The sequence below is a fragment of the Lynx rufus genome, unplaced genomic scaffold (assembly GCF_022079265.1).
Source record: "Lynx rufus isolate CCGP_SWC_20201006 ecotype Redwood Valley unplaced genomic scaffold, mLynRuf1.p SCAF_19, whole genome shotgun sequence".
Classification (NCBI taxonomy): domain Eukaryota; kingdom Metazoa; phylum Chordata; class Mammalia; order Carnivora; family Felidae; genus Lynx; species Lynx rufus.
In genome coordinates, this window is record NW_025814833.1 from 36661956 (window position 1) to 36795820 (window position 133865).

Sequence of the window (133865 nt, forward strand, 5' to 3'; positions counted from 1 at the left end):
CATAATGCTGTCAATCATATCTCAGTAAATCTGGGTGGAACAAAGGAATCCAAAGCGTGAAACATCATGCAGCAAAGCAAGCTGGGCTCAGATGTGTGCTCTCCACTCAACGTGCAAACCTTGAGTGTGCAAACTAACACAAAAACTAGTCTGTAATACTGTCTCTTAGAGATGCTTCCGCAGTTCAGTCCATTCATGGGAGAAAATGCAAGAGAAAGATAAGTTGCATGGAAGATGAGCTGTGGAGTAAAAATCCTAAGTAAATATGTAAATAGATATGAGCATAACTCCCTGAAAAGCAGTTTACAGTCCAAATGCCTTCAAAGAACTAGACCCAGTAGCGCCACTCAAAGACATCGTAAAATAAGCATATTTACAAGTTTCATACACAAAGAAGATGACAAGTTTTTGTGCATTGGAGCAGGAAGTTAGGAAGTGTGTACCAAAAGATATGAATAGTGATTGAGTAGAAATTTTAGAGATTAAGAAAAGTTGTTGCCATGAGTCTCAAGAGATGGGTTGAATCCTACCCTTGACACCCTGGACAGGTCATTGATGGATTGGAAGATAAAATAGAAGACCGTCCCCTCCGATTAAAAAATAAGAAAAAAAAAAAAAAGAGAGAGAGAGAAAATGAGAACATGCTGCTACAAAAAAGAGAGAGAGTAGAGAGAATATCTAAGAGGAAATATTGAAAGACATCATGGCTGAGAATATTCCAGAAATGAGAATTTCGGAGGTGGCGTGCACCCTTAGATTGAAAAGGTTCACGGTGTCAAGTTCAGGTAAAAATACCTGCCCTGAGCACGTTGTAATGACCAATATGCAGAGAAAACATAAAGAGCATAAAGATAGAATTTAACATAGAAAGGAACAATCTTCTTATGATTGTGATTAGTTTTCCCAGGGTTTTCTTATTGAGAACTTTTCCTTCCTGTGAATGTTCCATCTGCCTTTTGGGAGTCCTAGGACAAAAGGAACACAGAAACCCTCTGATCAGAGATTTTATTTATCCATAACGCACCTCATGACTAGGGAATCATGCCATGTCCGAGCCAGATTTAAGAGGGGCACGTTCACAAAGCGTGTTTTTGGTTTAAAGCTGAAATGCTCCAGCAGTTTACCCAGTCTTCTCCCGGCAACTCTCCACTCCCACCACAACGTGGCAAACAAAAATGGCCTAATAAGGGTCCTGTCTGGATTTCACCACACCGAGGCTATTCAACGTTTTGAAATGCCAAGGTTTACACTACCACCCGTAGGTTGTCATTATACCTTGAAAATATCAGATTACGTAAATTTGCATGTGACTTTCACTCTATATATCAGAGATAACAGCTATCAGATGTATTTAAGAAACAGCAAATGTAATCATCCACAATCTGCTTGGAATGAAATGAGCGGTAAATCAGTTTGCAAATTTGGGGCTAGCGGCAATGAGTTTGCCTTGAGGGAAAGGGGCTGGGGGGGGTAGAGGGCCAACACAAAAGTGGTCTGCCTTTTAGATCTCCTTGATGAAGGTTAGGCTTCTGCAATCTTAACAGATTCATATTCTTGAACATTACGACAAGTTAAATATTTATCTGCCTTTTCTTCCGAGTTTTCATGGCTTCTGTATTTTACATTTAGGTCTTTAATCCATCTGAAATTTACCTTGGCATTTGATTTGAGGTGAGCATTTACTTAAGTGCTTTCCAAATGGTTGTCTTCTTGTCTTGACACATGAAAGGAATATTTCTTTTCAACTGGTTTGTAGTAATTGATTTTTAATGTGTTGAGTTTGTTTTTATAATAGAGTCTGTTTCGGGGCAATCTAATCTGTTCAAGCAATCTGTTGATTCTTGTGTCCGTACCAAACTCTTTTAATGCCTGTGACTTATAGTGCATTTTAATATCTGCTTGAACAGAACTTCCCGCTTATCTTTTTTTGAAACGTTCTTAACGATTATAGGTGTCGGCTGTTTCTTTTTCCAGATGAATATTGGAATATAATTTTAATTCTGTTTTTCCTATAGTTTGCTTTACAACTATGAACTAATTTTAAAGAATGGGTGTATTTATAACATTTGATATCCTTATCCAAGAGATATTAGACATGTCAACTGATGTGCAGTTATAATATTTGATTAAAAAAATCTTTCCTATCTCTTTTTCGTTTTCTACACTTAGGTCAGTTAGCTTCCTTAGCGGCATTTCTAGATTTCTCGGGCCTTTTGTTTCTATTATAAATGTAATTTCCTATTTAATTAGTCAACTTCCCATTTTATTTTCTGAATGATTATTGCCTTGTGCCCTCACTAAACTAAGAAAACTGTAAAAATTCTTATCTGATTCTGTTTTATTATCCTTCAGTCATTTCTGGTCTATATTCCTGGTAGATCATTAGCTCATCTTAAATTTTAAACATTATTTTTGCCAATTCTGTTATCCAGAGCATAAAGGTCATGGCTGTTACTTCTTCATGGTGGAATGTAACTTTTATCCATCAATTATATCTTGACTTCGTAGAGAAAACTTAGGTCACAACCTTTTCTCCCCAGAACTCTGTAGGCATTTTGTCACTTTCTTCCGGTGCTCAAGATTGCAGAGCAGAAGTCTGAGACCAGACTGGTTTTTGTTCCTTTGTGAGTTACCTGGGTTTTCTGCTGAGCTGGAAGTGGGATATTTTCTTCTTTGTCCGTGCAACTCAAAAATATCACCAGCATAAGTCTAGATGTGGTTCTTTAAGTGAATTTAAGTGTTCATTACCTTTAAGTGAAATGCAATAGACCTTTTAGATCAACACATTGCAGCTCAGGAAATTTCTCTTCTATTATACTTTTGATTATTGTTTCAGCTCTGTTTTTGGTTTCTTCCTCAGGAGAGCCAATTACCTACAAATTGAATCTTCACTTTCTCTTCTCCTATCCATCTTCTCTCATCATTCCCATCTCTTTGTCCTTGTCCTGTATAGCGTGGGTGTAAAACGTGCTTGGAGAATTCAAGGTCTGGCAAAGAGTAAGGGAGCAGCCAATGATAGCTGTATAATTATTACTATATTCACAGCCTTTGTCTACTCAGCTCTCACTCAGTAAATGAAGTGGCTCATGAGTCCCATTGGTGTGGAGTTTGAGGATATAGAAAACATTTAGTAGCCAGTTGACCCTCATAATAAGTCTTGGAGATGAGAACATTACTATCCCTACTTTACAAATGGAGAAACTGATGTTCAGAAAGGTTAGGTCATTTGCCTAAGATTATAAGGTTGGGGAGTGGTGGGTCTAGTGGGGGGATGGCATCCTGGGATGGATTCCCAGATAACTCCTCCTTCTTAGGGTAGCATGGCTTCCTGGTTTCCATCCCCTTTAGAATACAAACCCCCCCCAAAATAGAGCATCAGCTGTGGAATTTCAGCTTGAGGGGATTTGTACTCCCAGGAAGCAACAGATCGTTATTTATCACTTTTTTCTTGGTTTAGACAGACGTCATGGCATTTTCTTCTCTTCAAACAGATATTCTAATCACTTGAGCCCCTTTAGGCAATTGAAGCAATTGTAATCGCAGATGTCCTTGATGCTTCCTGCCTTTCTCATTTCCCAAAATAGAATACTTGCTCAGGATTCCTCACGAAATTGTAGAGTGGAGACTTTGTGTTTTAAAATCCTTATTATTTGAAAATAGCTTTATCTGCAAACTGTATTACCAAAAAAAAAAAAAAAGAAAAGAAAAAAGAAATACCTTCCTGCAGATTTTTGACATATCTCGTCTCTTAGAAAAACTTTCCTCACACACTAAATGGAAGTCGTCCTTAACTCTGAAACTCGGTATTTCATATTCATTGGTATATGATTATGCATTTAGGATCTTGGAAAAGCAGATCCTTTATTACTTGCTAAGGATTGAGGCATTGAATTTCTGAAATCTGAAGTATGGATATTGCACGGTGAATTCATAAATGAAAGGCACCTATCGATCTGGGTCTTGATCGACCTGTATCTTGATACTTGATCTCAGTATCTCTGTATCTGAGGCTCCTGTTGCTGTGTCATCTTGTTTGGGAGACTTTATTCCCCCTTTGAAGGCAGAAGACCCTCTGGCGTGAGCTCTGTGAAGCTTCCAGATCGTCTGGGTACACACCATACTCTGTCTCCATAACCAACAACGGGAGGCGAGAGTTTTGCTCTATGCCCCTTTTGGGCTAGTACCTTCTTTCTCACACCCTGGGGTCTATAGCCCCACCAGGTACATTATCCCTAGGTTGAAATTTCACATACTTTGAGGTGGCAAGTTCAGGTTATAATATTTAAAGATCCCTAAATGACTAAACTGTACATATAAGAGGGGCCGATCCTTTCTCAGAGAAGACATTAAGAGCCCAGAGGTGGGAAAGGGCAAAATCGAGGCAAAGGCAATCTGAGGCAATTTGATGGCCCACAAAAGGCACAAAGCCAACTCATCAGGCAACTTTCAGGCCATAAAAGGAATTTCTATTTACATCAGGGAGATAAAGCCACCTTCCAGGTTTAGGCTCAAAGGGAGGGCCAAGACATTTCTCAGCCCCTGTGCCCTTCTGTTCATTCCAATCCCAAGGTACGTTTCGTTAGCTTCATTTCAACTCCCTGTAGCATTTGACTTCTTCGATCTTACTATAGAATAAATAACAACACATGCATATGCAAGGATATATAGAGGTTTTCAAACGAATATTTTGAGTGCCTGCTAAGGGTCAGGTTCTCGGTTACCTTACCTAAGAATCAGAGACCTGTCTTTTGTGAGCTTTCCTGTTGGATGCTGAAGGGCATATACTACCCGGAAATACACCACTTTGGCATGTGGAGCTGAAAGCGATTAACACCCAGCAGACTCAGGAAAAGCCTTTCACCTCCCCCTTCACTGCCTAAAAGCATTTAGAAAGGGGGCCTGTACCAGGAAGAGAGCTATTGCCAGAATTTTCACCTCAGAGAGTTCTCCCCGTGGCATGGCAAACGTTTTAAAAAAAATTTTTAATGTGTATTTATTTTTGAGAGAGAGACAGACAGACAGACAGATAGACTGTGGGGTGGGGGGAGGGGAGAGACAGAGAGACAGGGAGACACAGAATTCGAAGCAGCCTCCAGGCTGTCAGCACAGAGCCCGATGCGGGGCTCGAACTCACAAGCCATGAGATCACGACCTGAGCTGAAGTCAGATGCTTAACCGACTGAGCCACCCAGGCGTCCCAGCAAACATTTGTTTATAGGACATTTGCTCTTCCTTTCTTCCTGTCAATTGCCACCCTCTCCTTCGATGGCCCAGACCCTTATTCCTTTCCTTAGGTCTGGATGGGATCTCAAGTTTCTGGCTGCCTTTGGGTCTCCTATCTTTGCGGGGCTCCCACACATATGTAATTAAATTTTGTTGTTGTTGTTGTTGTTAATTCGTTTTTTTTTTTTTTTTTTTTTTGTGACAGGGGTGGAAGTCTCAGCCAAGAACCTGGAAGGATAGAGGGAAAATTACTTTCCTCCCCTTCTATGCTTTGTGTCTTCCTTTATTTGTTTCCCTCTAGGTGTGTGCTTTCTTTAGTAAAGTTTCTTTTCTTTTTAAATTTTTTTTAAAACTTGAATTCAAGTTAGTTAACAGTGTAATAATGGCTGCAGGTGTAGGATTTAGTGATTCATCACTTACATAGAACACCCAGTGTTCATCCCAACAAGTACCCTCCTTAATGCCCGTCACCCGTTTAGCCCACCCCCCTCCAGCAACCCTCCAGCAACCCTCAGTTTGTTCTCTGTATGTAAGAGTCTCTTACGGTTTGCCTCCCTCTCTGTTTCTACTTTTTCCTTCCCTTCCCCTATGTTCATCTGTTGTATTTCTTAAATTCCACATATGAATGAAATCATATATTTGTCTTTCTCTGATTTATTTTGAATTTAAATTTTTTAATGTTTATTTTTGAGAGAGAGAGAGAGAGAGAGAGAATGATAGCCCAACATGGGGCTTGAACCCATGATCCATGAGATCATGACCTGAGCCGAAGTCGGATGCTTAACTGACCGAGCCACCCAGGTGCTCCAGATTGACTTATTTTGGTTGGCATAATACATTCTAGTTCCATCCACATTGTTGCAAATGGCAAGATTTCATTGTTTTTCACCGCCGAGTAGTATTCCATTATATATATACACACACACCACCATACACACACGTGCGCACACACATATACACACACCACTTCTTTATCCATTCATCAGGCTATGGACATTTGGGCTCTTTCCATAGTTTGGCTAGTGTTGATAGTGCTGCTATAAACATGGGGGTGCATGGGCCCCTTTAATGCAACACTCCTTTATCCTTTGGATAATACCTAGTAGTGTAATTGCTGGGTCGTAGGGTAGTTGTATTTTTAATTTTTTGAGGAACTCCACACTGTTTTCCAGAGTGGCTGCACCAGTTTGCATTCCCACCAGCAGTGCAAAAGGGTTCCCTTTTCTCTGCATCCTCGCCAATGTGTATTGTTTCCTAAATTGTTAATTTTAGTGAAGTTTCTTTTAAAAATCCCAGCCTGTATCAGTTCTGCTGAGGCCTCTTGGCTCGATTCATACCAAAGTTAGCATCTTCAAAGGGCGACCAGCACCTGATGGGGGGGCCAAGCATGTTGGGAGCAGGGGATATTCATGTAAACAGACATTAAGAACAGTTTTGCTGGGTGACCAGGGGGAGATCCCGGGCCCTGGGGCCTCAACCCAGCCAGACCCAAAGGAATCACTGAGGATTCTTGGTCTAGTTACAAGAAGGAATTCAAGGGCAGACATGCAGAAGAGCAGATCAGTAAGAGAAGTGGAAGAGTTTATTAAAGCAAAAAGTACGCTCTCGAGATGTGATAGCAAGCATGTGTGAGTGAATGAGAGAGAGAGAGAGAGAATGAGAAGTAGTGAGAGCTACATAGCACGCCTGCACACCCTGGGGGTTGGGTTTCTATCTTTTATAGACAGTTATTAACTGGGGGCAGAGTATTCATTACTTGGGGCAGAATTTAGGGTTTCATGCTTTTTCTTTCTAATTTGGTCAGGGGTTTCCTGTCATGGCACCCGCCATCTTGGTTGGCTTGGCCATTCTGTCTGGTTTGATCTGGCTTCTTGTGGAGTGCTGCCGGGACAGGCCTCTGTCCTTCCCAGTAGCTGGCCATGACTTCCTTGTCGCTGACCTCCAGGTATCCTGTTAGAACCTAACTAAGTGCCTACTCCAACAACAAGAACTCTCAGTGGAACAAATTCATAGTGCTTGACCTTCTTAAACTCTCTCTCCCCCACCAGAGATTTCTTGCAGACCTTGAGAACTTTGTGCTTTGCTTTAACTCACAAGGCCATTCTGTTCCATGAGGAATTTTTTCCCCCATGTATCTTGAATTTGTTTGAGTTTATTTTTACACAATATACATCAGGCAATACTTGGACCGGTACCAGTAATAAGTTGCTTGGCACATGCAGTTCTTACAGATGACACGTTGACACTTTGACACGTCTTTTCTGCGGTAATAGAATTAATAAAGTCCCTAGACCCTGAAAAGGGTCCCTTATAAAGATGAAACAGTTAAATTCATCAAGGGTGTTATGGATACCATAAATTATTTCTTACCAAACGTGGCTCCCAGAAATAACACACCCCAGGCAGAGAAACCTAATTTTAAAGGACACTCAAGGCCAAATCAACCCTCTTAATTTGACAGATGTTGCTTTAGCTAAGTGTTTACAGTACAAAGTTCCAGATCTGAATTTTGTTGCCTTAACTAATCATCTCTGTACTGGGGAAAATAAATGAAAGTCAACACAAAACTGATCTCCCAGATGTGTGGTTTTAAATGAATAATGAGGACGAAAGGGAAGCAGAGGTGCTGAGCTGCCCTGTGAGTGCCGAAGTCATTAAAGTACGCAGCCTTTGCAGCCTAGTCCTTCCCCATCCCTGAGTTTCTGCATTTAATAAGAGAACGGTGGAAAACATCCATGCCTTTTTCCAAATAAATCTGTCAATATTTTTTCACGTGGTCGCACTGAAGTGGGAAAAGAAATAGGTTGCTTGAAGCCAAAACGATCTTAGAGCCTTTTGGTACACGTGTCAAATGAATGCCAGGCTATTTTGGACCAATAGTTGGTTTTTGTTTGTTGATTGTTTGTTTTCCTTGGTCTTTCATCAGACAAGTCTCAGTTTTATCTCGTACCTCGAACATTTACTCCTCCTGCGTATTCTTGAAGCCCGTGAGATCACAGATCTCTTCAGTGGTTACAATAATAAGCAATGTCATAGCAGTTGTGACACTTGCTCAGTTAATGCCCTTTGTTCGACACTCTCCTCTCTCACCAGGCTACATAGTAAATGGTAAAAGCCAGCACCGAAACTAATGGTAATGGCGGGGGGTGGGGGGGGAGCACAGACACCAAAGCAGGGTGTCTTGACTTTTCCTTTCATCACGCCTCCCTGCTCTCACCCACACTTTCCTCCGCCAAAAGCTTGTTATTGGAACGTGGGAGCAAGAACCATGTGTTGAGCTATTTTCCAAATGCTGTTACCTTCGGCGGATGTGTGCCCGGCTGTATCACACAGTGCTCTGAAAGTATCCGTTGCTGGAGGTGACACTCCCAGGGTATTGAAGCTGGAGCGGTTTTGTAACTGCCTAATCACTCGAAACCCACTTTTATTTCCTGCAGGTACTGACAGCATTTATAAAAGCTACAAAGTTGAAATGGAAAAGGCAATTATTAGCTAAATAGAATGAACGTGTTTATTGACTGAAACTCACATGGTAAAAATGTCTTATCTAAGTCTCGGGGCAGAGGGTCACTGCTATTACTCTAATCCTCCCAATCAGTGGTCCTCCAGTCTCTTGACCCCAGTCCAGGCACAACTCTAATGAAAATATTGGCATTTTACATTAATTTGTGTGATTCTTTTTTTTTTTTTAATTTTTTAATCTTTATTTATTTTTGAGAGAGACACAGAGTGTGAGCAGGGGAGTGGCAGAGAGAGAGGGAGACACAGAATCCCAAGCAGGCTCTACGCCCTGAGCTGTCAGCACAGAGCCCGACGCGGGGCCTGAACCCAGGAACCGTGAGATCATGACCTGAGCCGAAGTCGGACGCTCAACCGACTGAGCCACCCAGGCGCCCCTAATTTGTGTGATTCTTGATTAATATCTGTCTCTCCCACTATACAGCAAATTCCATATCAGAAGGGACCACATCTGTTTTGTTTTCACTGCGCTATCCCCTGTACCTAGAATAACATCTGGGCTGCCATAAGGGTTCCATTAATGAGAAGGATGAACAGAGGAAAGGAAGGAGGAAGGACAAACTCGTAGGAAGGGGAAAGTTAGGGGCCTGTGGTGAGAAGTCAGCTACTGGAAGGGTAGATGTGTTGAAGTCCAAACGTAGGAGGCTCTGTGGTCAGCAGAACAATGGCCTCCCAAAATGTCCACGTCCTAATCCTGGGAACCTGTGACTATGTTACCTTACGTGGCAAAGGGACTTTGTGGATGTGATTCAGCGTCCTGAGATGGGGAGAATATGCTGGGTCGTCCAGGTGGGCCTGAGGCAGTCACAAGGGTCCTGAAAGTAGAAGAGAGAGAAAGAAGTCAGAGTGAGGCAAGGTGAGAAGCCCCTGACTCTTCTGTAGTCACTGCATCTATTGCTGTCTGGTGGTGGAGGAAGGAGTCACGAGCCAAGGGGTGCAGGAAGCCTCTAGCATCTGGAAAAGGCAAGGAAATGGATTCTCCCCTAGAGTCTCCACCAGGAACACGGCCCTGCTGACACCTTGACCTTAACTCAGTGAGACCCGTGTCAGATTACAACCCACACGGATGGAAAATGATGCATTTGTTTCCTTCTTTGTGGTAATAGCAATGGGAAGCCAGTACAGGTGCCATTAACACTTTCCTTTTCTGTATGTGACTAGGGACACCTTCTGGCTGCTGATGCATCTCTGAGGTGACAGTCTACGTAAAGAGCTATTTTGTGTTTCCTGTGAAGAACGGTAATGATAGGGATGCCTGGCTGGCTCAGTTGGTAGAGCGTGCGACTCTTAATCTCAAGGTTGTAAGTTTGATTCCCCACGCTGGGTGTAGAGATCAGTTAAACAAGCAAACAAGCAAACAAATATAATTACAGTAAGAATAAAAATAATAAGAATAGCTAACAATTATGGAGCACCAGTTAATACACAGTAGAGTTTTTGTAAGGATTAAAATGTGATAGTACATATAAAGTACTTGACGTGCAGAGGGTTTACATGGTTATGCCATTAGACCTGGAGAAGAAGGGTTCCTTTACTGAATTCGATGATTTAGAGTGTCCCGGGTAGTAGACTCACATACACCCAGAGACAACCCCAAGTACCTGTGCCATTCAGCATCTTGTGCTCGGTGCTGGCACAGTGTCACCCGTAGTACTAAATCCGTTCTCACTAGTACTGTCCAAGCCCCGTCTCTCCAGCCCTATGTCCTCAAACGAAGAGAAACCGTGCCGATGCCTTTGTGCCACTGCCAACATCAGAGAGGGACAAGGGACACCGCCCCAAAGTATAGTGGAGGTGGTGACGTGATGGAAAAGACGAATCAGCTCACGTGTCTTCTTTGATAACACGAGTACAGTGGGATCTTCCATAATATAGTTTATCAGTGGCGTCACGCTAGGGCTTGCTTGTATTTTCATATCTTTATGGTCCTAGAAATACTCACAAGTTAGCATGGTATTCTTTTTTTTTTTTTTTTTTTTAAGAGCGAGAGCTTGAGCAGGGGAGGGGCAGACAGAGAGGGAGAGAAAGAGAATCCCAAGCAGGTTTCACACTCAGCACAGGGCCCATCGTGGGGCTCAGTCTCATGACTATGAGATCATGACCGGAGCCAAGATCAAGACTCAGATGCTTGACCGACTGAGCCACCCAGACGCCCCTAGCATGGTATTCTTAACAGTCGCACATAGCAACTAAAGAACTTTTGTCAGCATTCAGTGATTCATGCTTTCGTAACTTTGTATTTCTATAGGTATAGAGCTAATATATATGAAGTATAATATCGGTTCCTTACATGCTAATCTGTAAAGTGTGATACTAATTCTTTACATGAGCAAGGACAAGAACATTGTGTAAAGGGCAAACATAGCTAGTCTCCTGTAGCCTGGGAGTAAACTATGTCCTATGTAAGCTTAGAAGGACCCCAGAGTATAAGATGCTGAACTAGCGTTTATTTTGGGCTTTCCTAGGAGTGCAGTTTCTGTTCCCTAGATATTAGTACTGCTTTAAGCCACATTTGCTGAGTTACTAAGAAATAGAACTTCCTCTTAACTGCTTGTTTGAGCTTCTGTAAACCTGCTCGGCGTAATCACCCTGCCCCATTCTCGGGCAGCACATTCTGTTCGAACTAGATAGAAGACTAATGATTCAGCTCTTAACTAGGTAGAGTCAACAAGTTATATTCTAAAATTCTTCAGGATTGTGTAATTGGTGCTCACCCCTTCAAACTGCCACCCTTTGCAACTCGAGCAGTCAATACAACCTATATAAGACATTCCCAAAGCTTGTTCGGGGCCAGACTTTCGGGACCTGTTGTATTTTCCTGTCTGGCCCGGCCGTAATAAATTTGTTTTGATCCTGTTTTTGCTGTCCGGAGTTCATAAGCGATCGCGACCTACAACAATTGAACACTACAGTTGTGAAGAGTTTTATTTTTATAAAACGATTTAGTTACAATTTAAATTGAAAAAGTAGTAATTTTTATTAAAAACTTCCCCCAAAGTATAAAACTTTTTTGACCTAACTTTGATTTAAAAAGTTCGTATTTGTTAATCATAATTTATAGTTAAGTGTCATAAATTGCTTTGCATATTCATTTTATTTATTGGCATTTACTATTTTTTTAATTTAAATTTTAGCATATAGTGCAATATCAGTTTTAGGAGATGAACCCAACGACTCGTCACTTATGCGCAACACCCAGTGTTCATTACAACTGCCCTTCTTAGGACACTCCCATCTCCCGTCTAGCCCACCCCCCACCCACCTCCCTGGGTCATCCCTGTTTGTTCTCTATCGTTAAGAGTCTCTTGTGATGTTTCCCTGTGTACTTTTATAACTATGCAAACGCGTTGTAATTTTCGTGTTTAAAATAATTTACACTGTTGTAAAATATACTCAAAGTTTGCATACTTTGAGTACATGTGTATTTTTAATCCCTTACATTATTATTTTCAATGAACACAAATGATTCAAAAATCTTGATTGTAACAGCCTAATTAAAGATTATCCTGAAATAAGGGTGAGGAAAAGATATCACATTGAATAAATATATAATAGTTTATCAATTTAGTATATCTGTGTTTTGTTACTCATTCAAACATTGCCAGCCAATTAACAGGACATCTAGATCTGTGTAATATTTTAGTTGCCTGTTTAACAGGTTGATTTATATATTTTTTAAAAAATATTTTTTAATGTTTATTTATTTTTGAGAGAGAGAGACACACACACACAGAGTGTGACCAGAGAGGGGCAGAGAGAGAGGGAGACACAGAATCGGAAGCAGGCTCCAGGCTCGGAGCTGTCAGCACAGAGCCCGACGCGGGGCTTGAACCCACGAACCGCGAGATCATGACCTGAGCCGAAGTCGGATGCTTAACCCGCTGAGCCACCCAGGTGCCCCAGTCGATTTATATTTTTAAACTATTTGTATATATTGGCCTCTACTTGTATCTTTGCTCTAGAGTCCTGCAAGTAGCAGGCCTAACTACTATTAATTCCCTTTTACAGATGAGGAAAATGGGGCTTAGAAAGGCAAAGAAGAATTTCACCTAATTGGTGCTATGCTGATAAACAGGGTCTCCATAATGAATGAATGAATGAACGAACGAATGAATGAATGATTTTGAAAAGCTGTAACTTGTAGCATTTGAGGGTCTCTGTGATCCAAGTATTCTTGTCATGGTCGATTTCAAGCTACAATGTTTCTTTAACCAGCTCAAAAAATCCAAAAAATCTGATGGGGTCTCATAAATGGGTGCAAGCCAGCTCAAGGACGCCATTGCCAAGTCACGGAGCTAGTAGCTGATTGGAGCAGACATCTGTCCTTGGACTCCAGGGCAATGCCCACCTTCGGCCCCACTGCCCCCAGCCACGAATATATGCTCCTTGGTCTCAGTTTCCTGATCTGTGATTTACTAATTGGGAGGTGGCCTCACTAACCTACCAGTCCTGAGATCTCTTCACTTCTACACACCCACCTACTCTGAAGAAGGCTAAACACAAAATGCATTTGAATGCATAGCTAATGAACATGGTAAGTACATTTGAGATTTCATACTTGCTTCTGAAATGGTTGCACTCACAGTTCACTGAGCCTTTAAATAGGCATCATTTCAAGGCTGTGATGGCTCACCCATTATGGTTAAGTGACTTGCCTAAGGCTACCGGGGAAAATCTCTTTTAAATCAAAACCTCCATATGACATAAATCTGTATTGGGAGAGGCTCTAGAACCTAAGGCAGCAGGAAGAACACATTTTACTTTCAAATACATTCTTCTGGGGAAATAAAAAAAGGAGTGCAGGTTATCCAGGAAAAGAAAGAGAGTTCGCGCCCAAACTACTGTCGCAGCATCACTCTCTGGAACAAGGCTCCTTCTGTCCAGCTAATATTTCTGGCCCTTGAAGAAGAATCAACCCAATAAACCAGAACTTAAATTCTAAGGGAGTTGGTGTTGGAGCAGAGTCAAAGTGCCTCGTCTCGGGACTCTTTAAAGTAGTGACTTTTAGCCCTTAGGAAAGCTGCTTTACGCGAATTTCATTTGTTAGTTTCCTTTGTTTTTTTTTCGTTCCCGCTGACCCACTGGAAGGACACGGATGAGGACAAAATGAGAAAGGTGGTCCTGCTAGTCAACTGAAAAGAGGCAGGTGGCTTAGCTGTCTGAGAAGCAGATGCATGAAACACGATGCCTTTCCTAAAATGCCGAGAAGAGGCCCTTAGAAATCTGTCACCTGCTCAAATCCTGTGGCTGTGCGTAGTAGGACACCGAGGTCCTGAGCCAATGCAGGGCCTGGGGGACCGGTCCTGCCGCGCTCCAGGGGCCGGATATGGGTCATGGAACTGAAGCTCATTTTAGCAGTTTTCAGGGGCAGAAAGGAGAAGAATGCCAGGCGGACAGCTCTGCTGTGGAGCGAGTCTGAAGTGCAAGGCTGAGAGGTCATGAGAAAAGAGGATTCTAATTGGGAATACGCTTTTGGTGTTGGAATTCAGGGCAGTAGCTGGATCACTGGAGCGTTTTGGTGTGGCTGATGGACCCAAGAGCGTTCCGACCCTCGGAGTCTCTACCAAGCGATCATTGGACCTGTTCTCGAACACCTGGGAGCAAGCAATTACCTTCGGTAGTCGGCGCTCGGAGGGGCAGGGGAGAGGGAGGTTATTGCTTTGCTAGAGGTTGATCAAGTTAAGCCTTTTGTCTTATCTGTGAAAACGACCCACTGTCATTGAGGCCGGTAAGGAGATGTGAAAGCCCAACACGCCAGCGTAAACAGTGATTCGAACAGAGGGAGAAGGACTTGGCTGCGCGGTCAGGACGCAGCTCACTCTTGCTTGCAGGACGGATGTCCCGTGCCAATGCTGACGAGGAGACAGTGGAAGGCACACGGCCGAGCCCGTAAGAAATTCCATCCCGGCGAACGAGGCAGGTAAGTAAAGTCACGTTCCCTTCAGGCATTTCATTTGGAAGTTGGGTAGGATGATGTTTCGGCACCTTCTCAGTCCCGTGAGAGTCTGCAACTGGGTTGTTCCCTTCCGCCGCGACGGTGCGCAAACGCGGACGAGTAGTATGTTCGAAAACGGCAGTTTTCTTTATGAAGTCAGGGAGCTACAAACCATCAAAATACGTTTTCGAAAATCTGTATTCACAAACAATTTGGGATTTAACAATTGCAATTTCATGCAGCTGTGGGTTTTCCCATCTTCTCAGTAGGTCTTAAGCATTTATTGATCTACAAATTGCTTTTCAGCGGGCTTCCGGGCCCCTCTTAGGCCACAGTCACCCTTCCGGTACTGGCATTTGCCACAATGATCGACCTATATTTAATGGAAAGACGGTTATTTACCAGAAGTAGCCCTTCTTATAGCAGTAGCTTTGGAGTTGTGTTGAAATCCTTATCTCATTATTATTGTATCAAATGATTCTTTCGATGCCTCCTCTCAGAGGATGGGCGACATTGTTGAATTACAGTTCGTAAGCATTGGTCGTGTAAAATGCTTTACAATTAATAAAACATTTCAAATACCTAATCTTATCGGACGCGGGGGAGATACTATGATTTTCCTCTCCGCACGCATGAGAAAACGAGAACTGAGTGCAGAAAATTGCCTAAGGTCGCATAGCAAGTAACCTGTGGAGTTAGGACCCCAATCCGGGGCTTTGTATTCTCGGTCTGAGTTTTTCCCACCAGTCCGCTATACCTTCAGAAAGGCTTGGGTGCTCACCTTAGGGCTGTAGCCTATCGGGGGGCTGGGCTGAATTTTTTGTTGCCATTCACCTTGACTGCCGCTCTTGTACAGTTCTAAGGAGAAGCCAGCAACCAGTTCAGGGTTGCGGTCCTTCAACAAGAGGGTCACCCGTGCACTGTCGGGAACGCAGAAGAGAAACAGAGGCTATTGTCGTAGGGAGGCAGGTGCAGGCAGGCACCGCAGACCTGGGCGTGAAGGCACTTAGTGGGGAGTTTCTAGAGAATCAGGCTTCCAGGAAGGCACTTAAGAACAATCAGTTTGGTGTAACCAGTTAGATTATGTGATTTCCTTGACCTTCTTTCTCCTGGCACCTTTAATTCTTGTATGTGCGCCTCTGTCCGGGAGGCCGGGGGGGGGGGGGCGTCCGTGGGGGAGGGGGTGCTCTTCAAAGGAAAGTGCCTTCTGTTTCCCTGATGAAACCTTGACTGATAAGGGATTTTGGGTGAAAAGTGCTTTTCTCCCATCCTCCTCCTGCAGTTTGTAACATTTCCGGAACTATTTCTTTTCATAAGTGGTTTTCTTACATGTGAAACTAATATTTTAATTGTTAAAATTTTTTTTAACGTTTGTTTTTATTTTTGAGAGAGAGAGACAGAGTGTGAGTCAGGGAAGGGCAGAGAGAGAGAGAGGGAGACACAGAATCTGAGATGGGCTGCGGGCTCTGAGGTGTCAGCACAGAGCCCGACGCGGGCCTCGAACTCACGAACTGTGAGATCACAACCTAGGCTGAAGTCTGACGCTCAACCGACTGAGCCACCCAGGTGCCCTACTAATAATTTAATTGCAAAATATTTGGAAAATCAGCCATCTTTTTTTTTTTAATTTTTTTTTCAACGTTTTTTATTTATTTTTGGGACAGAGAGAGAGACAGAGCATGAACGGGGGAGGGTCAGAGAGAGAGGGAGACACAGAATCGGAAGCAGGCTCCAGGCTCTGAGCCGTCAGCCCAGAGCCCGACGCGGGGCTCGAACTCCCGGACCGCGAGATCGTGACCTGGCTGAAGTCGGACGCTTAACCGACTGCGCCACCCAGGCGCCCCATCAGCCATCTTTTTAATATATACGTTACTTCACAGAATTAAACCACACTCTATCCACTTACGTTCCTGTTGGTAAACATTTGGAATTTTAATTTCTACTTTTTATGTAAAAATTGTTTAAATGTTTGTTTTTGTGAGAGCATAAGCAGGGGAGGGGCAGAGAGAGGGAGACGGAGGATCCAAAGCGGGCTGTGCACTGACAGCAGAGAGCCGGATGTGTGGCTCGAACTCACGAACCGTGAGATCAGGCCCTGAGCTGACATCAAGAGTCGGACGCCTCACCGACTGAGCCACCCAGGTGCCCTTGTTCCTATTTTTTATTATGCTACAAACCACTCTGATACACATGTGCGTATCAATCTCTGAATTTTGTATTTTTCCTTAGCACGCGTTCCTGCCGGGAGTCATTTCTTCTGTCCCTTCGTTGCTCAAAACCCTTAGCCATTGCTTCCTGTGGGCCAGGCGGTGTGCGAGGCACGGGATGCCGTACTGGGACATACGTGAACTCCACCATAACGGAGTTCACGGGTTAGCCGGGAGTATCATACCGTCACTAGGCCAAGGGCAGCAACTGCTCGGGCCTTCGCGCAGAGGAATGTATAGTAGTAGGATGGAACTAGGAAGACTTCCTGGAGGAAGTGACACTCACTGACTTTACTTATTTATTTATTCATATTTATATTTGTATGTTTTTGACACTTACTGAGTTTAAACAACAGACAGGAATAAAGTAGAAAAACATGGCGGCACAAGCAAAAGCTTGGAAGGAACTGAAAGGAGTTATGATGCTGAGAGCAGAAGTCAGGAAAGGGAGCGCATGGCGCGGTGTTTGGAGCTCCTCCTCTGTGCCATCCAGCGTTCCACCGCGAGCTTTCTCCCTCTTGCAGTCCGACAAGCTTCCGTTTCCACTGGGCTGGCCCCTACTCGGTCTCTAAGACTCAGCTCAGGTTAGCTTCTCCTCCAGGAAGCTGTCCCCGATACCCCTCACCCAGTGGATGGGGTGCCCCCTCATTGTGCTTCTGGAGGATTTTCATATGTCTGAGCATTGAGGACGGTGCCTCGGCATTAGTAGTTTATATGTCTGCTTTTCTTCTTTTTAATGTTTATTTATTTTGAGAGAGAGAGAGAGAGAGAGAGAGAGAGAGAGAGAGAGAATATGAATGGGGGAGGGGCAGAGAGAGAGGGAGAGAGAGAAAATCCCAAACGGGCTCCATGCTGTCAGTGCAGAGCCTGACATGGGACTCGATCTCGTGAACCGTGAGATTATGACCTGAGCCAAAATCAAGAGTCACAGGCTTAACCAACTGAACCGCCCAGGTGCCCCTCATGTACGCTTTTCTACCGGTGGGCGAGCGTCCTCGGGATTGTGTTTTGTTTTATTCTTCTGTCACGTAGTGAGCACATAGGACGTGCCGTGTTTGTTGGACTGAACTGGATTCTGGCTGCACTACTTACCAATCTTAATGTGTTTGAGCAAATCAGTTAACCTCTTGGAGTGCCAATCCTTTAGTCTGGAACTCAGAGATATTTTCTGTCCTGCCCGCATTATATCACGAGGTTGTTATGCAGGTTACGTGAGATTAAAGACGAGATGCTTGTTTGATAGGAAGCATTATTAAGCCATGACTTATTATGACAAAATGATGGTTTTAATAAAAAGGTGGTATTTGTATGAGGCTTTTGGACTTTGGCAGGTGAAATGGTGGTGCCACTGTTGGTCAAAATACTCATGGATCTCACCGTGTGGCACTACCCATATCGGTTTATGATGACAGTATCTGAGGGTTTGAGGGTCTGCACCAGCCTTGAAGGCCATCGCGGTGGTACTTAGCGCGAGGCACCCAAGCAGCCTTGTGACTGTGCTTCCCTCCCCGTGGTCTGGGTGGCTTACATGGCACAGTGTTCAGGTCCTTCTAAATCAGTGCCCTTTCCTATGATTCCTGCAGCCGTGTTCTATATTCCGAAAGGGAAAGCGGGCCTTCTGCCAAGGGATTATAGCTATTTCAGCCAACCGCGAGCCTTTAAATAACCAGAGGTCTCACAGTCCCTGAGAGATTCCCTGGCTCATTCAACTTCCTAACCCCTTCTGTGAGTGCGTGTCAACGAGCCCTCTGGGGATACCGTCCCGGTCATTTACCTGCTTTGGTCCACTCTGAACCGCCATTACAAAGTGGAGCCCAGACCTGACGGCTCTCTCTTTCCTTGGGGCGATTACCCAGTGTCATCAGGGGACTCTCTCTTTATTCCCCCTCTGTCAACAGCGTCAGAGACATTTTAATCCCCAGGTTACGTAAGCTTTCGTTCCATTTCCCTTCAGGTCAGAGACTAAGGCTGATTCATCTCTGGAGCTGCTTTCTTGGGTCAATGTCTTTCATCCAGTAGGTGCTTGATAAATATTTGCTGAGTTGAATCACTGAAACACCAGGCTCGTTACTATTCAAATGCACTCTCTTTGCATACTATTCTGTACTGTTCCGGCACAAGGAGGCCAATACGGTGACTTTTTTTTTTTTCCAGTAATGAGGTTAAATGTACATCAAGCCAGACTCCCTTGCTAGTCTGCCTGCTTCGATGGCCAGTAGTTTGACGGCCAGTGTAGATAGGAAGAGTATTGAAAAGCTCATTAGCCCAAATGGGGATCACAAGTAGGTCAGGTTCAATATCATATGCCAACCTCCCTGATGTCTGTGCATTTCTGCTGGCAGGCTTAAAACTCACATGCCAAGAAAGGTCACCTTTTCTATCTAATACAAATATACCACCTTCAAGTAATCCGAGTCATTAAAAAGCAAGCTAGAAAAGAGTGCTAGAACAGCTCCTCCCGTAGACTTTGTCTTTTGACCAGATTCAGGATTCTTTAGAGGCAGACGGGACTCTATAAACTGTTTGGTTCCATTGCCTCATTTTACCCCCGGGTCACTCGGGGCTTGAGCGAGCACGGCACAAAAGGGTCAAGAACATGGACCCAGGAGTCCCACGCAAATCCCAGATCCAATACTCGCAAGCTGTGTGAGCTTGGGAAAGTCCCTTGAATTCTCTGATCCTTACTCTCAGGCCGGACGAGTGGTTAATGGGCCTGATACAGTGCCTGACGGGCACGGGCAGTGGGCACCCGGTGACAGGGACCTACCTGGTGGAAGTTAAAGAATCAGACATGTTTCAAAATATCAAAAGTGCCTTCTGTACACCTGGAACAGTACCGTATGTTGTGTGACCACAAAATCCGAACTTTGAATAATGAGTGGCATTTAAAATGCACGCACATTCCACACCAGGAGCCGTGAGGGCTTCCCCCGCCCAAAATGGAACTGGTTGTTTTCCGTAGTTGAGCACTAACTACCACTGGAATTGCTTAAGCAAAGGCCACACACACAGTTGCTAGCGATCCTGTCGTCTGGGTTGAATGGCTGAACAGATGTCTTTTTATATACTTGCAACTCCCAAGTAATGTAATCCTTACCTGGTGAAAGTAAGAACCCAGTGGAATCACCAAGGCAGCCATGTAATAGTTACCAAATGGCATCCGTGTTTCTCCGTGTCATAATATGTTCTCATTCATCTTATTTCTTGGTCTCCCGATAGCAGCGGACACAGGGATTGCTCTATACTGCCTGAAATAGCATCTTCACTGGACTTTTGGCACATCACTCTTGTGGGTTTCCTCTTACCCTTCTGACTGCTACTTCTCAGTCTCCCTTGCTAGATTCTCCTCCTCTTCCCAACTTGCAAACGTTGACGTGCCCAAGACTTGGTCCTTGGAGGCCTTCTGTTTTATGTGTGTAAGAATTTCCTGTGCCATCTCTCAGGATCATGGCTTTCCGTAATACCTATAGTCTGATGACTCCAAGATTTCTATCTCCTGCCAGATCCCTGTGTTCAGCTGCCAATTCACATACCCAGCTACTTACTGAATGTCTAAAACTCGACATCTACTAGACATCTCAAAATTATTGCGCCCCAAACTGTCTTAGTCTATTCAGGTTGCTGTAACAGAATACCATAGACTGGCTGGCTTATAAAACTGGGTCTATTTCTCATGCTTCTGAAGCCTGGAAAGTCCATGATCAGGCCACTGGCAGATTCGGTGTCTAATGAAAGTCTGCTTCCTGGTTCTGAGGCCGGCCATCGTCTCATTGTTGTCTCACAAGATGGAAGGGGAAAGGAGCTCTCTGGGGCCCTTTAAAGCAAGGACACTAACCCCATTCATGAGAGTTTCACTCTCCTGACCTGATAACCTCCCAAAGGCCCCACTTCCTAATACCATCACACTGGGGATTAGGTCCAATATAGGAATCCGGGGGGAACACAAACATTCAGTCTATAGCAAAACCCAAAGGCTTGACTTCTCAGCGGCCCCTGCTCCTTCCGCATCCTTCCCGATTTCAGTAAGTGATACTGCATCCTTTTAATCGCTTGGCCCAAACCCTTGGATTGTCCCTGTCTTCCTTCTCTCATACCCCCTATGCAGCCCATCAGCAAATCCCATCGGCTGTATCTTTATAATTTCTCTGCAATATTGCCACTTTGCACCATATCCCCTGCTTTGACTCCAAAGTCCTTCTAATAGCCTACCGAGCTCTACTCTGTCTGAGCCCCTTTCCCTCTGTGACCTCCTATCCTACTTCTGTCCCCCCTCGTTCTGCCCACTTGTGCCACGTTGGTGTCTTTTGCTATTACTCTCAGACAACATGCAAGTTCTTGCTCCCTGGCCCTCGTCTCGTATTTCCTGTTTTTTTCTTATTTACTCAAATGCCAGTGAGGCCTTCCCCAGCCACTCTGTCGACAATTGCCACTCCCGCGCCATCCCCGGCCTTCCCACCTTATTTTTCTCTGTGCGTCTCCTCTGCTAGAATGTAAGCTCCAAGAGGGCAGGGACTTGTGGCTATTTAGTACCCCATCCCCAGGGCCTAGGAGACTACCTGGCTTGCGGTAAATGTGCAAGGAATATTTATCCGGTGGAAGGCTATGTGAGTGAGGGTACAGAATTGGCTGGCTGCAGTAGAAACCCAGAGTAAGGGTGGCTGAAACAAGACGGAAGTTTGTTTTTCTTTCACATTACAGCCCAGGTATGAGGAGTTCGGGGTAGCTGTGGTGGTTTCACAGGGTCAGGGACTTGGGACTTGGGCTCTTCCTCTCTCACTGTTCTGTTATTTGCAGGGTACTGTGAGGTGCGAAGCAAAGAGGACTAGGGCAGGGGTGCCCCTTTCACTCACGTCCCATTGGGTATAACTTCGTCACGCTGTCCCACCGAGCCTGGGAAGAGGCCGGGGCCTGTGGCCTTTTCTTCTGGGAAGCCCTGTGCACAGCTCAGTCCAAGGTTCTGCTAGTAAAGAAAAGGCAAGAAGAGATATTGGGGACCAACTAGCAGCCTCTAAGTCTTTGCTCCTGCACCCCAGCGAGGATGTGAGATAGACAGCCAAATTAACATTTCCTCCATTTTGGTGGGTACATGGGTATTTGTTATTCCTTTTTGTTCTTTTCTGTATCCTGGAACATTCCAGATTGACTAATAAATAAATATTTTAAAGGCAAAAAGACACTCCTATTGGAGCGTAAAGCATTACTCTTGACCTGGGTACGAAAGAGATTCCTGGCCACGTGGCCCCCGGCCTGTGGTGTTAGGCCGACGTCGGTGGGACAGCCAGCATTTTTTATCTCTGGAAACAAACAGTGAGTCACCGTCCAGACTTCAGCATCCTATGATTTGCCTTCCTCTCCCTGCCTTTTCTGTCTCACATGATGTCGCCCTCCCTCCCCAAGCATCCCCTTCCAGAATGTTCTTCTAGAAGCAGATGCTGTCTGTCTCCCAGATGGAGCCTGGGCAGGCCCTCTGCTCCACCTTCCCCGACACCAGGCGGCATTTTCCTTCACGGGTTTAAAGCCCTTTTGTGATCCTCTATTTTCTTTCATCTCTGTCCTCTGAAATGTGTTTTGATAAAAGCATCTTGCCTTGTTTCCTAGAAATAGTTGAATGGCTCCGACGCTCCCTATTCACTTTAACTTCAGCCTGTTCCCAGCTAATTGATGTCATCATTCAAAAACGAATGTGTTTGAAAAGATACATATGTGTGTAGGAGGGATGGCAATTGTGATTTAAAATATCTACACCTAGTCAGAAACACAGCATTATATTAAATCGGAATGGAACAAGTTGGCCAAACAGCTGAAATTCCCGAGAGAGATTATCATAATTTCGCGAAGCACATGACGGTCACTGCAGTCGTTTACCACCGGCACCACGAATCCCCAACGAAATGGTTTTCATGGGTGCGTATTTTCCGTATTCATTATTTCTTATCATTCCAGCTCGTTTTAATTGTGGTGGGGGAAGGCGCATATATGGTGGTGAATATAGAATGCTCGAAAAAACCACAAAAACCGAAAGGCAGAAACAAAAACCCAGCTCATACACAGGGGTCAGCAATGTGCCGACAGCTGCGTTTTTAACCAGAATGTCAAGTTACCCTGGTAGTTGTATTTTCCTCTATGCCTACAGATGAAGGAGGACCCGCTGACCAGATCTGCAAAAGCTTCCGAACATGCGCTGTCATTCACCTCTTGCCAAACCCTGTCCTTCCTGCCTGCTTTCGTAAACCAGTAAAACCCCCCTTGCGTGGCTTCGTGTAGCTTCGGGAGATCCGTCGTTTGCTACCAAGAGAACCTTGATGACTGAATCACTGTAATCGCGGCCACAAGCAACCAAAGGAGGGAAAGAATTTGATTTTGTGTCTCAGCAATCAAGGGGGCGCAGGAAAATTTCCATTCCCTGATAGTTTGTAAGTACAAAGAAATTTCACTGTTTTGTGATGCTTGATGTTCGTGGCCTTCCGTGTGAACTAATCCTGGAGAAATACACTGGAAAAAGTTATTCTTTTAACGATCTTTTGAAAATATTAAGCCCTCTTTGCATCTTGTTCCAGGGTGCTGACCAGGCATCCTCACTCCGTGCCCTCCTGCTGCCGCTAACGCTACCGTGTTGGCTCTCTTGCCTTGTTCTGCTACTGTGTGTGTGTGTGTGTGTGTGTGTACGTACTTGCGTGAGCAAGAAGGAAGGGATCTGCTGATTTGCAACGGCATTTATCATGTTTCCCTGCTTTTTACCCCATGGGGGTCCTCAGTCCTTTTTGTGTTCGGACATGTGCTTCTACCCTGGACGAAAGGAGCCTATTTTTTTTTTTTTTTGAGTCCATTTATTTATTTTGAGAGAGAGATGGGGAGAGCGAGCAGGGGAGGGGCAGAGAGAGAGGGAGAAAGACGACCCTAAGAAGGCTCCGCCCCATCAGCACGGAACCCGATGTGGGACTTGAACACTCGAACCTCTAGATCATGACCTGAGCCGAAACGAAGAGTCCGACACAACCGACTGAGTCACCCAGGTGCCTTGGAATTGATTTTTTTTTTTTTTTTGCAGTGTGGGGGGAAGGGGACAGGGGACCAAAGTGACTTAATCCTTCCGCGAATGAGGGAGGTTGCATCTTTTTGAGCTTTCCCATGATGGAAGTTGCCTGAGATGTAATGAACCTGTTACTTCACAGAGCTGCAGCCTATCTCCAAACTAACAGCGGACACTTATTCATCATGTACTCACCGTGCCCCTGTGCATTTCTTTTGGCTCCCTGCTCCCCTCACGCGAGGAGCAGGGTGTCAAGCAGGAGCAAGACGTTGCAAGAGAAAAGGGAAATAGTCCAGCAAGGCTCTGGTTCAGTTCCGCAAATATCTCCTTCTAATCCAGATCGGAAAGTAAATTTGCTTTTGGCATCCATCCTCAAGTTCTTTTCTCCTTGCTCAGGCTTTCCCTGTGAAATTTGGGAAAGCTTCTAATAACATCTTGTGGCTCGGAGATGATAATGACACATGATGTGGGGCTCGTAATCCACGATGAGGCTACTGCGTGCACAATTTCCTTATTCAAAAGTAGCATCAATGGACGGAAATGTTTCTCCGCAGAGGCTTTAGAGAAACTGGAAGAAAGTGGTGAAACAGCAGGGCAGTTCTTCCATTTTTTTAAATATCTGCCAGTAGTGTTTGACTTCTGCCTTACACGTTCCATATGCTTGTAAATATTTTGACGATGTGGATTCTTTAAGTGATACATTTTTTTAAGTCGGCGCAAATGTAATACGTTTGGAAATTTTCAAAACCATGTTAATATACCTATTTGCAGTTTTATTTTCCTTTGATAAGCACAGAATGGGTTTCTCTGCAATATCATACGATTGGATGTGATTTATACGTACTGAGCTTGGGCACATTCTGAAGTATAAGGTGAACACAAAGCTTTCATTTTATAGAACAATACCGTGCGCACGTCAGTTGGAACGTTAATTTTACCGTTTACGAGCGAAGGCGTGCCTCGTTGTAAAGAAAATGAATACTTGCTTTTGCCATTGCATTTGAAACTCGTTCTTGATTTCTGGAGAAAATAGACGCCGCGTTCGAGGCTTTGATGTGTATTTATTTACCTCCTTTGGTCAATTTTCCTAACGTTTACCATGATATATCGGTAGCTCTGACTAAAGCGTGGCAGATAAATCGTCGAGGGTCAGAGGCTGACGAGCGGGCAGTAAAATGGCATCGGATGAGCAAGGCCGGCCTTTGAGAAACTTGAGAAGTGGCCTCCGGAGCGCCCCCCTTTCTTATGGCCGCTGTCGCCGATCTGCCCCAGGTTTCTAGTTTTCCCCCGGCCCCGCGAAAACCTGACGGTTGACGTGGCATCCGGAGGCCAGTGTGATGTGACCCTGCGGGATTTCTGTCCTCACTCCTATTGCCTATCTTACCTCGTTCCCAAACCTGTTTTTACGAGTCCCCGTTTCTTTCTGTTCCCTTCCAGTCCGTCGCTGCCTACAACCCAGCATGACGCGGAGGCAGCAAATTTGTTCTACTGACTCTAAACTCCTGAGTCACAAGCTTGTTTCCAACCTCCAGAAATCAATCGCAAATGGAAAGACTAAGAGGGGATGACTTATTATTAGGTCGGTGATAAACAGATTTTTACAGGCTTTGGTTTTGTCTGTGTACCAGTTCTATTCTCTCTCCAGCAAATTATAGAGCTTTTCTGTGCTGAGCAAAAAGGGTATATTGTTCTTACTTAGACACTTTTACTTTTAACCAGAAACCCAGCTCAAAATAGGCTCTTAGAGAAGCCTGCTTGAACTATTCATGAAAAAGACAGACTCAAGAACATCTTCATGTGTATTTATCTCTCCCTACTTCCATTATTCTATATGGGAGCCGGTTGGAGACATTTCTTGACACTTTAACAATGTGCCTTTGACATGGGCTTGGCTTTGTCACCCCAACACAGTTACTTTCTAATGGGAGAATTTTTCTCCATTGCTCATGCTATTAACTGCCCGTCTTCAAACAAAATGTCCGTTGACTGCAGAAAATGGGGGCTTGGGTTATGATGAGAAAGAAAACGAGCTGCTGACATCCAGAAGCTAGACTTGTACGATCACTATGTATGTCTCGTTGCCACGAGACAGTCTGGCACTCACTGCCGGGCCTTGGCGTTCTCTTGTTGAACATAAACAATATCACAAAACATCAGTGCCCAACAAGGCCGCTCTGTGACCGTGATGTGGATCAAGACAGAAAGGCTACTCCACGGTCATGTCTGAATGTGGACGAACCATGAGCCACGGAATACCAATCGTTCCACCATCCCGTCTGATAGGAGTGACTGATGCTTCTTTACCATTCACACCTGCAGCCCAACTCTGGTCTGCCCTCCCCATAGAGAAGATTTAGTAAAATAGCCAATCATAAAACGATCCCACTTCCTGATAGCATCCGATCCACAAAGCTCTGCTTTTTAAGAGCCTCCCCAGAATCACCCAACATAAGCCCAAACCCTCCTTGCGAGGGTTGTGACCAATGAACACAGCTTGTTTAACTAATGGTGTGTTCCTGGGGGTCTTAGGTTTAGAGGGCGTTGACAGAAACGGATGTTCCACTGAGATTCAGCTGATGTACTCTCTTCTTTGGATGAGGACCCTCGACTCAGGAAAACCGCACATATCTGCGATCCCTTGTGTTTCTCTCTGCTTGATAAGTTACCCCGTCTGTGGCCGAAGGCTACGTTCATGCCGAATTGAGCCCCAATATTTCACTGAGGCCCATCAGCATTGGGCTTATTTTGTTTCCTTGGAGTAAGGTCTCTTGGGATATCGTTGTTACCCAATCAGTTTTGTATTATTCCTTGGTAAAATTGTTTCAGAGCCTTCTAATACCTCCTCTTATGGCTTATGTGCTGTTCTAGTGTCTCGAATGTTGTTTGGCCACAAGAAGAAAACTCTATAGGGAGAAGGCAAGTACTGTCCAACGAGTCATCCAGGACCTGGTCCTGGGGACTGAGGAGTTCAGAAGGTGTCCTCAGGCAAGTGTGATTTGGACAAACATTGTTATGGACACCATTTCAGAACCTTAAAAGGACTTCCTTTTCTGTTCTGCCTTTGTGTCCCAGGCAACTGCCCTGTTTAGTTTCATCCACCCAGAATCAGGAGGTTTTGTTTGGCCCCCAAGTGGTGACGATCAACCTTTGGCCAAACACCAGAGACCCCAAGTTACGCAAGCATCATTCTTATAGATTGTTCAGTTCTCACAGGGGTACGAACCTTCCACAAGGTCATACCCCTTTTACAGGCCGACACCTGCTTCTGTCATGTTTTCTCACTATAGCGCTAAATTGTATGTTTGTTTTTCTAACTGGAACAATTTCAACAGCGACAATTTGGAATAGCAATGCCACTTTGGGGAGCTTTTGACATGAACAACGTTGTTCATTTGAGGGGTACCTTAGAACAAAAAGCAAACCCCCCTGAGAAGATTGTCTTGCTTGTCTCAAACAAACAAATTTTAAATTAGTTTAAATATTAAATAAGCTTTATTTACCATTTAAATCCTGGGAAGTTTGTCATAACCTTAGGAAGTTATTATAAAGCACCTCCTAAATAGGATTACAAATCATTATAAATCTTAAGATTTTATTTTTTTAACCAACGTGGCAATAAAAGATGCTAAAGGCAAATGTATAGCATTATATATTTGTTAGCAAAGTCTAGTTCCTTTAACATTGAGAAGTTTTACCTAAGCAGTCAAAGACCTGATAAAGATGAAACCTAAAGCTTTGGTTTTTTGGCAAAGAGAAAAAAAAAATAAAACCTTTGTTTACATTGTCTTATCAAGAGTAGAACAGTTGAAGAAAGCTTTGTTTTTTTTTTTAATTTTTTTTTAACTTTTATTTATTTTTGAGACAGAGAGAGACAGAGCATGAACGGGGGAGGGGCAGAGAGAGAGGGAGACACAGAATCCGAAGCAGGCTCCAGGCTCTGAGCTGTCAGCCCAGAGCCCGACGCGACGCTCGAACTCACGGACGGCGAGATCGTGACCTGAGCTGAAGTCGGACGCTCAACCGACTGAGCCACCCAGGCACCCCCAAGAATAAAGTTTTTTAATTTAAAAGACACGTCTATCTTAATATTTTATCTGTGTCCCCTTAAAAGTTTACCATTGCTAATTTTTACCGTGGAACCAGTGAGGAAATTTAAAGTTTAAGGAGGCATTTTTTTTGCCTTTGACAGCAGACCTTCTCACCTCCCAGAAGAGGTGAGGTGTCTGTGCCCAGAGGCCTGAAGGCAGACAGAGGCACAGAGGGCAGAGTTCACATGGTCCTAGAGCCTGTCAGCTCAGATAGACGAGCAGATACCGGTTTCTGTTTTGTTTTGTATTATTTGTTTTGTTTTGTTTTGTGTTTGTTTTCTTTTTTTTTTTTTTTTAAATTTTTTTTTCAACGTTTATTTATTTTTGGGACAGAGAGAGACAGAGCATGAACGGGGGAGGGGCAGAGAGAGAGGGAGACACAGAATCGGAAACAGGCTCCAGGCTCTGAGCCATCAGCCCAGAGCCTGACGCGGGGCTCGAACTCACGGACCGCGAGATCGTGACCTGGCTGAAGTCGGACGCTTAACCGACTGCGCCACCCAGGCGCCCCTTGTTTTTGTTTTCCATTCGTGGAATTAGGCAGTCCATGTCGGGCCAGAGAAGACAGGGGAGTTCCCCGAAACAGAAGGAGTTTCGGCAGCTGCTTGGGAATATTCCTTAAAATCTCTATGTATTTCCCTGATGAGGAGTAACATTGGAAATGATGTGGAGGAATGGGAACCCTCTTGCCCTGTTGGTGGGAATGCAAACTGGTGCAGCCGCTCTGGAAAGCAGTGTGGAGGTTCCTCAAAAAATCAAAAATAGATCTACCCTATGACCCAGCAATAGCACTGCTAGGAATTTACCCAACGGATAGAGGAGTGCTGATGCAGAGGGGCACTTGTACCCCAATGTTTATAGCAGCGCTTTCAACAATAGCCTAAGTATGGAAAGAACATAAATGTCCATCAACTGACGAATGGATAAAGAAATTGTGGTTTATATACACAATGGAGTACTACGTGGCAATGAGAAAGAACGAAATATGGCCCTTTGTAGCAACGTGGACGGAACTGGAGAGTGTGATGCTAAGTGAAATAAGTCAAACAGAGAAAGACAGATACCATATGGTTTCACTCTTATGTGGATCCTGAGAAACTTAACAGAAACCCATGGGGAAGGGGAAGGAAAAAAAAAGTTAGAGAGGGAAGGGCCCAAACCATAAGAGACTCTTAAAAACTGAGAATGAACTGAGGGTTGATGGGGGGTGGGAGGGAAGGGAAAGTGGGTGATGGGCATTGAGGACGGCACCTGTGGGGATGAGCACGAGGTGTTGGCTGGAAACCAACTGGACAATAAATTATATAACAGATAATAAACAAAATAAATAAATAAAATCTCTATCCTGAGGTAGACTGACCAGGGACAATTATCTCTAATCATCATTTGTGGGTGGCAGAGGAGGCCATTCTGGTAAACTATTTTCCTCAGGTGTTATAGCTTTGATTCCTTCAGAAGAAGACTCATCCTCAAAACTATCGGATGGTAAAAGCTGACTCATCTCCTTCTTGATGAGTTTTTAATTTATATGAACTTCTGTTTTGTTCTGAGTCAGACTGTAAAGGCTGTAAATCCATCTCAATTAAAGAGCATAAAGACCGAGCTTTTAAAGAAATGGTATCTCCATTTTGATGAGGGCATCCAAGCGTTTTCATAATCAATCTCCATTGTTTAAAAGATTTTTTTCCAGAAAGGGTAAACCAAAAGCACTGTGTTTTAACTTAGTACCAGAGCTCATCAAAAGTTCCCCTTTTCACTTTTGCTCCTGAACTTCGCATTAACGTGCGAATTAATTTAGAGGAAGCTTCATGGTCATGAGATCGGGAGTTTCCCATACTGCACTATCCCCTAGCGGGACTCACCTGTCCTCTGGCTCCGCTTTGGTCCTCTGCAACTGGAAACCTAGAATAGTCTCCAAGACTGCCGCGCCGTATCCTGCCAACTACTCCAAATGTTGCGGGGAGTGTGGCCGGAGTCGCAAAAGATGACAAAATGCAAACAAGATGCAGTTAAGTGAAGGTCCTCATACTGGCGTCGGAATGAGGCCCCGACTCCAGGATGCAGCCTCTTTTTATTAGGATAACTGCTAAAGACTTACGTGCGTAAAGTCAGCCAAGCAAGTGTAGTCATCAACTTCATGGTTTTGCTTTTCAAGGTTGAATTTCAGGGTAACTGTTTTTTTATGACACTAGGAAGGGTCAGGTGTGAAGGAGGAGCCGGCCCTGGACAATGCTAATGGCCCTGGGTGCTCCTTAGGAGCCGCGGCCACCGTGTCCAGCTGGGTCAACATGTCCCAAGGCCTTGCACCTTCTCGAGCCCTTCCCTTTTGAAGTCTTCTCCTTTGATGCTTCTCTCCTGCATCTCCCACTTACTTTATCATCAAGAGTTTGAAGAGATGGTAGGTGCCAGTGAAAGAATATGAGATGGATCAGCCAATGAGACAGAAGGAAGATTAGAAGTTTGGTGTCCTGGTAGCCAATGGAAAAAGTATTTTGAATTGAAACAAGTAACAACTGCGTTAAATGCCGGTGATGAGGCAGCAAGGTTGAAGACTGAGAAATGGCCGGGGGATTTAGCCACATGAAGGGCATTGTTGACCACGAAGAGAGCAATTTCAGTGTAATGGTGGGGGCAAATGCCAGATTCGGGTGTGTCAGGAGAAAACTTAACTCCTCTTTTAGGTATGGACTTCTGGAATTGGAAATGAATGGTGAGTCCAAACTTTTCTGGAGATTAATGGTGGTTGGAAGGAGAATAGTGGGGCAGTAACTGGAGGTAGAAATGTGGTCCAGAGAAATTTTTGTTGCTGGGGCGCCTGGGTGGCTCAGTCGGGGAAACGTCTGACTTCAGCTCAGGTCACGATCTCACAGTTTATCAGTTCGAGCCCCGCGTCGGGCTCTGTGTTGACAGCTTGGAGCCCGGACCCTGCTTTGGATTCTGTATCTCCTCTCTCTCTCTGCCCCTCCCCTACTTGCACTCTCTCTCTCTCTCTTTCTCTCTCTCTCAAAAATAAATGAACATTAAAAATAATTTTAAAAAGTCTTTACTGATACAGGGAGGGTACATTTTATAAGGGAGATTTACTTCCCGCAGTCAGGGGAACAGAAAAGGCTCTGAGTGTCCTTCCCTGCACAGGCTGTCTCTTGAGTAACTTTTACTTAAAAGAATCAATATGCCAAAGTGGCACATTTTGGCGTGGCCTGCTCTTGGCCCGCTACAATAGCCATATGTAAAAATACATTGCACGCTTTACTAATAGCTTTCTTCAACCTCACCTTCCCTAACCTTTATGTGTTGAGCATTCCAGAATAAGATCATGTATGAAAACATTCTGTACACTCTAAAAGCACACTGCAAAATTAAAGTTTCACTATTATTGAGATGCACTTATGATTTCCCGCCACGTCTGAAATCCTTGAGAGGAAGTTCTTCATGAAACACTGGAAATTTCCAGGCACAGCAATTTTATTTTTGTTTGTTTGCTTGTTTTTAAGGGTTTATTTAAATTCCAGTTAAGGTACAGTATAATATTAGTGTCAGGTGTACAATATAATGTTTCAACACTTCCATACATCAGCCAGTGCTCATCACAGCAAGTGCCCTCCTTAATCCCATCACCTATTTCACCCATTCCCCACCCACCTCCCTCTGGGAACCATCAGTTTGTTCTCTATAGTTAAGAGTCTGTTTTTTGGTTTGTCTCTCCCACCCCACCCCTTTTGCTTGTTTGTTTGCCTCTTTTTTAAAAAATACTTTTGGGGCGCCTGGGTGGCTCAGTCGGTTAAGCGTCCAACTTCAGCTCAGGTCACGATCTCGCGGTCCGTGAGTTCGAGCCCCGCGTCGGGCTCTGGGCTGATGGCTCAGAGCCTGGAGCCTGTTTCGGATTCTGTGTCTCCCTCTCTCTGTGACCCTCTCCCATTCATGCTCTGTCTCTCTCTGTCTCAAAAATAAATAAATGTAAAAAAAAATTAAAAAAAAATATTTTTAATGTGTATTTATTTTTGAGAGCGAGAGAGACAGAACATGAGTGGGAGAGGGGCAGAGAGAGAGGGAGACACAGAAATGGAAGCAGGTCAGCACAGTGCCCAACGTGGGGCTCGAACTCAAGAACTGTGAGATAATGGCCTGAGGCAAAGTCAGACACTTAACTGCCTGAGCCACCCAGGCGCCCCTGTTTGTTTCTTCTTGAAAAAAGTTTATTTATTTTGAGAGAGAGAGAGAGAGAGAGAGAGAGAGAGATAGTGCAAATGGGGGAGGGGCAGAGAGAGAGAGAGGGAGACAAGGAATCAGAAGCAGGCTTCTTGCTGTCAGTGAAGGGCCTGAATCGGGCTTGAACTCACGAACCGTCAGCCACGGCAATTTTGAATTGGAAACCTTAAATGTTGAAAGTCTTTGGATGTGCGATCGCTCAGATGAGTGCAACCCAAGTCAAGGATGATCAGAGGTGGAAAAGCTTTTGGATGAGACTGTTTGCAAGCACTGCTCTGTGAGCAAGAATGGCATGGAGGTGACTGTAGGCTCTGGACGGGTGTTGCTTAAGTGTCCTGTGAATAGGACTTGAATAGTCTTCAGAGTCTGACTTCATTTCTTTTTTCTTTTTTTAATGTTTATTTATTTATTTCCGAGAGAGAGCACAAGTGGGAGAGAGGCAGAGAGAGAGAAAGAGAGAGGGAGAGAGAGAGAGAGAGAGAGAGACAGAGGATCCGAAGCAGGCTCCAGGCTCCTAGCTGTCAGCACAGAGCCTAACGTGGGGCTCGAACACACAAACCATGAGATCATGGCCTGAGTTGAAGTCCAACGCTCAACTGACTGAACCACCCAGGCACCCCGACTTCATTTCCTTTAAAATTTTTTAAAATGTTTATTCATTTTTGAGAGAGAGAGAGAGACAGAGACAGAGTGTGAACAGGAGAGGAGTGGGGGCGGGGGACAAAGAATCTGAAGCAGGCTCTAAGCCCTAAGCTGTCAGCACAGAGCCCGACGTGGGGCTCGCACCCATGAACCATGAGATCATGACCTGAGCCGAAGTCGGACGCTTAACCGACTGAGCCACCCCGGGCTCCCCTGTATTTCCTTTTAATAACAGCACCACAGGTATCAGCTACTAGTCATTGGGCAACTGGTTCTAGAACTCTTTCATCAGATGCTGAAACTCTCTTCTTCTTTACCTCTTTAGGATATGATTTCCGGCCCTACAACAACTTGTGAACATCCCGCTGGCTCTTCAAAGATCCGCTAAATGTCATCTTCTCCCTAAACAGGGATATTATCTGTGCATTTGACATATAGCTATTTCATTTAATCCTCTCTTTACAGGTGAGGAGATCAAAGATCATGCGATTGAGTGACTAGGACAGTGATTTGCACATACTATACATTTCATATTTTTCCCTTTGTATCTTAAATTTATTTTTAATTTGGGTGTAGTTGACACATAATATTACATTAGTTTCAGATGTCCAACTTAGTGATTTGACAAATTTATACGTTATGCTATATTCACCGTGAGTATAGGTATCATTTGTCCCATTATATCGCTATTATAATATCACTGTCTGCCTTATGCTGTTTTTATTCCCATGACTTAACCCATCCCATAACTGGAGGCCTGTATCTCCCTCTCCCCTTCATCCATTTTGCCCAACCCCCACTCCTATCCACTCTGGCAAACATCAGTTCTCTGTATTTATAGTTTTGATTCCGCTTTTCACTTTTTCTGCTATTCAATTATTCATTTTTTTAGATTTCAGTTACGAGTGGAATCATATGGTAGTTGTCTTTCTCAGTCTGACGTATTTCACTTAGCATAATACCTTCTAGGTCCATCCGTGTTTTCTTACATGGCACGATCTCAGCCTTTTCACGGCTAGGTAATATTCCCGCGTGTGTGTATCACATTTCCCTTATCCATTGATCTATGGGTGGGCATTTAGGTTGCTTCCATGTCCGGGCTACTGAAAATAATGCTGCAGTAAACATAGGGGTGCATATATCTTTTCAAGTTAGTGTTTTCATTTTCCCTGGGTAAATACCCCGTAGTGGAATTATTAGATCATATGGTATTTTTATCTTTAATTTTTTGAGCAACCTCCATATTGTTTTTCACAGTAGTTGTACCATTTTATGTTCCTACTGACAGTGAGCGAACGTTCCTTTTTCTCCACATCCTGGTCGAAACTTGTTTTTTGTGCGCTTGATTTTAGCCATTCTGACAGATGCGAGGTCATAATCTCATTGTTGTTTTGATTTGCCTTTCCCTGACCATTGGTGATGTTGAGCATCTTTTCATGTGTATGTTGGCTGTTTGTATGTCTTCTTTGGAAAAATGCCTGTCAGGTGCTCTGCCCGTGTTTTAAATCGGATTTGTTTTTTGTTTGTTTTTGTTTGGTTGCTTGTTTTTTTGGTGTTGAGTTGTATCAGTTCTTTGTATATTTTGGATCTTAACCCCTGATCGCATGTATCATTTACAAATATCTTCACCCATTCAGTAGGTAGCCTTTTTGTAAGGTTTCCTTTGCTGTGTAAAAGCTTTCTATTTTGATGTAGTCCCAATAGTTTATTTTTGCTTTTGTTTCCCTTGCTTTAGGAGACATATCTAGAAGAATTTCGCCATGGTTGATGTCAGAGAAATTACTGCCTGTGTTCTCGTCTAGGATTTTTGGGTCTCACATTTAGGTCTTTGATCCATATTGACTTTTTTTGTGTATGGTGGTAAGAAAGTGGCAAGAAAGCCAGTTTCATTGTTTTACAAGTAGCTGTCCAATTTCCCAGCACCGTTTATTGAAAAGACTGCTTTCCTCCATTGTAGATTCTTGGCTTCTTTGTCATAGATGAACTGACCATATAAATGTGGGTTTATTTCTGGGGTCTGTATTCTATTCCATTGATCTGTGTGTCCATTTTTGTGCCAGCACCATACTGTTTTGATTACTGCAGCTCTATAGTATATCTTGAAATCTGGAATTGTGATACCTTAAGGTCTGTCTTCTTTCTCAGGATTGCTTTGGCTATTTGAAGTCTTCTGTGGTTTCTTACAAATTTTAGTATTATTTGCTTTAGTTTTGTGAGAAGTGTTGTTGGGATTGCATTGAATTTGTAGATTGCTTTGTGTCCTTTTCAACTTCTTTTATCAGTGTTTTATAGTTTTCAGAGTACAAGTCTTTCACTTCTTTGGTTAAGTTCATTACTAGATATTTTATTCATTTTGGTGTAATTGTAAGTGGTGTTTTTAAAAAATTTCTGTAATTTCGCTGTTACTGTTTAGAAATGCTACCAATTTCTGGGTATTAATTTTGTATGCTGCTACTTTACTGTATCCTTGTTTTTACTTCTAGTAATTTTTTAGTTGAGGTTTTAGGATTTTCTATATATAATATATCATCTGTAAATGGTGACAGTTTAAGTTCTTCTTAATCAGTATGGATGCCTCTTATTTCTTTTTTCTTTTCATTTCTTTTTCTTGTCTGGTTGCTGTGGCTCGGCCTTCCATTACTATGTTGAATAAAAGTGGTGAGGGTGGACATTCTTCTATTGTTCCTGACCTTAGAGGAGAAGCTCTCAGTTTTTCACCATTAAGGATGATGTTAGCTGGGAGTTTTTCATATATGGCCTTTGTTATGTTCCCTCGAATCCCATTTTGTTTAGAGTTTTCGTCATGAATTGATGTTGAATCTTGTCAAATGCTTTTATGCATCCATTGACGTGATGTTTGCCTTTTGGTTTGTTGATGTGGTGTATAACATTGATTGATTTGCAAATATTGAACCATGCTTGCATCCTGAGAATAAATCCCATCTGATTGTGGTGAATGAGCTTTTTAATGTGTTGTGTGCAGTTTGCTGATATTTCGTTGAGGATTTTTGCATCTGTGTTCATCAGGGTTATAGACCTGTAGTTTTCATGGTTTTGTGGTGTCTTTGTCTGGTTTTGGAAACGGGGTAATGCTTGCCTTATGGAATGAATTTGGAAGCTTTCTTCCCTCTTCTATTTTTTGGAATAGTTTGAGGAGAATAGGTATTGACTCTTTATTTTTATTTATTTATTTATTTATTTTTTAAAGTTTTTAACGTTTATTTATTTTTGGGACAGAGAGAGACAGAGCATGAACGGGGGAGGGGCAGAGAGAGAGGGAGACACAGAATCGGAAACCGGCTCCAGGCTCCGAGCCATCAGCCCAGAGCCCGACGCGGGGCTCGAACTCCCGGACCGCGAGATCGTGGCCTGGCTGAAGTCGGACGCTTAACCGACTGCGCCACCCAGGCGCCCCAGGTATTGACTGTTTAAATATCTGGTAGAATTCACCTGTGAATCCATCTGGTCCTGGGCTTTTATTTTTTGGTCGTTTTTTTGGATAACCAGTTCAATTTTGTTACTTGTAATCAATCTGTTCAGATTTTCTATTTCTTCCTGATTCAGTTTTGGAAGATTGTATGTTTCTAGAAATGGATCCATTTCTTCTAGGTTGTCCAGTTTGTTGGCAACAGTTTTTCATAGTGTTTGTATTTTCATTTGTATTTGTGATGTCAGTTGTTACTTCTCCTCCCTCATTTTTGATTTTATTTATTTGGGCCCTTTCTCTTTTTTTCTTAGTGAGTCTAGCTAAGGGCCTGTCAGTTTGTTTATCTTTTCAAAGAACCAGCTCTTGCTTTTGTTGATATTTTTCTATTGCTTTTCGTCTCTATACTGTTTATTTCTGCTCTGATCCTTTTTAAAGTTTATTTATTTATTTTGAGAGAGAGAGAATGCACAAGTGGGGAGGAGGGGCAGAGAGACAGGAGAGAGAAAATCCTAAGCAGGATCTACATTGTCAGCACAGAGCGACATAGGGCTTGATCTCACGAACTGTGAGATCATGACCTTAGCCAAAAGCAAGAGTCAGACGATCATCTGGCTGAACGACCCAGGCACCCCTGTCTGGGGAAACTCTATCTCTTCTTCAAATCTGAATGATAACCTTGCTGGGTAGAGTATTCTTGGTTCCATGTGTTTTCTTTTCAGCACTTTGAATATGTCATGCAACTCCCTTCTGGCTTGCAAAATTTCTGGTGAAAGATCAGCTGATAGCCATATAAGTTTTCCCTTATAGGTACCTTTTTGTTTCCCTCTTGCTGCTTTTAAAATTCTCTCTTTATCTTTTTAAAAAATTTTTTTCTTTTAATGTTTATTTATTTTTGAGACAGAGAGAGACAGAGCACGAATCGGGGAGGGGCAGAGAGAGAGGGAGACACAGAATCCGAAGCGGGCTCCAGGCTCCGAGCTGTCAGCCCAGAGCCCAACGCGGGGCTCGAACTCATAGACCATGAGATCATGACCTGAGCTGAAGTCGGACGCTTAACCCACTGAGCCACCCAGGTGTCCTTCTCTTTATCTTTAAGCCTTGACGTTTTAAAGTATTATGTGCTGTGGTGTAGACCTCCTTTGGTTCATCTTGTTCGAAACTCTGTGCTTCTTGGACTTAGATGTCTATTTCTCTCCCTAGGTTAGGGAGGTTTTCAGTTATGATTTCTTCAGAGAAATTTTGTACACCTTTCTTCTTCTTCTGGGACCCCTATCATGCAAATGTTTGTTTGCTTGATGTTCAAGGGGGATCTCTTATCTATCCTAAAATTTTTAAAATTCTTTTCTTTTTGCTGTTCAGCTTGTGGGCTTTCCTTTACCCTGTCTTCCAGGTTGCTGGTACATTCTTCTGCATCCTCTAATCTACTATTGCTTCCCTCTAGCATGTTTTGTATTTCAGTTATTGTATTCTTGAACTCTGATCAGTTCTTTTAAATATTTTCTATCTGTGGGGCACCTGGGTGGCTCAGTCAGTTGAGCGTCCGACTTCGGCTCAGGTCATGATCTCGCAGTTCGTGAGTTCAAGCCCCGCATCAGGCTCTCTGCTGACAGCTCAGAGCCTAGAGCCTGCTTCCGATTCTGTGTCTCCCTCTCTCTGCTCCTTCCCCGCTCGTGCTCTGTCTCTCTCTGTCTCTCAAAAATGAATAAACGTTAAAAAAATGAAAAAAAAATTTTTCTGTTTATGGAAGGTGTCACTGAGTTCTTCCTCTCTTTTCTCCAGCCCCGTGCATATCTTTATGATCATTACTTTTAAATTCTACAGGAGGCATATTGCTCATCTCTGTTTCATTTAGTTCTTTTTCTGAGGTTTTTTTTTTTCTGATTTTTTCTTTTGGAGAATATTCCTCTGTCTCTCCGTTTTGCTTGACATTCTGTGTTTGTTTCTATGGATTGGACGGACCGGCAACTTTTCCTGAAGTTGGAGGAGTGGTCTTGTGTATGGGGTCCCCCTTGCGGACTGTGTGTGCTTGGTGACTTTTGCCAGCTGGCATCTGCCACTTACTCTTTTGAACTCTGGCTGTTGCAGCAACAATAAAGAAAAGACATAATAAATTACAAAGGAAAATCATAAGCGAAGAAATAAAAGATTACAAAAAGAAAAACGAAAAGGAAAAAAAAAGATCAAGAGAGAAAAGAACAAAAGCAAAAAGCAAAACCAAAGAGAAAGTTTAAAAAGTCAAAACAAGAATAATAATAAAATAAAATAAAACAAAGTGAAAAAAAAGCACCGCTTGTTTTCTGGGCTGCGGGGCTGCAGGGAAGCTGGTGTGGGCTCGTAAACCCGGGCTTGCTGAGGTTGTGAGCTCACTGAGATGTCCAGACCCAAGAGTGTTTGGATCTTGCTCAGGTCTAGGCTGTTCAGGTGGGGTGGGAATGGGAACCACTTCATTCTCTAGTCTCTCTGGCTTGGAGAGCTTTCCTGTGGCTCCCGTGCCGCTTGGCTGTTGTAGTGTTAATCTCTGTTGGTTTTTTTTTTAATTTTTTATTGTTTATTTATTTTTTTAATGCTTATTTTTTGAGAGAGAGACAGAGTATGAGCTGGGGAAGGGCAGAGAGAGAGGGAGACACAGAATCTGAAGAAGGCTCCAGGCTCTGAGCTGTTAACGTAGAGCCTGTCGCGGGGCTCGAATTCATAGACCCGCGCCGAAGTCGGGGGCTCCACCGACTGAGCCACCCAGGTGCCCCATAACTTTTTTTTTAAAGGTTTATTTATTTTGAGAGAGAGAGATACAGACAGATCATGAGTGGGAGAGAGGCAGAGAGAGAGGGAGACACAGAATCCGAAGCAGGCTCCAGGCTCCGAGCTGCCAGCACAGAGCCCGACTCGGAGCTTGAACTCACAGTCCGCGAGATCGTGACCTGAGCCGAAGTTGGAGGTTTAACTGACTGAGCCACTCAGGTGCCCGGAATTCAATTTCTTTTAATGACGTTTTTCTTTATAATCATGCACGGGGCATCAGGGCAATACTCATTCTGATAGGTCATTAATTTTTATTTATTTTTATTTTTACACATTTGTTTAGTTTTGGGGAGAGCGCAAGCCGGGGAGGGGCAGAGGAAGGGTGACAGAGGGTCCGAAGCGGGCTCTGTGCTGACAGGCTGACAGCAGTGAGCCCGATGTGGGGCTTGAACTCATGAACTGCGAGATCATGACGTGAGCCGAAGGCAGCCGCTCAACTGACTGAGCCACCCAGGTGCCCCTAGTGTTGTCTCTTTTATATGCTTTTTTAAACTGCTGCTTTTTTTCTGTGCCCAAGGACAGAGAGATCTGTTCCTGGTCCCGCAGTACTGTCCTTCCCCGCCGCTGTGCACAGTACCAGGGGTGGGGTTCCCTTTGTCACTGGTCTCCGTGTCTTTTGCTATTCTCCCGCCATCCTGTCTTTTTGTTCAATAGCCGTTTAGTCCGTCCTCACTTCTTCTTCAGGAGGAATCGTTCTATTAATAGTTGTAATTTGATGTGTTCCTTGGGGGGGGCGGTGAGCACAGAGTTTTCCTACGTGGCTATCCTGAGCCAGAACTAAACATTGCCTAATTTTTTGCTGGATGGAATTGATGATTTTTCCTCCCAGGGGAAGCAATATATCAAAGTAATTATAAGCCTTAGTTTTAAAATAAAAAAAAAGACTTGGATTCTAATCCCAGATCTGCCACTGCGCTTTAGAACAAATTAGCTCCCTGTAGTCTTTGTGTTTCAGTGTCTTGCGCTGTAAAAAGGAGATAATAATAATATTATGTGATACCGTGAGGGATACATGTAGCTAACGTAGGAAACACTCCATAAATGTGAGCAATGGTTTGTAGAACAGAAAGCAGGTTTAGAGCAACAGGCGAATTTGTGTTTTGGCTGGATCTAAAAGCAGTTCCACTAGATGAAATACAGAATATCCAGTAAAATTTGAATTTCAGATAAAGACCAAATATAGAAGCACCTGCCTGGCTCAGTAGGTAGAGCACGTGACTCTTGATCTCCAGGTCGTGAGTTCAAGTCCCACGTTGGGCGTGGAGCCTACTTAAAAAAATAAAGAACAAATAAATACTTTCAGTATGTGTCATGCGATATTGGGGGCACACTTATGAAAAAATTATTTTTTGCTGTTCAACTTAACTGAGCGTTCTGTATTTTTATTTGCCCAATCTGGTTACCGGACTCGGGATCCTTTTGTGAGTTCTCATTTTCTTGAATTAGTAAATGGGGGGCTTTGCAGTTGAACATAAGTAGGCTAAGTTGTAGTCCCATACTCTTATGCACCGCAGTAGGCTTCATGTTTGTGCTAAATATGTAATAAGTCTACAACCATGGCAGATACTCCCGTGAGAAAACACTGGAAAGAGTCAGCCCCCTCAGATATAGGTCGCGGAGGCCAGCCTTCCCACCTGCTTTGGAGTCAAGGCCTGGTTAGAGCTCCTTCACATGGCCAAGAGCCTGCTAGCTTGGTTCTCTCCCTTACGTCAAGGCCAAGCTCATTTACGTGAGGTTTTTTTTTTTTTTTTTTTTTTTTTACTAAGTTGTTGCATTTCATTCATGAAATTCAAATCTCTGTAGTAGACGCGGTCGCCTTTTGTTATCTCTCAGCTTTAGTTAAGTATGTTTGCCTCATGGAAAACAGAGACAGCACCACCAACCGTCATTCCAGCATGTGATTGGGTTCCATTGATAATTAGGATTATAAACCATAGATACTCTTTCTGGATAGGCTGTTCGGTGTCTTTAAAGCCGGAAGAGAAACCTCTCAGTGTAGGTCTGATTGATCTCAGACTCTTCCGAGTGGCCCCAGAGGAGGTGTTTTGAATTCAGGTGTCCTGGCGGAGGCCGGATTCAATTGATCTTGAGAACTGCGCGATAAGGATAGAGGAGGCGCAAGCCTCCCGCAGCCCCTTCTTAGAACCAAAGCTACTCGACCGGAGCCTTATCTAATATGCTGATTTCTGAAATTAGAAGATGACAAAAAATAAGGCAGATATTCAGCCACAGCACCTTCTATTACGTAACGTCCTACCCTCTGTCCCAATTTCCCCCCTCCCCTGGCCGTCAATGATCTACCCCGTTCCCTTTCGTCATTCAAATTGCAGGCCCCATAAATCCTTGCCTGGATGAGTTATATAATCTTCCTGCTCACTGTGAGAATCAAGTATGTTTAATTTGTTTTAAGGGAATGCTTTGTTCTCAGATTACTGGGCTGAGCAAAGAGCGCGTGATTAGTTTGCACTTCATGCCATACGATCTGAGGACAGTTCCTCACAAGGATTTTTAATCAGGGCGTTCTGGCTCAGCTCCAAAAGCCGAAGTGTCCTCAACTGCATGCACCCGGCCACTTCACTGGGCCTGAAACGTAAGCAGTAGTTGCGGAATTGAGCTCTGGGAGAGACAGAGGGGCCAGACGGTAGCTCATCTGTAGGGATGCTAGGACGCAGGCCCAGAGAGATGCCCTTGAGTCCAGACGGAGACCCAGTCGTGCTGCGCTGTGAACCGCATCAGCTGGGAGCCTGAGAAATTCTCCAGCACGTATCCCATGAATCTCCTTAAAAAGTTCCACATCAGCCGCGCAACTTTTAAGTTGGGGAGTTTTACGTGAACTCAGCAATAGGAACGATACGAATCGGGGCTTTATTTCCCAGAACAAAACAGATTTTTGGAATTTAAATTCTCCCCGGTAAGCCCATAAGGAACGAGTCGACTGCAAGTATTCAGGACTGGGGTGGAGTATTGCTACCAAGCATTATAGACCATCAATCTCATATACTCAGGATAAATGTGGTTTCTTCTGCCTAATGGTGGTGCCCTTTTCTTACGTGCTCTCGTATTTACCCTGTGGAAAAATGTTAAGTCCAAGACTGTGAACTGTTTGTGATGTCCTCTGTAACATTACCTGTGTAAACTGTCAACTGGCTGACGAAATACAATGGGTAGTTGTCTTTTTTTTTTCTTCCCAAAGGGCCACAGATTACTAAATAGCTCTATACATTCAAGGATTTAGAGTTTCCTGTGAGTTCTTTGTGCTCACAAAAAGACACTGAGCACAAGTATCCCTCTGAATTGGTAATTCATCTCGGTTCTCTTTGGGGTGTTTTTGATGATATTCATCAATTTAAATGATACTCTAGCAAACAGATCACAATTTATACTTTTTCGAATACTATAGCTTTATAACTTCACGATAAAACACTTTGACCATTAGATGTTCTTTTGTATACCATCGGTCAATAGCATCTTAATATGAAAAGGCATCTCGCCTAGACTTTCGTGACACATAAGAAATTACCCAAGGTTGCTTTAAACTCCTAGTATAGCTGTGTGTGAACTTTCCAAGAACAACTCAGACACCTCTTCCTGCCACTTTATGCATAAATTATCCTATCAAAGAGCTGGTATTTATTCTGAGCTCTTTGAAATTCTAATCACTTTGTATACACCTCCCAGGCCAGTTGTCTTTTGAAATTGGGATTACTTACAATTGGCTATTCATAAGTATTGGAATATACAATGTGGAGTGCCACCCATTTAGGAGCCTTTAAAGATTCATTGTTCCATTTTCTTTAATGGAAATTTAAATGTTTGATAATGATTTTTAAATGACTCTGCAATTTTCTTTATTTTAATATTAATATCCTTTGTAGTATCTTCTGTGCACATTGAATAGCTTTTTAATTAAAAGGATAGGGTACCCAGAAATCATAGGCTGGAAACCACCTAAAGATGTCATCAAGTTAATTTCTCTTGATTTGACCCACATGGTGTGAATATGCGCTGGAGTGTGGGTTCGTACGCGCGCGCGCGCGCGCACGCACACACACACACACACACACACACACAATCTCCTTTCCTCAAGATATCTACAGAAGAAGGCTTTATAGTCATAACTGGTACCGAATTTATATTCCATTCACTACTATTTCATCGATCTCAAATCTGCTTTGATCTCCTCTTCCTGAAGTTTTGGTTCTTCCCTTGCATCTGCGGTGAGATATGCCAAAACATATCCCTATTTTGTCACTTGCTGGAGGACCAAATTTGCAACCACTTTGGTTCTTCCCGGATGCTGTCAAGAAACATCAGAGGGACCTTTACTTATAGTAGCTCCATGTTACTTTTTCCACTTAGAACATGAATTTTTATGATATATTAGTTCCCAAGTATTACCATCCACATGTAGGTTGGTTTTCATCACTCTATGTGTGCGTTGCCACAGCAATTTATTGATGTGTCCGTCTCGTCTTACGTCTACTCCCTGTATTCCCCCAACTTCCACCTCCCTGATTCGCATAGCCAGGTAACCATCCTATAATGACTTTGATGGGATCACTCTTCTTTTCCAAAGATTTCACTTCCCTTTCCTGCATCAAGCCTGCCTCACCCTCTCCAATCCGTAGTTACCTCCTGATCTCTTGCCCTCTTCCTCCTCTGAACTGTTTATTGTCAGTGTGCTCTTGAAGATAAATTTTGAAATTGATCTTTATTGTTACTTACCTGTAACAGCTGCATGTGTGTATCTCTTCTCCAGTGTAGGAATATTAGATCCTTAGAACAGGAATAGTGCTCGATGCTTCTTAATATTCCTGAAAGCACCTGACGCATGGCTTTGATTGGGATAATTTTAACTTTCTCTTTATATACAAGGGAAGACAAGCATCTAAAATTATAGTAGGCCCTCAATGTATATGTGATGTTTCCTTTATGTACACAAGTGCTATATTAATTGTGAAAATGCAAGAAAGTAATACTTGAAATGATTCCTATTGGGATAACTCATGGTTCTGAGAAGGAGAGTACCTTCACTGTTAAGTCTTCTCTACTATGATTTCATCTGTTGAATCAAAAAAGGAAGCTTAGATTATTTTCCATTTTTATGGCCTCTTTAAATGGTTCTTCCCCATGTACGTACACACACACACACACACACACACACACACACATGCTTTATGAACTTGTAAAAATTGACAAGATTGTTTTCCATAGTGAGTTTGGAACACATACGCTTGTGTTCATTTTCAACCATTGCTTCTCATTGTCATTCTTTGTGGCATTCTCACATTTGTTCAGCTCTATACCTGGCACTGTGTTATCTGCCATCTGTCATCATATACTAAAAATGAGGCAAGACAGGTGCCTGGCTGGCTCGGTCGGCGGAGCCTGTGACTCTTGGTCTCAGGGTTGTGAGGTTGAGCCCCACGTTGGGTGTAGAGCCTACTTTAAAAGATGAAATAATAATAAAAATGAGGCAAGAGCCACACCTAGAACTTTCAGGAGGAGCTCCAAAGGAGCTACCTAATATATATTAGGCCTAGACACTATGAGAAAGCAATCAGACAATGATGGCCATTGCATATGCTTTCGTTAGATACATTCAGTACTAAAACAGAGTACTTACAATGACATCATTCTATATAGCTAGAGTCTGTCATCTATATTGTTCTGTGCCTAGGACCCAGTTTACACAACACTGGCCCATGCGGTAGTCAAATGAATGCGTATTTTCTGAATGATTGCCGTTATATAATGTTCATGATAGAAACATTGATTCTGTGAATTATTCAAGAAGTTTAAAACAACTTAGAAGCTGTTTCTGCATTTCTTAAATGGATTTCTTCCCTTGAGAAAATAAAGAGCTACTTGTTTTTGTATTTGTGGCAAAGATATAAAGGATTTTATTTCATTTTACTTCGGCTAATGTTTCTAAACTCAAAGGCTTACTGTTTGCTAATGATTCTAAACTGGGATGTTTTAGGAGACCACAAAATATTGATATTTTCAGAGCACTGTTAAATTTAAGTCAGTCTTGTTTAATATTCCGTGAAAAACTAAATTTCGAGCTAGATTATCAACTTATCAAGTCTTAAAAGTAAATCTAAGCTACGATAGCCAACCATCATATTCTGATTAAAATGTTCATGTCTAGTTTCCTATTACAAGTTCAGGATGTTCACAGAACAGCAACTAACATTTTAAAGACTTCATCTTACATTTCTAAAAAGTCATTGAAGGATGCGATGTGGGTTAAAATTTAAGTACTGGAGTTTTGACTAGAGGAGATTTAATATCAGTGATGCTTAGTGAGCAAATACCAGGATCTATTTTAGAAGACATTCTGTTTTTATTTCCAGGAATGACATTTAAGTGTCCAGAAATTGTTAGTTTAGGTAGAACACTCATATGAGAATCCTAAAGTTAGAATTGGGTGTAACATAGTGTCTCAAGTAATATAACACAATATTGGCTGGAAGTAATGCAATATCCGACTAAAAGTGGCTTAAAGAATAATGACATTTATTATCTCATGTAACACCAAATCTGAAGCAGCCTTGGTTCGTTCAAGGCTAAATGACAACTTCAAGGATCTATGTTCTTGCCATCTTTCTGCACTGGCCATATTCACAGGCAGGAAATACTGTTCACAGATTTTGACTCATGTATCTCTTCCATAAAAGAGGAAAATCTTCCCCGGAAACCCCTTAGCAGGCTTATGCTTGGCTCTCATTGTCTAGGATTCAGTCACACACGTGACCCGCTGCAGGGGTGGCTGGGAATTGATCTGGCACGAAAATGCAAACTGGGGGCCTTCTGCTTCCAGGATGATGCAGTAGACATTCTTTCTCCTATTCTTCCCACTAAGTACAACAAAAACCCAAGGCGTCAAAAATAGATTCCAAGAGGTAGAGAAAAAAAGGTAGACTGGCTAGGGACTTGGAGATTCAAGGAGCAACACAAAGATAAGTTTCTGGATTTCCTTGTTGCTTCATATATCCTAGAATTGGAGATGAAGAAACCAACAACCCAGAATATGAAAAAGTACAGAAAAATAGCCCCCATAAAAGCCTGGTGTCTCCAGTCAAAGGATCAGGAAAGGGGCAGCCTAGCGAGACAAAATACTATTAGAATATAGTCACTCCACTCCAGCCAACCCCCCCCAGAAAGAACCGTGGAACCATTCTCACCAGTGTCAGACAAAGCTCAATAGTGAACCCGTCCTTCCACTCTCACCGGTGTTTAATGAGGCACCCTGACCCCCATGCACCCCTGCCAGGGTTGTGTCAGAGAATTGAGTTGGGTAACGGGCTTTCATCACCTCCAGGAGGTAACAAGATATCCCCTCAATCCACGGTGTCAGTAGAGACCGTGTGGAGAGCTAAGACTTTCATTCTCACTGTAAATTAATATGGCACCCCTCTGCCTCCCTGCTAGTGGTATCAGAGGAGGCCCAGTGATATCAGAGGAGGCTTGGTGACAAGGCCACCACCCCGCACAGTGTCCGAGCAGGCCACAAGGGGAACACTAATGAGGCACTCCTACCCCTTCTAGCCAGAGAAGTATTAATGGAAGTGCAGCCTTCCCCTCAGGGTCAACAGAGGGCAAATGGAGAATGTAGACCTTCTGTCACCATCTGACGGTAGCAAGGTAACACGCCTCTCTTTCCCTCCCAGGGTAGAGTCACAGAAAGCCAGCTAAGATGGAATGTTTAAATGGTCTTCAGGATCTCACAACATTTTGCCCAAAATATTTGCCCCAAATGACTCATACTGAGGATGATGGAGATCTCCTAATGAAGAAAAAATCAAGAATTCAATAGATGCCAACACTGAAATGCCAATACAGATACTAGATTTTTCTGACAAAAGTTAATGCGGTCATTGTAAAAATGCTTCAAGTCAGCACTTATGAACATGCTTGCTACAGATGACAAAAAAAAAAAAAAAAAAACCAGCCTCAAAAAAGAAATAGAAGATACAAAGAAAAGCCAAATGGAATTTTGGAACAGAAAAATACAATAACCCAAAGTTAAAAAAACTCAATGGATGGGCTCTTGTTCTTTTTTTTTCCCACCAACACATTGGATAACAGAGAAGAAATGGATACATTCCTAGAAACATACAGCTTACCAATAGTAAATCGGAAAGAAATAGAAAATATGAACAGTTTAATAACAAGTAAGGAGATGTAATCAGTAACCAAAAAGCTTTCAAGAAAGAAGAGCCCAGAACAAGATGCCTTCACAAGCGAATTATACTGAACATTTAAAGAATTAATGCCCCATGCTTCTCAAACTCTTCCAAAAAATTGAAAAGGAAGGAACACTCCCGGATTCATTTTATGAGACCAGCATTACCCTGACACCAAAACCAGGTAAGGACACCTCAAGAAAATTATGGGAATATCCCTGATGGGAACAGACACACACACACACAAACAACAAAACACAAAACAAAAAACCAACCAAAAAAAAAAAAAACCTAGCAACTGGAATTCAACAGCACATTAAAAAGACCATACACCATGACCAACTGGGGTTTATCCCTGGGATACAAAGATGATTCAGCATACCCAAATTAGTAGAGGTGATACACTGCATTAACAAAATAAATGGCAAATATCATGATCACCTCAGTAGGTGCAGAAAAAAACATTTGAAAAAAATTTGACATTGTATTTCTGTCTGCATGGCCTATTGATGGATGTAAGTGGGATATTAAAGTTCCCTACTGTTGTATTTCTGTCTATTTCTCCTTTTATTTCTGTTAATAGTTGCTTTATATGCTCGGTTGCTTCTATATTGTGTGCATAGATGTTTAGAAATGTCATATCCTTGGGGCACCTGGGTGGCTCATTCGGTTGAGTGTCCCTCACGTCATGACCTCGCGGTTCATGGGTTCGAGCCCCACGTCGGGCTCTGTGCTGACAGCTAGGAGCCTGGAGCCTGCTTCGGATTCTGTGTCTCCTTCTCTCTCTGCCCCTCCCCTGCTCAGGCTTTGTCTCATTCTGTTTCTCAAAAATAAATAAATGTAAAAAAAAAAAATTAAAAAAAAAAGAAATGTCATATCCTCTTGTTGGATTGACCACTTTATCATTATGTAATGCCCTTCTTTGCTTTTTGTTACAGTCCTTGTTTTAAAGTCTATTTTGTCTAGTATGAGTATTGCTACCGCAGCTTTGTTTCCATTTCCATTTGCGTGGTGTATCTTTATCCATCTCTTCACTTTCAATCTGTATGTGTTCATGTTTGAAGTGAGTCTCCTGCAGCAGCATATAGAAGAATGTCTTTTCATCCATTCACCAACCCTATGTCTCTTGAATGGAGAATCTAGTCTATTTACATTTACAGCAGTTATTGATACGTATGTTTTTATTGCCATTTTGGTAATTGTTTTCTGGCTGTTTTTGTATTTCCTCTGTTCCTTTCTTCTTCTCTGTCTGTTGTGGTTTGTTTCCTTTAGTGTTACATTTAGATTCCTTTCTCTTTTTCTTTTGCGTATTTATAATAAGTATTTTCTTTGTGGTTATCATGAGGCTAATGTATAACATCATATATATACATATATATACATCATATATACACACACATATATATATAGCAATCTCTTTTAACTTGATAGTAAGTTAATTTTGAACACATCCCAAAGCTTTATATTTTTCTCCTCCAACACATTTTATATTTTTGATGCCACATTTTACATTTTTTATTATGTCTCCCTTAACCGTAGTATTTTAAGGCACTATTACTACTTTTGTCTTTTACCCTTTATACCTGCTTTATTTATTTATTTTTTAATATGAAATTTATTGTCAAATTGGTTTCCATACAACACCCAGTGCTCATCCCAACAGGTGCCCTCCTCAATACCCATCATCCACTTTCCCCTTCCCCCCAGCCCCCATCAACCCTCAGTTTATTCTCAGTTTTTAAGAGTCTCTTCTGTTTTGGCTCCCTCCCTCTCTAGCCTTTTTTTTTTTCTTCCTTCCCCTCCCCCATGGTCTTCTGTTAAGTTTCTCAGGATCCACATAAGAGTGAAACCATATGGTATCTGTCTCTCTCTGTACGACTTATTTCACTTAGCATAACACTCCCCAGTTTCCGTCCACGTTGCTACAAATGGCCAGATTTCATTCTTTCTCATTGCCATATAGTATTCTGTTGTATATATAAACCACAACTTCTTTATCCATTCGTCAATTGATGGACACTTAGGCTCTTTCCATAATTTGGCTATTGTTGAGAGTGCTGCTATAAACATTGGGGTACAAGTGCCCCTATGCATCAGTACTCCTGTATCCCTTGGGCAAATTCCTAGCAGTGCTATTGCTGGGTCATAGGGTAGATCTACTTTTAATTTTTTGAGGAACCTCCACACTGCTTTCCAGAGTAGCTGCACCAGTTTGCATTCCCACCAACAGTGCAAGAGGGTTCACTTTCCTCCACATCCTCTCCAGCATCTATAGTCTCCTGATTTCTTCATTTTAGCCACTCTGACCGGCGTGAGGTGATATCGCAGTGTGGTTTTGATTTGTATTTCCCTGCTGAGGAGTGACGTTGTGCATCTTTTCATATACCTGCTTTGTAAGTGTTGGATCCACTGCCTTTATTATTTATTCATTAAAAATTTTTTTTTCTTTTAGTTAAAAAAAATTACATCCGAATTAGTTAGCATATAGTGCAACAATGATTTCAGGAGTAGATTCCTTTATTTATTCATTTTTAATGGTGAGATCTTTACTTTTATACGTGTTCTTATTATTTATTAGTGCATTTTCTTTTTAGCTTAGAAAAGTCCCTTTAACATTTCCTGTAAGGCTGGTTTAGGAGTGATGAACTCCTTTAGCTTTGACTTATTTGGAAAATTCTTAATGTCTCCATCAATTGTGAAAGATAATCTTGCTGGGTAGAGAATTTCTGGTTGGCATTTTTTTTCCTTTCAGCAATTTAAATATGTCTTACCACTACCTTCTGGCTTATAAAGTTCTGCTGAAAAATCCACTGATAGCCTAATGGAGTTTCCCATTGTACATAATATGTTACTTGTACACATTACTTGTTACTTGTACATAATATGTAATAATACATAATATGGTACTTGTACATAATATGTACATAATATATTACTTCTACATAATATGTTACTTTTCTCTTGCTGCTGTTAAGATTCTTTCTTTATCCTTAACTTTTGCCATTTTAAATATAATGTGCCTTGGTGTGTTTTTTCTCCAGATTCATTTTATTTGGAAATCTCTGGGCTTCCTGGACTTGGATATTTATTTCCTTCCTTAGATTAGGGAAGTTTACAGCTATCATTTTTGTTTTGTTTTGTTTCAAGTTTTTATTTAAACTCTAGTTGATTAACATATAGTGAAATATTGGTTTCAGGAGTAGAATTTAGTGATTCATCACTTACAACAACCAGTGCTCATCCCAACAAGTACTCTCCTTAGTACCATCACTCATCATCGGGGAAACACAAATTAAAACTATGATGAGGTACTACCTTACACCTGTCAGAGTGACTAAAATTAACAACATAGAAAACCACAGACCTTGGTGAGGATGCAGAGAAAGGGGAACCCTCTTACCCTGTTGTGGGAACACAGACTGGTACAGCCACTCTGGAAAACAGTATGGAGGTTCCTCAAAAAGTTAAAAATAGAAGTACCTATTGCACTACGAGGTATCTACCCAAAAGATTAAAAAAATACAGCTATTATTTCTTCAATTGCTTTTTTTTTTTTTTCTGGCCCTTTCTCTCTGTCTCTTCTCCTTCTGGACCCCCTGTAATGCAAATGTTATTCTGCTTGATCTTGTCCCAAGGGTCCCTTAAGATACCCGCACTTCTTTTCATTCTTTTTTCGTTTTGTTGCTCTGTATGTTTTCCATTGCTTTGTCTTCCAGCTTGCTGATTCATGCTTCTATTTCATCCGTTCTGCTGTTGAATGCACCTCGTATATTTTTCAGGTCAGTTATAGCTTGTGTTTGGTACCGTCTTGTATTTTCCATTCTGCCGAAGTTCTCGCCATGTTCATCCATTTATCTCCATGAGCATTTTTATTTCCATGACTTTGAAGCCTTTATCAGGTAGGTTGCTCATTGACGTTTCATTAGGGTCTTTTTCTGGAGATTTGCCTTGTTCTTTGATCTGGAACATATTCCTCTGTCTCCTCAATTTGCCTGTCTGCATTAGGTGAAGCAGCTACCCCTCCCTGTCTTGAAGGAGCAGTCTTGTGTAGGAGATGTTCCACGGGGCCCAGAAGTCCCCTGGCCGCCAGAGCGAGATATTCCATGGGCGTTCCTTATGTGAGCTGCCTGTGCCTGCCAGCGGTGACAGGGCTCAGCGTCTGCGTGGGGAGTTCAAACTGCCTGCCTAACTTGGTTGTAGCTTGTCTGCTGTGCAGGGAGAACAGGCTTGGAGCACTTGCCTGGCACGGTTGTCGCTAGGCTGCTGTGCGTGGGGGGTGAGGTTCAGCAGTCTCAACGGCTGCTCGTGGCTCAGTTTCTGTGCAGGGTGGGCGGGGGCAGGGCGCGCACCCAATATGCTTGCAGCTCGGTCTCTCTGCGTGTTGGGCAGGATGTGGGGTGCTCATCTGGCCCTGTTGTGGTACGGGTGCTGTGCATGGTGGTAGGAACCCGGGGCACTGACCCAGTCTGGTTATGGTGTGGCAAAGGCAGAGCACGCCCTCCGGTGCTAGCAGGCCAGAAAGGAGGGCGCCACAAGTGGCACCTGTCAGCTCTATCACCGACAACTTCGGATGAGATCACAAAAACGGTGTCTGTCAGCAGTTCTGTCCGTGGATGAAGTCACCGCAACTTCCCGCCTCTCTGGAAGTCACTTTCGAATTATTAAGTGGGGTTTTCTCACTTATGGTCCATTTTCGGTCGGTTGCTTTCGCACCGGATCTCAGGGTGAGTGGGTTTGTACGTGAGCCCTTTAAGAGCTGACTCTCTGTTTCCTACAGTTCTATGATTCTCCTCGTCTAAATCCCTGTTGATTTTCAAAAACAGATGTTTTGGCGGCTTCTCTTTCTGGTGCCGCCCCCAGGGTCAGGATGCTTGATGTGGGATACATTCCCTTCACTTCTTAGGGGAGAATTAGGCATTTTTTTTAAAAAAATTTTTTTTTTCAATGTTTATTTATTTTTGGGACAGAGAGAGACAGAGCATGAACGGGGGAGGGGCAGAGAGAGAGGGAGACACAGAATCGGAAACAGGCTCCAGGCTCCAAGCCATCAGCCCAGAGCCTGACGCGGGGCTCGAACTCACGGACCGCGAGATCGTGACCTGGCTGAAGTCGGACGCTTAACCGACTGCGCCACCCAGGCGCCCCGAATTAGGCATTTTTGGGATCCCTCTTGATTGTGGGGTCACTGCATTTGGGGTAGGGTCCTGGGTAAGGCCACGTCTCTGCCTCTCCTACCCTTTTCAATGTGTCTCTCCTGTGTTCGTTGTGGAGGAACTGTTTACCTAGTTCTCGGGTCCTTTCCAGAGAAAAATCATCATGTTATGTAGCTATGAACCTGTTTTGTCAGTGGAAGGAAGTGAGGTTCCAGGTCTTTCTGTGCTGCCATCTTGAACCTCCTTTGCATAGAAAAACAAATTCTGATAGCAAAGTCTTTGCTTTCAATGACTTGAGCCTGATAGACAGTAACATATGAATAAATAAGGCATGGAAGTGTTGTAGGTTTTATAGGACATGTACAGGGTATAATTCTTGTCTTTTTAAAAACTTTTTTAATGTTTATTTATTTTTGAGAGAGAGAGAGAGAGATACACAGAATCCGAAGAAGGCTCCAGGCTCTGAACCGTCAGCGCAGAGCCCAATGCGGGGCTCAAACTCACCAACCATGAGACCATGACCTGAGCCGAAGTCGGATGCTTAATCAACGGAGCCACCCAGGCGCCCGTAATTTTTTTCTAAAGGGGGAAGTTAGATTACAAAAGATTTAATAGAAGAGGAACCGCTTTAATTGTTAAAAATGCCTAGATAAATGGTGTGGGCACAGGAGTTGGATGGTATTTTACATAGAGGAAACAGTGAAAATAGAGGCTTATGGGAGTTCAGAGTTTCAGAATGGGTAGACTGAGATAAGGGTTAGAAAATGAAGGAGCTCTGGGGTGCCTGGCTGGCTCAGTTGGTAGTGCCGGTGATGCTTGATCTCAGGGTCCTGAGTTCAAGCCCTGTGTTGGGCATGGAGCCTACTTAAAAAAAAAAAAAAAAAAAAAAAAAAAGGAAGGAGTTCAGATTCTAGAGAGCCTGGGATATGTTCCTTGGTAAGCAGTTTGGGCCTCATCCCAAAGGCAGGGGGGTTATCATGAGATGAAAGCTCATTCCTTCTGTATTCATGGATCTTTTGATTACTAGTATAACCTAAAATGGAAGATAATTTGGCAAGCAAAATCTTAAAAGGTCTTATTGTTAAATTTTTCTATCACGTGGCAGTCAGATTATACCCTCTATTCAACCCTGACTCTGAAAGGAGGTGTTCTGAAATATTTCATAATTTCCAAATTACAATATCGTCCCCAATTTTCTCTCATTAATTCCATCATTCTCATGAAAAGATTTTAGTGGCGATGGTGGGAAAGAGGGTGGGTTGGCAGGTCTTACTGAAAGATGACAACACAGTTAAGTAGAATTCTGAAGTAGCCTACTATTTCAACCTCTGATATTCCAAGTATGTACCCCAGGGTGTACACCCTTTTCTTATGGTTTCTTATGGTTTTCTTATGGTTTCTTATGGTTAACTGACCCTAAACCGAAGCATGGACAAAACCTAAGTAGCTATTCGCATTATGGTACGAAATGAACAATGAAAGGCAATCATGTGAAGTAATTACATTTAAAGCCATTTTACCTTAAGAAAGGAGTCTGCTCTTGGGGGAGAAAGCAACGTGTGAAGTTTTCTACCCTCTTTGAGCTCCTTGCTAATTGTATTTTAATATCTATAATTAGTAATATCATAACTCATTCTTTGCCTCCAGCAGAACGGCATAACTGAATTTGTGTCATAGAAAGATAATTCTGAATGCCTTGCGAAAGATGGATGTCAGCGAGTCCATGCGAGAGGCAAGGTGACCAGTTAAAAGGTTCTTGGAAAATCCTTCTCTAGATTGATGTAAAATCCACCTGACTACAACTTCCGACGGTGAGGTCCTCGCTTTTGGATCTGTATGGCATGCGGTTTGACTACATTTTGCTGCATTTGGCATCGCTCTGCTTTCAGCCTAACTCCCTCCTGATACTGTACCAAATCAATATCGCTTTCACGTGCTAAACCTGAGTTTCTTTACGGATTCCTAGAGGTTGACCATCTAGCATCTCTAGCTCGTTAGCGCCGCATTTCCCTTTTTGCAGTCCAGTGTGAAGGAAGCCTTCCGAAGTAACAGTGGCTCCAGAAAGAAAAGACTTCTAGGAGAGGTATCTATATGAATGATGGTGTTTAGTCCGAAGAGAGACATTTTATATTTTTATGGAGGCTTTTCTTTTTTTGAGAGGTCAGGTTGCACGTAGCCTATTTAGGGCTTCAGCTTTTGCAGTCATTACTTTTCTTTTTTTGTTTTTTTAGGTTTTTTTAATGTTATTTATTTTTTTTTCAACGTTTTTTTATTTATTTTTGGGACAGAGAGAGACAGAGCATGAACAGGGGAGGGGCAGAGAGAGAGGGAGACACAGAATCGGAAACAAGCTCCAGGCTCCAAGCCATCAGCCCAGAGCCTGACGCGGGGCTCGAACTCACGGACCGTGAGATCGTGACCTGGCTGAAGTCGGACGCTTAACCGACTGCGCCACCCAGGCGCCCCTTAATGTTATTTTTTTAAATTTATTTTTGAGAGAGAGAGAGAGAGAGAGAGAGAGAGGTGGAGGGGCAAAGAGAGTGAGACGCAGAATCTGAAGCAGGCTCCAGTCTCTGAGCTGTTAGCACAGAGGCTGATGCGGGACTTGAACTCACGAACTGTGAGATCATGACCTGAGCGAGGTCCGATGCTTAACCGACTGAGCTACCCAGACGCCCGTGCAGTCATTACGATATCGAATCCATTGTGGAGTGTGTTTCCCTTCATCACTCCTTTTACAAATTCTTTTCTCTGTATACCTCTCTTGTTTCTTCTTCACTGTGATCACTGATCATACTTTAAAAATTTAAAACACAAGATAAAGATAATTTTAAAATCCGGTAAACATAGAGCTGCATAAAGGACTATAGGCAATTCAAATATTAAGGGTCTCTAGAAAACAAAAAGTTTGAGAACCCTTTTCTTATCCTGGCTCTGACTATCTCCCTCCCCAGAATTAACCAATTTTAATATTTTTTTGAAAATATAAATGTATCATATTGTAAATATCTATTACAGAATTTCCTCTTTAAGTACATGATGATTATATTTTCAAAGTGTTGCATATAGATTCTGCTTAGTCATCTGTCCAATATTCCTCCGGATGGCCTTACTGTAAATTATTTAGCCAGGTTTCTATAATTAGAATGGATAATTTAGCCAGGATAATTAGAATGTTCCCAGTTTTCCGTGATTGCAACCACTATTGCTGTGAGCATAGAACAATGAGCATGTATAATCACATAACGAGGGTGCAAATACCTACTAGAAATTACATTGCTGATTCAAAAAGTGTATGCATTTTTGAAATAATGCAAAAAATGCACGTTGGTCTCTGGCCAAGATTCTGGCACAGAGCTCCTAAAAGCCTTGTATTTTCACAGTAAGAACACCAGAAGTATTTTTTGTTCTAGTATTTGGTCTTTGACCCTGACTCCTGACACAGAGATCCTAAATGCCTAGTAATTTCCTTGGTGATAAGCGTATCCTTTGTTCTAATAAAGGGAGCCTTGGAGGGTTCCTGGCTGCAGGCTGGTCATCAAAAGATCAAGCTGTAAGTCAAAGCTTGGAATTTGTAGCCCTGCCCCCCATTCTCCGGAGAGGAGAGGATGGAAATAGAGTTGCCAATTGGTCATGGCTACATGATGAAACCTCCATGAGGATCCTAATAGTATGGGGTTGGAGGAGCTTCCGGGCTGGTGAGCACACGGTGAGGACATGGGAGCTCTGTGCCCCTTCCCCTGGCTATTCCTGACTCATACTCCTTTATAGCAAACTGATAAGCTAGTAAGTATGATGTTTTCCTAAGTTCTGTGAGCCACTCTGGCAAATCAGTCAAACCCAAGGCAGGGATTCTGGGAACCTCTGATTTATAGCCAGCCAGTCAGCAGTGCACATAGCAATCTGGACTTGTGGCTGGTGTCTGCAGAGGTGGGGGGTGTCTTGCGGGACCAAACCCTTAACCTGTGGGACGTGACACTGTCTCTAGGTAGGCCGTATCCGCTTTCCATTTCTTCACTCTTACAAACACTTAGAATGATGTTTCTTATATTATCCAAATCACTGTCATTTTTCTGGTCAGAATTAAGAGTTGCAGTTCCCTTCTTTGTGTTGTAGGTTGGAGCACAGGGTTGACTGTTCATCTGACCCTGTTTGCTCCTGTTTGCTGTAATCGTCTTGCCAAGGAGAAATGAATTCCCCACCCAACATTCTTTCCACTGCTGAGACTGATAATGCCTATAGGCTCCAAGAGGATAGGAAGAGATTAATTAGGGACATAATGAGGCTTTCTGGGGAGAGCTGGGTGGCTCGCTAACAGGTCAGAAAATGGCTTAAAAGATGGGGGGGGGGGGCAACTGGCTTTCGCCAGTCACTTACCGTTAGAGAATGGAGCTGGGGTGAGGATTCCCACAAATGGGCCAGGCTAGAGGTCAACTTCCTGCTGATACCAAAGGCCATAGTGCATAGGCTTTCTTCTTTGCTTGCCCAATTGTGGTACAAGAGGGGAAGAAAGAGGGGCGGGGCTTGGAGCTTGTCGGCCAACAAAAAATGGAGTCAGATTCCTTGTTACATCCTTCCTAATATATTCTGATATCCACCCTTATTCTGGATTGTAGCTCCTGTCCCTCATTGGAAGCGGATCCCATCCCCCAACTCCAGAAGTGGGCCTGATCGGTGTAAAAAAATTCCATTTATTTGCCAGTTATGAGTTTAGAACAGGCATATATCAATCAGCACATCCAATGCTCCTGGCCATAGGGAATTGGTATATGAACAAAGTTTGTCCTGTAACATGTAAGGGGAGGTTTCTTTTTTGGGAGTTGGGGTGGGTGTGTAGGAGGGCAATTCTAGGAAAGTTTTCTCTCACTTAAGAGGAAACCAGTATAAGAGATAAGCTGTCTCCTGGGCATTGCCAGGTGCATATGTGAGGTGTGAAAGTGCAATAGCCACTGTATCTCTGGCTTGCTACTCAAGAGAATAATAAGAAACAGAGTCAGATTTCTGCTTGGGTCATGTCTGATGACTATCCTACCGCACTACATTTTCGGTCACTTGAGCCAAGCAATTGACTATAATTGTTGATACGAGTTTTCACATGATTTTCTGTTAATTCATCTCAAAACAAAAAACCTAGTCTGGTACACATCTATTTGTCTTCTGAGACCAAGAATTTTCAGTAAAAGTCTTACTGAGTGCTATGCTTTTAGAGGAATGAGATTTTCCCTGATATACAGACAGCTGATGCCCTCTTTTCCATCACTGGTTGTTTGGTTTTAATTGCCAGTTTCACAATCTGTACTGGATTTCACTATCCCCATGTTTTTCCTGTCTCAAGAATTTATACTCCAATCTGTTTCGTAATTGTATCATTTTGGTTCTGCTTATTTTCCCTTCACCCAAGGGTCTTCTCTAGACCTGAGGTATTCTTTCTTGGACAGAAAGTTATCATCCTTTGCCCCGTTCGTTTTGAACTGCTTATTTTGAATAATATAAACCTTATGTTGTCATTTTTCACTCATGAACCACAGTCTTGGAATTGGTTCTTTCCTGCCAGGTTTTGAGGCTATTCAGAAGTAAGTTAAAGAAGTATATTAAGTAAATTCAACCTGATAATAATCTTTGATATATTCTATGCTTGTGTTGGCATCTGTCTTCATTGTTTCATGTTTTGTCTACTCTATACACCCGTTGGATCTCAAGGTCTAAAATTATTCCTAGGAACACTCAATTTTATGTATTGTACCATTTTTTTCCTACTTGATTGTGACTTTTGGTCACGGTAGAAACTTACTAGCTTGTTCATCATGGTCGAATGTCAATGCCTGTAAATCTCTGGAAAGGAAAAGGAATATTACAAGATAACTTTAAGAAATAATATTACTTGGGGCGCCTGGTGGCTCAGTCAATTAAGTGTCGGACTCTTGACTTTGGCTCAGGTCATGATCTCATGGTTCATGGGTTCAAGCCCCGTGTCAGTCTCTGCACTGACAGTATAGGGCCTGCTTGAGATTTTCTCTCTTACCCTCTCTCTGTACCCTTCCTCTGCTCTCTCTCTCAAAATAAATAAACAAACTTAAAAAAATAGCATTACTTGGTGATTTTTGCTTTTTAAATATTATTTCCACATATACTTCCATAGAAGCAGTGCACTTTTCCAGGAATTATTAGATTCATGTTGCCTAAGCTGCTTTTCTGAGAAACTTCAAGGAGAAGCCATTGTCAATGTATCATACTGGTCGTTTCATTGTATGTATGAATATGCATTTGTGACTATATTCAAAAGAAATTTATAATGTGAAATATCAGTATATTTAATGGTTATTATATTGTTAGGATGATGGTTGTTTTTAATTCTGTTTATAGGTAATATAGATGTTAATGTTATCTAAGGAATATTTTTATAATTTTTAGGTCAATACCTGCATATCTACATATGTGTATTATAAAATAGTTTTGCCTTCCTTTCTTTTAACACTGTGTGTGTGTGTGCGTGTGTGTGTGCATTTTAGTGCAGGAGAATTGAGCGAATGTTTATGACAGTAACACAGTATTCATTTTGTTCCCATCGAGCAATTCTACCACTTATCACCCTCTGACAGGCAATTAGTTCCTGTTGTGTAATTAATTATTAAAGTCATCTTATTGCATTTTAAAAACTGGCACACAATATAATGTAAATCACAATGATTTCTACTCTAACGTGTGTAATGCTAGTCTGTCTAAATAAATAACATTTGTACTTAATGTAAAGGAGGTGGATTATTGTCACTCTGCGAAAGCTAGTGTAATTTTCTTTAATGTCATCTCAGCAAATATTTTAGCAAAGCCGTATCTGTATTGGAGAGCATGTTTTCCCACCTGAAGAAATGTACATTTATTACTGATCGACAAAAATTTTGCTCAAATCAATGTATTAACATTTCCTGAATTTCTCAAGGTTTTAAAATGATCAGTACAGTTACAAGCAGTCCTTACTCTCAAATATCAAGGACAGCTTTATCCAAAGTGGAAGTTATTGGGCTTAGATTTAACACCAGAACTTGGGCCGGCTACTATACAAGTAGAAAGACAGGTATAGAAAGTTTCCAGGTACATGATCAATAAGAATTTGTCCAGCTCCTACAGTGTGCTGGACACTGTGTTAGGAAATTTTGTAAGTAACAACACAATTCGGTAGTGTTGAAATTTATTTAGACGGCCTTTTGTAGTTTGGAGATTCTAACACATTCCCCAGCATTTAATCATTCCTCGGATGACGGACCAGACAGATCAAATAAATCAATGACTTATGATGGAGTGGGGGGTTGGCAAAATGGAGAGAGCAGACTCTGTCTAAAGAGAGCCACAGTTATTCAGTTCGTTGTTTTTTTTTTTTTCTCAAAAATCCAAATCCAGTGCCGTGATAACTTCTAAGTAGGCTCTGTGCCCAATATGGGGCTTGAACTCATGGCCCTGAAATCGAGAGTTGGATGCTCTACTGACTGAGCCAACTTGGCACCCTTGTGATAACTTCTAATTCTTCAAGTGAAGATAGAAGTTTAGATTTTTATGTGAAGTTATCTACTTTTTATTTTTACTTATTTTATTTTTGGGGGGGTTTAAAAATTTTTTAAAATTTTTTATTATGAAATTTAGTGTCAAATTGGTTTCCATCCAACACCCAGTGCTCATCCCAACAGGTGCCCTCCCCAATGCCCATCACCCACTTTCCCCTCCCTCCCACCTCCCATCAACCCTCAGATTGTTCTCAGTTCTTCAGAGTCTCTTATGGTTTGCCTCCCTCCCTCTCTAACTTTTTTCCCCCCTTCCCCTCCCCCATGGTCTTCTGTTAAGTTTCTCAGGATCCACATAAGAGTGAAAACATATGGTATCTGTCTTTCTCTGTATGACTTATTTCACTTAGCATCACAGTCTCCAATTATCTACTTTTTAAAATATCAAGTTTGTTTTTCCTGTCTTAGAAACAGAAGCAATATTGTTTGTTATATTTTTTAAACAGCTTTATTAAAAATAATTAACATAACATAAAATACACCCCTTTAAAGTATACATTCAATGATACACACACACACACACACACACATGCACACACACAGATGTGCAACCATCATGGCAACCTAATTATTGAATATATTTTTTACTCCCAAAATAATGTTCACATTCATTGCCAGTCACTCCTCATTCTTCCTTACACTCAGCTCCTAGCAATCACTAATATAGTTTGGTCTGTATGAATTTCCTTATTCTGGAAATTTCATGCAAATGAAATCATATAATGTGTGGCCTTTGTGTCTGGCCTCTTCCTATTAGCATGGTGTTTTTAAGGTTCAAACAAGTTATAGTATATATTATTATTCATTACTTTTTATGGCTGAATAATATTCCATACTATGGATACATGACATTTTGTTTCTTCATTAGTCAATGGGCATTTAGGTTGCTTCCACTTTTTGACTATGACATATAAGCATGCTCTGAGCATTCATGTACAAGCTTCTGTATGGACATATGTTTTCATTTCCTTTGGTTATATATCTAAGAATGCAAATGCCCGGTCACGTGGTTACTCTACGCTGAACATTTTGAAGAACAGACTGTTTACAGAGTGGCTGACCACTTTACGTGCCTGCCAGTAGTGTATGAGGTTCCAGTTTCTCCACATCCTCCTCAACACTTGTTGTCAGGTCGTTTTGTTCGTAGCAATCTTAGTGGGTGTGAAACATTATCTCATTGTGGCTTGACTTGCGTTTCGCTAATGGCTACTGATGTCAGGAATCTTTTCATGTGTTTATTGGCCATTCATACATCTTCTTTGGAGAAATGTCATTGAAAAATGTCCTTGAAATTTTTTTCCCATTTTACAGTTGGGTTGTCTTTCTTTATTTTTGAGCTGAGTGTTAGATATATTCTGAATACTAGATCACTATCAGATACATGATTTACAGATATATTTTTCCCAGCCTGGATTGTCTTTTTCACTGTATTGATGGTGTCTTTTTAAACATAATAGTTTTCGATTTTGATGAAGTACACATTTTCAACTTTTTTCTTGCTTATTCTTTTGATGTTATATTCCAAGAATACATTGCTTAATTCAAGATCATACAGATTCACATTTATGTTTTCTTCTGAGGATTTTATAATTTTAGTGCTCACATGTATATCTGTGATAACATTATGAGTTAATTTTTGTATACAGTGTGGGGTCGAGGTCCAACTTTATTCTTTAGCATGCAGATATCCAGTTGCCCCAGCAGCATTTTCTAAAAAGACTATTCTTTTGGGGACTCTTGCCAAAAATAAATTGAATAAAAATGTAAGAGTATGTTTCTGACCTCTCAAGGCAATGCAATCGGTCTAAATGTTTATCCTTATGCCAGTACCATCCTGTCTTGATTGACTATGATCACTTTATACTAAGTTATGAATTACGAAGTATGACTACTCCAACTTTGTTCTTCCTTTTCAAGTCTGTTTTGGCTATCCTGGGCTCCTTTCAGAAGGGCTGGCATATAAATATTGGATCAGCATATCAATTTCAAGGAAAAAAAAGCTAGCTGGGATATTGACACAGATTGCATTGAATCGTGGATCAATTTGGGGATTATTGCTATTTTACTAATTTTAAGTTTTCTAATTCATCATATGTCTTTCCGTTTTTAAGATCATCCTTAATTTCTTTTAAAAAACAGTTTGTAGTTTTCAGGGTACAAATCTTGTAGTGATATATTTCTTCCTAAGTATTTTATTCTTTTTGATATTGTAAATGAATTTGCTTTTTAAATTTCATTGTCAGATCTTTCATTTCTGGTTTATAGAAACAAAACTGATTTTTATATATTGATCTTGTATCCTGCAACTTTGCTGAAAGAGATGATTAGTTCTATTTTTTGTGTGTTTGAATGTTTCTTATTCTTTATTTAAAAATTTTTGAAAATTTAAATTCCAGGTAGTTAACATACAGTGTAATATTAGTTTCCAGTCTACGTTATAGTGATTCAAGAATTCCATACATCACTCGGTGCTCATCACAAGTGCACTCATTAATCACCCTTAACCTACTTTACCCATCCTCCCACCTCCCTCCCCTGAGGTAACCATCAGTTTGCTCTCTGTAGTTAAGAGTCTGTTTCTTGGTTGCCGTCTAGTTTTACTGTTGTTTCCTTCCCTGTGCAGAAGCTTTTTATTTTGATTAAGTCCAGTAGTTTATTTTTGTCTTTGATTCCTTTGCCTTAAGAGACATATTTAGAAAAAAAGTTGCTATGGCTGATGTCAAAGAAGTTACTGTCTATGTTCTCTTCTAGGATTTTTATGGTTTTAGGACTCACGTTTTAGGTCTCTAACCCATTTTGAGTTTATTTTTGTGTTTGGTGAAAAAAAGTGACCCAATTTTATTCTTTTGCCTGTAGCTGTCCAGTTTTCCCAACACAATTTGTTGAAGAGACAGTCTTTTCCCCATTGGATATTCTTTCATGCTTTGTCAAAGATTAATTGACCATATAATTGTGGGTTCATTTCTGTGTTTTCCATTCTTTTCCATTAATCTATATGTCTATTTTTGTGCCAGTACCATACTGTTTTGATCACTACTGTTTTGCAGTATAACTTAAAGTCTTGCCACATATTTCTATCCTCCAGACACATACTCCTATCCTCCAGAACTGTGAGAATAAATTTAGGCTGTTTAAGCTGCCTGACTATGGTAGTTTATTGTGAGCGCCCAAGCAAAATGATACAAGTTGCAAGAGAAGACGTCCTGGTCTTGGGTCTGATGTTATGGAGAATGCAGTCTTTCACCAGTAAAGGATTTAATGTGTTCTGAGACTCTGGAATTGATCAAATGAGAAGACATGACTATGAGATGGCATTGTTACAGAATAAGTAGTACTGGGCAAAGTTTGGACAGAATTGCACAAGAGGGGAAGTTTCTTAGAGTAGACCTTCCAGAGACGTGGGCCTTGGTCAGCACCCAGCTTGAGAACAGGGCAAGGGATTCTCTGGGAGAGGGAGCTTATGGGTCTAGGTGATGCTGCTCAGGAGTGCTGTGGGAGTCTGTCAGAGAGCTCCAAAGGGCAGCAGCGGTTTGGGGTATGTTCTAGAAACAGGGTTTGTTTTGTCTATGGCTAGCAGATGCTGGCTGCAAATTTTCAGGTTATGCAAGGCAGGTATGTTCTGAATGGCAAAAATATGATTTTGGGGGCTGTCTTGAAGGCAATTTGGTACAAGCAGGCTTCCTAGCCTGCTATGAACAAACGAACAGCAAAGAAGCCAATATAGAGAAACTGTCTTTACCCATTTTACGACAAATGTGAGGCTAGCTGTGTGTTTTTATGACTAGTTTGAACAAGTTGAGAAAGGTCTCTTGTGGTCCTAGGTTGTTGAGTGTTTTTATCATGAAACATTGTTGGATTTTGTTCAATGCCTTTTCTGCATCCAGGGAGACAATCATGTCATTTTGTCTTATATTCTATGATATGTTATATCACGCTAATTGATTCAGATGTTAAACTGATCTTGCCTTCCTCGGATAAATACCACTTGGTCATGTTATATAATCTTTTTTTATATTTTTCTGAGTTTGGTTTGCCAGTATTTTTTTTTTTGAGAATTTTTACATCTATATTTGTAAGGGATAATGGTGAGTGGTTTTATTTTCTTGCAATGTCTTCTGGTTTTGTTATCAGGGTAACACTGTCTTTGTAGAATGATTTAGGAAGTGTTCCATCCTTGTCTAGTTTTTGGAGAAGTTGTGAAGGATTGATATTAATTCTTCCTTCGGTGTTTGGTAGAAATTACCAGTAAAGGCATCTGGGCTTGTCCTTTTCTTTGTGTGAATATTTGAAATTATGTCTCCAGTGTTTTTACTTGTCATATCCAGATTTTAGTTGTCAATTCAGATTGCTGTTTTTGCTTACATATGTTTCGATAGTTTGTAGCTTTCAAGGAATTTGTCCATTTCCTCTATTTCATACACATACAGTAGTTCATTATGTTGCCATATAATTCTTTTTATTTCTACAAGTTCTATACTGATATCTCCTCTTTTATTCATGATTCTAGTATTTTTGAGCCTTCCCTTTGGTTTGCTTTGTCACTCTAGCTAAAGTTTTGTCAATTTGTTTATCTTTTCAAAAAACCAACTTTAGGTTTCATTGATTTTCTCTATTTTCTCTTCTCTATTTTATCTATTTCCATTCTAATCGTTATTATTTTGTTCCTTCTGAATGACATGTATTTCTTTTGCTCTAATAATCTAGTTTTCTAATGTAGAAATTAGGAATGTTGATTTGAGATTTTTCTTCTTTTTGAAGATAGGCATTTGCAGGTTTAAATTTCTCTTTAAACACTGCGTTCGCTGCATCCTCTTAATTAGGCTTGTTTTCATTTATATTCATTAGCAATTAGGCAAGACAACGAAACAAAAGGCTTCCAAGTCAGAAAGGAAATAGTGAAACTGTCTCTGCACATGACATGATCTTACATGTAGAAAATCCCTAATATTCCACCAAGAAATTGTTAGAACTAATAAATGAATCCAGTAAAGTTACAGAATACAAAATCAACATGTGGAAGTCAGTTCCATTTCTACACACTAACAAAGAACTATCTGAAGACGAAATAAGGAAAATCCTATTTAGAAGAGCATCAAAACAATAAAATACATAAGAAAAAATTTAACCAAGGAGGTGAAAAATCTGTACACCTATAATTAATAGCACACTGACGAAAGAAATTGATGAAGACACAAATAAATGGAAAGGTATCCTATATTCACGGATCATAAAAATTAATATCATTAAAATGTTCACATTACCGAAAGACATCTATAGATTCAATGCAATCCCTACCAAAATTCCAATGAAATTTTTCACAGAAATAGATAATCAATCCTAAAATTCATACGGGGCCACGAAAGTCCCTCAATAGCCAAACCAGTCTTGAAAAAGAACACAAGTGGAGGTATCAAACATCCTGTTTTCAAACTACAGCGCAACCTTGGTTTGTGAGCGTAATTCATTCTGGAAACACGCTTGCCATCCAAAGCACTTGTATATCAAAGAGAATTTCAAGAACCATTGGCTCAGTTGTGATCATGTGACATTCAGCATCATGTACTACTTGTATTGCAAGACATTGGTCATTTATCAAGTTTAAATTTATTAGAAATGTTTGCTGGTCTTGCGGAACACTCGCAGAACAAGTTACTTGCAGTCCAAGGTTTCACTGTATAATCCAAAGGTGTGGTAATAAACATATGCATAGACCAGTGGAACGGAATCAGTAGCCCCGAAATAAACCCACACATATACTGCCAAGTAATATTTGACAAGCAATCCAAGAATACTCAGTGGGGAAATGATATTCATGTGGGGAAGAGAATGAAATGGGACCCCTATTTATAACCCTCACAAAAATTAACTGTATATGGATTAAAGACCTACGTGTAATACCCAAAACCATAAAACCTCTGGAAGAAAATATAAGAAAAATCTCCTTGGTATTGGCCCTAGCAATGATTGTTGGATATGTCACCAAAAACACAAGCAACGAAAGCAAAATTCAACAAATGGGAGTACATCAAACTTAAAAGCCTCTGCACAGCAAAAGAAACAATCAATACATTGGAAGGGCCACCTACAGAATGGGAGAAGATATTTGCAAACCATATATCATATAACGGGTTAATTTCCAAAATATACAAGGAACTTATACAGCTGGATAGCAATGAGACAAATAATTCCATTAAACACAGGAAAAGATCTGAATAGACATTTTTACAAAGAAGATATATGACTAGCAGATGCATGAAATGGTGCTCGACATCACTAATCATAAGGGAAATGTAAATCAAAACTGCAATGAGTTACCACCTCACAACTATTAGATCGGTTGTTATGAAAAAGACAAAACATGAGTGTTGTTGAAGATGAGAAGAAAAGCGAACCATTACGGACTGTTGGTAGGAATGTAAATTGGTAGTTATTACGGAAAACAGTATGAGGGTTCCTCAAAAAATTAAAAATAGAACTGCATACGATCCAGAAATTCGAATTCTGGGTATATATTAGAAGGAAATGAAACCACTACCTGGAAGGGGTATCTGCAACGCCATGTTCCTTGCAGCATTAATCACAACAGCAAACACGGAAACCACCTAAGTGTCTGTCATGGACAAATGCATAAAGAGAAGATAGATATGTATGTATACATACATGCACTTACACACAACGGACTGTCATTCAGCCATAAAAAGAAGGAAATACTGACATTTATTACAACATGGATAAACTTGAGAGCATTATGCTAAGTGAAAGGAGGCAAACAGAGAAAAACAAATACGGCATGATCTCACTTATAAGCGGAATCTAAAAAAGCTAAACCGATAGAAACACAGAGTAGATCTGTGGTTTCCAGGAGCTGGGGGTGTGGGAAATGGGAAGGTATCAGCCAAAGGGTGCAGACTTTCAGTTCCATGATGAATAAGTTCTGGGGTTTAAAGTACAGCATGGTGATTACAGTTAACAATACTATTGTCTACTTGAAAGTTGCTAAGAGAGTAGAACCACACACACACACACACACACACACACACACACACACGGTTATTATGTAAGGTGGTGGATATGTTAACTAACCTTATTGTGGTAATCATTTTGCAATTATGTATGTATACCAGATGATTAAGTTGTACACCTTAAATTTACACAATGTTATATGTCGATTACATCTCAACATAGCTGGAAAAGAATTTTTTTAAAGTGTATTTATTTACTTTGAGAGAGAGCACAAGTGGGGGCAGGGCAGAGAGAGAAGGAGAGAGAGAATCCTTAGCAGGCTCCGCAATGCAGGGCTCGAACTCACGAACCGTGAGATCCTGACATGAGCTGAAACCAAGACTCGCACTCTTAACTGACTGAGCCATCCAGGTGCCCCTCAAAAAAATAAATGTAACCTCCTTTTTAGGGGCAGGATCTTTCTAGTCCTTGAACCTGAGTCTGCCTACAGAAGGGCACTTCTTACTTTCTCTTTCGCTTGTTTTCTCTTAGAATATTCCAGGTGATTTACCCTTTTGTTTGTTGCTCACCACCTAGATGTCCATTGTTTTTCATAATTCTCTTATCTATGAACTTCCCACATTTTGTTCCACATAAAGTCAGTCTGCTTGGGAAGAGCTGTGGTTATATCTTTTCTTATGGCCTGCCTCTCCACCTGAGCGGGACCTCATTCCACTGCACCGAGGCTGGCGGCAACGACAGTGGCTTGCTTCTCCTGGAGTATACTCTTGAGCTATGAGTGAGGGAACTGGGTGGGATGGTGGCCCCGGGTCTTTCACCTTGCCCTTTTGGGTGTGGAACGTTCACCCTACAAGCAAGCCAGAGCCGGGCCAATTAGATTCCAATATTCTTACCCTACTTCACCTTGGGCAAACTTCCACGTAAAATGGGAGCTAGTTAGGTGAAGGGAGCCCCAATCCTCTCAGCATCTGCCAGAAATATGACCTCGGCAACACAGAGCTGTTGATGAATGAGAGACGCTGGCATCATGACCCTCTCGTGGCGCATCTGTTTCAAGATGCCATCAATTGTAATACTTTTAAATTGTGAGATGATTTAATACTGAACTCTTAGAAAAGAAAAACCGCCATGTTAAATTTCGGGTTTCGCCAGCTAAAATATAGAGCCCCGCATCAAGTCAGTAGGAAATTGTGAATCATTGGACCCATGTTGTGGAGGCAGGACACTATATGGTCATTGAATGTGGGCGAAGTTTTGTGTCTGGAGATAACTTTGAACTAACTGACTCCTCTGTAATACAGGTACTACATCTAACATAGAGGTGGCTGCACCTTGTGTTGTGGCCGTTGATTATTGCGGAGAATTCTCTGACTTGCTGGTAGGTTTCGTGTCTGCTTCTGTAGATCCAGGTATCGTGTCTTTATTTGCATAGAATGTGAGATGTGTCCCTCTCTTCCGAAATACCCTGCTAAATATCTTCCATCTATTTTCTTGAAAAAGAATTTTACCCTGCCCCTCCACTCCCACCTAGACGGCTCTGCTGTGCTCTGTTTTCATAATTTGAGGGGGTTTGCCACTTTACCACCCCTGGCCATGTCTCACGATGAGAGAATAGAAACTCCTAGATCGACTCTTCCTTGGCAAATGTCGCCAACATTACATAATTCGACAAAAGCTTCTGTCGCGCTCACTACTTTTTTAGGCCTCCTGACGATCCTGGGGGCACAAATCCAGCCGTTGTTATTGTTACCCACATCTTACAAAAGATCCTAAGTAATTTGCTACAGGATACATGGCTGACAAGTGTCAAAGCCGGACTCTGAACCGATGACATCCGGCTTGCGACGGCGCACCGTTAGCTCCTGTCATCTGCGAGGACGGGTGACTTGGCCGGAGCTGTCTAAGGGGAGCCAGAATTTTGCTTCTGTTCTCTTGACTCCTTGTCTGCTGTTTCACTGCGTCCCCCCAGTCCCTCTCCCCGCCACTGGTTTTTCACTCCGCTGTAAGGGGCTGTATGAGAGGTTGGAATCCTTTCTGGATGGCCTCCAATGGACGTCTACTTAACAGCAGAGAGCGAGAGGGAAGCTTGAGTGTATTGGTTCCCAGGGTCTTAGGCTTTCTCTTTCCTGCCGCTACTGCTGCTGCTTCTATTCCAGCTGGCTTCTCCATCCCTCCTAGATGGCTGCCTTCATTCACCTAGCCACTGAAGAATCACAGCTGTGCCCCCTTTTCATAATCCCCAAAGCTCCCCAACCAATATTCACTTGAACGAGCTTCTGTCACTGTACACATACACACCAGCAGCTATTCCTGGGCGAGATGAATGAAATCGTTCTTTGTGGCTATGACAAGTTCGCGGGCAGCCAAGATTTCCCTATCCCATTTAGAAACAGAGGCAGGAAGTTACTAACATCTATATAAGTACTGAAAATTAACTGATTTCGCATGAGATGCCCTTGAGGTAGCCAGGCCTCCAGCCAACTTCATTTCCATCGCCCCCCCCCCCCCCCCCCCCCCGCCCCAAGCCTCAGTACCTTGGACTTTTTGCCAAAGCTGCTTGCTCAGCTGTAAGACCTCATGCTGTGACAAAGATAACTGGCTGTATAAATTAGAAGTGGAACCTCTAGCAGGCACAATGACAGCTATAGAATCCCACAGTCTAAGGGAATGTTTCGCACCTATTTGGCCAAAGCGTGCCTGTGTTGGTGAATGAGGGTACTTTCCGACAGTAAAAATCCCTGCTTCTGCGGTACCGTCTGGCACTTTGCAATTTCTTGTCCCCCAAAGGGTTACTTCCTTCTTAGATACTTCCCAGAAGATACGATGGAGCCGGTAAATATTACAGCTACCTACATTTTATCTTGGTGAAATTCGTATTCTAACGTTTTCTCCTACGGAACTGTCGAATCTTGGACGGGGCTCGTCCTCAAAAATGGATAAGGCCCCCTTCTTTGCCATTCGGGCTGCGGAGTTCACTGTAAGTTTGTGCTAATCTTCTGAGCCCTGACTGTCCCACGCTGCTCTCATGACATTTTACATATACACATATATGTGTGTGTGCCTATATATATTATATATTTTTAAATTTATTAACCGATAGGGTCGCCTGAGTAGCTCAGTCGGTTAAATGTCTGACTTTGGCTCAGGTCAGGATCTCGCCATTTGTGAGTTTGAGCCCCGCGTTGGGCTCTGTGTTGACAGCTTAGAGCCTGGAGCCTGCTTCGGATTCTGTGTCTCCCTCTCTCTCTGCCACCACCACCCCCCCCCCCCCCCGCTGCTCGCACTCTGTCTTTGTCTCTGTCTCTCTCTCAAGAATAAACATTAAAAAATTCTAATTTATTAACTTCGATATACTATACATTTTTAGTTCAGTGAAACAATTTTTCTTACCATTCCACAGCCAGAAAGTAAACACAGTTATTTACCTTGAGTGTTTATAATTGAGTTTTATTAGAATTATCTTTCGCAAAAGCAACCAAGTGAAGAAGAAAAACGTTTAGGTTTCCAATTAGGCCTTTTGTCCGCGTCAAGACTGTATATACGTCGTATTCTACGTCCCCCAAAGTGTTTAAAGCAAAAGTCGAAAACACATACAGAATTGATAACGCAGCAACGGTCAATCTGTTGAAAATATTTTCATTAGTGAGAGAAATCTTACCCATGTTAAGGCCACCCGGATCATTTGACCGGCTATGTTCCAGAGTGCTGGTAAAAGTAGAACGCTATCTAAAAAGGGTTGTCATATAAGTAATATTAGTAATATTTATTCCTCCAATGTATATAGAAATGTCTGCTTTGGAAATCTTTTTATATCTCACTTGATGCTAAATTCCTCATTTGATACAAACAACAAAAACAATTTTTCTTTTTTACTTGTACCAACGTGACTCAGAAGAACTCTGAGAGCAGGGTGCGTATTCCCGAGTCTCGCACAGGATGGCGGCAAGAATTTCATTTTGGTAAACCGTTTGCTGATTGAGTGAACCGATGGCCTGTCCTTAGATCGACACCCCACAGTCGACCTGTCTTCCCTGTCTAGCACCTCTCTGAGCTTGTCGCTCTAACCAGTTGTGGCCACTTACGGTGTCCTACTAGGGCCCAGGCTGGCCTTATTCTGTACTCGTGTCTCACTGCTCTGTGGAAAGTTCATGTGACAGGCTTCAAACCTTGTTACTTAAAAGGATGATCCTGACATGAGTTGTATCTTGCTTTTGACCTTCTGAATTATTTGCTCAAAAATTAAAAAAAAAAAATTTTAATGTTTATTTTTGAGAGAGAGCGAGCTGTCAGCACAGAGCCCGACGTGGGGCTCGAGCCCACAAACTGTGAGATCATGACCTGAGCCGGAGTCAGACGCTTAACCAACTGAGCCACTCAGGTGCTGCCTTCTGAATTATTCTTGCTGGTTGTGATCCGTGCTGATCTCCAGCGGAATGGCCACTGTTTGCTTCAACCTCCTTATTAGTGATGACAGTGGTGCTGGCCTTAGCCTCTCCCCCCAAGGACTGTCTCATAAATCTCCTGCTTTCTCACATGAATCTTCTGGGTTATGATCTATGTAGTAGCTGAGTAACATTTTAAAACCTCATTTTAAAGGAGGAGGCATTGCTGCCTACAGAAGACACTTAGAATAGGTCCATTCGTGTGGCAGCAGGAAGCTGCCTGGGAAACAGTACTAAGCACTTGGCAGGTATGGAGGCCACGGAGGCGTGCTGCTCAGATCTCCTTGCAAGAGAACCTGATGCAAGGCCCACAGTGGCCCATAGCCTCCAACCGCCGCGTCTTTATGTCGACCATAGTACTTTCTTCAGGGCCGCGCTTCTGCCCGGGACTCCTCCCAGTTAGGGGACTAATCAAACAGGGGTCCCCGCGCCAGACCATCTTTGCCTGGTATGGGACTCCTCTAATGAGCCGTCTTTGCCTGGGGCCTTCTTGTTGGTCAGGTTGAGCATTTCTCAGTACTGTCCTCAGAAAACTGTATCAGTCTGAGGGCTTTTCCTGCTTGCTCCTGCTCCTCCCCCCTTTATCGCTGTATCTCTTGTATGTCTAATCGCATCTCTACATCTGCTACTCTGTGGACCCAGACTGACGTGAGTGGGACAGGAGCTATTCAAGAAAAAAGGTGGCAAGATTGGCTTTGAGACTGGCGGCCTCCCTGCCTGGCCAGCAAGAACAACATTTTTGTGAGTTAAATAGGAGACAAGGATAATCCCTTAGCACAACACGATAGCCCAGTTGCTGACGATTCCATCAGTAGTGATGTGAGAGAACGTCCCGGTATAGAGGAATGCAATGGCTGGAGTGAAATTTGGATATTTGAAAGATTTGGTTGTGGTGGTGAAGGGGAAGGCATCGTGGAAAGGCACGCCTACAAGGACAGCAGAATTGGCTAGTCATCATGAAATGGTATCGCCCCTGGAGAAGGATTTAGAAAAACTGAGGGTGGGTAACAAGTAGTTAAGGTCTAAGTGTGTGAGCTGAACTAGAGAACGCTTTTGATGACTTGCAAAGAGGCCCTTCTGTAGTCAAAGAGCGGGCAAAGTGAAGACAGACTCAGAACTTAAGGAAGTCTCAGAACTGCAGGGATATTTTAATGCTTAGCATTTGGGCTCAGAAGTCATCCTGCAACTTCAGAGCTTGCAGAGGTGGTCCAGTACTCCTGTGAGCCAGCATCCCACCCCTCTGTGAGAAGACACCATGGAGACTTTGTTCACACGAGCAAGAGGTGATCCCCTCAGAAACCACCTTCACCTATTTTCTTGGTTGCCAGACCGATAACTAGGATTAAGTTCTAACAAAAGCCAGCTAGGAAAGTTTTGGAAAGATTATACCCCAAATGAGCTGCAAGAATTAGCTAACATGTACTGGCCAAGTACCCTTGGGGTTGGATATTGAAGGTGTTTGATCAACAGATCCAGATCATAATACCAGATAAGCAAGAATTCATTGAATAGGGGCAGGAGGGTTTTTTTTTTTTTTTCCGAACACAGAATTTAACACCTTTGCAAGGACCTCAGTGGATGGTGTAAAGTTGATGGTTACTTTAGAGACCAGGAGAAAGCGGGGTGCCTGGGTGGCTTGGTAGGTTAAGTGTCCACCTCTTGGTTTCAGCTCAGGTCATGATCTTATGGTTTGTGAGTTTGAGCCCCGCACCGGGCTCCATGCTGACCACGCAATGCCTGCTTGGGATTCTCTCTCTGCCTGTCTCTCTGCCCCTCCCCTGCTCCCTCTCTTTCTCTCATAATAAATGAGTAAACGTAAACTCTTTAGATACCAGGAGAAAGCAATGGCACATACCAGTGAGGCAGAAATTCCCGAGTTTCTCTGGCAGATGAGGAGGGAGGAATAAAAAATGCTTAGGGAATTGAGCATGCTTAAATAGATATACTATGTGATGCCAGAAGACTTTCCAGAACATTATGTTCTAGAGAAGGCCCAGATGACACACATAAATGTGTTCCCGAGAAGGCGGCGGTAAATGTTGGCTGTCTTCTGCAGGCTAAGACTGATGGTTATAGAGATAGTCACAGAGGTCAGCTTTTTTAATATTCAAGGAAATGATGATGCCCCCAATTAATAGAGGCCAGGTGGTGGTGTTTAATTGTCAGAAGCCAGAAGGATGAAATTACTGCAATGACCACCAAGTTTGGAGGAGCAACAAAGGGGCTTGGCCCACGGGGAGCTGCGGAGATTGCTAATAGAACGTGGTGTAACTGGGGGCAGAATAGGAAGTAGACAAAAAAAAAAAAAAGTGCTGTTTGCTATCTCCAACCAGACAAATAGCAAGCATGGAGGACCAAGAGGCTGATGGTCGTTGGCCCAATAAAAATTCGTAATCTCCTGCTCAATACCTGGATCTGAGCCATTTTTCAGATGTACAACCCATTGACTGAAGAATTTGAAGCATCCTTAGGAGTAATGACTATGCCACACAATGGCCAGTATACACTGTAATGATTTCCCCAAACAGACTTGTGGCCTTTTATCTGGATAAATTCACACCAAGGAAAGGGGAATACTCAAAATTTTGTGGGCTATTTGGCACAGGGTCTGAGTAGACGTTCATATCTAGAGACCCAAATTATCATCATGGTCTTCCTGGTAGGATGCGAGTTTATAAGCCAGGTAATAAATGAAGTACTAGCTAATGTCTGGATCGTAATAGATCAGCTGGCTCTTCAGGACCGCCCCGTGTTCATTTCTCCAGCGTCTGAGTGTATGACTGGGTTGACATATTTGGCAGTTGGGATAACATCCACATGAGGTACTTAGTCTGCTAGTTGAAAGATATCAGAATAATACCAAGTGGATGCGTCTAAAACTGCTCCCCATCGTCAAGCCAAGATAATAAATAAAAAGCAGTATTGCATCCCTAGGATGAAGAAAGGATGGTGGAGAATAGTGTGGTCCCTATTATATCTCTATTTAATTTGGTACTCTGTGCCTTGAAGAAACCAGATGGATCCAACAGAATGACTACAGATTACTACAAGCTAAACCAGATAGTAACCTTGACCATAGCTATCATGCCAGGGTTCAAAGCAAAACAGGACCTGAGGGCATGAGCAGGTAGCCCCGACCGCCCCCCCCCAATCCCATCCACCATGGTTGCTCAAGAGTCCCACCTTTGTTGCATACCAAGGGCCGTATGGAGGACCCTTTACGGTTAACTGAAGAAGAAGGAAAAACCTTAACCTTATTGTATAGGTGGATCAGCTCAGCCTGTGAGTACAGGCCAGAAATGGATAATGGCTGCATTACACTCACATTTAGGGGTGGCCTTGAGAGAAAGAGGAGAGAGGAAATTTTTTCTTAGTGTGTAGAGCTAGGAGTGGTACATCTGGAAGTAGAAGTCACCCTAGGTGAAATTTGAGCAAATACCTAGGCATCGTCCAGTGGCCTGACTGTTATGGTCAGGGGTCTGGAAACCAAAGGACTAGAAGACTGAAAGTAAGGACATGTGGAATAAGAGTATGTGAATGGACACATGGGAGGCGACACAAAGTGTGAAGGTTTTCTTATCACATAGCAATGCGTACCAGAAGCCACCCACCATGAAAAAAACACTGAATAGCCAAGTAGACGCAACGATTTGTCATTAGCCTTGTTTCATTGATGGCCATGTGAGAACTGGCATATTGGGCACATGAGAGGACTGACATGGAAGACTGGCTGTCCTGGAAGACATGGAAGCTGTGCATGAGCCCAACAGACATGGACTCTCACCAAGACCAATCTAGATACTTCTGCCTCTGAATACCTGACGTGTCAGTGGTGATGAGTCTCCCGGTAAAGCACTTAAATATTCCTGAGACTACTTGGGTCACTTGATAGCAAGTCAGCTCTATTCTGGGGCTCCGTTAAGAATATGGACAGAGATACTCTGAGTTGCAGGTATAGAGAAAGGGCCTCAAACTGACAGTAGAGCAGCAACACTGAGAAAAATTTTCTGACAGTGTAGCCAAAGCACAAGTCAACCTAGAGGAATTTGTAGTTAATGGGTCACCGAGGATAATAACAGCAATAGCAAAACCCAAACTGAGTCCCAACTCCTGATGAGATTAATTTAACCTACAACAGTCATGACCTAGCAAAAGAAGAAAGCTGCCAATGTGTAGTCATTAATTCTATTTACCTCAGTCTCTACTATTCTATACACAGTATCTGGAATTTAATAAAACATGATGAGGTATACAAAAAGGCAAAAATAAACAATCTACTTTCAAGAGATAAGCCAATCAATAGAACAAGATTCAGATTTGATCCCGGTATTACAACTCTCAGGAAAACATTTTAATAGACTATGTGTAATTATTTTAAAAGCTGTAAGACGGAACACCTGGGTGGCTTAGTCAGTGAAGCAGCCAACTTCAGCTCAGGTCATGCTCTTGCAGTTTGTGAGTTCGAGCCCCACGTCGGGCCTGTGCCGACAGCTCAGAGCCTGGCGCCTGCTTCGGATTTTATGTCTTCCTCGCTCTCTGCCCCTCCCCCACTCACGCCCTGTCTCTCTCTCTCAAAAACATTTATTTTATTTATTTATTTTTTTCAACGTTTTTTATTTATTTTTGGGACAGAGAGAGACAGAGCATGAACGGGGGAGGGGCAGAGAGAGAGGGAGACACAGAATCGGAAACAGGCTCCAGGCTCTGAGCCATCAGCCCAGAGCCTGACGCGGGGCTCGAACTCACGGACCTCAAGATCGTGACCTGGCTGAAGTCGGATGCTTAACCGACTGTGCCACCCAGGCGCCCCCCCCCCAAAACCATTTAAAAAATTAAAAAAAAAAAATCTTTAAAGGAAAATGTTGACAACATGAATAATCAAACAGGGAATTTCAACACAAAGATAGAAACTATAAGAAAGAATCAAGTGAAAATGCTAGACATAAAAATAAAAATAGTCACAGAAATAAGATTTAACTTTGGGCTTTTTATTGGACTTGGGAATCAATGAACTTGAAGATGGGTTAATGAAAATCACCCATATTTAACATGAGAAGAGAAAAAGGTGAAAGAATAAAACCAGACTATCTGGGACTTCCACAACAATATCAAACATTTTAGCACATGTGTAATTAGAATCCTGGAAGTGTTCAAAAGAGTAATTCAGGAAACTTTTAAAACATAGATCAAAGGTGCTGAAAGAACCGCGAGCAAGAAAATGGACACGTGCGCGCGCACACACACACACACACACACTGCCAAACCCATTGTCTTCCGATTGTTGAACAGCAAAGATAAAGAGAAAATGCTAAGGACAGGTAAGGGAAAAAAGGGATGTTGCATCTATCAGGCCAAAGTATGTATTAAGGTAGACATTTTGCTGGTCAGAAATTAATGGAATATCTTTGAAGTGCTGAAAGAAAGAAAAATTTCCAACACAGTTCTATAGAGAGGAAAATCACTTTCAAAACTGAAGGAGAAGAAAGTACTTTTTATATTTAATAAAGTACTTTTTATTTATATTACAGTATAGAAGAGAACCCTGCAACGTTTATTACGAGCAACACGAGAAAATAAGAAAGGAAGTTCCTTAGGCAAAAGCAGTATGATCCCAGAGAGAAACATGAACCTATACGAAGTAATTAAATGCTCTAAAAATGGCGAAATGAAGGGACATATAAAATATTTTTTATTTTAATTGCTTCAAAAGGTAATTGAGACACAAATGATAGCAGTGTATCCTAAATTTATAGCCTGTTGAAAGATGAATTATATGACAAAAGATGGAAGAATTTGGAGTATACTATTAGAAGGTTCTATACTACATGAGAAAGGATACAATATTATTTGAAGAATGGCCTGTGGTTAAATCAAAGTTTTATTATTTATTTATTTATTTATTTATTTATTTTTATTTCAATTGTAGTTAGATAACAAACAGTGCAGTATTGGTTTCAGGAGTAGAATTCCGTGGTTCATCACTTACATGCCACACCCAGTGCTCATGGCATCAAGTGCCCTCCTGGCACCCATCGCCCATCTAGCCCATCCGCCACCCATCTCCCTCCGTCAACCCTCAGTTTGTTCCCTACTGTTAACAGGCTCTGGAGGTTTCTTTTCCTCTTTTCTCTTTTTACCCCACCTTCCCCTATGTTCATCTGTTTTGTTTCTTAGCTTCCACATATGCGTGAAATCAGACGGTGTTTGTCTTTCTCTGACTTATTTCACTTAGCAGAATACGCTCTAGCTCCATCCATGTCATTGCAAACGGCAAGATTTCATTCTTTTTGATGGCTAATAGTCCATTATATATGTATATACCACATCATCTTTATCCATTCATCAGTCGATGGGCATTCGGGCTCTTTCCATAGTTTGGCTAGTGTTGATAGTGCTGCTGTAAACATCGGGGTGCATGTTTCCCTTCAAATCAGTATTTTTGTATCCTCTGGGTAAATACCTAGTAGTGCAATGGCGGGGTCATAGGGTAGTTCTAATTTTAGTTTTCTGATGAACCTCCACACTGTTTTCCAGTTATTTGCTCAGTTATTGACCGGGAACATGGGAAGTATCCTAGAGGGAGGCTGTTTCTGCCCAATATGGGATTTTTCTAATGAACAATGTCCCACTGGCCCGGCTGATAATGTCTCAGAGCTGCGCTGGAGTCTGAAGTTCTTCCTAACCAACCCTTCTTCCTGGCCTTTCTCCTTTCTCCTTTCCCAGGTCTCAGATCTGCATTGTTGTCTGAGGGCTCCCCCACCCGCTCCCGCTCTCTTTCGTCCTTCACTAGTGAATCCCTCAATAAATGTCTTGTACATCTAATCCAACCCTAGAGTCTGCTCTTTGAAGGTCCAACAATGGACACATCAGGCTCTGAAAGATCTGGACATTGGTGTTTAAATAAGATAACAAATAAAATGCCCAGAGCAATGCTTGGCATATAGTGGACACTCAATAATTTATTCCTTCTCACTCAGCAAATATTTATTAATCATTTCCTGTGTGCTAAGAACTGTGCTGGGCACTAGGGATCCACTGGTAAATAAGGTAGATAGAATCCATCCCTGCTTCCATAGAGACCACAGTTAGGCTGAGCGCATGGATAAATAAGTAGACAATTACAAGGCGAGCCATACTTGTTATAGTAGGAAAAGACACGGTGCTCAGAGAGCAGAGGACAGAGCACCTGACCCAGAGCTTGTGGGGCAGGGCAAGTTATACAGACAGAGTGGTATCGAAGCTGAGCCCAGAAGCGTGTTAGCTATCTGAGGAGGATTGGGGATATTTGGGATGGAAAATGGAGTTAAACAAAAGCTTCATGGTGAGAGGAAGAGAACAGGAAGTCCTGGTTGGGCTTTCGCATGATTCTTTTGCCCATTTGATTCTATACCAAATCCTTCTGGCTTTGTACGTCAGGAAGTTCAAACATGCTACCGACTGATTCTCAGCAGTGGAGGGTCCTAAAACTCTTTGCCTGGACCCGAAGCTATGTGGATAGTCATCTAACTCAGTAGCATTAGTAATTACATGTATTAGCTCTTCAAATAATTAAATTGCTATAAAAAGCAGACACTGCTCTTACTCCTACATCCCTGGAAATTCCTCTTTTTCTTGACACAGGGACAAGGTCATCTATTCCCTTCGGTTTCTTGCAGAAAATTTCAGGCAGGATTCATTCAGCACATTATATATTAAAAACCATCAGGACAACATTTTTGAGGAAATAAATCCCAAAGAAGTTCCCAAGGAAGCACAAAGACCAAGGATTTATTTGTCAGTGCTAGGTAATAAGTGTTGCTCATAGGCTTGAATAGATCTTGTTACAAAGGGAGCAGATTACCTCATGTACCCCTTCATTCACCAGAATCTTAAAAGCAATATTTTAACAATACCTTAAATTATTTTACTATGAGATTAGATGAATGTATAAAGTGGAATGCCACATATATATGTATGCAAAAATATATACAGTGAAATAGATACCCACTACACACACACACACACACACACACACACACAATTCCAATCTAGGTCCAGAAGTGTTATGCATCAATTATCTTCTGTACCTCATGCTAATCTGCATTCTGACACCATCCGCGTTGGTGTGACTGTCTCTCTCTCTCTCTTTTAATTTTTTTTTAATATTTATTTTTGAGAGGGAGAGAGACAGAGCAGGAGCAGGAGGGGGGTAGAGAGAGACACACACACACAGAATGCGAAGCAAGCTCCAGGCTCTGAGCTATCGGCACAGAGCCCGAGGCAGGGCTTGAACTCACGACCACGAGATCATGACCTGACCTGAAGCCAGGTGCTTAACCGACTGAGCCAGCCAGGTGCCCCTGTCTCTCTTTTCTAAAAATTTTATCCATTCATTTTGAGGGGGGAGGCAGAGAAAGAGGGAGAGAGAGAATCCTAAGCAAGCTCCACACCCAGCACAGAGCCCAACATGGGTCTCGATCCCACAAGCATGAGATGACGACCTGAGCGGAAATCAAGCGTCAGACGCTTAATCGACTAAGCCATCCAGATGCCCTCGTATGACTGTCTCTTTATAGCACCTCTTTTCCGTACTAGGGCAGGGAATCCTTGGTCATTCTGCCTGCAGTTATGTGAGGTCATACATTGATTGCAGCGTCTTTAACATCATTTATTTGTATTTCCCTAAGTTTACTTATGTTCTTTTTTTAGTCAACTCTACACCCAACATGGGGCTTGAATTCATAAGCCTGAGATCAAGGGTCACATGCTCTTCTGACCGAGCCAGCCAGGCACCCCTTTATTTGTATTTTCAAGGTTAGTTCTCCTTCATTGGACATTGTCTAAACTTCCAATGGTCAATTTTGAGCCCTCTTTGATATGCACTGTCTCCATTTTTGTTGTATAAATGAGAAATGTTTATTAATCCCTGGATTATTTGGGGGAAGCCAATTCTTAGCAGTTCTGGTATAACCAGAAAGAACATCTCCCATTGCAAAGACAGTGTGGAAATGAAGATCCTTCATCCTTTACTCTGTACTCTTTCTGTTGAGTACAAACATCTCAGGGTTTCTACTTTAGCTCTTTCATGCTGACCAGCTATAGACTACGTACACTTGGCCCAGGCAAATTTATGAAGCAGAAGGGCTGACAAAACCGATTTGTTTGGCCCAGTTTCTAAAAGCCATCCAACAGCCCTTATTCTCTCGAAAAGTCACCCTAGAGATACACGAAAGAAACACCTCTTAAATTAATGACCACTGAGGATGTTTTTCACTTTTGAATTGTGGCAGTGAAAATAAGGCAGGAACAGAAGGGCAAGAAACAGTTTTAACAATACATTTAATTGACCTTAAATATAATTGTTTTTATACGCTTCTCTAATCATTTAAGGTTATTCTCTAGAAAACCTTATATAACAAAAAAGGGTTCAAAAAGTATCAAGGCCTATACACCTAGCACTTAGCACGACCTCTGGTTTACAAGAGAAACCAGAGGTTTCTGTTATATTTGCCAGGAAATGGGTTCAGTGACTGAATGCATAACAGTAATCTTTACGTTTTATACTCCCTGGGCTGTAATTCTTTGCATATACATCTTACTTCCCTTACCGGATTGTGAGCTCACGGCTCGTGAGGCGGAGATGTTTTTTGCTACGTTCCCAGTACTGAGGACAAGGCCAGGAACGTAACGGGGGCAAAGAATGTGGGTTGAGTGGATAGTTGCACAGGTAAGTAGAAGAACTAATGAAAATTAAGTCAATACATACATGTTTATAGTTGTCTTATTCAGAGTTAAACATACTATTTGAACTCAACTAAAACAATTGGGTGTGATGGGAGCCTAAGTTGTAAATATACTTACCTATTGTAGCGTTTTTTAAAGGAAAATTGAATCTGAATTGCCTTGTTATGGTTTACAACCACACTGCAAAGGATGTCTGTTACCCAAGGCTTCAGAGTTTACACGCAGAGTCCACAGAACTGGGACAAGCGCGTCACTTTTTCAGAACGACTGGTTTTCCCCCCCTTCAAATATTTTTACTGATGTATTTAGAAAGACTATTATCCAGGGGCGCCTGGGTGGCTCAGTTGGTTAAGCCTCCGACTTCAGCTCAGGTCAGGATCTCGTGATTCACGAGTCCGAGCCCCGCGTCGGGCTCTGTGCCGACAGCTCGGAGCCTGGAGCCTGTTTCGGAGTCTGTGTCTCCCTCTCTCTCTGCCCCTCCCCCACTTGTGTTCTCTCTCCCTCTCTCTCTCTCTCAGAAATAATAAATGAATAAACTTCTTTAAAAATAAAAAGACAAAGGCTATTCTCTAGAATGATTATTTCAGGCTTCGTAGAAGAAAACAAGTTTGAATAGATAAGGGATACACTCATTAGTTTGTTCAATATAGGTCTTTTACTCAGAAGAACTTTGATCCGAACCTTATACCTTATACAAAAATTGAACAAAAAAGTATCATAGATTTCAATTTAAAATTATGAACTTCAGAAGACAGCATATAAGGCATTTGTAATGACGTGGGAAGGAGCTAGTATATTATTGCTAAGTGAAATAAGTCAGAAAAGACAAATACTATATGATTCCAGTCTATATGTGGAATATAAGTAAAACAGGTGAACATGTGGGGGGGGGAAAGAGAGAGAGGGAAAGGAACGTAAGAGATGCTTAACGATAGAGAACAAACTGAGGATTGACGAAGGGATGGGGGATGGGCACCGAGGAAGGCACTTGTGATGAGCACTGGGTGTTGTATGTAACTGATGAAACGCTGAATTCTACCTCCTGAAACCAACATTGCACTGTCTGTTAAGTAACTGGAATTTAAATAAAAATTTGAAGAGGAAAAAAAAAGACAGCATATGAGAAAGTTTTCAGGACTAGGGGTAGGCGAAGAGTTCTCGGACTTGGCATTGAAAACATAACCCATAAAAGAAAAAAAATGGTAAACTGAACTTCATCAACATTTAAAAAAAAAAAAAACTTTTACTCTATAAAAGACCCTGTGAAGAGAATGAAAAAGCAAGTTATGGTCCGGGTGAAAATATTTTTAATCCACATATCTGTATCTAGAATTGTATCTAGAATACACAAGAAAGAACAGCCCTTTCAAACTCAACAGTAAAATGACAAGCAATCCAGTTAGAAAATGGACAAAGGACATGAAGAGAAATCCTACCCAAGAGGACAGATAAGCAAGATTACCAGCTCTTAGGGAAATGTGAATTGAAGCCACAGTGAGATGTCCCTACACCTAAATAGACAAAAAAAAAACACTTTTTTAAAAAAAGCATGCCAGTCCTGGGGCACCTGGGTGGCTCGGTCGGTTAAGCATCTGCCTTCGGCTCAGGTCATGATCTCCCGGTTTGTGAGTTCGAGCCCCACATCAGGCTGTATGCTGTCAGCACAGAGCCCGCTTCGGATCCTTTGTCCCCCTCTCTGCTCCTCTCCCACTTACGCACACTCGGTCTCTGTCTCCCTCAAAATTAATGAACTTAAAAACAAAACAAAACAAAGAATGTGAAATACTACAGCTATTCTGGAAAATAATTTCGCAAGTTCTTTTATAAAACTAAACACACCAGGGTGCCCGCGTGGCTCTGTCGAGTAAGTGTCTGACTCTTGATTTCAGCTCAGGTCACGATCTCCTGGTTCACGGCGTCGAGCCTCACGTCGGGCTCCGGGCTGAACAGCATGAAGCCTGCTTGGGATTCTCTGTCTCTCTCTCTGCCTCTCTCTCTCTCTCTCTCTCTGTATCAAAATAAATAAATAAACATTAAGAAACGTGAATACACAGCTAGTACATGACTCAGTAATTACACCCCCAGTCACTTACCCTGGAGAAATGGAAATTTATGTGTTGCTCAGAAACCTGTAGATGAATGTCCCTCGCTGCTTTGTGCACAATAGCCAAGGGCCAGAAATGACGCAGAAGTCCATCAACGGATGAATGGTTACACAAACTGTGTGGTCCATCCATATCATGGGATGAAATCAACAACAACAACAACAGAAACTCCGTACAACAAATTGAACGGGTCATAAGGACATTTTGCTCTGCGAAGAGAGCTAACCTCAAAACGTCTGTGGCATAACAAAAAAAATATATTTGTTATTTGTCCCCGGTCCCTGGCACAGAGGTCCTAACACCGTTGGAATTTGCTGAGTGATAGGCGTGTATTTTGTTATTCACAACAAGCCCTTTTCAATCACTCTTGAATTTAGCATAAATACGAAGGCCCTAGATAGCCTCAGATAGGGCTGATCACCAGATAGAGGGAGGGATTCGAGGGCTGGGATTTTTATCCCCATCCCCTACCTGTGAGGAAGGGGCTGGAGATTGAGTTTTATAAAAACTCTTGAACACTGAGACTCGGAGAGCTTCTGGGTTGATGAACCCATTAAGGTGCCGGGAGGTTGGTGCCCCAGAGGGGGCATGGAAGATTTTCGCCCTCCCTGGCCCCCTACCCTTGCCCTACGGATTCGGCCGTTCCTGAGTGGTAGCCTTACATAGTAAACATAAGTGTTCTGGGTTCTGTGAGCCATTATAGCAAATTATTGGAACTGAGGGAGTGGATGTGGGAACTCCCAAACTTGTAGTTGGCTGGGCAGAAGTTTGGGTAGCCTGGGCACCCCATTTGCAGCTGGCCTCTGCAGTGGGGGTAGTCTTATGGGAAAGGACCCTTAAACTTGGGGGATCTGATGCGAGCTGCAGATAGTGTCTGAATTGAATTGAATTGTTGGACGCTCAGGGAATGGGACTTACAGAGGTCTCATACTCCGTGACTCCATTTATGTAAAATCCTCAAATGATAAACTTAACGGAGACAGAGGAACATTAGTGGTTAGTAAGGTTTAGGGATGGTGTGGGTCGGGGGGGGTGGTTGTGACTATAAAGGAACAAGCACGAGGGAGATTTGGGGGGTCGAATGGTTCTGTATCTTCATTGTCAGGGTGGATTTGACACAAATTTGACACTGTGTAAAGTTGTGGTTGGGTGGGATCTCGCCGTACTGCTGTCCTACCTTTGCAATTTCCTGTGAATCGACAAGTATTTCAAAATTAAATTTGAAAGAAATCCCTCATCATCACCATGGACTCCTCGACCACCCTCTCCATCACTAAAATCTAATGACTGTCTTCTGCACGTCATTATTTACATGTTTTCCTCCATCCCCATTCCTACTGCCTCACTCCAGGCTACCATAATTTCTTTCCTCCGTTATTACCACACCTTTCTAACTGGGCTCTACGCTTCCATTCGGGCCCTCTCCAAGCCAATGCCTGTTCTGGTGAAGTGGTATTCCAGAAAGATGTGTATGGTCATGGCATGCTTCCTCATAAACCTTTTAAGATTCTTCATTGCCTACAGAATTAAGTGTTAATCCCCCAGCAAAGCATTTAAGGTATTTCACATTTCCTTTGAAGCCTCATTTCTTTTTTTTTTATTTTTTAACATTTATTTATTATGGAGAGACAGAGAGAGAGAGAGAGAGAGCGAGCGAGCACGAGCAGGGGAAGGGCAGAGAGAGGAGGAGACACAGAATCCCAAGCAGGCTCCAGGCTCCGAGCTGTCAGCACAGAGCCCAACGCGGGGCTCGAACTCACAAACCCGTGAGATCATGACCCGAACGGAAGTCGGGCGCTTAACCGACTGACCCTCCAGACGCCCCTGAAGCCTCATTTCTGATTCCGCTTTGTTACTACCACACTAGGCTGATCAGCCTTGCCTAATCATAGCCCACACATTTCTTTGCTTGGGCGATCTCCTTTACCTACACTGCCCTACGTTTACTCTTCCAGACATGCTGCAAATCCACCCAGACTTCAGCTTCTGGCTCAAATATGCTATTCTCCCTGACGCTTTTCTTGGTTACTCTAATTTTAATTTTATTTACAAGTTTGCATGCACTTCTTCATTCAATAGAGGAGACTGAGTATGTGCTAGTCCCGGTGCTGAATCCTAGGAATAATAAACACATATGTTCCTTGACTCCAAGTAACTCCTATTTTTATTTAAAAAACGTATTTGCAGTCTGCTCCACTTTACAGAGGATATTTAGGCAGTTCTAGAAATGTATTTACTGGAAAAATATCAAGATACTGTAGCTGGGGTAAACGGACTATTTGATTAGAAAATAGTAATAGTAGGAGTAAAATTAATAAATAAAGTGAACCGACTTCAGAGCTCTGGTAATAAAAGGTGTTTTACACATTTGATGTCTTTTGCTATCATTTCGGTCGGAGGTACTTGAGACCATACGTTAAGCGATAAATTATAATGCAATCTGGTAAATGTTCTTATTGTTTACTTAAAAAAATTTTTCAATGCTTATTTATTTTTGAGAGCGGGGAGGAACAGAGAGAGAGGGAGAGAGAGAGAATCTGAAGCGGGCTGCAGGCTCTGAACTGTCAGCACAGAGCCCGACGCGGGGCTCGAACTCACAAACCGCGAGAGCATGACCTGAGCCGAAGTCGGACGCTCAACCGACTGAGCCACCCAGGCGCCCCTAATCTGGTAAATGTTTTTAAAAATGGTACATACCAGGGAAAATGCTGGAGGGGGTGAGTAACTGCCTGAGAAAGTCAGAATGTGTTTCTGGTCATAGATGGTTGAATTGTATTTTGTAAAAGGCAAGGATGGGTAGAGACTTTGAAAGCGAAGGGAATGTGGTGTGCATAATGGCACAGTTAGGACAGGGGAGTAGGGAAAATTTCAGAATAGTGTGATTATAGGGTACGTGTAGAGAAAATGGCTGGTACGGTTAGAGTTAAAACCAGAAAGAGGTTTACTGCTGACTCTTACCCCTTGTTTTTATTCTATTCTTAACTGGCGTTCACAGAAGGTGTGTTTTAACTCCATGATAACATTTATAACACATTCTTGCATTATACTGAGTTGAATTCATTTTTTTTTTTTTTGCTCTCACTAGACTCTGGTATCTTCGAAGGCAAACTGACGTTTCCCATTCATCTTTTTCCACCCAATGATTACAAAGTTTTTTGATGGTGGAGAGTCTGTGATTTTGACTGGCTGAAGCAGAGAGATCTCTGGTCAGGTAGAGCAGAAAGATTCCATGATTTTCCTCCCCTTTGTTTATAGTATAAGCATTTTGTTTTGCCACCTGCGATTCGGGAATGCCATCTGCCAGTGTCTGTGATGGTAGACGGGGGGTGGGGTGGGGGGGGGGAGATCATAAGCGTCTTCATCTGTGCCGCAAACTTCCACCGTGGCTGTGTCACAGAGTAACACGATCCTGGTAGTTGCTAAGGCAGAGAAAGGTTTCCTGCTGCAGAGCTCGTTTTTGAAACTATTTTTACAGATGACTCAGAAACTGAAATTAAATATTTATAACCATTCATTGTACTGCAGCACTAAAATGGTCCATATAGACCATCTAGTCTAAACACCCAATACTGTAGAATTGGAAACTGAATCTCAAAGAGGTTTAAAAAAAATCGTGAGCACACGCATTACATTTTTTCCCCATGTGTGTTTATTTTTGAGAGGCAGAGACAGAACACGAGTGGGGCAGGGGCAGAGAGAGAGGGAGACACAGAACCCAAAGCGGGCTCCGGGCTCTGAGCTGTCAGCACACAGCCCGATGTAGGGCTCGAACCCACAAACCGTGGGTTCCTGACCTGAGCCGAAGTTGGACGCTTGACCAACTGAGCCCCCCGGGCGCCCATGAGTTCATGCATTTAGAGATTCTGAGTTAAGACCAAAACCCAGGACTCCTAACACTTGGTCCGTAGCTTACGTTTAACACACAGCTTTATGTTCCCTCCACTTTTTTGGGGGGAAAGCACTGCCATTTATGATGTCCCACTATTAATATTTTTTTAACCATTGACCTAAGGTCCCAAAGAATACAGTCTTTTTTTAATTGAGTGACAGTCCACATGTATTTTATAAACTTTACCCTTGAGTCTATCAAAATAAATGAAAAATATCTACAAACAGGGATTTATATCGCTTTGGAAAAATAAATAATCAAAATTTAGGCGGTTTGGGGGGATGGTAGTAGGGATCTTCGACTTGGGGAGCAGAGGAATATATAGAATTTATTATCTCAGTATTTCTCAAGCGGTAACTGTGGGCCAGAAGTGACGCTTAGTCTGTAACAATATGATGGCACGCAGAGAAGAGTGGCTTCAGGAAGATAGATGCAAGTTAACTTTGGATAGAGAGGACTTGATATGCAGAGAACTGGGTAACAAGAAATTGCAAGACACCCTGCTGATTCTGCTGTCAAAACAGCATTCATATCCGTTTTCTATGCTGTGGTTCCACAACCACCACGCTTATTGAAGACCTTATCAGTTTCCCACGGAATACAATGAAATGCTTTTATTTTTTTTTTCTTCTATTGTCCTTCATATGCTCCATGATGGAACATTGTATAATTAGCACCTCCATGTACCTTTATATGTCACGGGCATAAAAATTGCTGTTTTTTTTGTTTGTTTTTCCAAATTGAGGATCAAACTGTGTTCCTACGTTACTGACGTAGGAAAGGTTTTATTATCCCTGAGTTGCACCAAACAACTGTCCTTCTGTGTAAAATGAGGGCTTAAAACAGCTATTCTCTCAGAGACTTTTTTTTTTTAACATGAAATTTATTGTCAAATTGGTTTCCATCCAACACCCAGTGCTCCTCCCAACAGGTGCCCTCCTCAATGCCCGTCACCCACCCTCCCCTCCCTCCCACCCCCATCAACCCTCAGTTTGTTCTCAGTTTTTTAAGAGTCTCTTATGCTTTGGCTCTCTCCCACTCTAACCTCTTTTTTTATTTCCTTCCCCTCCCCCATGGGTTCCTGTTAAGTTTCTCAGGATCCACATAAGAGTGAAAACATATGGTATCTGTCTTTCTCTATGACTTTTAAGATCTGCTAGTCTCTGAGTTGCTAGCTTTCTTACTCTTTCTGATGACTAAAGTGATGTTAAACTCCAGCTCTTGCAAAATAATCTCTTGGTGAGCAAAAGTTGACTGCAGTCTTACTAAGGTAGGAAGGACCTGTGAATATGTTAGGTTACATAGCAAAGGGGAATTGAGTTAACAGGTGAAATTAAGTTCGTTGAATACAAATTTCTCTTGGCAGTCCTTTTCTGACTTGAATCCAATGGCTGGCACTCTATATTAGTCTCTTTGAACCTCTCTTAAGTCTCTTGAGCTATCCATCACAAGGGCTAGGATCTTGGTGAGGGCGTAGAGATTAGGGAGCTGACAGGATTAGCTAGAACACTTTAGCCTCCATATTACCCCATTTTGTATGTGCCCCTCCCTTGATAATAGGTATGTACCTAGTCAACATTACAGCGATCAAAATTTCTATTCTCTGTTGACTATTCTTTTTTTTAAATGTTTATTCTGAGAGAGAGAAAGACAGAGCGTGAGCGAGGGAGGGGCAGAGAGAGAGGGAGACATAGAATCCGAAGCAGGCTCCAGGCTCTGAGCTGTCGGCACAGCGCCCAACGTGGGGCTCGAACTCACGAACTGTGAGATCATGACCGGAGCTGAAGTCGGACGCTTAACCGACTGAGCCACCCGGGCGCCCCTGTGGATTATTCTTAATTGGGGTTCCTGCTGAGAACAGGGACATTAATGGTCTCCAAAGCATACTAAAATCAGAAACCAACCACAAAACCCTATCTGCTACTAGGGTGTATATTTGCCTTCTTTCCTCTAGCCAAGTAACAAGTTCTGAGGAGGACAATGAGTCTTGCCACCTAGGAAGATTTTGCTAACGGAAAATAGTATTTGGTTTGCATGCTATAGGGAAGCAGAGAATGACTACTCAAATTAGGATTCTAAAGTCCCAAACAAATCCACATCCCTGCCCAATGGGTTTTCTGACTACAGGGTTAGGAGTATTACAAGGACTGGTACAGAGTTGGATGAGTCCTTTTTCTAACAGACTTCTAAGTATTCTGTACTTCTGTAGCTTATGGTTTACTAGGGAATTATATGAGTTTGGGTGGAGGTCTAGGTAAGTCCATCTGAAATTTTCCTGGGTTCAGTCCCAGTAATGCCATATCAGATTGTTTATTTTATCCACAAAAAAGTCTGATACCTCTTTGAGATCTTCTGTGTGGGTTTGATTTAGACATAAGGGTAGCAGTAAATCAGTGTCGAATTTAGCAATAATCTTATCATGAATAAAGAGTCCTGAAGGATTTTGAGGAAGAAACACCAGCAGAGCCTTTTACCTGGCAATTCCCTTTGCATAATAAACACCTTCCTATCAAGTTAGGCAATGTGTATCACAGAGGGGGAAATAATGTGTCTTTAAAGGTCTGAGGGTGATTATTATGGGCTAGAACATGGGGAATGTGTGAATTATTAGAGATAGCCACCATCTGAGAATTTGTTGATTCCGAGGGAGATGTTAACTCAAGGATCGTCTTACGGTGTTCATATCAAGATAAAGTGTATTCAGATTGTCCTTATATGGTTTTGAGACATTTCTTCTTGTGGGTTTAAGGGTAAGAACAGGAAAGTTGGTGTTTTATTTCCCTTTGGAATACCTTTGTTGATAACTCACATTATAGTTTTTCTTTTGTTAGGTAACACAGGATAATTTTTTCCCAATTATCTTTTCAGTTTAGAATTTGCAAGTGTCTGTTTGGAGAGACTTCCTCTTCCAGTAGGTGGGAACATAATTTTGTGGTTTTTTTTCTATAAGGCTGTCAATTTATTTTGAGGCTTGCTTTGTCTCTGTCCTAAGACTCTTTAAAAAAATGATCAGAGGGGCGCCTGGGTGGCGCAGTCGGTTAAGCGTCCGACTTCAGCCAGGTCACGATCTCGCGGTCCGTGAGTTCGAGCCCCGTGTCGGGCTCTGGGCTGATGGCTCAGAGCCTGGAGCCTGTTTCCGATTCTGTGTCTCCCTCTCTCTCTGCCCCTCCCCCGTTCATGCTCTGTCTCTCTCTGTCCCAAAAATAAATAAACGTTGAAAAAAAAAAAATTAAAAAAAAAAAAATGATCAGAGTGATGTTAGAGTGTATAAATGGGGCTCTTTCCCAGTCTAATATTTGTTTGCCTTTCAATTCCTTCCCAACGTCTGGCTTAAGACACAACAAGCGAGGTGAGAAATGAGAACTTGTATGCTTCGGAGTTTATTCTGTTAAGATGTTTACCTTTGAAGTCTCCAATGGATTCACTCTTGTTTCTTACAAGGCCGAATCAGATCCCAATATATTTTCATAAGAAAGACTAGGGATAGGCTGCAAAAGACATTATCTCATATTTAAAGTTTTTCAAAATTTCTCTGGGAACGGATTAGGCTAAGGACTTGAGTGGTTGACATTACAATTTAAGATTAGATGATCTTTACAGATGCCCTTCTCGTAGACTTTGTACAAAGTTGCAAAAATTAATGGTTTACATATACTTGTAATAAACAGATCGAATCTTTTTCTATAAGAAGACTTAAGACCACTTTCTTGAAACAAACAAAAAGATAGCCTCACTTTCTAATTGTGTAGCCTGTGAAAAGTGCAAAGGGGGAAGATGACATTTGAACTTTAAAAGCATTATTTTGAGTATAACCCTCCCTAATTGAATAGTTTTCTTTTCTTGCTCCATTAAGACAAAATGCAAATCAGCACAACTATTCCGTTTTCAATATTTTAACATGCGATGTTAATTTATGAAAAGCACTTTGCATACAGTTGTGTATGTATTGTGTATATACTTCAAGTTCAAGACCAAGTCTTTATGTTTTAAAACAAAGTTGATAACAGAAAAATTCTTAATACCCTTAGTTGTAGCCCTAATGAAAGGAGTGCCGGCATTGGTGTTAAAAAACAAAATTCAAACAAAACAAAACAAAACAAAACAAAACTCAATCAAGTAATTTTGCAGATCTAATTGGCTTTATGAAGCGATTCATGAACCAGACAGCATCTTGTCTAGCAAGTAGAGAGATAGTCCCGGGAGTTGTACAAAATGGAAGGTTAGAGCAGGAGGGAGGGGCAAGGAAGTTATTAGCAAAACAAAAGAAAGGATGGCTTCATCTTCCTTGGAGGAAGGATGGAAAGGCAGAGATTTTTATCATACTAGATGACCTCACTAGTGCTAATCAGGAAATTTCAGATGAACTCTTAAAAGGTCATATTGCTGGGAGAGGTTGAAGCTGATTCAAAGTTCTGGTTTGCTGTTATTGACCAGTGGCTCCAGTTTGAGCTTTAATTTGGAACAGTGTTGAGTGCCATTTTATACATTTCCGTATATATTCTCTGTGTTATGATAACCAACCCTCAAAATAATGGAATATGCTACCCTGAAATATGTCTTTTTGTTAGAAGGATTATTTTGAACTAACTTTAGAAACAGCAGACACAGAAAAAGCTCTGAAAACCCAATAAAGTTACCCCTTTTTAAGGGACATTTACATTTATAAGGGAAACCTCTGTTTGTAAGGATGTTTCCTTCTCTGTACCAAGAAGAGGAAGATAACTCTAAATCTTTAGAAACCAATCAACTGAGAAGGCCCCCAACTTAAATCTGCATAACAACCTTACCCTTGTTTACCGCACCTTCCCCTCCCCCCCATAACCTCCCAAGACTGGCTCCCCTACCCCCAGTAACTTCTTTTGTCTTCAGCTGGAGATAGCGTTTTAGGTGGTGGCTTGGGCCATTACTCAGTTTCCCTGGGTCTCTCCCAAGTATACAGGAATTGTTCATGTTATTAAGCTTCTGTTTGTTTTACTCCTGCTAATCTGCCTTTTATTATGGGGGGGACGATCTCAGCCAAGAACCTAGAAGGGTAAAGGAAAAATTCTTTTTCTTCTCCCACAAAAGGAAGGAAGGAAGGAATGAAAAAAGAAAAAAAAGACTTTGGCGTTGCCTACCTATTTTTGCTAAATCACCCACAGAAATATGTCATGAAACCGAATGGAATATAAATTTCAAAACTTGAATTAGAACTGCTAATGGGCAGAATTGCACAGTGAACGATTACCAGGCCATTCTCTTGATTGGTCTTTATGCCATTCATATTATTGAATAAATTGTTAATCCATGAATCAATTATTCAAATTATCAAGTGGTTTTTACCAGCACTAATTAAACACTGTTGTGTAAAACGTGTCAATCCAGAGAAGTAAGACTGTATACATATTATCAAATAATTTAGCTAGCGTATTTTAAGTATTAAATTACAAGGCAAGCGTTCAAAATGAATTTGAGATAAAAAATAAAGCACATATTTCAAGCAATGAACATTAATTTCTTATTTTGCAGATTTCTTATTTTAGGAACTAGGGCAGTTTCAGAGTTTTTATTTCCATGACTTGTCTTTTATTTTTTCCTACCACATGAACACATTGTTTGACAATGAGAAAACTCAATTTAAAAAATTCTTTTAGGAATCTGCTATAAGAATTGATGGATATGGCATATTAGTTTTACTGTGAAGTAACCTGGCCTGTCATACCTTTAAAAAAACACACAAAGAATGGCAGAGAATTTTCGCAGAAGTTATATGTGATATGGGACTTGAATCTAGACAATATAAAGAACTCTGTAAGTCAATAACAAAAAAGAAACAACCCGATTTAAATATAGGCAACGAATTTGAATACACATTTTCTTTTTTTGTTTAATGTTTATTTATTTTGCGAGAGACAAAACGCGTGTGCACACACACGAGCAAGCGGGGGGAGGGGCAGAGAGAGAGGGAGAGAGAGAATCCCAAGCAGGCTTTGCTCTGTCAGAGCAGAGCCCTATGCTGGGTTGGATCTCATGAACCATGAGATCACGACCTGAGCCCAAATCAAGTGTTGGATGCTTAACTGCCCGAGCCACCCAGGCGCCCCTAAGTACACAGTTTCCAAAGAAGACACGCAAATGTCCAATAAACACATGAAAATGTGTTCGGCATCGTTGATCATCAGGAAAATGAGAGCGAGAATCCTAATGAGACACTACCTTACGCTCATTAGGATTGCTATAATCAAAATGACAGGTAATAAGTGTCGTGAAGAGGTGAAAACCTCAGACCCCTCGGACACCGCCAGTGAGAATGTCAAATGGTGCACCTTCTGTGGGAGGCAGTTTAGCGGTTCCTCGAAAAGTGAAAAAATGGAGTTACTATGTGACCTCACGATTTTATCTTTAGGTTTCTTCCCAAGAGAAATGACACGTTCACACAAAAACTTGCACACAAATGTTCAAAACAGCATTATTTACACTGACAGAAAGTGGAAACGGTAGCAATATTATCTGTTCGGCGAACAAATAAAATGTGGCAAATCCACACTGAAGGTCACGCTATTCATCCGTAAAAAGGCATAAAGTACTGATGCATGCTAATAAGCCTTAAAAATGTGCCAAGCAAAAGAAGCCATTTGCAAAATACCACAGATTGTATGATTTCGGTTTTGTAAAATGTTCAAAATAGGTAAATTTATAGGGGCAGAAGATATATTATCGGTTGCCTAGTGCTGTGTGGTTTGGGAGGAGCTAGTGACTGCTAATGGGCCTGGAGTTTCTCTTCAGGGTGATGACAATGTTCTAAAATGATTGTGGTGTTAGATGTGCGATTCTGTGAATCTACCAAAAGACATTGAATTGCACACTTTAACAGAGTGAATCGTATGGTATGTATGCGGTTGCTCAATAAAGTTTTTTTTGATTGCATGTGTTCTGCAATATGGAAACATGGCTCATCGAAGATAGCCTAATCCCGGGACCTGTGATTGTATCACCTTACATGGCAAAAAGCGCTTTGCTGATGCGATTAAGTTAAAGGTCTTGAGATGGGAGATCACTCTGGATTATTCTTGTGAGCCCTGTGTTTAACCGGAAGGGCTCTTAAAGATGGAAGAGGCATACAGAAAAATCAGGGAAATTTGCAGATGCTACGTTGCTGGCTTTGAACATAGAGGAAGGGGTCATGAATCTCTAGAAGCCTCCAGAAGCTGGAAAAGGCAAGCAATAGATCCCCTTCTAGAGCCTCCCCAAAGCGTGCATCTCAGACGACACCTTGATTTTAGCTCTGTAAGACCCACTTCAGACTTCTGACCCCAAATACTATGAGAGAATACATTTATGTTGTTTTACACCATTAAGTGTGTGGTAATTCGTTGCCTCATCAGCAGGAGATTGAGACAGATACTAGGTGCCAGTTTCTGTGCTATGTTCTGGTGATACGATGGGGGCTAAATGATCATAATAAGCTTCCTGCCTCCATGTTGTTGCAGTGCGGTAGTGACCAAAAATAATTTTGGAACTGATAAAAACATGTATTATTCTTCTCAAATACAATGGTCTAGTTTGGAGTAGCTACTAGACCAGAGATTCCAAAACTTTTAGGGCTCAGGGACCTCCTATACTCTTAATATTACTGAGGACCCCAAAGAGCTTTTGTTTATGTGGTTTTAATCTCTTGATATTTCCTGTATGGAAAATTCAAACTGAGAAAACATCTTGAAACCAGATTTATTGAGGTATTATTTACATTCATTTGATTACATTTTTAGTGAATAGTTGAGAGTTTGACAAATGCGATCATTCTAGTAACTACCGCTAAAAGATAGATGTAGAACATTTCCATTACCCCCAAAAGTGCTCCTCTGTATTCAACTTCTTCCATCCCTGGTTTTTGACAACCTTTAATTTGTTTTCCATCTCTATAGTTTTTCTTTTTCAGAATGTCATGTAAATGGATTGATATGTGGTTTTTCTGTCGCTTGGCACAATGCATTTAATATTCATCTGTGGTGTTATAAAACACAAACATTTATTAGCTTAAGGTTCTGTGGATCTTACTGGGCTAAAGTCAAGCTCTCAGCGGGGCTCTACTCCTTTCTGGGTACTCCAGGGGAGAAGCTGTTTCCATGCCCTTTTCAGCCTCTAGAGTCATCTCTATTCCTTGACAAGCGGCCCTGTTCCCTCCATCTTCAAAGCCAGCAACATGGAATCTCTCTGACTCTTCTTATCACAGTTCTCTCTGGCTACTGCCAAGAAATGCTTTCTGCATTTAAGGACCCATGAGATTAGATTGGCCTGCCTGGATAATCTTGGCTAATTTCCTCATTTTAAGGTCCTTAACCTTATTCACAAGTGCAAATTCCTTTTATGCTGTAAGGTAACACATTCATAGGTTCCAGAGATTAGGACATGAACATCTTTAGAAGGTCATTTTGTTCTGCCCATCCCAAGTTCCTTTTCATTGCTGACTATGCTATTACATTGATGTCCCATAATTTATTTAAAAAAATATTTTTTAGGTTTATTTATTTATTTTGAGAGAGAGAGAGAGAGAGAGAGGGAGGCAGAGAAAAAAGGAGAGAGAATCCCAAGCAGGCTTCACGCTGTCAGTGCAGAGCCTGACACAGGGCTTGAACCCACAAACCGTGAGATCATCACCTCAGCTGAAATCAAGAGTCAGATGCGTAACCAACTGAGCCACCCAGGTGCCCTTATTTTATTTTTAAAATAATTATTTGTTTTTTTACATTGCCGTATAATTAATGTAGGTTATATTAGTTTCACATGTACAATATAGTGGTTCAACACTTCTGTACATTACTCAGTACTCATCACAGTAAGTGGTGTACTGGAATTTATTTAGCCACTTATCAGCTGGTGGGCATTTGCGTTGTTTTCACCTCGGGTTGATTATGAATAAAGCTCCGATTGACATTCTGTGGATCTGTGTTTTCATTTCCATTGGGCAAATACTTGGATTAATATCTACATAATTATAGTTTTTAACGTCCCCAATCTCATCAGAAGAGAGTTTAGGTATTAGGAAGCTTTCACACTTACTGTGGTGGATACAAGTTTTTCAAAATTTTAATTTTCACCGAAGACCTTGAATTTTAGCAGTGGTGGTGGTTTTCCTTGAAGTGATAGGCTCACGTTCATTTTCGCGCAAGTATCCGATCAATATCTGTATCTGACAGAGGCATAGTTTGTCAGTTGTTAGTATCAAGGGAAAATGGCGTGCCATGAAAAGAAATGGCTGATTCTGCTTGCAACTGAAACAGTCACACAAATGCTTTTCCTTAAGGCAACCATCCTCCTCCATTTTCTGTGTACTTCTCATGGGGTACACAGAATATTAAAAAGTCACGAACTCATGGTCAAGACTGAGTTAAATTAGTAATTTTCCTCCTTCAAAAATATTAATTGAAACTGGCTTTTCTTTGGAACCGCTGCCTTAATTTCCGCTCAGCCAATGTACTAACAATACCTAATCTGTATCTTATATATGTCTGACATTTTAAAAAATATGTATTTTAGCTTATTTTTTTTTCAAAATTTTATTTAAATTCTAGTTAACATATGGTGTGATGTTTTCAGGAGTGGAGTTTAGTGATTTGTCACTTACATATAACACCCAGTGCTCAACACAAGTGCCCTCCTTTCTTTCTTTGTTTCTTTTTTCTTTTTTTTTTGATGTTTATTGATTTACTTTGGGAGAGAGGGACAGAAAGTGTGAGTGGGGGAGGGGCAGAGACAGAGAGAGGGAGAGAGAGAATCCCAAGCAGGCCCCATGCCGTCATCATCGTAGAACCAGTGACAGGGCTCAATCCCATGAACCGTGAGATCATGACCTGAGCCAAAATCAAGAGTCAGACGCTTAACTGACTGAACCACCAAGGTGCTCCCAAGTGTCATCCATAATACCCATCACCCATTTAGCCCATCCCCCACCCACCTCCCTCCATCAGCCCTCAGTTTGTTCTCTATCTGACACTTCTAATGTCTTTTTTATTTTAGTCACTGAGATGATGTTAGGGTGGTTTTATCTAGACTGTAAACATGATTCAGTTACCGTTTGTTGAGAAATTCAATGTAGGGGCACCTGGGTGGCTCAGTCGGTTAGGCGTCCAACTTCAGCTCAGGTCATGATCTCGCTGTCCATGAGTTCAAGCCCCGCATCAGGCCCTGTGCTGACAGCTCAGAGCCTGGAGGCTGCTTTGGATTCTGTGTCTCCCTCTCTCTGCCTCTCCCCTGCTCATGTTCTCAATCTCTCTCTCTTTCTCTCTCACGGAATAAATAAACATTAAAAAATTCCATGTAAAAATGTTTTATGGGAGGTAATGTTAGTATCTCTGTTTTATAGATGAAGAGTATTTAGTTCAGAGAAGTTAATTAATTTCATAATTGGAGTGAGGTCAAAATGTAAAGCCAAGTCTGTCTTAATTGAATAGCTGGGATTATTCTGCTGTATCATGTTTTCCTCTCATAATGTAAATAGTAACTCTGGAAATGAAGGGGGGATAATAATAGAAGTCAATAATTACATGCTCATATCAATATATTTCTATTCCATTTTATATTAAAAAAATACTGAAAGGCCCGTTTTAAATGAAACTCACCCAGCCTCAATGAACTTTTCCATGGATGTCATTTTAAATTTCTCTCAGGGTATATAGCTCCATTCGAAACCTGAGGATTCTAACAACTGTCATTCGATTTATCCAGTCACAAATTAGCAAAGTCGAAATTGATTAATTTTTGTCACTGTTCTGTCCTTAATCTTCCCAGTGTTTCCTAACTAATTTCCTCGTAATTGGTTTCTGGAAATTGCCGGTGGTAGAATTATGTTTGAGGTGTCCCCCAAAGAGAATTTCATCAAAAATAAGAACTGAGGTAGAAGAAATTTATTTACATTGTCTAGAGACACATTGGGGTCAAATTTTCCATGAATCCGGTTCACCTCCAGACAATTGTGGCCATGTTCTGATCCTGGCCGAATTGGGTATGACAGAACTGTGCGGCTGATTCAGTGTTTTGTGATTTTTTTTCTGATGACCCTATAGCAAAGTCAGTATTACGATAATTCATTACTCATGGATCTGTGCAAACAGCCTACTGCGCGTCATAGTGAGCTACAGAGTGGGCAGCTGGGCTGATCAAGCTGGAAGAACTTTCTTCCACGGTGAACACTCTAAACCAACTACAACCTTGAGTTTCTCGTCCTAGTGCCGTGACTGCCCCTTTCTTCTCTAGCTCCTGGGGTTATCGGATTTCATCTATACCCTAAATGTGGATATTGGTATGGTGAATGAGTTGAGATCTGGCAAATGCTGGGATCTAGGGTATGTCTCTTTCTGGGCCTCAGTTTCTTTAGCTGTAAAAAGAAGAGGCTGGGTAAAATGAACTGAAGTCCTTTCACTCTCTGTCTCTGTGAGTGTAAGGAAGGAGGAAGGAAACGTGTGGTGTAATGTACACCTGCAGAATTAGTCAAATTACGGTATAAAGAATAATACCGTATACTTGCTCTCTTTTGATAATCCTGGTCCGAAAGTTTGGTCCAGTTTATGGTAAGGTCATAGAGAGACATCCTTTTCCTTTGCGGTTGCTCATAGAGCATTTGTATAATACGCTGAATTCAGCCGTGTTTAAAATACCACAATCATGGGGGATCAGTTGAATGGATGAAAACATCAGTTTAACAATAATTTAAAAATATGGGTACTCCCCAGAATGATCTGAATGGGTTTGTTTCTCTTTAATATTTCTACTAGCCTGATAAAAATGTAATCTCAAATGGAAGGCATCAATAATAAAAGAGCATCAAAATATTTAAAGGTATTTTTTTTTAATTCAGGAAAGCTCATAAAAGGGACTGTAAGAAAATGTTTTATGAAAGTGACTGTGAGTCAGAAGTCCAAAACAGATCAAACTGTATTCAAAGGTTGTGCTAACTAACTTGAGTCACTGTTTACAATCTTATCCTTTCGAAATGTCCGGTTTGGGCTACTACAAATGACAGAACACAGGAGGGGACAGCTAAGGTGGCGGCACGGTAGGAGGACCCTAGGTTTGCCTCGTCCCCCTAACACAGCTAAATGACTATCGAATCATTCTGAATGCTCAAGAAATCGACCTGAGGACCTGTAGAACAAACTGCACAACCGGAGGGAGAGAAGAGGTCACATCCAGAAAGGCGGGAAGTGCAGAGATGTGGTTTGGGGGAGAAATGGATCGTGGACACTGTGGACGGGAGGGAGCCCTGGTCACAGAGAAAGGCAAGAGAGAGGGGAGCACACAGGGATACACCCAAGAGGAACACTTCCCCGGGAGCCATTGGCTTTGAGAGAGGGGGGCTGAATTTCCTGTTTTTGCCACCAGCAGGGCTCAAAGACTGGGGTTTTAGAGGCTGTGATCGAGACCCGAGGACGCTGCTCTGCTCCTGGAGAAGAGACAGGCAAACAACCCTGGGGCAGAGACAGTACCATCTGAGGTCGCCTAAGGGGCACGGGAGAGACTGTTCATACTTCTCGGAGCTCATCTGTGAGAGGTGGCTTTGCCTCTCTGGGGACAAAAGAACCAGCAGGTGCCATTTCCCTCCCCTGCCCCTCAGCACAGGTGCAGAGACACCTGCTGACGGCAGCTCACTGGGACGCTGGCTGTTTACTGCGCTTGCCTCAAATCCCAAGGCCCCTACGCTCTGGCACGACTGCCCTTCTGGGTCAAACCTGCATCAGTCACAGGGTGGCGAGTGACTCAGAGACAGTGTGGGATCAGGGATCTGCAAAATGCCTGTGACACAGGAGGAGAAACGATCGCTTCTCTGAAAGTGCTTCCCTGAGAGCAGCAAGCATGAACTCCCCTCTCCAGGGACAAAGGAGTGGGCTGGTGCCATTTCCCTCCTCCACCCCTCGGCATAGATCAACTTCGGTAAACAGCACAGCACCAACACTGCCTAATCTGCTTACTCCAAGTCCTGCCCCCCCCCGCCCCCCCCCCCGTGCTCTGCTGGGACTGCTTTTCTCAGGCAAGCGTGCCTAAGAACCAGCACGGCCGGCCCATCCTCCAGAAGACCATCACAAACCCCTGCAAGCACCACGCCTCCTGACCATGAAGTTCTGCGAAGCTCCAGCTCTGGTGGAAACGGCATCAGGTCTCAGCAAGCCGACCAGAGAACACCCAGTTAAATTCACCACGCTCTGCCCAAGGCCCGAACACTCCCCACTACCGGAAAGGAGAAACTGCAAAAGACTGCAAAAGAGGGGTAGAGCAGCCATGACACAGCAGAGACGCTTCCCGAAGCGCCAGGCCCCGGACAGTGTATGACCTCTCCGTCATAAAGCCGTTTCTCGCAGGGGCCGGAAACATGACAGGCTCTCCTAACACACAGAAGAAGATAGGAACCTAGACAAAATGCCGAGACAGAGGAATTCATCCCAAAAGGAAGAACGGGAAAAGGTCATGGCCAGGGATCTAATTGAAACAGATATGAGTAATATGCTGGATTCAGAATTTAAAGCAACAATCATAAGGATACTAGCTGGGCTTGAGAAAAGCATAGAAGACATCAGGTAGACTCTTACCGCACAGATAGAAGAGCTACAAACCAATCAGGCTGAAATGAAAAATGCAGCAACTGCGATTTGAAACTGACTCAGTGTTTGGGGCGCCTGGGTGGCTCAGTTGGTTGAGCGACCGACTTCGGCTCAGGTCACAATCTCACGGTTGGTGGGTTCGAGCCCTGCGTCGGGTTCTGTGCTGACAGCTCAGAGCCTGGAGCCTGCTTTGGATTTTGTGTCTCCCTCTCTCTCTGCCCCCGCCACCCCCCCCCCCCGCTTGTTCTCTGTCTCTCAAAAATAAGCAAACATTAAAAAAAAAGAAAAAAAAAAGAAACTGACTCAGTGTAATGACCACAAGGATGGAAGAAACAGAGGAACAATTAAGTGAGATAGAAGGTAGAATTGTGCAAAATAAGAGAGCTGATCAAAAGATGGAAAGAAAAGTCTTGGATTATGTAAGTAGACTTAGGGAACTTGGTGACTCCATCCAATGTAATAACATTTGTATCATAGGAGCCCCAAAAGAAGAAGAGAGAGAAGAGAGGGCAGAGGGTTTATTTTAGAAAATTAAAGCTGAAAATTTCCCTAATCTGGAGAAGGAAATGGACATCTAGATTCAGGAGGCACAGAGAACTCCCATCAAAATCAACAAAAGCTGGCTAACACCAAGCCGTACTGTAATTAAATTTGAAAAATATACTGAGAAGAAAAAAAAATCCTAAAACGAGCAAGGCAAAAGGAGTCCCTGACTTACAAGTTAGCAGCAGATCTTGCCACAGAAACTTGGAAAACCGGAAGGGAGCGGCATAATATATTCAAAGGGCTGAATGGGAAAAATCTGCAGCCAAGAGTATTCTATCATTCAGAATAGAAGGAGAGATAAAGAGTTTCCCACGCAATCAAAAACTTAAGGAGTTCATGACCACTAAAGCAGCCCCTGCAAGAAATATTAAAGGGGACTCTTTGGACAGACCAAAAGCAACAAAGACTAGAAAGGAACAGAAAACATCTCCAGAAAAAATGTCAAGACAAGTAGTAACATGGCACTGAATACACATCTGTCTCTAATAACTCTGAATGCAAATGGACCAAATGCTCTAATCGAATGGCATAGGGTGTCAGAATGGATAAAAAAAACAAGATCCACCTATATGTAGCCTATAAAAGACTCATTTTAGACCTAAAGACACCTGCAGATTGAAAGTGAAGGGATGGGAAAACATTTATCAGGCAAGTGGATATCAAAAGAGAGCTATAGTAGCAATACTTACATTAGACAAACTAGTCTATAAACCAAAGACTGTAATAAGGAGAGCACTATATCATAATAAAGGGGACTATACAAGAAGATCTACCAGTTGGAGATATCTATGCCCCCAACTTGAAAGAGTTAACAACAAACATAAAGGAAGTCCATGGATAATACTACAATAATAGTAGGGGACTTTAACACTCCACTTTCATCAGTGGACAGATTAAGCATAAAAATCAAGGAAACAAGGACAATGAGTGACACACTGTACCACATGAATTTAACAGATATATTCGGAACATTTCCTCCTAAAGCAGCAGAATACACATTCTTTTCAAGTGCACATGGGACATTCTCCAGAAAAGATCACATACTAAGTCACAAATCAGACCTCAGTAAGTACAAAAAGATGGAGATCATGCCATGCATATTTTTTTGACCACAATGCTATGCCACTGTAAGTCAACCACATGAAAAAATTTGGAAAGACCACCAACACATGGAGGTTAAATAACATGCTGCTACTGAATGAATGGGTCAACCCAGAAATTAGAGAAGAAATTTTAAGAATACATGGAAACAAATGACAATGAAAACACAATGATCCCAAACCTTCATGATACAGCAAAAGCAGTCATAAGAAAGAATACAGCAATACAGGCCTACCTCAAGAAGCAAGAAGAATCTCAAATTGACAACCTGACCTTGCACGTAAAGAAGCTAGAAGAAGAACAATAAACAAAGACTAAAGCCAGCAGAAGAGGGAAATGATAAAGAATAGGACAAAAATAAGTGCAAACAGCAACAAAGAAAGCCCCAGTGGAACAGATCAGCTGGTTATTTGAAAATATTCATAAAATTGAAAACCCCCCAGCCAGACTTGTTGAAAAAAAGAGGAAGGACCCAAATAAATCGAATCACAAATGAGAGAGGAGAAATCACAACTAACACGACAAAAATACAGGTGATTATAAGATAATATTATGAAAAATTATATGCCAACAATGCAGACAATATGGAAGAAATGGATAAATTCCTAGAAACATATAAACTACCAAAACTCAAACAGGAAGAAATAGAAAACTTGAACAGACTGATAACCAGCAAAGAAATTGAATCAGTAATCAAAAATCACTGAGCAGAGAAAAGTCGAGGAGCAGATAGCTTCCCAGGGGAATTCTACCAGGCATTTAAAGGAGAGTTAATACATATTCTCCTCAAACTGTTCCAAAAAATATAAATGGAAGGAGAGCTTCCAAACTCATACTGTGAGGCCAACATTACCCTGATTCCCAAAACAGACTCCACTAAAAAAGAGAACTAGAGGCCAATATCCCTGATGAACATGGATGCAAAAATTCTCAACAAAACACTAGCAAATTGAATCCAACAGTACATTAAAAGAATTATTCACCACAATCAAGTGGGATTTATTCCTGGGTCATGAGGGTGGTTCAGTATTTGCAAATCAATCAGTGTGACACATGACATCAGTAAGAAAGAGGATAAGAACCATACGATCCTGCAAATAGATGTAGAAAAAGCATTTGACAAAGTACAGTATGCATTCTTGATAAAAACCCTCCACAGACTAGGGATAGACAGAACATACCTGAACATCATCATAAAGGCCATACAAGAAAGACCCGCAGCTAGTATCATCCTCAATGGGGAAAAACTGAGAGCCTTTCCTCTACAGTCAGAAACGAGACAAGGACGTCCACTCTCACCATTATTATTTCACAGAATACTGGAATAATTCGCCTCAGCAATCAGACAACAAAAAAGAAATAAACGGCATCCAAGTCAGCAAGGGCCAGGTCCAACTTTCGTTATTTGCAGATGACAGGATACTCTATGTAGAAAACCCAAGACTCAACCAAAAAAAAAATGCTAGAACTGATATGTGAGTCCAGTAAAGCTGCAGGATGCAAAATCACCATACAGAAATCTGTTGCACTTTTGTATACAAATAATGAAGCAGCAGAAAGAGAAATGAAGGAATCATTCCCATTTCCAATTGCACAATAAAGCAATAAGATACCTGGGTATAAACATAACCAAAGAGGTGAAAGGCCCGTACTCTGAAAACCATATGTAAACGGTGATGAAAGAAATTGAAGATGACACAAAGAAATGGAAAAACATTCCATTCTCGTGGGTTGGAAGAACAAATAATGTTTACGTTTATACTACCCAAAGCAATCTACACATTTAATGCAATCCCTATCAAAATACCACCAGAATTTTTCACAGAGCTAGAACAAACCGTCCTAAAATTTGTATGGGACCATAAAAGACCCCAGATAGCCAAAGCAATCTTGAAAAAGAAAAGCAAAGCTGGAGGGGCGCCTGGGGGGCTCAGTCAGTTAAGTGTCCGACTTTGGCTCGGGTCATGACCTCATGGTCTGTGATTTCGAGCCCCGCATTGGTCTCTGTGCTGACAGCTCAGAGCCCGGAGCCTGCTTCAAGTTCTGTGTCTCCCTCTCTGTCTGCCCTCCCCTGCTCATGCTCTGTCTCTCTCTCTCTCTCTCTCTCAAAAATAAATAAACATTAAAAAAAAAAAGAAAAGAAAAGCTGGAGACATCAGAATTCTGGTCTTCAATCTATATTACAAAGCTGTAGTGGTCAAGACAACATGGTACTGGCACCAAAACAGATATATAGATCAATGGAACAGAATAGAAAACCCAGGAATGCATCCACAACTATATGGTCCGCTAATCTTTAACAAAGCCAGAAAGAATATCCAGTGGAAAAAAAAGACAGTCTCTTCAACGAGTGCTGTTGGGAATACTGGACAGCAACATGCCAAAGAATGAAAACGGGCCACTTTCTTACACCATACAAAAAAAAAAATAAATTTGAAATGGATTAAAGACCTAAATGTGAGGCCTGAAACCATCAAAATCCTAGAGGAGAACACAGGTAGTAACCTCTTTGACATCAGCCATAGCAACTTCCTATTAGATATGTCTCCTGAGGCAAGGGAGGCAAAAGCAGGAAACAATCGACAAGACCAAGAAGCAACCTGCGGATGGGAGAAGATCTTTGCAAATGGCATATCCGATGAGGGGTTAGTATCCAAAATCTATAAGTAACTTATAAAACTCAACACCCAAAAAAACCAATGACTCGGTTAAAAAATGGGCAGCAGACCTGAACAGACATGTTTCCAAAGAAGACCTACAGATGGCTAACAGACACCTGAAAGGATGCTCACTCAACATCAGGCAACTCTGGAAAACAGTAGGGAATTTCCTCAAAATGGTAAAAATTCGAACTACCCTATGATCCAGTAATTACGCTACTAGGTATTTACTCAAAGGATACAAAAATACTGATTTGAAGTGCCCCATGCACCCTGATGTTTACAGCAGCGGTATCACCAATGGCCAAATTATGGAAAGAGCCCAAATTTCCATCGACTGATGAATGGATAAAGACGAGGTATATATACTGTAGAATATTACTCAGGTATAAAAAGAATGAAATCTTGCCAGTTGCAACCACGTGGATATAGCTGGAGAGTATTATGCTAAGTAAAATGAGTCAGAGATCTATAAATACCATATGATTTCACTCAGATGTGAAATTTAAGAAACAAAACTGATTAAAATAGGGGAAAAAAGAAAAAAAGTGGGGCAAACCAGAAAACAGACTCCTAACTACAGAGAAAAAACTGAGGGAACTGGAGGGGAGGTCAGTGGGGGGATGGGCTAAATGGGCGATGGGCATTAAGGAGGGCGCTTGTGGGGATGAGCACTGGGCATTGTATGTAAATGATGAATCGCTAAATTCTACACCTTAAACTAAGTTACACTGTATGTTAATTAACTGGAATTTAAACAAAAACTTAAAAGTGAAAAAAAAGAGAACACAGAGTTACTGCATCGATCCAGCAAATATCCAATGGGCCCTATGCATGCTGGGCTTTCCTGGAGCACAATATGTGTATACAGTTGCCCCAAATGCCATTTGATAATGGGCTAGGTAAGCCTGGCTAAGATTACTACATGATTGTGAAAAGCTCAGTCCTAATGGCATTTTACTGAGCAAGGAGGCGTTTTTAGAGCTATGATCGGTGCTTTGAAAAATACTTGTACTTATAATGTTCTGTTCTTAATGGACAGACAAAAACCACTTGGAGAGAAATGAAAAGTTAAATGACTACCATTGTTGAGGAGATCAGTCCACATGTAGGAGAATGGCTACTATCTCAGATTCCTGGGAGATCTTGATATTGGGCTTTGGAAGAAACAAGGACAAGCATTAAGTGCAAGGGGATTTCAGGGAGTTTTTAGGAAGGTAGGGACAGAATCCTCCCTTAAAAGGGTTTCTACCCAAGGGAAGTGCTAAATTAATCATAGTCCAGGTGCTGGTTTAATGAGAGCATTTCCAATTGTCTTGTCTGTTCCACTGTCGCCTTAAGAAAGCGTATCACCGCACTATAGCAGTTTACTGTGAAAAATTTTAAGGGAAGAAATTTGAGAATATGGAAGAGATTATTCCACAAGGCTATGAAATTCTGACTCAAAAATCAAGAAGCATTATAGTCACCTGAAGAATAAGGTTCATCTCTGATCAGACTATATAGAGACACTGAAACATGGACCAAAAACGTGAGCATGATACATGCAAGTCTGGGCTTTTCAAATTTTAGTGGAAATATTGCCTGTCAAAGCCATTAATGCTGTTAGCGTATATATTACTATATATGCCTTTGGCATATATGCGTCAACCCTGAGGTCAAGGAGTCAGAGAAAACAAGTTGGCTTATTTTGAGAGGACTGTAGATAAAGTAGCGTCCTTGGGGGAAAACGGAGTTTCGCTTTAAGGTTAGAGGTAGAGAATATTGAGGAGATTGCTAGCTATGATGTCAGAGTTCTAGAAGGGTAGGGATGTGGATAGATACCTAGCGACAGAAATTCAGAGAAGTGTGAAGACACACGGAGAAGGAAGTAGAGCTCTCTTGGAGCTTGTAATTTGGATGATGACCAAAAACAATGGATAGGTGAGAAATGGGATGAGTTCTAAACTAGGCCAGACCTCAAGAGGTTTGGCCACTAGTAAGAATGATTCAAAGTTTACTACAAAGCCAGAACATGGCTATAGAGTGGGTGTCCGTGAGATACCGGACGCCTGGTGTAAATGAACAGGCATAGCTCCCCATGCCTCCTGCTCTCTCACACAGGACTGTCCAGAGGTTGTGGTTCGGTGGGCTCATTGGTTTGAGTAGCAGTGGTCAAAGGCAGGTTTTGAAGTGCCATCAAAGTGTAATAAGAAATCAGTGCAGTTGACCCTTAAACAACACAGGTTTGAGCTGTGTAGCTGCACTTGTGTGGCATATATATATATATATATACACACACATGTATGTATATACACACACATAATGTATATGTGTGTGTGTGTATATATATGTATGTGTATATATACACATGTACATACATACAGTACTGTAAATGTGTTTTCTCTTCCTTATGATTTTCTTAATAACACTTTCTTTTTTCTAGCTCACTTTAAGAACACAGTGTATACTACATGTAATGTACAAAATGTGTATTAATCGACTATTTCTGTTATTGGTAAGGCTTCCCGTCAATAATAGGCTATTAGTAGTTAATGTTTGGGGAAGCCCAAAGTTATATGTGGATTTTCCATTGTGCAGAGGGTTGGAACTCCTAACCCCTGTGTTGTTCAAGGGTCAACTGTATATTACTTTGAGATGGATTAATGATGTTTTGTCATTTTAACCGCTTCCGCATTTGCTAGAGAACCTGGGTAGATTTATGAGTGGCTTGACAAAATGGGACAGCGATTGTCCAATGACCTTTCAAAATGTATTAGTTGGGTGGTCATTTTATTTGTTATTCTCATCCGGTCGCTTAGTACCTTGGGAAATCAACGTCTATTCCGTGGTCGTAACAACATGGCAGGCTAGACAACGTACAAAAGAAATTCAATTTTGTTGGAACATAATTTATTATTGCTACCTCCTTAATCAGAAAGTTAAGATAGTATTCAATAATTTGATCGATTAACTTTTTCTTTATGCCCATGCAAACAAATTGTCCTGCGTGTCTCCAAACAGAGATATCTAGTATCAGTCTTCAAGCCTTCCTTACTTTGATACCAATTTTGGGGCTTGAGATAAAATGTGAGTGTTGTTTATGTGATAATTATTTTGTATGTAATAAATTATGCTCATATTTTTCTACGTGATTATTGCCATTACTCTAAAGTTTCAAGTCTTTTGTTGCTTTACGGCTTCATATTTTAATTCTTCAATAAATCTGGAATTCGTTCTATAATATGAATATAGTATGAAGGGAGATCCCGATTTTATATTTTTATTAACATGTTGACAATTTGTCTTCAGCAACGTTCATGGAATCTAGCTTTTTCTACGTTGATCACTGATGGTCTTTTAAATCATCTGCCAATTCCTGGGCTCTGTGTCTCAGGTATCTGTTCATTATCATTTATTTTCCATCTCTTCTTAGGCTAGTCCCGCTTTTAACTACTCTATCTTTATGTTATTATCTCAGGTAGGGTTAACGCCCCGTTCTTACTCTCCTCTGTGAAATTCTTTTAGATTTTCTTACAGTTGAATTTAGAATAGTCTTGACAGATTTAAAGAAAAAAATCCTGCTCAAGTTGTCTCTGTAATTGTACTAAATGCATGTCGTAGCTTAATATTACTTGGCATTCTTACGGTATTCAGTTTTCTTTTCAGAAAGCATGAATTCTTCATGTTTTCGAGTCTTCTTTTATGTCTATGGATACCATGTTGTACTTTTTGTCATGATGTGCCCCACTTCCCAGACTTATGTTAAGGAATGTTTTGTTGTCGTTATTTCTGCTGGGTCGGGCTGTTGTCGTTATTTTATTTGTTCTCCCAAAGGCTGCAGACTTAAAGATACTGAAGGATATATTATCTCTTTCTGTGTCTACTAGAGGTCTCCAGGAAGAATCAAACAAAGCATTTGTGCATACATTAGAACGCTATATTGCTGAATGTATTTCAGCAGTTCATTGGTTTTCTGAGGAACTATTTTCCATTCTCTCTGCAGCAGTGATTTGACTTTTCAAAATACAAATATACTGTGAAGTTAACAGGACCATGAAAAAAATCTTAAAGGAGAACAGAACATTTCTCTGACGTTAACAGACTTAGTGTAACTTCTTGATGTGACAGTAATCTATCTTTGCTGGGAGAAATGCAAACACACTGTTATTCATTCTTTCGACAAACTTGGAGAGAGTGCCTTCTGCTAGACACCTGCTACTTCCAGAGTGAGGTACTGGGGACAAAAAGGAAGCATCATGCAAATTTGAGTAAAGCGTAGTTGCCAGACTTGTAAAGGTCAGAGTCTAGTGGAGGTGACAGGCACACAAGTGATGCAGTTTGTGATACAGTTTGTGGTGTTTTTCATAGAGGTGAGACAGAGTGCTCTAGGGTTGTAATAAAGGGACGTACTCATTTTGCATAGAGGAAAATCTCCTGTGATGTGACGTTGGAGCTAGGTTTTTAAGGTTGAGTAGAAATTTAACTGGCTGAACCCAACACGAGTGAGATTTAAAAGTTGAGGGCTTCGGTGTATTCATTTGATCAACCAATATGTACTGAGTACTTACTATGTGTGCCAGGCACTGTTCTAGGCACTGGAGACACAGCAGTGCAAAAGACTGATAAAATCCAAGCCCTCATGAAGCTCATATCCTGGTAAGGGTGACTTCCATTAAACAGTTATACGTAACATAATTTTACGTAGTATATATTCTATAAAGAAGAGAGAGTAGAAGGAGAACACTGGAGTGGGCATGTGCATAGATTATTATTTTAGACAGAATGGTCATTCAAGGAAAGGAATAGAGTAAAGGAACAATGCAGGCAAAGATGGGGGGGGAGAACATTAGTGAGCAGAAGGAAATCAAGTGAAAGGCTACTATAGGAACAAGCTTGGGGGCATATTCAGAGAAGAGTGAACAGATCGATGTAGCATTTAGATACATAGTACAAGCACCGAGGTAGATTGGAGACAGAATAAGAAGGGTCCCGTATGCCATACCAAAGTGGTTTAATTTTGTCTCCTTTTTTCCTGCTTTATTGAGAAATAACTGACATCTAACGTTGTGTCAATTTAAGGTAGGCTGCATGTTGGTTTGATACATTTATATGTTGCAAAAGAATTACTGACGTTGCATTAGCTAATACCTGCATCATGACATCTAATTGCCATTGCTTTTAGGTGGGGAGAACATTTAAGATCTATTCACTCAAGGGTGCTTGGGTGGCTCAGTTGGTTAAGCATCTGACTCTTGGTTTCAGCTCAGGTCATGACCTCACGGTTCGTGAGTTCCAGCCCTGCATCCGGCTCTGCACTGTCAGCAAGGAGCCTGTGTGGGATATTCTCTCTCTCTCTCTCTCTCTCTCTCTCCACCCCCCTCACTCCCTCCCTCACTCATTCTCTCTCTCTCTCAAAATAAATAAACTTAAAAAAAAACATCTATTCGCTTAGCAATTTTCAATTATGTAATACAGTATTGACTATAATTGCTATGATCCCATTAGATCCTGAGAACTTACTCATTTTATAACTGGAAGTTTGGATCTTTGACCTATATCTCCCTTTTTTCCCTACCCTTCATGGTAACTACCATTCTAGCCTGTTTCTATGAGTTTGGCTCTTTCAGCTTCCGCATATAAGTGATATCATATGGTATTTGTCTTTCTCTGTCTGACTTATTTCACTTAGCGTAATGCCCTCCATGTCATAAGGTCCATCCACATCACAAATTGCAGAATGTTCTTTCTCATGGTTGAATACACATATATCACATTTTCTTTATCCATTCATCCATCGATGGACACTTTTTCCCATGTCTTGGCTATTGTGAATAATGCTGAAATGGGTGTAGAGATATCTCTTTGAGGTCTCATTTTCGTTTTGTTTGAATATATACCCAGAAGTGGGATTGCTTGCTAATATAGCATTTCTATTTTTAAAGGTTATTTATTTATTTTGAGACAGAGAGCACATGTGCATGTGTGTGTGAACAGGGGAGGGGCAGAGAGAGAGAGGGAGAGAGAGAACCCAAGCAAGCCCCACACTGTCAGTGCTGAGGCCGACGTGGGGCTCAATCCCACAAACCGTGAGATCATGGCCCGAGCCGAAATCAAGAGTCAGACGCTTCACTGACTGAGCCACCAAGGCACCCCTTGGTGCCTGTTTTTAATCGATCGAGGAACCTCCATATTGTGTTTCATAGTGGCTGCACCAATTTACATTTCCATCGACAGTACACAAGCATTCCCCTTTCTTCACATCCTTACCAACACTTGTTATTTCTTGTCTTTTCGATCAGAGCCATTCTACCAGGTGTGAGGTGATATGTCTTTGTGGTTTTTCCTGATAATTAGTGAGGATTCATGATGTTGATCATCTTGGCATTAATTTTATTCTTTAAGTAATGGGAACCGTCACTTGTTTTAAAGGGAAGTTGATTGGAATGATTGTTGGTCATTTGGAAGACGGTTGAGAACAAGAAAAAATTAGAGGCAACATGGCAACTTAGGAAGAGTACATAATATCGGCAAGGATGTTCTTGGCCTAAATAAAGACAGTGGCTGCAGTATGAGAGAAGAAGGGGTGGATTTGAGATGTGCAGAAAAACTTGACAAGAATGTAGGCATCATGAGGGAAGGGATTTTTGGTCATTGCAACATCCCCAAGCATCCAGAACACTAACTTCACATGATAGATCCTCACTAACTATCTGTTGGATGAATGGGGAATTTGGCGGCTGACTAGGTGTTTTGGAGGGAAATGAATGAAAAGTATCTTTGAGGGAGTGATAGAAGATGATGCTCAGCTTTTTCTAGATGAGTGATGAAGTGTAGAGTGATGCCATCAGGTAGGGTAGGCAAATCTGACAATAAGATGGACTGGCAGTGGGAAGGGGGTAAGGAGGGAGAACCGTGCCTAATATGTTTGGGGGTGAAACTGGTTGGGATGGTTTCCCACAGGCCGTGTATATTCCGTGATTAAACTGTGCATCTCTAGAACGCCTGGCTGCAAGAGTTTTTTTCAGCATGGGCAATTTTACCTGGACCATCCTATGGTTTGCTGCGCGTCTTCTAGGGGAGGAGTGCAAAGAAACAGAGTGATGGACGCAAGTGGCCACCTAAGCGGATGGAAACTCCTTCCACTCTTTGGTAATGGTTAGGGGAGGTTGAGAAAGAGAAACAGGTGACTCTAAAATTTTGCCTTTTATACACTATTATTGCAAAATGCTATCTTGAGCTATCCGACGGGAGTCCCCATTGATTTAGGCCAGGCTCCAGTCCCAAGAAGGACTCAACAGCCACTTACATGTCGGAGTAAATGCCAGGAGGACTGACTGCTTGTACCACCCATTAATCCCCTCACTAAGTACCTCCACTTGATATTGGATTTACTGGGAGGAAATGTGTTTTCTGTGCTGAGTTCAGAGAATAATCTAGCACTTTCCAGTGAGGGTTAACAGTTCCTCCTAAAGACAAACTAAAATGTGAAAGGGAGAACACTGGAAAGAGATTAGATCTTTATAACTAGCCTTACCTCTCCAGCTTCCATCTCAATCAGGCACTCCGTGCGTTGGCTCCGTTGGGGGAAATCTCTTATTTTTTTAATTTCTATTTCTATTTGTTTACGTTAGATAGCATTTACTGTCAAAGTGGTTAATCTTTTAGAATTGCGGTTTTTAGAGCTGATCGCGATAAGAAATAAAAGTTTTGCCAAAGAGAATTCTCGCTTTTTAAAGTATATGACTGTTCGCACTTTGATCTTCGCAGATATGACTATATGGCAGCCCACGGAGGCAGAGTGCTGGGTCAAGTGGTACGCCAGGAGGCAGGAGTGTCAGTAGAGAAGGTAAACGGCCTAGAGCCGAGGCAGGACGATGTCGCTGTGTTTCCTCTGCAGCTTACCAGACCCACCAGTCAGGCACTTGCCTCTTATCAGAACTACGAGAATACAGCACCCCCTCAAGCTTCTCTTGAGTTTAAAGGACTGGAAGAGCTTATCAAAACTCCCCCAAACGATTCACCCACTGGAGAATACAGGTGCAACTTTCTGTGGTCAAATGTGGGTGACGACAGCTATCGAGACCAGAGCCGACAAAGGAGCTCAATCTACAGCCCCTCTCTGCTCAGTTGCCCGGACTCGACGGAAGATAAGAGGGTGGCATGTGACACAACCGACTATTATCAGACGACACAAGCAACAAGGCCCCAAGCGGAGGAGGGATCCTCCAACAAGTGGAAAGACAACAGAAAACTACAGAGAGAGAAAAGAGCGCCGATTCGGAGAGCACCACGCGTCGTTCCAGATCCAGTGCCTGAGAGAAAAAGAACAGCTCCCATTAACCCTGCATATACGATTCGAAAGTCAAGAGTCGTCAACAGAGTCCACATGAGGCCATGTAGGGATAGGGTGATTCACTTACTGGCCCTGAAGGCCTACAAGAAATCTGAACTGCTTCTTCGGCTTCAGAAAGACGGCATCACCAAAGATGACGAGAACACCCTCGGGGAAATTCTGCAGCAGGTAGCCAATTTGAATACTCAGAATTTTTCATATACCTTAAAGGATTACGTTTTTAAAGAGGTCCACAAAGACTGGCCTGGGTATAGTGAACTAGACAGGCAGTCGTTGGAGTTGGTGCTCTCCAGAAAAGCAGACATAGTTCAGCATGCTTCTGGCACCAATCACGGAGCATCTTCTGGAGGTTCCGCTACAGCTCAAACATCGGAGGACGAGTTTTCCAACTTAGCTCATATTAACTTATCAAGGAAAAAGGTTCGAATATCTCACCTGACGACTGCAACACGGTCACTCTCGAGTAGTCATTCCCTTAACACCAGGGCAGAGCCTCCCGTAGGCCTCTCGCAACCTTCTGGAGCTACTGCCAACGTTCTCCCTCCTCCACCGCCCCCCACCCACCTTCCCCTTCCAAATCCTCCTCAGCCTGCATGTGCCAGCAGCAATTCTAGTAGCTTTTCAGGAGGACCTGGCACTCAAGACCCAGGCGTTGACAGTTTTAGTCGAAATAGGAAAACCTTTCTGAGGCAGCAGGGAAGACATGCTACCCTGGAAACATTGCCCCCAACCTCTGTCCAAAGAAAGTATCTAAAGCTTAAGAAGGAAATGCACGTGATGTCCTACAAGAAGTCCAAATATAAATTTAGAGAACACAAAGCAGAGAAGCAAGAGCACGATACGGAGACGATGGAGGAACAGAAGACAGATCTGGACCGACGAGGGGAAAGTGCGCAGCCAAGCCCTAGTGACGAAGCTGAAGAAGTTTGCGCTGCTTCCGGTGAAACTTGGTCAGCATCTGGATGCCCCGATTATTTGGCTCACTACGTCACCGTAGTGTCTTTGGAGCAGCGGCAGCACTATGCGCAGGAATTTAGAGCGGAATATGATGAATATCAGGCCTTGCATACCAAGATACTAAGTCTATCTCAAATATTTACTAAGCTGGATTTCCAAAGGAAGCACCTCTCTCCAGACTCAAAAGAATATCAGGAAATTAGTAAGAAAATCTCTCTGGAATATGAAAAGATGAAACGGATTAATCCCAATTATGGTGGAGAAAAACAAAGATGCCAGTACCTTTATAACAAGCTGGCTCACATTAAAAGATTAATAAAAGATTACGACCAGCGGCAAGTGCTAGGATCAGAATAAATAAACACAAGCCGATTTGTTGAAAATACTGAATTACTTGCTCTAGGATTCTAAAGGGATGAAACCACTCTGTCGAAACATTCAGGCGTACCACTTTAATTTTTTCTTTCTTTTTATGTTTCTCTTTATTTTAATGTTCATTTTTGATGTTTATGTTCATTTGGTTTTATGTTGCTTTATGTTTGTGTATTTTTTAATGTTATGTTATTTTTCTTTTTCGTTTCTTTTTCCTTTGCTTTTCTGTACCCCTGAAGCTGTCTCATATGATCATTTTTACACCTAAAACTTGTGTTGTCACTCCCTTAAAAAAAACATACCAAGGATTCAGTATCTTTGAGTCACATTAAAAAAAATAAAAGCCTCTAATGAGTAATATGAAGTCATAGCGTCTTTTTCTCTGACCTTTAATGCAAAAGCATCCTTAAAACATAGAAGTTTAGAAATTTGCACAGAATACCATGATTCTTCGAACAGTACCCATTTTCATTTCATTAAGTTTCTTCGTTGACCTTGCTTGACACTGTTCCTTGCATTTATGTTAGGGAACACGTTACGTGCTCAAACATGCAAAGACTTTGAGCTAACAATTCAAATTGTGTCGTCTTTTCAAAGCGCTATCATTTGCAATAGGAAACATCGTTTCCCAGGCTAAGTTTTTAAATGTCTTCAAAGATTTGAGTCCTGTCCTCACTAGATATTTGTGTCCAACATCCCAAAGACCACTGGTACATACCAAAGAATAGGTTATGTATGATACGAAGCCTCGTGATAAAATGAAAACTTAGAAACTTACCCACCAACTTAGGAATTAGAACATTCCCATTGCTACCGTAGCTACCTTTGTTTTCCTGTCATCTACCCTGCGTCCCTGCGTCCCCCAAGAACTGGCAAACACTTCCTCAAATTTACTTTTACCTTTCCCTTGCTTTTTAAAAATACTTCCACTATATTTATAAGCATCCCTAAACAGTATATTGTTCGGTTTTTTTATCTTTGTGAAAATGATGTCATACTGCCTGTAGTCGTCACCTTAGATCTTTCAGTCATTCTTAGGTTTCTGGGATTTCTTTATGCTGATGTAGAAAGCTGTAGCTTATTCATTTTCTCACTTCTCTGTTGAGTCATCATGTGACCTCAGCATAATTTAGTTATCCGTTCTCTTGTGATGAGAGATTGGGTTGCTTCCCAGCTTTTGTTACTACCCACAATGTTGCTGTGAACATTTTTTTCCCACATTTATCCCTTTCTGTCATTTGTGCTCTTATGGTCGTGTCTTTTTATTCTCTACATATTTTATTTTTAAAGTATTTATTTATTTTGAGAGAGAGAGAGAGAGAATGAGTGGGAGAAGGGCAGAGAGAGAGGGAGAGAGAGAGAATCTCAAGCAGGTTCTGTGCTGTCAGCGCAGAGCCCGACGTGGGGCTCGATCTCACAAACTGCGAGATCATGGCCCGAGCCAAAATCAGGAGTTGGATGCTTAACTGACTGAGCCACCCAGGTGCCCTGTATTCTCCTCTCTCTATTTTAAACCCCACAGGAATTTATTATTGCTTCTGTACGGTCAATATTTATTTAGATGCATATGCATTTTCCATTGCTTTTCAGGCTTTCCTCCATTTTCTTATTTATGACTGAGATGATTTTCTTTTTTCATAAAAAGCTCTCTTTGTCCTTTAACAGAGGCTCTGCTGGAAGCGAATCCTCTCAGTTTGGTGCGCATGCCCTGCCAGTCGATCTTTACGTTTGAAGGACGGGTTAACTAGATACAGAATTCTAAGTCGGTGGTTGCTTTTGTTGGCAGCATAAAACTAGAATTCCATTTCTGTTTGGTTTCATTCATGTGGAGGGACTTAGCTGTCAATCTCATTGTTCCTCCACTGATGGTCCTGTGTCTTTTTCCTACATGTGTTTTCGGCTTTCCTTCCTGTCTTTGGTTCTCAGTAGTGTCATTGAGATGTATCTAGTCGTGATCTTTGTTATTCATCCTGCTTGGGGTTCAGAGTGCTTCTTGAAACTGGTTTGATGCAGTACATTAGGCTTGGAAAGTTCTCTACTAATATTTCTGTAAATATTGCTTCTCCCCCATTCTTTCTCATTTTCTTTTCATGTTCCTTATGTCTCTTCTGGTCACTTCTGTAATCCTTATCTTTTCTCTTCATGTTTCCATCTGTATATTTTCTCTGGACCTAACTTCTAGCTCTCTTATCTTTCTTATCTGTAACGGGCCCCATGCTTTGTCAGAAAAAGTTTTTGTCTTTATACAAGTATCGTGCTAATTCAGACTGGAGGTATATCGACTTAAAATGGGGAGTGGAAGGGCTGAAATAAAAGTACAGTCAGAAAATATGTATAAATAATTCCACAGAAAAGAAAGAGTATTTAAAATCCCTGGCTGCTTTATTAATTTTATCGCCGTGATGCTCATAAATGCTATGTTTCGAAATAGAAAATATACTACCTACCTACCTCCCTACATGTGTACCACATAGGTAGCTTGATGTATAATGGACACTTACTAAAAGGCAATTGCAATAATCGCTATGGTGCTGTTGCTGCATAATGCTGCCACAAACTTAGCAACTCAAAATGACGAGCATTTACTTCCCGTCTCACAGTTTCTGTGGGTCATAAGCCCTGGCACAATTTAGCTGGGGGTTCCTCTGCTTCGGGATTTCACATGAGGCTGCACTGGAGATGATGGGCCTGGACTGGGGTGTCATCTGAGGCTCAAATGGGGAAGGGTCCACTTCTAATATCAATTCTGGGGTTATTGGCAAGATTTAATCAATTCCTTTCGGGCTTGGGACTTCAGTCTCGGTGGCTTCCACGATGGTAGCTGGAGAGGGGCTTTAGTTCCTTGCCATGGGAGCAGCTCACAACTTTGTAGTGGGCTTTACTAAAGGGTCTACTAGCGAGATGGACGTTATAATCTTTTTTTTTTCAAAAATTTTCTAATGTTTATTTTTGAAAGGGAGAGAGAGAGCAGGGGAGGGGCAGAGAGAGAGGGAGACACAGAATCTGAAGCGGGCTCCAGGCTCCGAGCTGTGAGCGCAGAGCCTGACGAGGGGCTCGAACTCTGAATGGCGAGATCACGACCTGAGCCGAAGTCGAACACCCAACCGACTGAGCCACCCAGGAGCCCCTGGAAGTTATAATCTTATGCAACATAACCGTGGAAGTGACATTCTATCACCTTTGCCATACTCTATCGCTTAAAAGCAAGCCTTATTTAACCACGTTGGTTAAAAGCACATCCACACTCAAAGGGAGAAGATTACATAAGGACACGACTATCAGAAGGTGGGATCACCGGGGGCTATCGTCGAGTCTGTCTGCCGCAACTATCCTCACCTTTGAAAAACTTGGAAAGAATTCTTTTCATATAACCATTTTCACAATCACCTCTTTAAACCAGTTTATTACATCATTCCTCATGTTACTTCAGGAACAAAAAAAAAGACATTTATTTTCTTATGAAACACCCGTAAGACAACACTTGCTCAATTTGTACACTCAGAAGGTCAAATGAGGTGTCAAAAAGTCATATCCCAGGAGACGGTCTTTGAAAAAGTGAACATTTTGATTCAATGTTCTTGGCATCGGTACCTATCAATATCATTACATTGTTAGCGTGGGATTGATCAAAGCTCTCCCTCACTTTTCGAATGAAAAGTACATTTTCATTTACTGACTGATTCCATTAAAATAGCTTTCTGAATAATCTTTACACATCGAAGGTTATGAATGCCTCTACTACATATTCATTTGCTAGCATTTTTATTTATATTCCCTAGGAGTGACCTTCCAAATTAGCTAGCATGCTTAATAGTACCTCTGTGCTAGTTCTCAAAGGGCAAGGTGGCTTGTCTCATTTGACAAGCCGTAGGCTTTGACCTTCTTTTTCCATGATGGGATTTTCGCCTGATGTCCTTCAGGCTTTTCACGTTCAGCTCAGAAAGCTGTACCCAAGAGTGTCCAACCTCTGCAATCTCTCATTACTCCTCTCATGCCCTCGCTGCTCTGCTTGAGGGTTTCCTCATGGAGAAATCGGCCTGACCCTAGAGGGGCCTGTCTTTCTGTACTGGGTTTCAGGGGCTATGACTTGTCGGGAAATTCCTCCCGGAAGGGACTATTTGAAGCCGTCAGTGTTGCGCAACACTAAAAGTTCCATTAGCTCAAAGACTGGGAGGCCGACCCCTGCCCGGAAGGGTGGGTCTAGCCTGAAATTTGGAACAGATTCAGGTATAGGGTCTTCACATCCAGCCAAAGTGTTCTATGGCAGCTGGGAGGAAAATCGTGTCGAAATGTACCGAGTGCCAAGCACAAGACTGGGTGCTTGAGAAACTGGTTGCTAATCCAGTTCCTGCCTTCGGGCAGATTTCATAGAGTACGTAAGAGATAAGTATACTGCTATGACAAGGGGGAAGCTGAGGGAGCCGGGGAACAAAGGTGGGGAACACGAATCCTAAGAGCGGCCTATCATGGAGCGTATTCTAGGCACGACACTCGGTTCCTTATCATAATTTTCTGACTTCATTCTCACCCCGGTGCTGTGAGATAAGTATTCGTATGTCAGTTCACAGGGGAGAAAATTATGGCTGGCAGTGTTTTGATCAAAGTTGTGGGACTAGGTAATGAGACTTGAGATTTAAACCCGTTTCTGTCTAATTGAAAACTGCGACATGAGGAAGTTCAAGCAGGCCTGCTGCTGACAGAGATTCAAATGAGTAGATTATGAAAACGCTCACCAAGACTCATTGCCTTCTGTAGCATGGTGGCAGGAGACTAGGTTCCGAATTGTGACTCAGCCACTCTCTGTATAACTTTGGAGAAATGATACGGTAGCTCTGGAGATTGGTTTTCCTATCTGTATGTTGGTAATCATAATACTCACAGGATTACCTAGTGCAAGGTAAGCACCCAATAAAAGAACTGATCTTGTTATGGTTACTTTCCCCTGTTAGACGTGGGCATGTGTGTATCACAAATCAGAGGGCAGGGGGATTAGCTTCAAAGTTAACAGCAGAACTAGGAATATTCACTATGGCTTGGGATCCATAGAGAAACACTTGAGTCAGACACATGGAAAAGATATCAAATGGATTGTGTGATGAATTCCGGTGCATGAATTCTCTGAAGTCAATATAAATTTGTGGAGGGAAGCTTCCCCTAGGCTCTACAGATAAAATAAGAAAAACAGGCCTAGTTCATGACCAAAACCTAAGCAACACATAGCAGCCAGTCATTTTCTTACAGCGTCCCATCGCCTCTTAGAAGCAGTATCATAAAGCCGACAGTCCACTTGATTGGTGACTCAGGAGACCAGCCTTCTATTTTCCTTTGCTGAGTTTTCTCATGTGAGTCATTTGCCGGGGCTATGTTGATCTGACGGTGTAGCGATGACCACATTAGATAGCAGAGCCACTAAACACGCATGATCCGTGTGGGATGGAATGACAGACACGCCGTTAAGAGTAGTGGTAGTTGAAGCTATGGGGCGAGAGTGTAATCGCTAGGGACGACAATATAGAGAAAAGAGTCAATGACTTGTCCTGTCCTGGGAAAATGCAGAACTATGGGGACCCTGCACAACTCTATTAGGATCCGTGATACTTCCCCAGCACAAATCAAAAGTATACATTGATTCCAGTTCCAGAAATTTTCAATATGTTTACTTCATTTAGAAAGGTATGGAATATCTGAATCCCACGTGAAATTTTCAGCAACATAGTCGCTGACAAATGATTATTCTTAGGCGGATTAGATCTTTATGTAGTATGAATCTAGAATGTTTTGTGATATTATCACCTCCATCTGAAGGAAATAAACACATGGGATGTTGATCTGTTCATTTGTCTCTGGAAGATTAGGAAGCATTTCTCAGAGTAGATTTTGATGGCCAAACTGAAGTTTATTTGACGTTCAGAATGTATGTGCTGGTTTTATGTTCCATAATGATAATCAACTTCAGTGAATGATGAATCTGCTGTGTTTATCTTTTAGGTTTCATTAAACTTCCATTTAATTCTTTTGATTAAGGAATCGTTAATCGATTTTGGCATGATTATCTCTACAGTGTTTCCTGTCACCGACACAGATTGTTTTTGTGGTTGTGGCTGGTGTGACATAGTTGGGGTGAAGTAATGTTGTAGAAGCCCTGAGGCCTGGGGACAGACCCAAAAAGTATTGTTGACTAATTCACAGGAAACAATTGTGAGATATTAGCAGATGTACACCTTTATGCTCTGTGGGTCGCTAGTCACATATTTGCTATTTTCATTTCAACTCCTTGCCCCTTAAATTGAGATGCTTACAACGTTTGGCCGAACGCATTGCTGCTCCTATGCCTTGCAAGCCTTTAAAGCATTTGAGCAATATGCCTCCCCTTTTTAGTCTAAGTCCGTGCTTCCTGTGCAAAAAAACCCCAGAATTTTGAAGTTAGTTAATTACTTCTTAATTGGGAGTAACCTTTGACATTGGAGTGATCTTTGACATTAACACAGTGAAGTTTCTCCTATTTTCTCTTCAGGCAAACGTGTCTTTCCCAGGTATAACCGAGGCTTAGAATAACTTCTCTCTGTTAGTCCGACAAGCTGTCCCTTCAGTGGACTACCTGTCCTCCTTTCAAGATGAGATACCGAAACTAGACTTAAAATCACCCTTCTCAGATGCATGACCTTGTCTGCCATTTGTCTAACTAGGTGCCTACTTGATACGAAATTGGCTTTCCTCACTCATTAAAGGTGTTGAAACTTACAAGCAGGTTTCTGCCTTTTCTTTTCACAACGTCTCAAATTAACTTCCACTAAAACAAAACGGAAGAGAAGCAGGGATGGTTTTCACATTGAAATGAAATATCTGACGCAGCTAGCTCAGGAACACTCAGTTTTGCGAAGCGTAACTCAACTCCAATATAGAGATGATAATTGCTAATCTGTGCTTCCCGTGAAGCCATCAGAGCGAGTTGGGTACCTGGTTATGGTAGACTTCGAACACCTTTTCCCCCGTTTCTCACAACAGCAGCATATATATAAACGGTGTAAACATGTTGAACAGCTAAGCATTGTAAATCGCTTCTTTACCAAGCTTCTGATAGTATAGTGTGAAGAGCCAGTGTATCTGGGATTATTCTTCTTGAAGTACTTTTTAAAATGACCACAATTCCCAGGTTAATGGGAATTCCTTAATAAGAGATTAATCAGGTCAGCACTAGAATAATAAAATATGCTGCACAACGCTATTATTTTCCTTAAGAGACCTCCAGGGGGCATGAAACTTTCGATATTGATCTGTAAAGCTGAAAAGGTAGACCTATGCAATCAATTATTTAATGATAACGGCGGCTTGGAATTTATGGAGAAATACTTGAGTTAGCAACACAGAAGAAAATCAAATGGACTGATTGATGAACTCAAGTGCCTGAGGATTCTGAAGGCAACCCAAAAATGAGGAGAAAAATGTCACCCTCCGTCTACAGATAAAAGAATGAAAGCAGGTTTTGTTGTAGTTTGTGACCAGAACTTCAGCAAATATTTCCAGTCAGGCGTTGCTTACAATGTCACACTGTCTCTTGGAAGCCGTGTGTTGAGGTTGACAATCCAGATGACCGGGGAAGCCCAGAGACCAACACTCCATACCTTTGCCAGATTTTCTCAAGCAAGTCACTTACCCTGTCTTTGCCTCAGATTCTTCTGAAATGGGTGTGAAAGTGAACGCTTTTTCTAAATTGTTTTGAACGGTACGGAATGACTTTGTAATCCTCCATGAGTGCAGTTTATTATTTTGAGCTTATCGGTGGATACTCTTTGAGACGTGATTAAAATATTTTACAGATGAGGGACGACTGAGTGGCTCAGTTGGTTAAGCGTCTGACTTCAGCTCAGGTCATGATCTCAGTTTGTGAGTTTCAGCCCTGCATCGGGCTCTCCGCTCTTGGTGCAGAGCCCTCCTCGGATCCCCTGTCTCCCTCTCTCTCTGCCCCTCCCCCGCTTGTGCACGCTCTCTCTCTCTCTCTCTCTCTCTCTCAAAAACATTAAAAAAAATAAAAAAAATAAAGTCTCATTAAAAAATATTTTACAGATGAGAAAACAACACCCAAAGAAGTAAAGCGATTTACTTAATTTAGAATTTGTTTCAGTCTTGGCACTATTGACATTTTGAGCTGGTAATTCCTTGTCATGGGGGTGGAGGTGTCCTGCACGTGGTGGAATGTTAAGCAGCGTCTCTGGCCTCTATTCGTTCAATCCCAGTAACAAATCCCTAGTCGTAACTGTGAAAAATGTCTCCAGACATTGCCAAATGTTCCCTTGGGGGGAAAGATGGGCCCGGATTCAGAACCACGGGCCTAAATAACACAGAAAAATAGTGGCATGAGTTAGAAATGAAGTCCGAGCCTCCTGCCCCCTACTCTGGTGTTGTTATTATACACTGCCTTACGCATGAATTGGTACTTTGAGTGAGGGTGGATATCAGGTTAGTTTCCCTTACCTTGCCAAGCCATAACCTTCTCTGGAGTTTGTTACACTGCATTCCTGTGTTATATTGTCCCACATTAGCATAACGAAAACGTGTGAATAGCAAAAGGCCAAGTCGACGTAGGTGAGTGATGTATTGCAAAAAGTCTTGATTATGCACGATACTAAAGCACAGTGTGTATATCTCACTGGTGACGAATATATTCATCATATGTCTGACGAAATTAGGCATTACGGCAAACACTCATTTCAGTATGCAGGAGGCAAATTCAATAACCACTTCACGAATACCTTCAAGTGATAAATTTCATTTCTGTTAATAGTTCAATAACCTCACAAAACACACAAATATTCTAATGACGGCAAAACAAGTTTGACGGGGGACGCGTGCATCCAGGGGATGAGACTATGACAATGTATAGGACAATTTTAAGTGGGGTGGCCAGGGCCAACTTTACTGAGGAACTGGCATTTGAACAAGACTTAAAGGAGGCAAGAGGGTATGTCATGCAGATAGGTGGAGAAGTGGCATCCCCAGGCATAGGGCAAAGGCAATAGTCACAAAAGAGAAGTTTCTGAAACGTTTGCATAACATCAGGGACACCACTGTTTCTGAAACACAGTAAGGAGTTGAGTTGTGGAAGAGATAACAAATCTAGATTTTGGAAGGCCTTATAGACATGGTAAGGGCTTTGTTTTTTCTGAGTGAGATGAAGGGACACTGGAAGGGTTTATGTGGAGGAATGTTAGGATCTTCTTAGTTTTAGAAAGAGTACTCTGGCTGCTGTGTTTAGGATATACCATAAGGAGCAAGAATCAAAAGAGGGATAGTCTTTAGGATGCTACTAGAATAATTAAGATGAAAAATAGTGGCAGCTCGGTTTAGTATAGAATCTGTGGAAGAAGTGCAGGAAATGATTAAATTATGGATATTCTGAAGGTATACGAAATATGTTTTGCCTAATCGACTGGATGTGGGATGTGAGACAGTTCATGACAGCTCCGAGTTTGGGGCCCGAGAAATGTGAAAGATGGTGCTGTCATGGGGAAACGTGTGTGAACAACAGACCTGGGGGGAAGATAAAGACCGGGTCTGCTAGCGAGATGGAAGTCCTAATCTTGTGTAACAACATAACGATGGAAGCGACAGCCTATCACCTTTCCCATGCTCTTACTGGCTGAAAGCAAGCCACAAATTCCACCCACACTCAAAGGGAGAAGATGACCTAAGGACATGAATGTCAAGAGGCGGGATCACTGGGGGCCTTCTTAGAGTCTGTCTGCCACCACTATCGCCCCCTTAAAAAAACCAGGAATGATTGTTTTCAGATAACTATAAAAGGAATGCTACAATATCATGGTGTCATGGGAGCAAAGCGAAGACACGGCGAAAGCAGAGTGGACCAACTGGTGTAACGTTAGGGTTGATGTTCTGATTGGAGTGGATCCAGCAAAATACGGGAGGAGAGGAATTGGAGGTCTCAAGTGTAGGCAAGCCATCTGAAGAACTTCGGGGTTAAGAGGAACGGAGAAGAAAGGCTGTAGGTACAAGTAGATGTAGGGTTGAAGCGTTTTTAAGATGATAGGGGAAATTGTAGCATGTTTGTGTGCTGACGGGAAAAATCCAGCAGAGAAGGAAATCAAAACGATTCCGGAAAGAGGAGACAATTGAAAGAGCGATGTTATTTTCTAAGTTAGGGTCTCGGGTAAAAGGCGAGCAGTTGAGTAGGGAGGAGTACGGACAATGTGTCAATGTTGACAGGAAGAAAGGCATAGCATATGTGTTTATTTACAGGAAGGTATATAATAAGTATTGTTATAGCTTGCAAGGTTCTTTTCTGAGCTTTCTTTATCTGTCTCTCTCTCTCCCCTCTTTTTTTTTTTTTTTCAAGCACCATCATCAGCTGGGAGTAAGGGTTGAGAAGAAAGTGTTGGATACCTGACTTGGAAGGATAAAGGAGAAAATAGGTTTCTATGACAGTGAGGGAAGGAGTGAAATAGAAATTTATTACAATTGCTTCACAGCATTAACGGTCTTACCTAACTTCAAGAGGTATAGAGTGGAAATTTTTCTGGGTTGCCAGATGTAGAGGGAAAGTATATTAATGTCTATCATATTGATGGACTGTGGAATTTAAGCTAGGTGGAAATGAGTGAAAAGTTACTAAGGGCAATGAGTCTCGGTGGGGAGAAGATAATTGGAGTCGGGGTGCTGGAAGAAAAGAGCTGCAAATATAGAACACAGTAGACAGAATGAGATGTTCGAAACTGAAATCGTGGAGTGGTTACCTCTTTGATTATGATGCGGTCTCGTGTATACCCATGGGAGTAGGGAGGTGAGATAAGGTGCAAAACAAGAACGTTCAGGAAGAGGAAGTCCAATGAAACTGCAGGGTGCTTGAAGCATCATCCATGTGGATGGCGAAAATACCAAGAATTACGGATGGGGTAGTATTTGAGACCGGCAGTGAGCCAAGAGACAATATCTCCAGGAAAGGATTGGTTTAGGAGAATATAATTCAAACAGCTGATGGTTTGGGGGCGGGGGTGGGGGCTTGGCCATTTTCGAGTTCATTACAGAGACAGGATGTTGACTGTTAACCTGATATCATCTTCTTCCTCTAAATATCCGAAGCCACTATAGCTAATGTTAATCTCGTACCGAATGGAAACATGTGTTCAGATAATCAATTAATTGGTTCGTAGTCATCTGTGACCGACCTGGAAGTGAATCATTAAGTGTGGAGATTTTCCTCAAAGCGGAAATATACAACTGAAAACTGGGAATCGTCATGTCATGAAGAGCTTGAAGATCCAGGAGAAAGTGACCCAATCAAGAGCATCGTGTCAATAAGCTGCAGAACCCACAAGAGCATAAGACTGAGTTAAGATGGACAGATTTAGCCGAAAAGCGAATTAAAACAGAAAGCAGCAGCAGCCGCCGCAAACAAAAAAACAAGCAGGATGGTCCGTTAACTGCGGATTTCACGCAAACGGTAATTGTTTTTAGTAGTAGGATGTCTCAGATATTGCCACCAAACATTCTTATACTCACGGGTTGTCTCTGCTTCTGTCCCTGTTGCTAGAGAGCCTAATTGTATAAGTTGTGTGTGTGTGGGTGTGTGTGTGTGTGTGTGTGTGTGTGTGTTGGGGGAGGGTTCTTGTAAGAAACGATGGTGTGTGTTTTCTTTGTGCTTAAGCATGATGCCTTTAGAGTATTTTACGAGAGCTGAAGGCAATTATAACTAAAAGTCAGATATGCCAAACAGATGTGGCGGGTAAAGTGTTCTTTTAATTTTTTTTTTTACGTTTATTTATTTTTGAGAGAGAGACAGACATAGAGAACAAGTGGGGGGGGGCAGAGAGAGAAGGAAACACAGACTCCAAAGCAGGTTCCAGGCTCTGAGCTGTCAGCGCTGAGCCCCACCCGGTTCTCAAGCACACAAAACGTGAGATCGTGACCTGAGCCGAAGTCGGACGCTTAACCGACTTTTCATAGTCTAACAATTCAGGAACTTCTCGCCAAGAATAGTTGCAATTTCTGGGGAGAGGAGAAATTTTGTTGGACGGTCCGTGATGTATACTCATCTGTACCATTTAGAATCATGTTGCTAGCATCAATGGGTACGATTTATAAACCAGGACAATAAATGTGCACTAACCGATGTATGTTTTCTATGAAGCCTTCGTCCAAAACCATTGCCTGATTTCATTCAGTGACAGAACCCCGGGTTCCACAGCTATTCAAATGATCGCTAAATGACTTACCACATCATTAGAGATTACAACTCTCTCCCGGACAAAATCAATCTGTTTAAATAGGAAATGATTTGCCCCAGATTAACACAACATTAACATTTCAAACTATTGACTAGACGTGTCAGCCTTTCACATTTTAAGTAAATGGACTTGCAGTTATCAAAATAATGAGGTGACCAAACCTTCTGGTTGGTTTCACGTTATTTGGCAAAATGGCATTAAAAAAAATGGATCCAAGAAGCTATTTCCTTGCTGTTCATTTGGCTCTGCTTCTATGCTCTACTTAACATGAATTGGAATTAATTGGTTATCGGGCATCGTTTTTCTAACATCTTCCTATAAAGTCTCAATCTTTAAAGATATAATGTTTTACTTCCCGAAGATGCTTTAAAAATGGTGATTGATTACAAATACAAGCAAATAAGTCCCACAAGGCAATATTCAACTATTAATTAGCCACTTACAAACTTCCATAAAAATGAATTAGTGTCCAAATCGCCCAGTGGTACTGTTAGGTTTTTAGAAGTTGGTATTAGGTTTCTTAAATTGACGATAACTTTCCTTTTACTCCTGAGCACATATATTGTACCATTTATTTCTCATAACAAAGCTGTGCAATTATTTTGGATGTCAAAACTGAAGCTCAGAATGTTAAGTAACCTGTCCAATATCATGTAGCTGGCAGAGATGAGATACAGGCTCGAAAGCCTATGATCTGTTTGCTGTGGAGCTACACAAAGCCTTTGAAAAAGAACTCAGTATTGATTGGCGACACATTTTGCAAGATGTTTTTTGATTATTCTGAAAAATCATTATTACTAATGGACAATAACTTATTTGTATATTGCATTACCATTATTATACTACCTCAATTTCATTTTTTTTTTTCAACGTTTATTTATTTTTGGGACAGAGAGAGACAGAGCATGAACGGGGGAGGGGCAGAGAGAGAGGGAGACACAGAATCGGAAACAGGCTCCAGGCTCTGAGCCATCAGCCCAGAGCCCGACGCGGGGCTCGAACTCCCGGACCGCGAGATCGTGACCTGGCTGAAGTCGGACGCTTAACCGACTGCGCCACCCAGGCGCCCCTACCTCAATTTCATTTTAACCTCATATCAACCGGGGTGCCCGGGCGGCTCAGTCGGTCGAGCGTCCGACTTCGGCTCGGGTCATGATCTCACGGTTCGTGAGTTCGGGCCCCGCATGGGGCTCTGTCCTGCCAGCTCAGAGCCTGGAGCCTGCTTCGGATTCTGTGTCTCCCTCCCTCTCTCCCCCTTGTCCGCTCACACTGTCTGTCTGTCTGTCTCTCTCAAAAATAAATGCACATTAAAAAAAAGTTTAAACTCATATCAACCATCAGACATAGATAAGGTCGGTATATTTAGTTCCACGTTACCAATAAAGTAGCCAAGAGATTAAATGATGTTGCCAAGGTCATAGACGAAGCAACCGGGCCAGGAATCAGGTCCAGATGTCTTGTTGCTTAGATCTTCTAGTACACCATGCTGATACTGCCCTTTGGATGCCATCCTCATTCACTCCGCTTGGGCTCTGACAGGCTGCACGAGGCGCCCTTCTTTTGCAGACACCTTCTTCCTTCCTTCGTTTGGTTTCTTGCGCCCCATGCTCGGCCTCTCTTCCATGGTGCTGCCCACTCCACATCCCTCAGGCTCTGAAAGCCTTCTCTGTGCCAGAGAGCTTCTTCCGGACTCTGGGCACGAAAACCTGCCTCGCTCGTCTCATCTCATCTCATTCTTTAGCACCGAGTTGTTCTGGAACAGAAGAGGAGGAAAATCTCTTGAGGGAGAGGGTCCCCGGGGGAAAGGAAGCCCACAGAGACAGCTTCGCCCTCACTCAGCTTTCCCTTTGCAGTCTTCTGGGGAACAGGTGGCAGTCTGAGGCCATCGGATACGGAGGGGGGTAACCTCAACAGAGGAGCGAACCCCAGAACGGGGATTCCGCACTCTGTGTTTCTCATAAAAGATACAGGCGGCTCCCTCCAGAGCGGCACAAAACCAGGCCGAGACTCCAAGGAACCCGGCAGATATGAGCAACTAGGATGCTAAGGAGCTGAACAGAGATCCCACCTGCTTTGTTTTCGAGGCGTTTTATTTGTACAATTATTTGTTTAATATTTAATTTTCTTCCCACGGGGAAGAAAAAGTGTACAACATGTTTTCTTTTTCTTCTCATCAACCTCTGGATTTCTGAGACCATATTCATATCATATAGATATCATCTATTTTCCACTATGTCTCTCCTTTAATAATTCTTTTCACATTGACATCGAGTTTTATAACCAATTTCAGTTCGCCTGAAGTTTGAAGCTTAGCCCTACACCCCCTCAACAGCAGTTGGTGATTGTCAACTCTCTTTGCAGCTCTCTGTGCAGAGTGGGTTAAGCCTTTAAGCGTTTAAGAAGAGGTCAGTCTTCTTACAATCAGAATTCTGCATCCACGGGTTATTTGTGCGAAATGTGTTTTTGGGGGTGTGATCTCACATAACACCCTGGTTGGAATAATGGCAAATGATATGACCAAGCAATGCAGAAACAGAGAAACACAAATATCCAGGAAGAATATGCAAAGTGCAAAGTGTTCAGCCTGATTAGTTGTCACTGGAGTGAAAATTAAATAAGTTATCACATTTGAAACACGAGAAAATAAAAGTGCTAATACTCAGGGTTGGCACAGATGTGGGAAAATGGGTCCTTATACACGTTGCTGGGGTAAATATAAATTTGTAAAAGGTTTTTGGAGTACAGTGTGACAAAATGTATCAAATTTCTTACTGTGTTCATATCCATTTTTCTTTTTAAAAATTTTTTTAATTCAAAAGATTTTTAAATGTTTATTTTTGAGAGAGAGGGAGACAGAGTGTGAGTGGGGGAGGGGCAGAGAGAGGGAGACACAGAATCCGAAACAGGCTCCAGGCTCTGAGCTGTCAGCACAGAGCCCGATGTGGGGCTTGAACTCACAGACTGCGAGATCATGACCTGAGCCGAAGTCGGACGCTTAACCGACTGAGCCACCCAGGCGCCCCCATATCCATTTTTTCTGATGGGGCTATTATAAATATTATAAATGTGGTTGCTATAGACTTACTTTAACATAGCCCCTTGGTTCAAGAGTTTCTTTGAGGCTAGTGGTTCTCTAACATTGTCCTCCAACTCCTTAGGACCTTAGGACCTCTTTAAACTCTTAAAAATAGGGGCGCCTGGGTGGCGCAGTCGGTTAAGCGTCCGACTTCAGCCAGGTCACGATCTCGCGGTCCGTGAGTTCGAGCCCCGCGTCGGGCTCTGGGCTGATGGCTCAGAGCCTGGAGCCTGTTTCCGATTCTGTGTCTCCCTCTCTCTCTGCCCCTCCCCCGTTCATGCTCTGTCTCTCTCTGTCCCAAAAATAAATAAACGTTGAAAAAAAAAAATTTTAAACTCTTAAAAATAATTCAGGAGGACCCCAAAGTGCTGTGCTGCATACACATACACACCTATGTGTATGTACATAAACATAAACATGCCATATTAGATAGTAAACTGAAAGATCAGTATTTATGTCATTTCATTTAAAATGACCCATCACATGGTATTAAAATATCGTATCGAAGAGTAACCATATTTTCAAAACAAAAAAAAAATAATAGGAAGAGGGGCATTTTTTTTACATTTTGCAGATCTCTTTCTAGTGACCAGATTAAGGGCAGCCCGTTGGGTTTGCATATCTGTTTCTGTATGCTATCTATTGCAATATATCATATTGGTTGAAGTAATTTTTTTCTCACATATGCATTTGAAACAATAAATTTTACCTTATTAATGCTTTAGCTGCATTCCCTAAATTCTGATATGCAGTGTTTTCATTAACATTCAGTTTGAAACATAATTGTTATTATTATTTTTTATCTTTGGCCTGTGTTTTATTTAGACCAGTGCTGTCTTCAAAGTAAAAGTTCAAATTAAGTTTTCCAAAATCTCTAAGCACCTCTAATGACAAATGTAGCTTTTATGTTCATTTATTTTCAGGGTTCCCATTTTCCCTGTTAATTTCATTCTTGCTCATTAGTTATTTACTGCTTTCAAGAAGGTGTGAGGACGTTTCATAATATATATGTCTATAAAATCATCACATTGTACGTCTTGGACTTATGCATGTTATATGTCAATAGTATCTCATTAAAGCTGTGGGAAAATGGCAGCAGGGGGGGATATGGTCCGTGTGTAGAGGTTCAGCTTGTTTAGTTTCAGGAGTGTTGGACTGAATAAGCTAACCCACGGTTTTTACGAAAAGAGATAACTTTAATATCTTTTTAATTGTTAGGGTTTTTTTCTTTTAAATTTTAGAAATTCGCTTTGGCTGTTTTATAAATCCCAATATTTTTTTAGGAGAATGTATTTCTTCTTTCTCATACATTTCATTAAAAATTTTTAATCGTGTATTTCATTTTCTCTTTAATTAATTAATTAATTTTTCCTTAAATTTATTTTTTTTAATTCGGGTTAGTTAACATACAGCGTAGTCTTGGTTTCAGGAGTAGAGCCCAGTGATTCATCACTTACATATGACACCCAGTGCTCATTCCCACAAGCGCTCTCCTTAATGCCCATCACCCATTTAGCCCATCCCCCACCCACCTCCCTTCCAGCAACCCTCAGTTTGTTCTCTGTATGTAAGAGTCTCTTATGGTTTGCCTCCCTCTGTTTTTATCTTATTTTTCCTTCCCTTCCCCTATGTTCATCTGTTGTGTTTCTTAAATTCCACATATGAGTGAAATCATATATTTATCTTTCTCTTCCTGATTTTTTTCACTTAGCGTTGATGCACTCTAGTTCCATCCACATCATTGCAAATGGCCAGATTTCATTCTTTTTGATAGCCAAGTAGTATTCCATTACATATATCTCTATCTCTATCTCTATCTCTATCTCTATCTCTATCTCTATCTATCTATCTATCACATCTTCTTTATCCATTCACCAGTCAATGGACATTTGGATTCTTTCCATAATTTGGCGATCTTATTTAAACACACTAGCGGCACCTGGGTGGCCCAGTGGGTTAAGTGTCCGACTCTTGGTTTCAGCTCAGGTCATGATCTCATGGCTTAGTGGGTTTGAGCCACACATTGGGCTCTGTGCTGCCAGCACAGAGCCTGCTTGGGATTCTCTCTCTCCCTCTCTAGCTGCCCTTCCCCCTCTCATGCTGTCTATGTCTCTCTCAAAATAAATAAATCAACTTTAAAAAAATTAAAAAAGGTATAAATACACTAAATTTTAGATTTTTGTATTAGATAATTGCATTAGGTACAGATTCTGGGCTAATTATAGAGTTTATTGTTTCCACTCCTTCCGGTGGAGGTGATTATTTTCTGTTCTGTTATGTATTTGGGGACTAAAAACTCATAGAATCCAGCTCTTTTTGTGGAGATCCTAAAAAGTCTGAATTAAGGACCCACAGGATATTAGCATTTGTTTCTTCCCAGAACACCAGGATGCTACTCAACTAAAAGAAATTGATTTTAATTTCTTGTCTTTTTCCCCCCGTGCTGTGGAGGGCATATAAATTCGAGCCCCTTCCTCTGCATAAGGATTGTGCTAATGTTAGGACTTTTCAGAGATTTGTTTTTCACCTAGACTCCAATAGGAAACAGAAGTTTCTTTATTATCTTTTATACTTTCGTCTTATGGATTTTCTCCCAAGTCCATCTTTTCACTGAAGGTGTAGACTTTTCAGAATCCCAAATTCATGCAGAGGATTTTAGCCTTAGCTCCTTACCTATGAGGCTCGGGGCTTGAATCCTTTCCTTCACTTTGCTGGTTAGTAAAAAGTCTCTTGCGATGTCTGGGAGGCTCAGTCATTGAGCGTCCAATTCTTGATTTTGGCTCAGGTTGGGATCCCAGGGTCATGATCCTAGGATCGTGGGATTGATCCCTGCATCAGGCTCTGCGGTGAGCGTGGAGCCTGCTTAAGATTCTCTGTCTCTGTCTCTCCCTCTGCCCCTCTCCCCTGCTCATGCACACTCTCTCTCCCTCATAAATAAATAAATAAATAAATAAATAAATATCTAGTGTTTTCTCATGGAAAAACACCTTCAGGGATTAGCGTCAGTTTAATATGCTGATTCTCAGCTTCTTCAATTCGATTCTTCATTAATATATTGTGAGTTCAGCTATGCATTAAGAAGTAGTATTTGATATTTTATCTGGTCCATCTATCCCTTTTATACTGGAGTGATTTTAGAGTTAACTAATATACTGCTACAAAGAGCAGTCTCATAAAGATCTTTTTAAAGACACTATTATGAATATAGTTTTCAAGGTTGTGGTGAAGGGAATACCCTCCGAGCTTCCTCTGGGGATATTAGCAGGTACACATGGGAAGGGCATGCAAAGCAAATCTTTCTCATTGGGTTCATTCCCTACATTATACCCAGAAATTTCAAACATTTCAATTGTATGTATCATGACTACCAATACTAAGACGTTTTAGTCAACCAACTAGGCAAACAGAGGCACTCTTAACTTTCTGCCAGCCATCAGCAAAGGATACCTGTAATGATAATTTTAACCCGATATAAAAATGCTTTTCTTGGAGCGCCTGGGAGGCTCAGTCAGTTAAGCATCCGACTTCGGCTCAGGTCATGATCGCCCTGTCAGTTAGTTCAAGCCCCACGTCAGGCTCTGTGCTGACAGCTCAGAGCCTGGAACCTGCTTCGGATTCTGTCTCCCTCTCTCTCTGCCCCTCCCCCACTCATGCTCTGTCTCTCTCTGTCTCTCAAAAATGAATACATGTTTTAGAAAAATGCCTTTTTTTAACAAATATGTCCTGTAATATACACTGTATATGACTTATGTTCTAGAATTAAGCTTTTTATTTTTATTTTTATTTTTTTTTATTTTTTTTAACGTTTATTTATTTTTGAGACAGAGAGAGACAGAGCATGAATGGGGGGAGGGTCAGAGAGAGAGGGAGACACAGAATCAGAAGCAGGCTCCAGGTTCTGAGCTGTCA

At 41.9% G+C, this 133865-nt stretch overlaps 1 protein-coding gene across 1 annotated transcript; it reads left to right on the forward strand.

The window, feature by feature from the left end:
* Positions 1 to 14591: 14591 nt before the first annotated feature.
* LOC124513921 (RNA polymerase II elongation factor ELL2-like) lies at positions 14592 to 114626 on the forward strand. Its single transcript, XM_047081961.1, has 2 exons — positions 14592 to 14662; positions 112727 to 114626. Exons 1-2 carry the CDS (start codon positions 14592 to 14594, stop codon positions 114624 to 114626), a joined length of 1971 nt encoding a protein of 656 aa, XP_046937917.1.
* Positions 114627 to 133865: the final 19239 nt, after the last annotated feature.

What these genes read in the sequence shown, in the direction of transcription:
- LOC124513921 (XM_047081961.1), top strand. Translation starts at nt 14,592, where the DNA reads ATGCTGACGAGGAGACAGTGGAAGGCACACGGCCGAGCCCGTAAGAAA. An exon ending in CATCCCGGCGAACGAGGCAG is followed by an intron (nt 14,663 to 112,726) that starts GTAAGTAAAGTC and finishes TGATCTTCGCAG; the next exon opens with ATATGACTATATGGCAGCCC.